At 50.1% G+C, this 140,774-nt stretch overlaps 5 protein-coding genes across 14 annotated transcripts in view; 3 read left to right on the top strand and 2 right to left on the bottom strand.

The window, feature by feature from the left end:
* The first annotated feature begins 46,861 nt into the window (after positions 1-46,861).
* CD5 (CD5 molecule) lies at positions 46,862-71,050 on the top strand. 7 transcript variants are annotated; one of them, XR_009545572.1, is made up of 13 exons: positions 46,862-46,960; positions 58,189-58,233; positions 58,324-58,374; positions 60,366-60,653; positions 61,074-61,136; positions 62,348-62,677; positions 64,295-64,588; positions 65,577-65,702; positions 66,519-66,572; positions 68,529-68,657; positions 69,004-69,095; positions 69,814-69,886; positions 70,157-71,050. XR_009545572.1 is itself a non-coding variant. In XM_060176280.1 (12 exons), the coding sequence occupies exons 1-11, from the start codon at positions 46,912-46,914 to the stop codon at positions 69,090-69,092; spliced, it is 1,518 nt and encodes a 505-aa protein (XP_060032263.1). In that variant the 5' UTR covers positions 46,862-46,911; the 3' UTR covers positions 69,093-69,095; positions 69,814-71,050. The 7 variants fall into 7 exon arrangements, 6 of the variants coding, with proteins under 6 accessions (XP_060032263.1, XP_060032265.1, XP_016042111.2 ...); XM_060176280.1 differs by having other exon boundaries at positions 69,814-71,050; XM_060176282.1 differs by having other exon boundaries at positions 69,884-71,050.
* A 1,637-nt stretch (positions 71,051-72,687) lies between these two features.
* VPS37C (VPS37C subunit of ESCRT-I) lies at positions 72,688-94,228 on the bottom strand. 4 transcript variants are annotated; one of them, XM_007519654.3, is made up of 5 exons: positions 94,149-94,228; positions 79,724-79,822; positions 75,898-76,069; positions 74,989-75,071; positions 72,688-74,735 (listed from the first exon to the last, which is right to left on the bottom strand). In XM_007519654.3, exons 2-5 carry the CDS (start codon positions 79,814-79,816, stop codon positions 74,085-74,087), a joined length of 999 nt encoding a protein of 332 aa, XP_007519716.1. In that variant the 5' UTR covers positions 79,817-79,822; positions 94,149-94,228; the 3' UTR covers positions 72,688-74,084. The 4 variants fall into 4 exon arrangements, with proteins under 4 accessions (XP_007519716.1, XP_016042136.1, XP_016042135.1 ...); XM_016186650.2 differs by lacking the exon at positions 94,149-94,228 and adding an exon at positions 93,912-94,142; XM_016186649.2 differs by lacking the exon at positions 94,149-94,228 and adding an exon at positions 81,385-81,673.
* Positions 91,358-109,454, top strand: LOC103110491 (pepsin F-like). The gene is given in 13 exon segments (XM_060175747.1): positions 91,358-91,396; positions 93,745-94,122; positions 94,300-94,357; positions 104,904-104,947; positions 106,123-106,263; positions 106,332-106,421; positions 107,373-107,572; positions 107,943-108,033; positions 108,035-108,069; positions 108,249-108,393; positions 108,483-108,581; positions 108,655-108,732; positions 109,299-109,454. Coding segments are annotated over 13 exon segments (1,554 nt in total).
* A 17,410-nt stretch (positions 109,455-126,864) lies between these two features.
* LOC103110340 (pepsin A-like) lies at positions 126,865-133,388 on the top strand. The gene is made up of 9 exons (XM_060176287.1): positions 126,865-126,920; positions 127,404-127,563; positions 128,002-128,119; positions 129,130-129,248; positions 129,855-130,054; positions 130,995-131,111; positions 131,416-131,560; positions 131,641-131,739; positions 133,176-133,388. Exons 1-9 carry the CDS (start codon positions 126,865-126,867, stop codon positions 133,323-133,325), a joined length of 1,164 nt encoding a protein of 387 aa, XP_060032270.1. The 3' UTR covers positions 133,326-133,388.
* A 4,722-nt stretch (positions 133,389-138,110) lies between these two features.
* LOC103110492 (pregnancy-associated glycoprotein-like) overlaps positions 138,111-140,774 on the bottom strand; it is a 4,625-nt gene continuing 1,961 nt past the window's right edge. The window contains exons 5-9 of the mRNA XM_060175748.1: positions 139,984-140,183; positions 139,497-139,613; positions 139,173-139,317; positions 138,985-139,083; positions 138,111-138,266 (exon numbers count right to left, since the gene is read on the bottom strand). Coding sequence (XP_060031731.1) covers positions 138,111-138,266; positions 138,985-139,083; positions 139,173-139,317; positions 139,497-139,613; positions 139,984-140,183 — 717 coding nt within the window. The remainder of the gene's footprint in view (positions 138,267-138,984; positions 139,084-139,172; positions 139,318-139,496; positions 139,614-139,983; positions 140,184-140,774) is intronic.

Here is a 140,774-nt window from a genome sequence, read left to right on the forward strand (position 1 = left end):
GAGAGGGAGAGAGGGAGAGGGAGAGAGTGAGGGGGGAGGGGGAGAGGGGGAGGGGGAGAGGGAGAGTGAGAGAGTGAGAGGGGGAGGGGAAGGGGAGGAGGAGAAGGGGAGGGGGAGGGGGAGAGGGAGAGGGAGAGAGGGAGGGGGAGAGGGAGAGGGGGAGAGGGAGAGGGAGAGGGGGAGGAGGAGAGGGAGAGGGAGAGGGAGAGGGAGAGGGAGAGGGAGAGGGAGAGGGAGAGGGAGAGGGAGAGGGAGAGGGAGAGGGAGAGGGAGAGGGAGAGGGAGAGGGAGAGGAGAGGGAGAGGGAGAGGGAGAGAGAGAAAGAGAAACAAGTCTTTGGGAGCAGCAGAGCTGTAATACAGGCAGCCACAGTGTTAACCCTGGCGGTTCAAAGAAAAGTTCCCATACACAATGGAATACCACTTAGCTGTTAGGAATGGTGAAGTCTCCTTCTTCACCTCATCTTGGATGGAGCTTGAAAGAATCATGTGAAGTGAGATTAGCCAGAAAGAGAAAGACGAATATGGGATGACCCCACTCATGGGCAGAACTTAAAAACAAGGACAGAAAGGGGATGAACTGGGTGTGGTGTATTGTGCCAAAGCAAAGGACTCTGGGGAAAGAGGGCAGGGGAGGAGATGGGAGGGCAGCTGGGGTCCTGGTGCATGACTGTGGAAAGAACCAAAGTTGGGGGTGAGCATATTCTGTAGACGCCTGTCACAGGGAGGTAAAGAGCGTACCCATGGACTGACTTGCTAACGCCCACGTCCAGCAGAGTAGCAAGTACACAAGCCAGACCTCCCACCTTCTGCACCCCATAAAGACCTTTGGTTCACACTCCCAGAGGGATAAATAACAGGGAATCTGGGGGAGTTGGGCAGTAGCGCAGCTGTTTAAATTCACGTGGCGCAAAGCTGCAAGGACCGGCATAAGGATCCTGGTTCGAGTCCTTGGCTCCCCACCTGCAGGGGAGTCACTTCACAAGCGGTGAAGCAGGTCTGCAGGTGTCTATCTTTCTCTCCCCCTCTCTATCTTCCCCTTCTCTCTCGATTTCTCTCTGTCCTATCCAACAATGACATTAATAACAACAGTAATAACTATAACAATAAAACAACAGGGCAACAAAAGGGAATAAATAAATATTAAAAAATTAAAAAAACATACCCATGTGTAAACATTAAGCCTCAGTAAAATGAAGTATAAAAAAAAAGTTCCTAAGTCTTAAGTGAATCCTGGGTAAGGGATCAAAAAACTGCTATCTCAAAAGATAGCCTTAAAAAATGTTAATCTTTCACGCCGTGATGCTCGAAGGAAGTTGTTACTGAGATATCCATACAGAAACAAGTCCCTTCTCCCAGGTACCATGTAATGGGGAGGGTGAGGCAGAACTTAAATTGTTTACTGTGCCTTCTTTGACTTCCAGACATTTTTTTTTTCTTTTTGCCTCCAGGGTTATCACTGGGGCTTGGTACATGCACCATGAATCCACTGCTTCTGGCCACCATATTTGTTCCTTTTGTTGTTGTTGTTGTTGTTGTTATTATTGTCTAAGCTTAGATTAGTACCTTCACCTCCCTCCACCTCTAATCTCTTACTCGGTGGCATGACACACTCAGGGTACCCACCTCACCCTACAGAGCAAGCTGTTCACTTGTTTTCTCTGCATCTTGCCTTCTGATCTCCCTGGCTGCTAAGATCAGAAGTGAGTTAAGGCATGAAAGGCGCTGAAAACAGTGCCTCCAAACTACGGACACCATGTACTAGCTGGGGACAACCAGTTACTGCCACCCCACAGGGCTCTCTGCAGGCATCCCCGGCTTGGTGTTTGGCACAGCTGAAGTCCTCAATTAATCCAGGCTCTAAGGATCTGTGGTTAGGACCACGACTTCCTTTTCAAAGCCTTCGACTGTCTGTTTTTCACAAAGGCACCACAGCGTGTATTCAGCTGAATTCTGTTTTCTTTGTAAAGCCGACCACATCAGTTTCATCATTGTGGGAAGAGGACCCTTTTCCTTTTAATTCTTTGTCTTCCATCAATCTTCCCTTCCTCCCTCCCTCCCTCCCTTCCTTCCTTCCTTCCTTCCTTCCTTCCTTCTCTTCTTTCTTTCTTTCCTTCTTTCTTTCTAACTTGGTAGTAAACCAAGGTTTTGTGATAGAAAGTCACTCTTTGAGTTTCAAGCTTTTATCTTTCTTTTTTCTTTTAATTTAATTTTGATTTTTTTTTTCTCCAAGGTTATCACTGGGGCTTGGTGCCAGCACTACGAATACACTGCTCCTGGCAGCCAGTTTGTTTTCCATGTCACTGGACAGGACAGAGAGAAATTGAGAGAGGATGTGGTCCGGGAAGGTGGCACAGTGGATAAAGCATCAGACTGTAAAGCATGAGGTCCTGAGTTCAATCCCCGGCAGCACATGTACCAGAGTGATGTCTGGTTCTTTCTCTCTCTCCTCCTATCTTTCTCATGAATAAATAAATAAACTCTTAAAGAATAGGTTATTTAAAAAAAAAGAAAGAAATTGACAGAAGAGGAACAGATAGAAAAAGGTAGACACCCGCAGAGCTGCTTCACTGCTTGTGAAGCAATCCCCTGCAAGTGGGGAGCAGGGGACTCAAACTTGGATCTCACACAAGTTCTTACGCTTAGTACTATGTGCACTTAATCGGGTGCACGACTGCCCAGCCCCTTTTTCTTGCTTTTCTTTTTTTTTTAATGAACTGACTGATTTTCCCCATTGGCTCCTCTGAGTTTCATTTATCTATTTTTAAAGCATTTATTAATCAATAAGAGAGACAGAGAGAGAGAGAGAGAGAGAAGAGAGGACCAGAGCATGGCTCTAGTGTATGTAAGGCCTGGGACTGAATTCAGTATCTCATTCTTGCAAGTAACCACTGCCTCACCTCCTGGGTCAAGTTCCTTTGAGTGTGAACATGACAAGAGTGAGTGCAACACAGTAGACAGAGCTCACCCCATCCTGTGCCCTCACCCCAACCATGCCTACAGGCTCTGAACCTGGCCTCTTCAGATTCATGTGACTTAGTTTCCCCAAGTGGCCTCAGTAGAGCCTGCCTCTTGTCACCTTGTCTCATATCCCAGGCTGCCCTAACACCTACCGACACATCCCCTTTCAATGATTTCTTAATCTGAATGGCTTTTCAGCCCTCCCCTTCGCCATTCCTTAGGGGACATACCAGTCAGGTGTCTTTCTATCTCTTTCACTCTCTATCTCCCCTTCCCCTCTCAATTTCTCTCTGTCCTATAAAATATAAGAAAAAGAAAATAATTTATGATAAAATAAAAGAGAATGAGAATGCAATAGTACACCTTGTAGTGGTGGGTGTGGAACTAGACCATGTAATCCTACAATCTTGGAACCCACTATAATCACACACCCCACACACACACAGAGAGCGAGAGAGAGAGAGAGAGAGAGAGAGAGAACACCTTGTAAGTTGGAGTCCCTAGATTCAATTCCCAACACTGCACATAAACCAAAAAGACAAAAACAAACAAAAAAACCACAAATAGGACACCAAAAATGGAGGCGTGGCACTCTGGGTTTTCAAACACATATACCAAAATAATAATAATAATAATAATAATAATAATAATAGATAAAATAAAATAACACGAGAAATGGAGTTACATCTCCCCCAATTCACACAGCACATACGATGAGATGAGACCAGGAAAGGCCATGACCAGGAAGGTTGTTCTGAGTAGGAGGCAATGAGGCCTCTACCATCTGCTTTTCTAGCTCTAAGCAGGGAAGAGAGATAGCTCACCTGGTAGAGTGCACACGTTACCACACCCAAGGACTCGAGTTCAAGCCCTTGACACCACTTGGGAGCAGCTGTGGGCAGGAAGGGGTGGAGGCTCATGAGAGGAGCAGCAGTGCAGTGGTGTCTTTCCTTCTCTCTCCCTCTTTCTGTCTCTCTCCTTCTGTCTTACACACTACATATTTAAAAAAAAAAAAAAGAACAGTGAAATTGCACGAGTACAAAAAAGCCCAGTAATAACGCTTATGACAATAAACAAATAAATAAGTCAATAAATAATGAAAGTAGGGTGTCCATTTTTCGGTATATCCGTACACTTTCCTTAAAGAGGCTGCCAGTCACAGGGTGTGACTTAGTGATGACAGGGAAGGCCTCCTCCTATCTGTCTCTCTCTCTCTATGTCTCTCTCTTTCTCTCTGTCTTTTTCATCTCCAGGGTTATCAAAGTCATGGCAGTTTGAATCCACTGCTCCTGGCAGAAATTTTTTCCATTGTATTTGATAGAACAGAAAGAAATTAAGAGATTATAGACTGATAGAGAGGGAGAGAAAGATAGACCTGCAGACTTGCTTTGCAGCTCGTGAAGCTTCCCTGCTGCAAGTGGGGAGGGGGGGCTCGAACCCAGATCCTCGAGAGGATCCTTGCGCTTTGTACTACTATGTGCGCTTAACCGGGTGCACCACCACCCATCTCCCAGGCCTCCCCTTTCCCGCTCTATTTCCTCCTTTCCCTATCACTTTCTATCACATCAATTTTTAAAAATGGTCACCAGGAGCAGTAGTGCAGGCATTGAGGCCCAAGCGATAACACTGATGGCAAAAAAAAAAAAAAAGATTTCCCGTAACAGCTAGAAATGAGACAAACGAGTAAGTCCATCATTGAACCCCACCTACAAACGAAACCACAATTCTAGCACATTCACCGGGGCCAGAGCTTCGTGATCTCTGATCCACCATTAGCAGTAATGGAGATGGGTTCTGTTCAGCCTGTCCTTGTAGTGGGGCTGTGGAAGGGGGCAGGGAAGAGAGCTGTCCTGAGGCTGACTCTCTCCCCAGCTCCGAGGTCAACTGTCTGGACACCACCAATAACAACCACAGTTAACCCACACTATCCCTTTCATGCCTTCCCTTCAGTCTCACGAGCACAAACGCATGATTAAAGATGAAGGTTCAGGGGGCCAGGTGATGTCTCGTGCTGTAGGATGTACACTGTCTTGCACAGTGTCCCAGGCAGGAGCCCCTCTCTTATCTAACATGTGTCTATACGGACTGGGCGGTGACACACCCGGATGTGTGCACACATCACAGTGCACAAAGACTGAGGTTCAAGCCCCCAGTCCCCACCTGCAGGGGGGAAGCTTCATGAGTGGTGACACAGGGCTGCTGGTGTCTCTCAATCTCTCTCCCTCTCTATATCCCCCTTCCTCTCAATTTCTGGCTCTCTCTATCTAATAAATAAATAAAAAGATAATAAAAAAATTTTTAAGGTTGGGAGTCGGGCGGTAGCACAGTGGGTTAAGTGCAGGTGGCTCAAAGCACAGGGACTGGTGTAAGAATCCTGGTTCGAGCCCCTAGCTCCCCACCTGCAGGGGAGTCGCTTCACAGGTGGTGAAGCAGGTCTACAGGTGTCTGTCTTTCTCTCCCCCTCTCTGTCTTCCCCTCCTCTCTCCATTTCTCTCTGTCCTAACAATAATGACATCAATAACAACAATAATAATTACAACAATAAAAAGAAAGGGCAACAAAAGTGAATGAATAAATAAATAAATAAAATATTAAAAAATTTTTTTTGAGGTTAAAAAAAGCCACTGAGAGAGGCAGATTTGTAGTACAGGCACCAAGTCCCAGAAATAACCCTGGTGGGAAAAAAAACTAAATAAAATTAAATAGAATATATATTAAATAGAATATACATATATTTAAGTAGTAGAATATTTATCTCCTGGGAGTGGTGGAATAATGCAAGCATTAAGCCTCAGCAATAACTTTAGTGACAAATAAAGACTTAAGGCACAGAGAGACAGAGCTGTACAGAAAGGGTCAGACCCCTGGCCCCCAGACTCCATGTTCTGTGCCCCCACTTACTCTCTCACACACACATGGCTCACAGGACATGAGCAGGTGGTGACAATGAATGGAACACCAACTCAGGGCTCATTTCCAGCTTACCCCACCTGCCTCCCACCAGAACTTCTGTCACAGACATTCAGGATCCCCCACCCCCATTGCAAAAAGTCCCAGGTTAGAACCACCTTCCTGGGTCATGGAAAATGAGAAAGTAGAAAAAACAAAACAAACAAACAAACTAACAACAACAACAAAAGCCACCACCATTCCCAGCCACACCGTTCCCACTGCAGAACTAGTCAGGCAGGGTGCTGACCTAGGCTGCTTGGTTCTCTCGTGATGAACAGCCTCCCCGAAACGTGCCCAAGTGGGCTGGGTGACATTCTCGGGGCTCAAAGCTTGTCATTGCATCTTGGTTGTGGCCACAAAGATTAGTCAGGATGCTGAGGTTCCGGATCGATACTATAATGATCCAGATACATAACATCACTGTACAGCCCGCCTGGCTGCCAGGAGTGAAGAAAACTCCCAGGTACTTTACCAGGGGGGGCTCAGTCACTTACTCCGACTGGTTCTCAGCCGGGTACAGTAAGAAACTGAAAGAAGCAGTCACCACCGAAATATCCTGATGATACCCAGTGACTCAAGCCCTCCCCGCCCCCCCACCAGGGGGCTTGGCCCCTTTCATTCACACCCATGTGAAACCAGGTGGGTCAGGGCCTGTCAATTTCACTTCCTGTTTCCTGCAGGCTTCAGGGAGCCAGGAGGAGGAAGGGAAAGGGAGGGAGGGAGGGATGTCTGGACCAGCCCACTCCTATTGGAACTCTAGCATATCCCTGGATCCCTGGCCTGGAGTGAAAGATGGAGAGGAAATGCTTCCAGTTTTTCACCATTGAGCATTTCCCCTCAGATCAGGTACTAGACAGGGCTGCCCACGATCACTATTACTATTCAACATAGTGTTGGACGTTCTTGCCATAACAATCAGGCAGGAGCAAGGAATTAAAGGGATACAGATTGGAAGAGAAGAAGTCAAACTCTCCCTATCTGCAGATGACATGATAGTATACATAGAAAAACCTAAGGAATATAGCAAGAAGCTTTGGAAATCATCAGGCAATACAATAAGGTATCAGGCTACAAAATTAACATTAAAAAATCAGTGGCATTCCTCTATGTGAACACTAAGTTAGAAATAGTTGACAGCTAGTGAAATTGAAACAGTTATCAAAAATCTCCCCAAAAATAAAAGTCCTGGGCCAGATGGTTTCACAAATGAATTCTACAAAACCTTCAAAGAAGAACTAGTAACTCTACTTTTAAAAGTCTTCCAGAAGATTGAAGACACTGGAATACGCCCTGCCAGCTTTCTTCCAGAAGACTGAAGACATTGGAATACTCCCTGCCAGCTTCTATGAAGCTAACATCACTCTGATACCAAAAGCAGACAGGGACACAACCAAAAAAGAAAACTACAGACCAATATCTCTGATGAACATAGATGCTAAAATACTGAACAAAATTCTAGCCAACCGGATACAGCAGTATATTAAAAAGATTGTTCATCATGACCAAGTGGGGTTTATCCCAGGCATGCAAGGTTGGTTTAATATACATAAATCAATCATTGTGATCCACTACATCAACAAAAGCAAGACCAAAACCACACGGTCATAACAATAGATGCAGAGAAAGCCTTTGACAAAATACAACATCCCTTTATGATCAAAACACTACAAAAACTGAGAATAGATGGAAAATTCCTGAAGATAGTGGAGTCTATGTATAGCAAACCTACAGCCAACATCATACTCAATGGTGAAAAACTGGAAGCATTGCCCCTCAGATCAGGTACTAGACAGGGCTGCCCTCTATCACCATTATTATTCAACATAGTGTTGGAAGTTCTTGCCATAGCAATCAGGCAGGAGCAAGGAATTCAAGGGATACAGATTGGAAGAGAAGAAGTCAAACTCTCCCTATTTGCAGATGACATGATAGTATACACAGAAAAACCTAAGGAATCCAGCAAGAAGCTTTTGGAAATCATCAGGCAATACAGTAAGGTGTCAGGCTATAAAATTAACATTGAAAAGTCAGTGGCATTCCTCTATGCAAACACTAAGCTAGAAGAAATTGAAATCCAGAAATCAATTCCTTTTACTATAGCAACAACAACAAAAAAAAATATCTAGGAGTAAACCTAACCAAAGAAGTGAAAGACTTGTATACTGAAAATTATGAGTCACTACTCAAGGAAATTGAAAAAGACACAAAGAAGTGGAAAGATATTCCATGTTCATGGGTTGGAAGAATTAACATCATCAAAATGAATATACTACCCAGAGTCATCTACAAATTTAATGATATCTCCATGAAGATCCCAAGCACATTTTTTAGGAGAATAGAACAAATGCTACAACTGTTTATCTGGAACCAGAAAAGACCTAGAATTGCCAAAACAATCTTGAGAAAAAAAAACAGAACCGGAGGCATCACACTCCCAGATCTCAAATTGTATTATAGGGCCATTGTCATCAAAACTGCTTGGTACTGGAACATGAACAGACACACTGACCAGTGGAATAGAATTGAGAGCACAGAAGTGAGCCCCCACACCTATGGACATCTAATCTTTGACAAAGGGGCTCAGACTATTAAATGGGGAAAGCAGAGTCTCTTCAACAAATGGTGTTGGAAACAATGGGTTGAAACATGCAGAAGAATGAAACTGAACTATTGTATTTCACCAAATACAAAAGTAAATTCCAAGTGTATCAAGGACTTGGATGTTAGACCACAAACTATCAGATACTTAGAAGAAAATATTGGCAGAACTCTTTGCCGCATAAATTTTAAAGACATCTTCAATGAAACAAATCCAATTACAAAGAAGACTAAGGCAAGTATAAACCTATGGGACTACATCAAATTAAAAAGTTTCTTCACAGCAAAAGAAACCACTACCCAAACCAAGATACCCCTCACAGAATGGAAGAAGATCTTTACATGCCATACATCAGACAAGAGTTTAATAACCAACATATATAAAGAGCTTGCCAAATTCAACAAGACAACAAATAACCCCATCCAAAAATGGGGGGAGGACATGGACAGAATATTCACCACAGAAGAGATCCAAAAGGCCTAGAAACACATGAAAAAATGCTCCAAGTCTCTGATTGTCAGAGAAATGCAAATAAAGACAACAGCGAGATACCACTTCACTCTTGTGAGAATGTCATACATCAGAAAAGGTAACAGCAGCCAATGCTGGAGAGGGTGTGGGGTCAAAGGAACCCTCCTGCACTGCTGGTGGGAATGTAAATTGGTCCAACCTCTGTGGAGAACAGTCTGGAGAACTCTCAGAAGGCTAGAAATTGGACCTACCCTATGATCCTGCAATTCCTCTCCTGGGGATCAATCCTAAGGAACCCAACACACTCATCCAAAATGATTTGTGTACACATATGTTCTTGGCAGCACAATTTGTAATAGCCAAAACCTGGAAGCAACCCAGGTGTTCAACAGCAGATGAGTGACTGAGCAAGTTGTGGTATATATACACAATAAAATACTACTCACCATTTTCAGCCGATCTTGGATGGACTATGAAAATTTCATGTTAAGTGAAATAAGTCAGAAACAGAAGGATGAATATGGTATAATCTCACTGTCAGGCAGAAGTTGAAAAACAAGATCAGAAGAGAAAACACAAGTAGAACCTGAACTGGAATTGGCATGTTGCACCAAAGTAAAAGACTCTGGGATTTTTTTTTGGGGGGGGGAGAATACAGGTTCAAAAAGGATGACAGAGGACCTAGTGGGGGTTATATTGTTATGTGGAAAACTGGGAAATGTTATGCATGTACAAACTATTGTATTTACTGTCAAATGTAAAACATTAATTCCCCAATAAATACATTTTTAAAAAAGAAAGAAATATGGAGAGGATTCAGAACTCCAGCCCACCCTGCATTCTAGATCTGTCTGTCCGTGCTGCATAGCCTGAGCTGGGTGTTGTCACGAGGAGCTACAGGTGGCCAAAAAAAAAAAGGACACAGTTCTTTCTCTTCATGGAATGCACTGCCCAAGGGGTGGGGTGCAAACTCAAGTATGAAAGGGGTGATCTGTGCTCAGGGGGCTTTAAGAAGGCTTCTCACAAGAGGAGGCAGATCAGAGTCGAAGACTGATGACAGACACCAAGCTGAACGTTCTCTGTCCCTTCACATCTGTGGGTTCAGTTACTCTCAGAGGCTAGAAGCCTCCCTGTTATTTTCACTTTATGGAGGGGAGATGTCCTTTGACTGTCCCCAAGGCACATAGCGGCTCTGAGCAAAACACAAGGACCGGCTGATCCTCTGAGGCTACAGTGGAATCAGGGCCTGGGAAATGGCACAAAATAAGGTGACATTGACGGAGAAGCTTTGGAGTCCACAACACAGGCCAAAGGCCACACCACGTGCCTAGTCCACAGACATGGAGCAGAGGGGCTGCTTTGTGAAAAGTAAATAAATGAGAGGGCTGGATGGTGGCAGACCTGCTAGAGTGCACATGTTATGCTGGGGCCCACGCGGGGTGACTCTCAGCAAGGAAGGTAAGCTACCAGTTCTCTCTCACTAGCTCGAGGGCTCAATGATATAGACAAGAGACACCAGGGAGAATTCGAACACTCTCGTTCATTGGAGAGTGGGCTTAGGTTTAAATAGAGATTCAGACAAAGAACATTTTTCAAATACGTCAGAAATTACAGGTTTCTTAAAGGTTAGCTTGCCCCTATGGTAGGGGGCTGGTATGACAAGAATTGATGTGATACATAAAGGTCAAGATAATTAGTCTCCTGATGCAGGCATTTAATTACCCAAAGGCATTTGAGAATAGGGGTTAAACCAGCAGGGTGGGATAGAGAGAAGATAAGCAAGGTTTGATGTAAATTAAGGACATCAAAGGACACTGTTAGGAGTGTGTGATAAGGTGTGTTCTCCTTTGTGATCAGAAGGTGAGGTGAACTTTGAGAAAATGAACCTTCAAGCAGGCAGCCACATTACCTGCCAGCAGGGATAAACTAAGTGCAAGAGGGTGTGGGCTTTCTATGGGCTTGAGAGGCTAACAAGGGAAAGCTGAGTCTGGAAGACTTCTTCCCTCTTGGCTCATCTCTATGACGAGAGAGCCTAACAAGAGGGGTGTCTTTCCAGACCTCCATCCAAGGATGGGAGAGCTCCCGTAAGCTCAACCAAGTTTTCACATAGTCCCACAATATTACAGTGCATGAGGACCCAGGTTCAAGCCCCCAACTCCCACTTACAGGGGGGAGGCTTCATAAGTGGTGAAACAATGTTGCAGGCCTCTCTTTCTCTCTCTAAGAAAAAGAAAAACAAAAAAGAAAGAAGCCACCAAAAGTGGTGGAATTGTACAGGCACTGAATCCCAGTGATAACCCTGGTGGTAAAATAAAATAAAAATAAGTAGCAGCCCAGGAGGACACAGCAGGAGAGCAGAAGGCTCACAAAGATGACGTCAGAGTTCAATCCCCAGCACTGCATGTACCAGAGTGATGCTCTGGTCCTCTCCGTCTCCGTCTCCGTCTCCGTCTCCGTCTCCGTCTCCGTCTCCCTCTCCCTCTCCCTCTCCCTCTCCCTCTCCCTCTCCCTCTCCCTCTCCCTCTCCCTCTCCCTCTCCCTCTCCCTCTCCTTTTCCTTCTCCCCCCTCTCTCATTAATACATACATCTTTCTTTCTTCCTTTTATTTTTATTTTTTAGACAGAGATAGAGAAAAATCAAGATGGGAGGGGGAGATAGAAAGGGGGAGGACAGACACTTGCTCCACCACTCATGAAGCTTCCCCCCTGTAATTGGGGAACTAGGTGTGGGGCTTGAACCTGGGCTCATATGCACTGTATGTAGCCTGTGTGTTCAACCAACTGAACCACCATCCAGCCCCTTAAGTATTTCTTATAATGAGGCTAATGATTTCTCTTAGAGAGAAGCTCATGTCAGTGAGCACATTTGTAAACTGTAAAGGGACAGACAGATGTCAGTGGCCGGTCACTGCTGTACTATTGTCACTTTCAGAGCTCGTTCATCTGCTTTGGAATCCAGGGCTGCCCCCATCCAGACAGCAGATCCAAGGGATAGGATCTCCATTCCTCCCTCGTCCTACAAACCCACCAGCTCTGACACTGTCCTGAGATGCCTGCCCAAGCAACAAACCCCACTCAGTGCTTCTCAGAAAGATGCTCCCACCTCTGCCTTTTAAGAAAGACCCCTAGGAGTGATTCCCTAAGGAATCACCTCAGCGTACAGGTGGCCCTGGAGGGTAGGTGGACTTTCTGATGAAACACTGGAGAATGAACCCAGGACCTTGAACTCGAGATGAAACTGAGTTGACCTTTCAGGTCTCCATTATTATTATTTAAAGAGAAGGTGAAAGAGAGAAAGGCATGGATGGAGAGAGAGAGAAAGAGAGAGAGACCACGATACTAACAGATTCCCCTCCCACACCCACATTGTACTGGGGCTTGAACCCAGGAACTTGGCTCTACCAGCTGAGCCATCTCCCAGCCCCTAAGCTTTCTTTCTCTTTCTTTCTTTCTTTCTTTCTTTCTTTCTTTCTTTCTTTCTTTCTTTCCTTCTTTCTTTCCTCCCTCCCTCCCTTCCTTCCTTCCTTCCTTCCTTCCTTCCTTTCTTTCTTTCTTTTTGCCCCTAGGGTTATCACTGGGACTCAGCCCCTGCACTACAAAGCCACTGTTCCTGGAGGCTATTTTTTTCCCTTTTGTTGCCCTTGTTGTTTATCAATGTTGTTATTATTATTATTGTTCTTGCTGTCATCATTGTTGGATAGGACAGAGAGAAATCGAAAGAGGAGGGGAAGACAGAGAGGGGGAGAGAAAGACAGACACCTGCAGACCTACTTCACTGTTTGTGAATCGACCCCTCTGCAGGTGGGGTACTGGGGGCTTGAACTGCGATCCTTATGCTGGTCCTTGTGCTTCATGCCATGTGCGCTTAACCCACTGTGCCACCACCCAGCCCCCCTCCCCTGATGGTATTTCAGAGTCCTTAGATTCTACCTAGTGGGCATCTAGAACAAGTGGAACCAAAGATTTGAGAAAATGCTATAACAACTCAGCTGACACAGGCCAGTTTTCCAAGTCTCCACACAGTTTGGCTCTATTTAAGCTACATGTTCACAGGCAGATATCAGTCCAGATGTTCCAGACCTGATAGGATAAAACATGGATCATGTAGGGAATGATCTGAGCTGCAATTGACTAGTGATGTCTGCAGGGGACACAGGGAGAGAGTAATAGGTACAGTGGCACACATGTTCAACATAAACAAAACAGCCAGCCTCGGCCAATCTGGATTCACCAGATGTGTAGACCTCGGGGGCCATCAAGGAATCCTCCCGGGCCCCACATGGGAGCAGGTTGATAGTATTCTGTCAGCTCCCTGTCACCTCATTTTTGATTGAAAAGTCCCCTGTCATCTCTCACATTTCCACTCAGGAAACCGCGGAACAGAAGAGACACTAAGATCCCACTTGCCTTGATGGATTCATTTCGAGACAACTTCACTCAAGAGCCAGCTCTCTTCTGATTTCATTTGTCACCATCAAAGATGGGGGCTGAGCAGAGGCAGGGGGCAAGGGCCATGGACCAGTAAATCACCCGTTTTTCTGCCCAGAGGAATACTCCTGGGGTAGCAGCTAGGTCCTCAGGGCCCAGCAGAGGAGAAACCTTCTGAAATGAGCCCCCCCCCCCCCAATCCCATCCCTTGCTGCAGCTGTGACAATAGCCCTTAGAGAACTGGAAGTGAGACAGAACCAGGCCACTTGGACTGCAAGGCCCAGAGAGAGTGGTGGTGCGGCCGAGGTCACATAGCAAGGCTCTTGCATCCGTTCTTACTTTGGCTCATCACCTAGGCACCGTGCAGGGCTTCCGGCTGTGTGGTCCAGGAATGTCCCCACCCCTTTCTCAGCCCTCACACCAGGGGCGACAGCAACTCCGGAACCAGGTTCTCACAGGCTGGTGAGCGGGGGCTGCTGAGGGACAGGGACTAAGGCTTTCATGAGCAACTACTTGGTCCTCGATGGGTCAGCCCAGTGAGACTGAGAGGCCATCCTCAAGGAGATCATCACGCTGTGTGGCTGGAACCCAGCCCTGGTTGGTGGCCACAGAGGGGAAGGACAGTTTCATGCATAGATGGGGCAGATTCTGTGTACACTCAGGCCAGACACAGGGCTGAAAAAGACTTGACACCCAGACCCTCAGGGGGCTTAGAGTCAAAGCAGTGACAGCAGAGAGTATTCGAGCACTGGGGTACAATGCAGCCACAAAAAAGCATAGGCTACTGAGCCAGGACCTAGCTCCTTGGTTAGGGCCCATGCTTTATCGTACACAAAGCCTTGGGTTCAAGCCCTGGCACCACAGGGGAGCATTACAACACCAGGGGGAAGTCTTACCTCCAGATGGTGGAGCAGTGCTATGGTCTCTGTCTCTCTCTCTCTCTCTCAGTATATAGACTTAAATGAAGTGGTTAAAAAACAACAGTGCGGTTAATAAGCGCATGTGGTGCAAAGCACAAGAACTGGCATAAGGATCCCGTTTCGAGCCCCCGGCTCCCCACCTGCAGGGGAGTCGCTTCATAGGCAGTGAAGCAGGTCTGCAGGTGTCTAGCTTTCTCTCCCCTTCTCTGTCTTCCCCTCCTCTCTCCATTTCTCTCTGTCCTATCCAACAATGATGACATCAATAATAACCACAAAAATAAAACAACAAGGACAACAAAAGGGAATAAATAAATAAATGTAAAAAATTTTTTTAAAAAGTGGAAAAAATCAGCTAGGGAGCTATGGAATAGCATATACATTAAGCCCAGGTCCCACAAAACACACACACACACACACACACACACACCACTGCTACCCTCAAACAGACTCATTTCACAGGCCTGATAATGAGTAAAAGAAACCAGTGAGAAACAGGTCTGAGTGTGGTCTGGGAGGTGGTACAGTAGCTAAAGCACTGGGCTCTCAAGCATGAGGTCCCAAGTTTAGTCCCAGGCAGTATATGTATCCGAGTGGTGCTCTGGCTCTCTTTCTCTTTCCTATTATCTCATGAATGAATAAGTAAATATTTTTTGTTTTGATAGGACAGAGAGAAATTGAGAGGGGAGGGGAACATAGGGGGAGAGAAAGCTAGACACCTGCAGACCTGCATCACTTGTGCAGGGGCTCGAATCAGAATCAGGATCCTCGCGCTGATCCTTGTGCTTTGCACTGTGTGCACTTAACCCAGTGCATTACTGCCTAGCCCTCCCTCCATAAAATATTTTTAAAGAGGGGGGAGAGAGAGAGAGATCCATTCATACGGAGCACCAGGAGAGAAGACACTAAGCAATAGTATTGGAGGTCAGAGCAGTGCTTACTGAGCTACCAGAGGGAGGTAAGGGATGGGAAGAGGCATCAGGAGCTGTCTGGTGGGACAGGACTATTTTAGATCTTGAGCTGGGTGTGTGTGTGTGTGTGTGTGTGTGTGTGTGTGTGTGTGTGTGTCTGTGTGTGTGTACACATACGCTCTAACCTTCACGATCAGGAGATGAAAAGGCCTGAAACTTAAGCACTGTTCCAATGCAGTGTGACTTCAACTTAAAAAAATAAAGAAAAGAAAAAGATAAAAAGGCACAGCCAACAACGGTTTTGCCCCCGCGTCTGAATCCTTCCTGTGACACGGGAGCGTGGAGACTCAGAAAAGTCTCTGCATCTGTGCTCCCTGTGGATCATGGGGACAGCGTGTCCGTGCAGCCTGGCCACTCAGTCTGGGGGTCGAGGTGGGGGACACACTGTGGCTGGGAGGGGCTGCTTTGCATTCTGAGCTTCCGGGGGAGTGGTGGGGTGGCTGAGCTGTGTGCATGCAGGTGGGCCATGTCTGCTGGGAACAGGGCCATGGCAGGTGGGGAGTCAGTGAAAGCAGTGGCTTCAGCCTAGGGTGTGGAGGCTCTGGGATGCAGTGACCTAGTTTTGCCAGGAGCCTGGGCTAGGGCAGATGGCTCAGTGAGAGGCAGAGGGAGCCCCAAATAGCAACTCATTTTTGTACCCCAGAACCCCACCGGTAAACAACAGATGACTAAAAACAGCAGTGGGGGATGGAGGGGGGCCTCTGGTCTAAGCAGAGAACTGGAGGTTAATTCTGCATTTTCTACACTGAAAAGAAGGACCTCCCAAACTTCACAGAGACTTTTTAACATATGACTGACTCCAGACTGAAGTCCAGTGCTTAAGCAAAAGGGAAGAGACTGTATTAGAAAGTGAAAAAAAAGAATGCTCAGGAGAGGGGACTAAGATTTTTGGTAACAAATCTAGACGCACTGTCCCATGGGGGGTGGTGGGGGACTGATTTGAGCATTGCTGTTGCTGTTGTTTTTTTTTATAAAGTTTTACTTTTTCTTTTTGTGTGTGTTATTGATTTTTAATTTTTTAATACATCTCTTTTCTACTTAAAAAAATTTTTTTAAATATTTATTTATTTCCATTTGTTGCCTTTTTTTTACTGTTGTAGTTATTATTGTTGTTATTGATGTCGTTGTTGGATAGGACAGAGAGAAATGGAGAGAGGAGGGGAAGACAGAGAGGGAGAGGGAAAGATAGACACCTGCAGACCTGCTTCACTGCTTGTGAAGCGATGCCCCTGCAGGTGGGGAACTGGGGACTCGAACTGGGATCCTTACTCCAGTCTTTGCGCTTTGTGCCACCTGTGCTTAACCCACTGCACTACTGCCCGACTCCTCTCTTTTCTATTTTTTATTTATTTATGAGAGGGATTGGAGGAGAGAGGAAGAACTAGACATCAGGCACATGTGCCTCCGGGTGCTGCTGGTGACTGAACCTGGGACCTCATGCTTAAGAGTCCAACGCTTTTTCCATTGTGCCATCTCCCAGACCACTGATTTTTAATTTTTTAAAAAAAAAATTTTTTTAATATTTATTTTATTTTATTTATTCCCTTTTGTTGCCCTTGCTGTTTTTTTTTTATTGTTGTAGTTATTATTGTTGTTGTCGTTGTTGGATAGGACAGAGAGAAATGGAGAGAGGAGGGGAAGACAGAGAGGAGGAGAGAAAGATAGACACACCTGCAGACCTGCTTCACCGCCTGTGAAGCAACTCCCCTGCAGGTGGGGAGCCGGGGCTCGAACCGGGATCTTTATGCCGGTCCTTGTGCTTTGCGCCACCTGCGCTTAACCCGCTGCGCTACAGCCCGACTCCCCTGATTTTTAATTTTTAAAAATGTATTATTTTTGGACTCCATTTCCAATCCAATCCCCAATCCTGCAGGTTCTGCCTCCACAGGCAGGTGGCCAGAATAAATGAATGAATCAGGACTGGCTCTTACCACAGGGGGAATAGCATTGAAGCTGACCAGAGGCGGGCTGGGGAGAGGCTGAAGGGATTGGGAGAAATTGGGGGCTCCCTTGGGCCTCAGAAGCCTCCAGGAAGGAAAGACTATGCCCCACCCCACAGCAGGCCTGGATCAAAACAAAGGAAACGACTCCTCTGGCCTTTTAAGTGGACAGGTGCCCTCCAAATCCCCAGCCCAGAGTTTTTTGTTGTTGTTGTTGTTGTTGTTGTTGTTTTTTGCAGGGCCATCACACACAGCGGTTCTATAAGGCATAACCACCAGGGCAGAGCTGGGTATGAGGGGACCATGGAAGCCAGCCCAGTGTCCAGAGGGGAATGGAATTTAAAAATCTCACTCCAGGGGGACCCAGACTCAGTAACTGTGGCCCATTTTGGGGGGCAGGACACCAACTAAGGATAGGCCTGGGGCTGAGGACATGCTGGTCAGTGAAGGTGTGGATGGATGGACGGACGGATGGATGGATGGATGGATGGATGGTGAGTGGGTATGTCGGTGGATGAATGATGGGTAGGTGGTTTGAGGGACGGATGGATGAGTGGAATGATGGCTAAATGGAGGGATGGATAATGGGTGAGTGGGTGGATGGATGGATGGATGGAGGGATGGATGGTGGCTAAAAGCAGAAAGCATTCTCACAGAAGCAGAGTCCACAAGGTTAAGTTGGTGGGATTCTTCAGCCCATTGTTCAGGGTCTGGTTGTCTTGGTTACTGTTAACTTTTCCTGCATAGCTGTGTCTGGGGAAAGTTTAGCCTCAGGATTTAAATGCTTTGTGACCTGTCAAGATAAGATACAACACTATGGGGCCAGTGTTGGTGGTGGGGGGTACCTTTCTCAAGGTCTCCTGTTATCTGTGGCTTCTCTCCTTCCTACAGTTTGGTTAATTAACTCTTTATTTGCCTTGACACTTTTTCCCACTTCAGTTTCATAGATTGTACCTTTAATCCCCAGCACCACATGCCAGAGATGAGTAGTGTTCTGGTTTCTCTCTCTCTCTCTCTCTCTCTTACAAGTAAGTAAATTCTAAATAAATAAATAAATAAGGCTTCTCTGGTCTTTTCCCAATACTGCCCCAGCTTCTGCCCACCATCCCTCCCCAACACACACCCTGACTGTGGTCACACTCAGGCTGCAGGACAGACACAGAGAGCTGGGGACCCTAGCTATAGTTATGACACTGACAAGCACAGAGAAGCCAGCTCTGGCTGCCAAGTCCTCAGCAGGGATGCGTGGAACCAGCTGCCTGTTTGGGTCCTTACTTCTTGCAGGCCCAGAAGGAAGACAGACAGGCTCAAGTCAGAACCCGCGATCAGAAGCCAGGGTCCCGGGTCCCAAGCGCAGAGCACACAGGGAGTATTCTAGATCAAGTCAGGGCTTCCCAAGAGGCCTGAATCAGCAGGATGTGGTATCAGCTTGCTCCATGTTGTGTGGGGGGAGGGGCACACCCCACATGCCACCTACCACCACTCATATCTCTGGACACTCCTTAGGCCCTTGAACCATCCAGCCTGGAATGGGGGTGCCCCCCAAGCCCCAAGACAAGCTGTGCACACAAAGCCCAGAGGCTATAGGGAAAGAGGATAAATATCAAGGCACCCAGAGAACCTTCTGGAGTTTTGGCTTCATTTCATTTGGGAAAGTCCCTTCCTCTCTCTTGGGCTCAATCTCCTGGTTTACCGGTAAAAGATCAGGTCCCTGAGGTTCCATGGTACCTTAAAACCTGTGGGTGTCCAAACTGGGACTTATTCTTACTGAGTCAGAGGAAAACAAGTAGGTATAGAAAACTCCCCCCAAAGGTGGGGCGTTGTCTAGGGATTTAGATATAGAAGCCACTGTGAATTTCACCAGAGTCAGACATTTTGCCACCTGCAAAACATCCTCAAAGATGTTGTGGGCTGACTGGCGACTCTTATACAATTCTCTCCATCCACCATGCTTTGGGTTTGATGCGCCTTTGCCTATGAATCTGGAACACATCATGTCTTATACTCGCCGAGCTTCTCTGAGAACAGAAAACTCGTGGAAGATGAGGATTTGATCCCTGCATCCTTGTGTCCTCACACCCAGAACTGTGCATTTGTTTTCATCAGAACCATGGCTGCTATTTCCAAGAAGAGAACCTGAAGGGCACATAGTGTCTGAGCGAATCTCTCTATGAACAGGAAAGCTGAGATGCAGAACATGCACTGGATGTAGCCAGATACCAGGGCCTGGATGGGATGCTCAGTGCTGTGATTTTGTTAATGCTGCTTCAGATCATTCCATATGCTCCTGGAAATTCAAATCTAATGAGATTTTGGTTTTTTTTTAGATTTGGGAGAGCTAACACATTTATTTAAAAACAAGCAAGAGGCACAAAGACATACTGGAGAATAAAGAAAAAAGTCCTTCTGCTAGAAATGGACCTACCCTATGATCCTGTAATTCCTTTCCTGGGGATAGATCCTAAGGAACCCAACACACTCATCCAAAAAGATCTGTGTACACAGATGTTCTTAGCAGCACAATTTGTAATAGCCAAAACCTGGAAGCAACCCAGGTGTCCAACAGCAGATGAGTGGCTGAGCAAGTTGTGGTGTATATACACAGTGGAATACTACTCAGCTATATAAAAAAAATGGTGACTTCACCGTTTTCAGCCGATCTTGGATGGACCATGAGAAATTCATGCTAAGTGAAATAAGTCAGAAACAGAAGGATGAATATGGGATGATCTCACTGTCAGGCAGAAGTTGAAAAACAAGATCAGAAGAGAAAATACAAGTAGAACCTGAACTGGAACTGGCATATTGGGGAGAGGGGTGGAGAATACAGGTCCAAGAAGGATGACAGAGGACCTAGTAGGGGTTGTATTGTTATATGAAAAACTGAGAAATGTTATGCATGTATAAACTATTGTATTTACTGTTGACTATAAAACATTAATTCCCCAATAAAGAAATAAAAAAAAAGACTCGGGGGGGTGGTGGTGGTGGAGAATACAGGTCCAAAAAGGATGACAGAGGACCTAGTGGGGGTCGTACTGTTATATGGAAAACTGGGAAATGTTGTGCATGTACAAACTATTGTATTTACTGTCGAATGCAAAACATTAATTCCCTAATAAAGAAATAAAAAAAATCCTTCTACATATCTAAACTATGGTTAAGTCTACAAAATGGCCACCAAGAGCAGTGGATTTGTAGTGCCAGCACCGAGACCCAGCAAGAAGCCCGGAGGCAAACAAAGAAACAGATGTACAGGAAGTAAAACTGGTGTGCCCTTTTAGGAATATCCTAATTAATGATAAAATAGAAAGAATCCAGGGGAAAAAAAACCCAGCATAGAATGAGATTTCATAAGAAAATTTGATAACATGATAAGGGAAGACAAGCTTTTAAAGAGTGATATTGAAGCTAGCACCCTCTTCTTCATGAAAAAAAAAGAAACTTTTAATTAGTCACACATAGTTATTTTCAATAAAACAAATTATATCTCCCACAATGTCCATATCAAAAAAAGCAGGTGGATTAAAGATGAATACATAATTAAATAAAACATAATACTTAAACAGGAGAAAGTTTTTATAACTTGAAGACAGAGTTGCCTCTATACATGATACAAAGCCCCAGAAGCCATGTAGAGAGAGAGAAAGATTAATGGTCACATAAAAATTTAAAACTTAATAACAGAGGACATTGGGCTCCTGGTGCATGATGGTAGAAAAGGACTCAGGTTGAGGGTACGTGTCCTTTGCAGACATCTATCATGGGGAGATGAGAAACTGTTCACAGGTGTTATTAACTGTATTGTAAGCCATTAACCCATCAGTAAAATGATTTAAAGAAAAGATAAGATGAAACTTAAGATACCATGAAAATAAACAACCCACAGAAAGGCGGATTGACACAAAATATTTACCACACTTGTAGACAATTGTCTACAACCTTCTAGACAATCCCAAGAAAAACAAAGAGTATGAATAGATAATTAACCAAGGACAAAATACAAATGTTCACAAAACATACAGAAAATGTTCAGCCTCCCTGGTCACTAAAGAAACCACCATCTTAAACACAGTGAGTTATTTCAAACCCACCACGTCAGTGAAAGTTTACACTGTCAGCAACAACCAGAACTGAGAAGCCAGGATGCTCTGACCTTGGCAGCCATCATGGCCACCGACTCAACTCTCTTAAAGGAGCCATTCCAGTGTTATCTTTCCAAACTGTAACTGCTTGTGAGCACAGAGTGACTCTGCACCTGGATTCCAGCCTCAAAGATACTAGTGAACACAGGAGCCTAACGGCATGTGCTCTCTTAACTGACAAGGGAGTGGACCAAACAAGGATAGAGAAAAGGATGAGCCTAATCAGAGTCTAATCATGTTTTTGAACAGTTGTGCCAATATTAAAGAGAATGGCATAAATAAACCAAATAACCTCACGTGAGGTCACTTACAAAGGATCGGAAAGTGAAATAAAAAAGGAAACAGTTCCGTAGTAGTAAGTCCAGTACCATCCCACTTTGTAAAATAAATCATTAAAGATTTAGAGCAAACAGTAACTCATGGTTACTTACACCTGAGGAACTACAGACTGAAGGGGTAATATTTTGCTAAAATAATAAATAAATAAATAAATAAATAAATAAATAAATATGTGGGGCTGAGCAATGACACACTTAGTTGAGTGCACACAATATAATGCACAGGGACTAAGGTTCAACTCCCCCTCCCCTCCTGCAGAGGGTGAAGCTTCACCAGCCCCTAAAACAGTGTTACAGTTCTCTCTCTCTCTCTCTCTCTCTCTCTATATATATATATATATATATATATATATATATCTTTCCCCTCTCTTTTTCTTGCTGTCATGCCAAGTAAATCAATAAAATCTTTATATTATAAAGTACGTTGGTTGCTGTGCTTTAAATGTCTCTCAATGACACATGTAATTTTTAGTAATATGTTAGTGTCTATTTATTTATTGGCTAGAGACAGAGAGAAAATGAAAGGGGAGAGGAATATCAAGAGGGAGAGACAGAGACACGCCTGCAGGCCTGCTTCACTACTCATGAAGCACCCCCCCTGCAGATAGGAAGCAGGGACTCACACTAGGATCCTTGTGCATTATAACATGTACACTCAACCACATGTGCCACGACTTGGCCCCTAATTTTTATTTATTTATTTTTTAATGAGAAGGATACAGAGAAAAAGAGATACAGAGATCACATAGTGTTTCTCCCAGATATATATATGAGAGAAAGACTGACCAGAGCACTGCTCATCTCTGGCTTGTGATGGTGCAGGGAATTAATTGAGCCAGGGACTACGGAGCCAGCATATCTAATTCTGCACATATATACCATGTGTGTGTGTGTGTGTGTGTGTGTGTGTGTGTGTAATTAGGAGAAAATAAAAACAGTATTCTAGTATATCCTCAAGGCCACATAAAGTCATTGTCATTTGCATCTTAGAGCTTCTGCCACTTGCCTGAGAGGCCTGCCTGCTCAGAGCTGGGAAGAAAACTCTAGAGCCAGCTTGGCTGAGCAGAAAGCCAGAGGACCCTTCCCCACCACAGCCCACCCTCCCCAGACCCAGGTTGAGGCGTGTGAACCGCTGTTTGGGCAGGTGGGGACCATGGCGGCCAGAGGTAGCAGAGGCTCACACAGTGTTTCTCCTAGGCCTGCATCTGCCACTTCTGATCCTTGATGTGCACTGCACTCTGGGGCCAACACACACACACACACACACACACGAAAGCAAAAACAAAAGCAAGTGCCAGCCACCTAGAGAAAATTACTATTTTGTGCATATCAAAACCACACTGAGATTCCACCTCACACCTATGAGAGTGAACTCCAGCAATAAGAGAAGATAAGTGTTGGGAAGGATGTGGAGAGAGAGAGAGAGAGAGAGAGAGGAGAGAAATACTACACTGCTGGTGGGAGTGAAAATTAGTTATGGGACATATACTCAGCAGAGTATTATGCAGCAGTACAAAAGATGATATTGTGTCCTTTGGGATACAGTGGATGGAGTTAGAGATTATACTCAGTGAGGCAAGTCAGGAGGTGAAAGACACCTATAGACTGGTTTCACTCATATGCAGAATGTTGGGAATTGACATTCTGGAATAGGAATGTAAAAAAAAAATAGCTAAGTGTCAACTTATATTCAACACTGTGAGAGAACTCTAGTGCTTCTCTATGGGGGTGGGGATGGGGACACAGACCTTTGGTGATGGGAGTGGTGAAGAAGGTGGGGCAGGACCATACAAAAGAGACAGAAAAAGAGAGAAATATCTTGGAAGATATCTTCCAATAGTTCAGTGCATTTTTAAATTTAAAAAACAGCTAGTCCTGGCATGTCTGCTTCTTTATCTTTCCTTAAAAATAAAGATTATCGAAGTTATTTCCTATGTCAATCAACTCATCACCAATGTTTAAAAAAAAAAAAAAAAAGGAAGACATAGCCGTGTGTTCAGCAGTGGCATTTATCTTATCTGCTATTTATCTCACCTTCCTACCCCCCCCACCCCTAAGCTAACCTAAGCTACAGGCACCAAAGGTCCCATCAGAGATAAAATGCACCAGGCACAGAGATGACTAAAATACACCATACCTCACACCACACAGCAGAAGTCATTCTGGGAGGATTAAAGGGCTAAAGAGAGAGAGAGAGAGCGGAAAAAAAAAAATCACAGAAGGAAAGAATAAAGCTGATGAGAGTATTTCACAAACCTCTGTGAGGGGGAAGACTTTCTAAGTCTAAAGCTATGGGAGAAACCACAAGAGAAAAGATCACGAGATTTGGCGACCTAGCATTCCGATACCCCGTCAACAATGTGAACAGAGAACTAAAGGCCAAATGCAACCTGGGGTGGGGAAGCCGCAGCAAATTTGACAAAAGTATTAGTCATATAAACAGTTCACACAAATCAACAATTAAAAATACAAATAGGGGGTCAGGCGGTAGCGCACTGGGTTAAGTGCTGGTAGCGCAAAGTGCAAGGAGGGGCGTAAGAATCGCGGTTCAAGCCCCGGCTCCTCGCCTGCAGGGGAGTCGCTTCACATGTGGTGAAATGGGTCTGCAGGTGTCTCTCTTTCTCTCCCCCTCTCTGTCTTCCCCTCCTCTCTCCATTTCTCTCTGTCTTATCCAACAACGAACAACATCAACAACAACAATAATAACAACAGCAAGGCTCCAACAATAAGGGCAACAAAAGGGGGAAAATGGCCTCCAGGAGCAGTGGGTTCATGGTGCAGGCACTGAGCACCAGCAATAACCCTGGAGGCAAATAAATAAATAAAAATAAAACAATCACTGAGGTTATAATACTCACCTCGGGGAAAGATTAGACCAGTGCTATGCTTCAGGGTAGCTGCTAAATTTAGATGTGGAATAAATGTAAAATAAATTTAAAAGTGGCTTCTTCAACAAGCCACATTTCAAGTGATCAGAAGCCACATTTGACTGATTGCAAATCTACTGAATGTTGAAGCTATAGAATATTTTATCTGGGGCTGAGTGGTGGTGTACCAGGTTAAATGGACATAGCATGAAGCGCAAGGACCGGCAAAAAGATCCCAGTTCAAGCCCCAGGCTCCCCACCTGCAGGAGGGTGGCTTCAAAAGTGTGAAGCAGGTCTGCAGAGGTGCCTGTCTTTCTCTCCCCCTTCTCTGTCTTCCCCTCCTCTCTCAATTTCTCTCTGTCCTATCCAATAAAATGGAAAAAATGGCTATCAGGAGCAGTGGATTCATAGTGCATGCACTGAGCCCCAGAGATAACCCTACTGGGAGAAAAAAAAAAAAAGAAGAAGAATATTTTTATCACTGCTAAAAGAAAAAAAAATCTCACTGGAAAATGTCGTCATTCCCCCCCCCCCCCACAAAAGAGTGACTACCACACACATTAGAAATTCAGCTTCCTCAGGAGTCAACAGGATGCAAATTAAGCCAAGGGAACATTCTCTCCTCACCTAATTAGGAGCAAAGTAGATGACGCAAACGGAAAAGTAAAGACTTGGATTAATGAAGAGCTATTTAAAATTCTCAGCCTGGTAATTCAGTTGCTGAGAATGTAGCCTAAAGTTACACTCAGGAATACAGAAAGTCATCTGTATACAGAAAGTTGTGAGTTTCTGTATAAAGTCAGAAAAAAAACCTGGCCTGGCTGTCTCTCAGGAGTGGCTATGGTCACTAAAAACTCCTTCCTCAATGGATAGATTGGTAAACCATCAACAAATTTTTGTTTAACTTTCTGGGAGTTGGGAGATAACTCACCTGGCAGATCACTCACTTTTCCAGGGATGAGGACCCAGGTTTGAGCCCCACCTCCACCCCCACCAACCACCACATGGGAACACCATACACAGGGGAAGCTTCAGAAACAGTGGCGCAGCGCTGTGGTGTCTCTCCTCTGCCTCTGCCTCTCACCCCCTCTTGGTCTCTTATCCTCTATTAAAAAGAAAGAAAGAAAACAAAGGCAAAAGGTCCACGAGGAGTAGTGGAATTACACAGGTGCAAAGCCCCAGTGAAAAACCCTGGACCCTGGCTGGAGTCGATAGCACAATGGCTCTGCAAAGAGACTGTCATGTCTGAGACTCCAAAGTCCCAGGTTCAATCTCCAGCACCACCACAAGTCAGAGCTGAGCAGTGCTCTGGAAAGAAAAACAACAAAAAACAAAAAACCCCAAAAACTGGCACCAAAAGGAAGAGAGATTTTTCAAGAGGATCTAATGACTTGGGAAATGGCTATAAAATTCATATTTTTGCCAGGAACCATTTCTCTGCTTGATAGATGATAAGCTTTGAAACAATGGAAGCCCTCAAGACAAGTTTAATTCTCCCCCCCTGGGCAGGCCATTTCCCCTCAGGTAGACCATTTATCAGAAATAGTGACACAACACATAGTTGTGGTAGCAAACATGATTTCATCCATTGTATGTTGCAAGGAACATTCCCCTTTGAAGATTGCTCCCCCTCCTCCTCCTCCAGCACTTCCACCCCCTTCCCCAAAGCCTTATAATGCCTGTGTACACAATAAAATTTTGCAGCTTGATCAGAAACCTGTCTTGCTGTCGTTCTTTCGTGTCTCATGTCCCTGTCATTCCAGGTCTTTTAGGTTCCTAGCCCCTGTTCACCGCCCTGCTGGCCGGGGCATATTTTAATAATTGAAAACTAGACAGTGAGTATAGCATTAATTATGAAAATATGAGAACTCTACAAAAATCAATCAAATGACAGAAATAAACAGCCTGAGATAACAGGGAGGAAGAGGTTTGTTTTTGTTTTTCATTTGCTTGTATATCAGAGCACAGCTCAGCTCTGGCTTGCCCTGATGCTAGGGATTAACATGGCAGCGTTGGTGCCTCAGGCATGGAATTTATATATATATATAACCACAATGCTATCTCCCCAGACACTATTATGAGATAACGGGATTCTGAATGTTCTTTAAGCTGATCAGTAGTTTCTGAATTGCTAACTGTCATTGCTAATGACAGTTCGCTGCTTCTTTGTAGAAACCAAGGAGCTTTGAGAGATTCAGAGGAGGGGGCAGCAGGGAGCTCGCCAGGAAGGGGTCTGCTTTGCCCTGTGTGTCACCCAGGCCTAAGCCTGGTACCCTCTACAAGATTGGAGGGAGCTTCAGTGCTGTGGCATCTTCCTTTCTCCCTTTGCCTCTCTCTGGCTCTCTTTCTGTCTGAAAAAGTGAAGCCCCGGCGAGGGAAAAAAAAGAGAAATAAATAAGGGTGCTGGGTGGCAGCACATCCAGTGGAGCACATACATTATCATGAGTAAGAGCCCATGTTCGAGCTTCTGGTCCCCATCTGCATGGAGGATGCTCCATGGACGGTGAAGCAGGTCTGCAGGTACCTACCTATCTTTCTCTCTCCCTCTGCCTCGCCCCCTCCCCTCTCAATTTCTCTCTGTACTATCCAATAAAATAGAATGGGGTGGGGGGAAAGGGAAGGGAAGAAAAGGGAAGGAAAGGAAGAAAAAGAAAGCAAAAGAAATACATTTTAAAATTCAAAGGAGAGCTTGGAGCTAGAGCCAGGACCTAGGGGTATAAGATGAGCCTTAAAATTCTCTCTGGTTGTGGGGTCATAGCCTCACAGAATGGAAGAAGATCTTTACATGCCATACATCAGACAAGAGTTTAATAACCAACATATATAAAGAGCTTGCCAAACTCAACAACAAGACAACAAATAACCCCATCCAAAAATGGGGGAAGGAAATGGACAGAATATTCACCACAGAAGAGATCCAAAAGGCTGAGAAACACATGAAAAAATGCTCCAAGTCTCTTATTGTCAGAGAAATGCAAATCAAGACAACAATGAGATACCACTTCACTCCTGTGAGAATGTCATACATCAGAAAAGGTAACAGCAGCAAATGCTGGAGAGGGTGTGGGGTCAAAGGAACCCTCCTGCACTGCTGGCGGGAATGTAAATTGGTCCAACCTCTGTGGAGAACAGTCTGGAGAACTCTCAGAAGGCTAGAAATGGACCTACCCTATGACCCTGCAATTCCTCTCCTGGGGATATATCCTATGGAACCCAACACATCCATCCAAAAAGATCTATGTACACATATGTTCTTAGAAGCACAATTTGTAATAGTCAAAACCTGGAAGCAACCTAGGTGTCCAACAGCAGATGAGTGGCTGAGCAAGTTGTGGTATATATGTACAATGGAATACTACTCAGCTATTAAAAACGGTGACTTCACCATTTTCAGCTGATCTTGGATGCAGCTTGAATCATGTTAAGTGAAAGAAGTCAGAAACAGAAGGATGAATATGGGATGATCTCACTGTCAGGCAGAAGTTGAAAAAACAAGATCAGAAGAGAAAACACAAGTAGAACCTGAACTGGAATTGCCGCATTGCACCAAAGTAAAAGACTTTGGGGTGGGTGGGTGGGGTGGGGGAGAGTACAGGTCCAAAAAGGATGACAGAGGACCTAGTGGGGGTTATATTGTTATGTTGGAAAACTGGGAAATGTTATGCATGTACAAACTATTGTATTTACTGTTGAATGTAAAACATTAATTCCCCAGTAAAGAAATTAAAAGAAAAGAAAAGAAAAAATTCTCCTCTCTGATGTGGGCAAGGCCATCTGGGGATTCTCAAGGTCAAGGTCGTGAAAGAAATGATGGGGGCAGAACCTGCACTATCAGTACACAGCAGGCAGACCACTGCTTGTATTGCTGAGGGGCGGCAAGACACATATTTGTACAGCAGGCCAGACCTGAGCCCTGTGTGCAAAATGCTCTAAATGGGAGGACATTGCTTTAAACTAACATAAGGACCGGAGGGGCCATCCCAACGCTCAAGGTAGATGTCCAGGGCAGGGGAACTCGGAGTCTCCATTCTTGGCTTAAAGAAACAAGAACCTATCTGTGTTCCCCTATTTGGGAAATTGCAAACTTTGCAATAATAGGCAGGAGTTAAAGGTTAGAGAACAGGACTCGAGTGAGTGAGGTTTGATCCCTGGTACCAGATAGGCCTGAGCAGTGGAGCACCTCTCTCTGTCTCTCTCTCTCTCTGTCTCTCTCTCACTTTTTTTTTAATTACCACAATGGTTATCACTGGGATTCGGTTCCTGCATGACAAATCTATAGCTCCTGGTGGCCATTTTTTGCTTCCCCCCCCCCTTTTTTTATATTTGATAAAGCAGAGAGAAATTGAAAGGGGATGGTGAGATAGAGAGGAACATAGAGAGACACCTGCAAATCTTTTTCTTCTTTTAAATTTCTTTTATTATTTATTTTCCCTTTTGTTGCCCTTATTTTTTATTGTTGTTGTAGTTATTATTATTGTTGTTATCGATGTCATGGTTTTTGGATAGGACAGAGAGAAATGAAGAGAGGAGAAGGCAGGGGGTGGTGGGGAGAGATACCTGCAGATTTGCTTCACCGCCTATGAAGCTACTCCCCTGCAAGTGGGGCGCTAGGGCTGGAACTGGGATCCTTAGGCCCGTCCTTGTGCTTGGCACCACGTGCGCTTAACCCACTGTGCTACCGCCCCCCCCCCAAATCTTTTTCATCACTTGTGAACTTTCTCTCTTGCAGGTGGGGACTAGGAGCTTGAACATGTATGTGTGTGTCTCTCTCTCAGTCCAGGAATAAATCACTTCAAATATACAAATAAATAAAAGCACTTTAAAAAAAAACCAAAGGGCAACAACTGAAAAAAAAAAAGTTTAGTTGTGCTAAACAGGACAGCTGAAAACCTAGACAGTAAGTCAAACAGAAGTGAGACTTGTGTGGTAGACTTTGTGGGGGGGGGTAGGCAGGGGGTGCCTCAGTGGTGGTATTTTGAGGGTAATTTAAATTATTTCTCCAGCATTTTATGTGCCTTATAATATTTATAGAACAGGTGGTAGATGAGTACTATTTTTTTCCAGTCTGAAATAAAGGTCGGTAGCAAGTGACATGAATCCATTGTTACTGAAGTACTGAGTATTTTCACTGCCCTAAAAAATTTTCAGTACTCCCTGACTTATGTTTGATTTCATCTTTCTTCTATTCTTATTAGTGATTTAATTTTTTATTATATTTATTTATTTATTGGCTAGAGACAGCCAGATATTGAGAGGAAGAGGGGCGATAGAAAGGGAGAGAGACAGAGAGACACCTCAAACCTGCTACACCACTCGAAAAGCTTTCCCCCTGCAGGTAGGGACTGGGGGCTCGAACCCAGGTCCTTGTGCACTGTAATATGTGTGGTCAGCCAGGTGCACCACCACCCGGCCCCTTTAGAGATTTAATCGTGGCTTCTAAGATAATAAGACTACAGGGCTCCAATCCCACGCCACATACCCCTATGGTGTCCCCACAGTAACATAATCACATAGTCACACTTGAGCCACCACTGGGAAAGGAACATACAGGGATGGGCCAAACACATGGCCATACTTCCCTTTTTTAATATATATATATATATATATATATATATATATATATATATATATATATATAATCTTTTATTTATTGGATAGAAACAGAAATCGAGAGGGAAGGGGATAATAGAGAGGGAGAAAAACAGAGAGACACCTGCAGCCCTACTTCACCACTCACAAAGCTTTCCCACTGTAGGTGGGGACCAGGGGCTCGAACCCAGATCCTTGTGCATTATAACTTGTGCGCTGAACCAGGTGCGCCACCAGTCACCCACCCTCCTTTTTTTAAATGATATAAGGAAATAACTCCAATACCATGTTATTTCCAATGAAAGGTACACAAGCAGACATACCAGGGTCAGCAGCTTTTAAAAATGCAGTAAACTGGGGGTCAGGCGGTAGCACAGCGCGCTAAGTGCACATGGCACAAAGCACAAGGACCAGCTTAAGGATCCCGGTTTGAGCCCCTGGCTCCCCACCTGCAGGGGAGTTGCTTCACAGGCTGTGAAGCAGGTCTGCAGGTGTCTATCTTTCTCTCCCCCTCTCTGTTTCCCCTCCTCTCTCCATTTCTCTCTGTCCTATCCAACAACGAATGACATCAACAATAACAATAAAAACCACAACAAGGCTACAACAGTAAGGGCAACAAAAGGGGGAAAAATAGCTTCCAGGAGCAGTGGATTCATGGTGCAGGCACTGAGCCCCAGCAATAACCCTGGAGGCAAAAAAAAAAAAAGCAGTAAACTATAGGAAGATATCTTCCAAGATAGTGATATTCTCCGTGTGGCTGGTGTTTTGCTTTTGTTTTCTGCTTTCCTTCTCTCTCTCTCTCTCTCTCTCTCTGTGTGTGTGTGTGTGTGTGTGTGTGTGTGTGTGTGTGTTGGCCCCAGAGTGCAGTGCACATCAAGGATCAGAAATGGCAGACGCAGGCCTGGGAGAAACACTGTGAGCCTCTGCTGACTCTGGCCGCCATGGTCCCCACCTGCCCAAACAGCGGTTCACACGGCCTCAACCTGGGCCTGGGGAGGGTGGGCTGTGGTGGGGAAGGGTCCTCTGGCTTTCTGCTCAGCCAAGCTGGCTCTAGAGTTTTCTTCCCAACTCTGAGCAGGCAGGCCTCTCAGGCAAGTGGCAGAAGCTCTAAGACGCAAATGACAATGACTTTATGTGGCCTTGAGGATATGCTGGAATACTGTTTTTATTTTCTCCTAATTACACACACACACACACACACACACACACACACACACACACACACACACACACACACACACACATGGTATATATGTGCAGAATTAGATATGCTGGCTCCGTAGTCCCAGGCTCAATTAATTCCCTGCACCATCACAAGCCAGAGATGAGCAGTGCTCTGATCTTTCTCTCTTTCCATATGTATGTGTATCTTTCTTTCATTATCTCTCTCATTAAAATAAAAATAAATAAAATACATATTTTAAATACCATGTGTTACATATCACCTTGCATAAGGACCAGGGTTTGAGTCCCTGCTTCCCACCTGACACTTCGCGATGAGTCTACAGGTGTCTTTCTCTCCCCTTCTCTACTTCTCCATCTCCTTCAATTTCTCTCTGTTCTGTCAAATAAAATTTTTTAAAAAAAGAAGAAAATGCCCACTGGGAGTGTTGGATTCACAGTAAGGGCACCAAGCCCCAATGATAACCCTGGTGGAAAAAAAGAAACAACTACTTATGTTATTGAGAGACATTCCAATTACAGTAACATACTTTAAATTTTTATTTTATTTTTAAAAATTAATTATTATTTTTATTATTTTTACTTATTTATTGAATAGACAGACAGAAATCAAGAGGGAAGGGGGGATAGAGAGGAAGAGAGATAGAGAGACACCTGCAGGAAAGGGGGGATAAAGAGGAAGAGAGATAGAGAGACACCTGCAGCCCTGCTTCACTACTCGTGAAGCTTTCCCCCTGCAGTTGGGGACTGGGGACTCAAACCTGGATCCTTGCGCATTGTAACATGTGCGCTCAACCAGGTGCGCCACCACCCGACCCCTAGTAACATACTTTTTATATATAAATATTTATTTATTTATTTAACAGGACAGTGAACCAGCAAGAAACTACTCTTCTGCCACTCACACGCCGCAACCTGCACAAGAAGCTTTGAGAAAGAGGGGGAGCTAAGAGGGGATTTGGAGTCATGAGGCATGCCTGGGCCCAGGGTACCCCTCACCCGACTAGGGACGGCTCCCAGAAGAAGCTGCCACTGCGCTGGAGGCCCAACAGCTCTGGAGCCCGACTGCCCATCCTGGCTAGTGCCACTCTGGCAGAACTTCAAGGTTAAACCCACATACCCATCATGGCAGAATGGGTAAATAAATGGAGTAGCCATGTAGGGGTGGAATACTATACAGCTATGACAAAGAACAAACTCCTGCCAATCAGGAGGACACAGATGACTGTCCTGGACACAGAATTGGGTCAGAAGCAAAGAAACACTGATGCCAATGAACCACTGAGATAAAAGTTCCAGGACAGGGGCTGGGCAGCGGCATTTCTGGCGGAGCACATATGGCATCATGTACAAGTCCCCACCTGCAGGGAGGAAGCTTCATGAGCGGGGGAAGCAGGGCTGCAGATATCTTTCTTTCTCCCTCTATCTCCTTCCTCCCCTCAATTTCTTTCTGTTCTATCAAAATCAACAAACAAAAAATTCAAGGACAGAGTAAGGCCATGGGTGGGGACAGACGTCGGGATAGGTGAGGAAGACCCTGGAGAGAGAGGGTGGGGCCAAAGGAAGCCCAGGAGGGGGCATCAGCTTTCGCTCAGTTTAGAAGCCACTGTAACTATTCTTGTCAGAGAGGCACCTTCCTGTGTGAACCCCAGAGTCAAACAGAATCTTTAAAACTCCCTCCGCTGGGGCCTAGCGCCAGCTCACAAGCAGGCTGAGCCTCCACTGTCCTCACTCCATTTTCTAAACACAGCCTCCCCAAATCCTAGACAGACCAGCTCTCAGCTGAGCCCCAAAGCCTCTTCCCCCAAATTTCCTCACAACTGGGAGTCAGTGGGGGAACTGGAGCTGCAAAATATAGCTTTCTGTTCCAGAACCTTTGAGTGTCCCTCAGACTGGAAGACCCCACCCCCAGAGGTGGCAGTTGTGCCCACACCAGCTTGACCTCATCATGGCAAGGGGACCCCTTCTGTCCTTGGCCCGCAGCCCCCAACCCTGACACAGTCCCCAGTACCAACCTGCAGCACCCTCCCCCCACCTTCAAGAATCCTGAACTGAGCAGTGGAGCCCTCAAGAGAACTCCATACCCTAAACACCCCATTTTGGCTGTCGAGGAGGGGGTTCAGTGGGTAGAGCACACGTCTTGGCAAAGTCCCGGGTTCAATCTTTAGTTCCACATTTGATAAAGTGACGCTCTGCTTCTCCCCTCACTGGTGAATGAATAAATGAATCTCTGAAATAAAACTCAGTATCCTGTTCCCTCCACAAATCCTCTTGCCAGGGCCTGACCACACTGCACCTCTGACCACCTGGAAAAACCCTCAGCAGGGCCTGAAGAGAAATAAGCTGACAGCTTCTAGAATGTTTCACCATTAGTTATTCCACCCAGGCCTTTTCCCAAGATGGGGAGTCAGAAGGGAGCTTAGAGGAGACAAGAGGTCAGAAAAGGGTGGGCAGGTCATACCTGACTGCAGAGTGGGAACCCAGGAGGGCTGCCTGGGGGAGAAAGCCTTGGACCAGAGCTGGGCTGAGGGTGAGAGTGGGGCTGCTCCGGCTTCCTTCTGCCCCCCAACACAGCTTCCCACGCCCCACCCCAACCTCACCCTTGGGTGCATTGCCCAACATCATGGGCTTCCTCCCCATCTGATGGTGAAGGACCTGTGCCAGCCCAGTGCAAATATCAGATCAGCCCCAAGATTGTTCCTCCCCCCACCACACACACACAGCCTTAGCCCCTGCCCTGCCCCCCAAATGCCCAGGGCTGGGGTGGGGTTTACATGACGGGGGGAGGGGTGTACATTTCTCCTTCCAGAACTGAGGAAGCAGCCTGGATAGCTAGCCACAGACCAGGTGCTGGCTCATCTGCTCTGATACTCAGATGTTCATCTGGAATATTGGGGCCCACCTGCCCCTCCCTCCTCAGCAGGATGGGGGTGCGGTGTGCCAGACCCCATTCTCAGAGGTCTGCCTCATTCCACCTGCAGAATGTCCAAGGAGAGGGGAGCTATTGTGACTCCCAGCAGGAGATAAATGGCCAAGCAGCTTTCCAGTTCATAGATGAAGACCTATGGGGGCCGGCAGTAGCTCACCAGGTTAAGTGCTCATAGTAGAAGCTCAAGGACCAGTGTAAGCATCCCAGTTTGAGTCCCTGCTTCTCCACCTGCAGAGGGGTCACTTTACAAGTAGTGAAGCATGTCTGCAGATGTCTATCTTTCTCTCCCCTTCTTTGTCTTCCCCTCCTCTCTCGATTTCTCTCTTTCTCTCTGTCCTATCCAAAAACAACAACAGCAGCAATAGCAACAGCAACAATAATGGAAATAAAGTGGAAAAAATAGCCGCCAGGAGTAGTGGATTCATAGTTCAGGCACTGAGCTCCAGTGATAACCCTAGAGGCAAAAAACAAACAACAACAAAAAAACCAACCCTCTGTCCTACACCAGTGAGACTGTTCGAGAACTGGCCTGTCCAGGGGCTGTATGTGACCCTCATCCCTCAGTCTCCTGGGCTGTGCCCTCTGTCTTACAGGGAGACTGCCCCTTCTCCTGCTGGTCTATGCAAACCCTTAACATCACAGCCCCTGAGTCACTATATCCCAGGATCCAAGACCACTGTGGTGGGGAGTTGGGGGGGGGAACAAGGTCAGTGTGGTGGGAAGTGAGGCTCCTGGCTTGGGGTCCCTGCTTTTCCTCAACCAGCCAAGTAGTTCTGGACTGGTGACTTGGCTTCTCTGAAAACTGAGGCAAATGTTCTGGGCACTGCTCCCCCTGGAAACAGCTATGGTTGTTTCTGAAATGGGTGGTCACAGGGCTGTCCCTTGAGCAAGGGGAGGGAAACCCTACACCCCAAACTTCCAAGATGAAATGACCAGAAGCTCAAAGGAAGTCAACCTCCCTCTCTCCTAAAACCCAGGGAGTAGTTTGGGGACTCATCCCCAGCAGGACAAGGGGTGGGGGTCAGGGGATAGCGCAGAGGGATAGAGACAGCCTTTCAGGCTCAGGCCCTGGGTTTGATCCCCAGCACCACAAAGGAGCAACAAAAACAAGAAGTAGAGCTTCATGGGTGGGGAACAGGGTTTTGTGCTTTCATTTTCCCTTTCTCTCTTATCTATTTTGTTGGTATTGTCTTTTTATTTATTTATCGGATAGAGACAGCCGGAAACTGAGAGGGAAGGGGGTGATAGAGAGGGAGAGAGACAGAGAGACGCCTGCAACACTGCTTCACCATTCACAAAGCTTTCCCCTTGCAGGCAGGGACTGGGGGCTCAAACCCAGGTCCTTGTGCACTGTAATATATGCTCTTAACCAAGTGAGTCACGACCCAGCCTCCCTCTCCCTCTCCCTCTCCCTCTCCCTCTCCCTCTCCCTCTCCCTCTCCCTCTCCCTCTCCTTCTCCCTCTCCCTCTCCCTCAGTTAAATAAAAAATGGACAGGGAAGCTGGTCAGTGGCACACACAATACCACGCACATGGACTGGGATTCAAGTCCCCAGTCCCTACTTGCAGGAGAGAAAGCTTTACAAGTGGCGAGGCAGAGCTGCAGATGTCTCCCTTTCTCTCTCCCTCTCCCTCCCCCTCTCTTCATCCCCTTCCCCTATTTCTCTCTGTCTCTATCAAAAAGACAAAGAAGGGGGGGGGGGAGTCAGCCTCTCAGAGCTGTAAATAAATAACACGTACAGTCCTGGGAAGAGAGTGGAGTCTGGTTGCCTTAAAACAGACTGGGAGACATAAAAACCAGGGATACTGACTGGTACAAGTCAGTTTGTCTAGGCTCTTAGCGTTGACCAGAGGAAAGGTTCCTTTCTCCCACCACTACCAAGAGCTATGCACCAATTTATTTGATCATGAAACATTTCAGTGAAGCCTTTTTAATATCTTGAGGGAATTTAGTTTGAGGCTGGGTTAACCAGAGAAAACAGTTATCTAAAATCATTAGATAAACTTTATTTGAAACATTAAAAAAAAACAAACTAAAGAACATTTCAGAGACTGGATTTCTAGATGTACTGGGGGATAATTTGAAGAAATAAATGGAAAGTCAGTGCTTTCTGGTGACAGATTATCAGCGAGATACTTGTGGGGTTTCATGCTTGTAAATGTGAAATGTTAAGAAAATTATCAAATTTAGGGTCAGCTCAAAATTTACCCTCACACCTGACTGAAATGACAGATATTTTACTGGTTTCTTCCTTCTCCAAATAACAGGAACTAGGGAGTCGGGCTGTAGCGCAGTGGGTTAAGCGCATGTGGCACAAAGCACAAGGACCGGCATAAGGATCCCGGTTCAAGCCCCGGCTCCCCACCTGCAGGGGAGTCGCTTCACAGGCGGTGAAGCAGGTCTGCAGGTGTCTATCTTTCTCTCCTCCTCTCTGTCTTCCCCTCCTCTCTCCATTTCTCTCTGTCCTATCCAACAACGACAACAACAATAATAACTACAACAATAAAACAACAAGGGCAACAAAGGGAATAAATAAAATAAAATACTAAAAAAAAAAATTAAAAATAAATAAATAACAGGAACTGATTAGAATCATACAAAAAAAAAAGTCAATCACCTTTAAAAAAAATGGCCCACAGGAGTAGTGGAATCATTGTGCAGGCACTAACCAAACCCCAGCTATAACCCTGGTGACAATTAAAAAAATAATCACTACACCAGCATTGGGTCTGAGAGTGACTCAGCAATTGAGCACAGATGTGAGATCCTGAGGTCGAGTTCCAGCACTGCATCAAGGAGTTACTTTCATTAACTCGGTTTTCGGCAGAAAGCAGGTGAAGTCCCCAGCCTCTGGGGTCTCTACAGCCTGCCAAGCACCATGCTGCTGAGAGGAGTTACGAGCAGCCAAAGACATCCGGCAGGAGAGCAGAGCTCTTTCCGGGTTCCTATTCTTTTTGGCTCTGTCTTGTTGAGGTCACTGCCCTGAACCTTGGTTTTCTCTGTGACAGCCTGAGGAACACACACACACACACACACGCACACGCACACGCACACGCACACGCACATGCACACAGTATAAGGCTCTCGGAAGGGTGCTTCCACCCTGCAGTCTGAAACCACCACAGAAGCATCAAGATTGTCCAAACCGCTTACCGCCCAGGCCACCACCTCAAGGCCACTCGGTGACTTGGAAAGCACCCACCTCCATAACTATGGGTTTGCGTGTTGCACACCCCTGCTCAGCCTCTGGCCCAGTGAGAGAAAGGCCTGTTTGCTCAATGATGAGCAGGTATCTGGGTGGCGGCAGAGCCTCAGGGTTAAACCCACACGGCCACCACGGTGAATGGGTAAAAATAAATGGAGAGGCCATCCCATGGAATACTACAGAATTGTGATAAAGAACAAGCTTCACGGAGGGTAGATAGCATAATGGTTATGCAAAGAGTCTCTCGTGCCTGAGATTCCAAAGTCCCAGGTTCAATCCCCTGCACCACCATAAGCCAGAGCTGAGCAGTGCTCTGGTTGAAAAAATAAAAATAAAAATAAAAGAACAAGCTTCTGCTAGCCACAAGGACATGGATAAACCTCTTGGGCATAGAGCTGAGTCGACAAATGCCAGAGGCAAAGAAGTATCCAAGACACCACGCTATGGAGATAAAGTTCAGGGATGGGCAAAACCTGACAGAAGTCAGGATAGTGGGGGGGGGGGAGCAGAGAAATCCAAGCAGGACGAGGGTCTCTGGGGGCTGCTCAGCTTCTGTTCTTGATCCGAGGGCTGGCTGCATCATCAGGGTGCTCAGTTTCAAAGCCACAGTCACAAAGATGCAACTTGTGTGAACCTCAGATTCAAATAGAGCATTTAAAAATCCTGCCCCGGGGTTCCAGAGTCAGCCTGCACACCAGGTGACTGTATTCAGCTTCCACTCTCCTCTGCAAAATGGGACAATGGCAGCATGGCCGTCGGCTCTGAAGTTCACTGTCCTAATACTGCCCTTGCTCCAGTGCCAAGTGTCAGTGGTTGTCCTTTCAATCAACTCGCTTCAGCAAGCTCGTCTGATAACGAGACTTCTGCCTCACACACACAGAGCCAGGACTTTGGAGGCCTGACCGTGTTCTAGTAAATTAAGGTAAGTCAAAACAAACACATAAGTATTAGGATAAAGAGGCCAGCTTGCGGAGACAATGAAAATTACCCTCCTCAATTGATTCTTCGGCACTGGGCCAGTTCTTAGGACCACCACCACCACCACCACCACCATCATCATCACCATGTCACCATCATCTTCATCATCAGTGACTCTGCCCTCATCACTGCCGACATGGCCACCACTGTCATCTTCATTAAGTGTCAATGTTCTTGTCATCTTCAGAGGCACCATCACCATCATCATTCTTGGCATCATCATAGTTATCATTCTTGGCTTCATTACCCTGGATCTTCACCACATCACCATCACCACCAACATCATCACCATTATCATCATTACCATCTCCACCTCCACCACCATCGCTGTCACCATCTCCACCTCCATCACCATCACCATTATCATCAAGACCTCCACCTCCATCATGATTACCATCACCACTACCATCACTATCACCGTCAACTGCACACACAGAACAAATAAGAACTTGCTTCCAGAACATTCTATAGGGTCAAGCCAACATGGCTTTTATATCTCAGTAGAGAACTTGGGACCCATCCTGAAGACTGGGGGCCACTAGGGAGGGTACGCGCCCAGGTGGCAGCTCCATATGCATAAGGGCCCCCTCCAGCCTGCGCCAGAATCAGAATCAGTTTCTCTCTGTGCCTTGTGGGCCTGTCTTTACCCACCCCTGCCCCAGGCTAAGGCTGACAGAAGCCCAGCCCCTCAGCATCTCCCCTGCAGCTATCAGACCTCCAATTTCCTCCCCTCTAAAGCTAGACAGACCCTCTCCTAGAGCACCAGACACTCAGAAGTCATCATCAGAGAGCCGTCAAAAGTGTGCCTTCCTATGATCTCAGTCCCAACCCACCCCCTGTGTGTCTGGGTCTCTTCCTCAGTGACAGTCAGGGGATAAAGGGAGGAACACAGAAAGCGACACAGTGTGCTCAGTCGGGTGTACCTCTTGAAGTGAATTCAGCCGTTCTTTCTCACATACTCAGAACCACACTACAGTGGAGGTCACTACTGTTTTTTTTTTTTTATTTTAAAAAGGGATTTAGCACTTAAGCAGCCATACACATCGGTTCAAATCTACTTAAAATAAATAAAGGTGGGAGTTGGGCGGTAGTGCAGCGGGTTAAGTGCACATGGACAGAAGCACAAGGACCCGCAGAAATATCCTGGTTCAAGCCCTGAGCTCCCCACCTGCAGGGAAGTCGCTTCTCAGGCAACGAAGCAGGTCTGCAGGTGTCTATTTTTCTCTCCCCCTCTCTGTCTTCCCCTCCTCTCTCCATTTCTCTCTGTCCTATCTAACAATGATGACATCAATAACAACAATAATAATAACTACAACAATAAAACAACAAGGGAAACAAAAGGGAAAATAAATAAATAAAATACTAAAAGATTTTAAGTAAATAAAGGTACAGAAAAAGATGCTTGCACAAAAATATCTATCAGAGGCATTTTTAAAAAAATAAAAGGAGGGTCCAGGCGGTGGCACACCTGGTTAAGCACACACATTACAGTGTGTAAGGACCCAGGTTCAAGCCCCTGGTCCCCACCTGCAGGGGAAAAGCTTCACAAGTGGTGAAGCAGGGCTGCAAGTGTTTCTCTATCTCTCTCACTTTCTATCTCCCCTTCCCCTCTCTATTTCTCTACGTCTCTAATAATAAAATAAAATTTAAAAAAAAATTTTTTTTAAAATAAAAGGAGTAAATACAAGTGTCTAATGATAAGAGACCAGTTAAGCAAACCCAAGAACTCTTAAGTATTAAGTATTAAAGAACCATTTTTAGAAGTGTGTCTCATAAGCCTTTTGTGAAAAATATTCAAGATATCAAGATATCAGAAGAGAAAAACAGGCTACAAAGATATGGGTATATATGTATGGGAATCTGTAGATGTGTATGGACATGTTTTTAATAAATTATATAGAGAGACACATCTTTTACTTATATGAATGTTACAAGGAAAAGCAGGAAAAAAAATGAAGTAAAGCACAATTGTTGTTGTTGTTTTGCCTCCAGGGTTATTGTTGGGGCTTGGTGCTGGGACTATGAATCTGCTGCTCCTGGTGGCCATTTTTTCCATTTTATTAGATAGGCTAGAGAGACACTGAGAGGGGAAGGGGAGATAAGGAGAGAGAAGGGTCAGGCAGTGGCACACCTTGTTAAACTCACACATTCCAGTGTTCAAGGACCTGGGTTCAAAGCCTCTGGTCCCCAGCTGCAGGGGGAAAACTTCACGAGTGGTGAAGTGGGGCTGAAGGTGTCTCCCTGTCTTTTCCCCTCTATCTCCCACTCCTCTCTTAATTTCTCTCTGCAATTTCTCTACCCAATAATAAATAGGTAAATCATTAAAAAAAAAGAAAGAAAGAAAAGAAAGGGAGGGAGACAGAGAGATACCTACAGACTTGCTTCACAGCTTGTGAAGTGCCCTCCCTGCAGGTAAGGAGCAGAGCTAGAATAAAGCTCAGTTATTGTCATTATGAATAGAACAGACTGGAAGCACACATTCTGATATGCTAACAGTGGTCATATTGGAAGGAAGGTTGAAAGGGTTTTACTTTTTTCTTTATATTCTCTTGTAACCTGCTGGTTTTTCTCAATAAGCATGTATTATTATATTTTCTTTAAGGAAAAGATTATAAAGTGTCATATAAATTCTACAAATAAAGGCATGGACATCTTTTCTTCAGAGACTTTCAACAGACTCTGTGTTACTTTTTGTTTAATTTGGTGGTATGTTTTCCATTTACAAAGATAATTTGGGGGGAGTTGGGCAGTGGAGCAACGGGTTAAGCACACATGGCACAAAGCACAAGGACCGGCGTTAAGGATCCCAGTTTGAGCCCCCGGCTCCCCACCTGCAGAGGAGTCGCTTCACAGGCGGTGAAGCAGGTCTGCAGGTGTCTATTTTTCTCTCCCCCTCTCTGTCTTTCCCTCCTCTCTCCATTTCTCTCTGTCCTAGCCACCAACAATGACATCAATAACCACAATAATGTTAAACAACAAGGGCAACAAAAGGGAAAACAAACAAACAAATAAATAAATATTTTTTAAAATAATAATTTTTGTTCAGTTTCATAAGCATTTTGATTAACCAAAAAAGATTATTGTGTTTTTATTATAAATTTCAGTTAATCTTTCTTTAATTGATTGATCTGTTTTTTAAAAAATATTTATTTTATTTATTTTCCCTTTTGTTGCCCTTGTTTTGTTGTTGTAGTTATTATTATTGTTGTCATTGTTGGATAGGACAGAGAGAAATGGACAGAGGAGGGAAAGACAGAGAGGGGGAGGGAAAGATAGACACCTGCAGACCTGCTTCACCGCCTGTGAAGCGACTCCCCTGCAGATGGGGAGGTGGGGCTCGAACCGGGATCCTTAGGCCGGTCCTTGTGCTTTGCGCCATGTGCGCTTAACTTGCTGCGCTACCACCTGACTCCCCTGATCTATTTTTTAAAGATTTATTTATTTACTTATTTTTCCACCAGGGTTATCGCTAGGGCTTGATGTCTACATGACCCCACTGCTCTTGGCAACCCCCCTCATCTCTCTCTCTCTCTCTTTTCCCTCATTGCTTTTCCTTTCTTTTTCTGAGAAAGACAGAGACAGATAGAAAGACGGAGAGAGACACCTGCAGCCCTGCTTCACCATTCATGGAGCTTAGCCCCTGCACGTGGGGACTAAGTGTTTGAACCCAGGTCTTTGTGCATGATACTATGTATGCTCTCACAAAGGCACTACTGCTTAGCTCCCGATACATTTTTTTTTTCAGAGAGAGAGAGAGAAAGAGATACCAGAGCACCACTCAGCTCCAACATAATGAGGTACTGGGGAATCAAATCTTATGTGTGCTCTGTTCATCTGACAGAAGGAACCAGAGGCTCCAAAGCTTCAGGCAAAAAGCATTGGCCTGGAAATACCCAGCAGTTCCCTCCAGGGCAGCAAAGCACCATCAGAGACAGGGGTAGGGGAGGGGGTGGTGGCAGGTTGATCCAAGAACAACTCCAGCACTTCTGGAGTCCTGGAGATCCAGCCCATTGACCACCACTTGCTGTGCACCTCAGAGAGTTCACCTAACCTCTCTGATCTCACGTATGTCTCCATGGACATGGCTAACACTCACGTATGTCAAAATGGACTTGGCTAACACTCATCCTACTCTTATCTGTCAGGTGGCCTTATTTTATCTCAAAGAGAACCTATGCCCCATGTTGGCACAGGCCACACTTAACTCAGACAGCAACAGAGCGGGCTGAGTGGGTGGCATATCCGGTTATGTGCACAAGGACCCATGCAAGGATCTGGGTCTGAGCCCCTGGCTCCCCATCTGCAGGAGGGGACACTTCACAAGCAGTGAAGCAGGTGTCTGTCTTTCTCCTTCCCTCTGTGTCTCTCTCTCCTCTCTGAATTTCTCTGTCCTATCCAATAAAATGGAAGAAAACAAATGGCCACTGGGAGCAGTTGATTTGTAGTGTAGACATGGAGTCCCAGTGATAACCCTGGAGGGGAGGAAGGGAGGGAGGGAGGGGGAGAGAGAGAGAGAGAAACAGAAGCCACAAGTGCTAGGTCTTTGGGACATATGATTTGTACCCACAGTAGATAATGTTTTTAGAACCCTGGGGCGGCTTGCTGCAGGTCCATGGGGATGCAGTTGCCTAGGGCAGCTCAGCTCCTTCAAGGGCATCTGAACAGCCCTCGCTCTCTAGGGGGCGCTGGAGAGCCATGCCAATGGAACCTTCCAGAAGCCCCGCCATGCTAGTTTCCTAGCCCTGTCTGGTGATGAAGGTGACAGCTTTTGAAGAAAGGGGGGATGACGTGACCATCATCAACCACCTAATCAGGGGGGAAAGTCGGCTGCTGGATCCCCCCCAAGTCTTTGACCCCTCCCCCCCGGAAATGGTCATCATAACACAGCAGCAGTGACAGTTCCTGGAGCCCTTGCTCAGAGGCAAGCCACTCTCTGGAGATTCTGCTTCACCTTTGGACAGTCACATGTGACAGGGGTGTGTGTGAGTGACTCGCTCACAGTTTCATGGGGAGGCTGAGGGGCTGGACTGTCAAGGAGCAGAAGCTGGACTTCTCGGAGAGGCTGGTAAAATGGGGGGAGGGTGGCATGATGCCCTGATTTGTCTCGGCAGGCTCTGAGGGGTGGCCTCACTCCCCACCTGGAATCGGAGGACAGTATTCAGATTCAGCCACCATTCAGGACCCCTGTCCCTGTCCCCTCCAGTCCTCTACCACCCTCTAATGCAAAAATAACCCAGAACTTGCCCACAGGTACACACACACCTCTACCTCCACCTCCAGCTTCATTCCTAGACTGACAGAGTGGCCGGGACTGTCTGAGCCCATTTCACAGATAAACCAGCTGAGGCCTTGAGTGGCCACAGGACAGTCAGGGGTGGGAGGTGGGCTACAGGGACACCTTGCACACAGGTACCTGTCCTGCCCGGCCCAGTGTCCCTACGCCACACCCGCTGCCCTCAGCTGTCCATCAGAAGCAGGGTGCCAGGACTCTGCCCAGTCCTCTCCCCAAGGATCTGGGTAGACAGAAACAAAGCTGACGAAGGGGTGCGCTTCCAGAGATTAGGAGGCTGGAAGGGGGGCGCTGCAGTCAAAGTGAGTGCTCCTCCCCTTCTCCAGCCTGCCAAGCACAGCTTTTGAAGGCATTCAATCATTCAGTCACTCACTCAGTCATGCAGCAAACACCTCCTGGCTGGGCTCTCTCCAGTCTCAGAGCAGAGGCAGCTCCCGTGGTTTTGGGGGGGTTCAACACCCCAAATGTATTCATTCGTCAAACACTGAGGTCCTACTATGCTCTGGGACTGCCCTCCCTCGGTCCCTCCCTCCCAGCTCAGCGCTTCCTCTCCCCCACACCCCAAGGCATTCCAGGGCATATCTGGGGGCACTGGGGAACCCCAAGCCCAGAGGCCACACTGGACAGACTAACAGACTCGCGCACCCCTATTACCTGGCATGGGGCAGCGCCAGCGGCACCTCTGTGGCGGAGGGAGGCTGAGGACGGACTGAGGCCGCCAGGGCCTGGGGGCTGCACACCCCACTGCACCCCACCCTCTTAGGCCTCAAGGCCAGGCGGGCGGCATGGAAAACCCTACCCGGCTGAGCTGACTTCCTCTTGTGTCATGGAAAGTTTGGTGCTAGGGACAGGAAACCCCCCCACAAACACACACACAACCCAGGGGTCTGGGGTCTGAGAACCTGGAGGAAGAGGAACCCCCCTGGGTGGGGGACAGGGAGGAGGAGACTGGGGACCCTGGAAATGAGCCTACTGGGCAGTGGCTTCAGAAGCTTGGGGATCCCTTACACTGGAGTGCAGGCAGGGACCTAGCTCCACCCACCCCCAGCAGCTGTCAATCTTTAAAAAAAAAGAAGGAAGAATGAGGGGGGGGAGAGAAACAATAGCCTTGCCTATGATAAAGATTCAAGATCAAGTGAAAGCCACTGAGCTTTTGTTTGTCGGCTTTTGTGGGCACAGACCCGACTTCCTCAAGTCAAGTGCCTGACTTGCTAAGACTGTTTCTTTAGCTGCCAAGTGGGAGCTCCACCCACTACACACACACACTCTCTTCCTAAATGGGTGGCATTAATGGGGAGACCCCTAATGCACCCAGCTAGTGTGACCTGTGACAGCCTTCTAAGTGCCCAGAAAAACACTGGGGGGAGGAGGGCTTGGCCTGTGAATGGGATGGGGACCTGGGGACCTTCCTTCATCTTTGAGCCTCTAGAACTTAGAATGGAACAAAGATTGGATGATGGATAAATGGATGGATGGAAACCTGTGTTTTCCAAGAGTCACTGGCAGGAAAGGTGGAACTGAAGGCAGGGGGCTGGCTGGGAAAGGCTGGCAGTGGCCACCAAACAGCCATCTGGACAGTGTCTCCTCTGGAGAGGCAGGTGTGGCCCCTGAGCCTGGCTATTTGGGGGATCTCTTTCCTGGGTTCCAGGTCTTTATATTTCCTCCAGTGAGTAAGTTCCGGCCATGGTGTCAACAGACTGGGGCTTATGACGTGCTGGGGGCTGTGTGGTGTCTGGCTGCTGCCGAGACCCTTCACTGTCCCGGGAGGACCTGGACCTGGGGATGGGGGCGAGGGGCAGAGGCAACTGGAGGCCTGGCTGGTTGGGATCCCACACTTGACACCTGGAGACCAGCTTCTCTCCAACCTGAAGGGCATGGGACCCAGACACTGAGCAGCTCAGCACCCTGACTCTGGTCCTCCACCCACGAGGAAACAGGGTCACAGGAGATGCAGGAGGGACAGAGCCCTGACTCCAGCCCCAGAGCTGGGACTCCACTGTCACAGCCTGGCCTATGACTCTCCCAGTGGCCCTGACCCTCCTCATCCGCCAGGGGCTGGCCCTGACACACATGTGGACAGAGAGATCACACACAGACATAGATGTTACACATGTGAACATGGATGCTACACATCGACATATATATTACACCTGTGGACACAGAGCTCACATACACGGACACAGAGTTTACATATGTGGATACACTGCATGGATGGATACAGAGTTTACATACATGGACACAGAAACCACACATGTGGACAGAGATTGCACATGTAGGCACAGAGGTCGCAGACATGGATGTGAAGGCCACATCTATAGACATGGACATAACACATACAGACACAGAGATCACATGTGCGGGAAAAAGATCACACAGAAAGGTCGGGGGGGGTCTCACACATGGACACAGGCAGCACACACGTCCCCACAGAAGGTCGCTGCGGGTCGGGTCCATGGATAAAGTTCACATGCCCGTGAACGTGAAGGCCACGAGCAGGAACACTAAGATCACGCAGCAACACAGAGACAGAGCTGGCGGCCACATTGCTCACACACAGAGACTATGCTGTGGGCATAAGATCACCCTCAAGGCAAAGAATCTCACACATGCAGACATGGGGCTTACACGTCCAGACGCCACAGCAGAGACTCAGAGATCTCACCCACCAATGCTTAATCACATCTCTGCACACGCACACGCACACACACACAATGCTGAAGAAAGCCTAGCATCATGGGGGAGCATGAGGTGCTCTCTGCCAAACTCCCTGCTGTGGGGCTTCACCTCAGGTTCCCCCCTGCCACCCTGGAAAGTGGGGTGACGGCTTCTCTGGCTTCTCATCGCACCAGACCAGCTTCTCTCAGGGCTCCCCTCCCATGGCTCGTCCAAACCTGGCATGGTGGGCAGCTCAGGCAGGAAGCGGGCAGAGAGAGGCCAGGCAGGCCCATAATCTGAACTGGGACAGGTGGCTTCACTGGGAGGAAGTTGACAGTTCAACTTCAAACAGGGAGACGCAAGGCCTGCCTGCTCCAGTCCCAGCCCTGCCCACGCCTGCCAGCCCCGCCCCACCCCCTTCCCCGAGGGAGGAAGGCACAGGCCAGACTCCCTCTCCCCAGGGTGCCGTGTGAAGAGGTTAAGGCCTGAGGTGGCCATGGCCATGGGGTCTCCGATGACTGCCTTGTGTCTACTGGGGTTGCTGGGTGAGTTTTCCTGCTGGGGAGTCTGCAGGGGTGGGGTACCAGGCCTTAGGGGGCCAGATCTTCCCTTGGATCCACTCTGGGGCCTGAGGCCAGCTCTCTGGGGAGCATCAGAGGCTTGGGAGTCCCCATCCCTGTGCCGGACTGGACTCTGGTTCTCTCTTATAGTATTGGGGGGTGGGTCTTCCTGATCCTTTGGGGTGGGCTCCATTCTCAAAACAGACTCAGCTAGAAATCAAGGCCTATGGACCCTCTGTGTCATGCCTCTCACCTCCAGACCTCCAGACCCAGCCTCTACTTGATGCCCCCCACCCCCCCTGGGAAGCTCTCTTCTCCAGGCACGGCTGAGCTGACATCACAGACAAATGTCACCCTTGCTTTGGTCCTTCCAGCAGGGGTCTGCCTGCACTCCTGGCCTGGAGGAGGGGTTCTAGAACTTTCAGAAAGGCCCTAGGCTCTGGAGGAGTGGGCCAGGGCCATGGTAGAGAGGGTGAATCCGAGGCCTCCTGTCTGGTGGGGAGGAGGTGGAGGAAGCTAGGGTCCTTGGTCCCCGAGGTCTTTGGAGCCCCCTCCCCAGATTAGGATCAGGATCCTGCTGTTGGGGTGTCACAAGCACAAGCCCATGTAGGGGACTTACATGGTTGGGTGGGAACCCCTGTGTGCTGGTGGGTGGCGTGCACTGGGCCTGAGTCCTGGGTCCTGGGTCCCGGGCCTGCATGTGTGTTTGGAGAGCAGGCCTCCATCACCCCATTTGCAAAAGAGGGGTGGCTCTGAGTCTTCTGGGGGCTTGGAAGAGCTGCTGTGTGACAGGAGTGCCAGCTCCAGGTAGGGAAGGTGAGGAGGGCAGGGGGGGAGGACTCTGCGTCCTCCCAGTATGCAGGGAAGGGGTTCAGGGGACCTGCCGATCTAGTCAGGGTGCCTCAGGCTTCCCTGGGAGCCTGGTGTGTAGGGGAGAGCATGCGTGTGAGTGTGTGCAAAGGAGTTGGCGGGTGTGAGTCTGCGTGTGTGTGTGTGTTTGTGGTTGTATGTGAACTGTGCAAATTTGTGTGTTTCTATGAACAGAACATGGCTTCCAGGTTTCCTGGTGCACATGTGTGTGTATGTGAGAGAGACATAATGGTGTGTATGTACGTGCACATGACTGAGCTCACAAAAACACCTCTGTTCCCAGGTCAGAGGCCTAAAGACACTTACCTCCCCCAGCCTCTCCCAGGACCCCATAAGGGAGGGGCTGCTATTGACCTTCTTAATTCTTCACCACTTAATCCTGTGACCTCTGACCCCATAGGAGTGGAGGCTGGTCAAAGTTCCAGCTGGGTGTAGGGGTGATCTGTGAGTCTCCCACTCAAATCCCACAGTAGGGTGACCAGGTATAGTCTTGAGTTGGGGGGGGGAAGAGCCTTCTCCCCAGTGTGGGAAATTTCTGGAACCCCAGGCACACTTGGCTTCTGGAAAAAGAGAGAGAGAGAGGAGAGCTGGAGATTCTCAAACACTGCCACTGCTTGCTGGGCCCCAGCCTACAAAATAACTTCGATATCATTTCTTCCTTAAGTTTCCCTGCATTGAATGAGGTAGGAGACCCTCTGTTCCCTATTTCACAGCTGGGAAAACTGCGGCCAGAGCTCAGCACTTGCCCTCCATACACACACCCTCGGGGAGGCCCCTCCGAGCCCATGAACTACATACAGTACAGGCTCCCAGAGTCACCCACAAGCAGGAAAATGGCCACAGGCCACAACCATCCAAGCAATAGACAGCCAGGCAGGGCTAGGGTGCAGGGAATGGTCCTTCAGGGTCCACACAACAGAGCTTTGGGACCCTGTGTCCTCAGCAGTTTGAATTCCCACCTGCCATTTGCCAGCCGCTGTCCTTGAACCTTTGGAAGGAGTTTCTGTTTCCTCATCTACAAAATGGACGCAGTGGCTGCAGCTGCCTCTCAGGGGTGTCTACAATCAGATGGAGCACTGCACAGAGAGTCTTGGGAATGGCGGGATGCCTGCGGCCAAGGGCTCACATGCGAGCAATAATTGTCGTTGATGACTATCATTGATTAGAATCGGTTAGTCTCTGAGTCAGCCAGTAATGGGGTGAGGCAAAACCAGTGGGGAGGGATGGGGAGTCTGCCACACAACGGCTTAACCACCTCTCCTTCTCTAACTCAGTTCTCTGGCACTGGCTGTTCATCCATCCATCCATCCATTCATTCATCTACAATTCTTTTTTTTTTTTTTTAACCAATGGCTCAGCTGTTTTATGGTGGTGTTGGGGATTGAACCTGAGACGTTGGAGCCTCAGGCAGGAAAACCGTTTGTATAACCATCATGCCATTTCACCCCGGCCCTACAAATTTCTCATGAGTGCCTGCTACGTGTCCAGTTCAGGGCAAATCCCTGGGTACAAGGCAGAGATAGGTCACCTGTCCCCACATGGGAGTGGTGAAAGGGGCCAAGTGTGTCAGCCAAGATTCCTAGGGTGGCACCCAGCTAACTGGCCTCAGTTCCCCCATCTGTAATAAGGGGAAGGCCGGTTCTAGGGCTCTACTGTGGTAGCTGCTAAGGGAGAGATAGGGACACTTTCTCCTGTCAAGGCCCATGGGACATTATACCATTCTCTTGGGAAGTACGGAATGATCCAGTCAAAAATTACAACTTAGGAGGGCTGGGTGGTGGCACACCCAGTTGAGCACACATGTTACTGTTTGCAAGGACCCGAGTTCAAGCACCAAGGAGACTCTTCATGAGCCATGAAGCAGGGCTGCAGGTGTCTCTCTGTCTCTCTCCCTCTCTATCTCCCTATCCCCTTTCGATTTCTCTGTCTTATCAAATAAAATAGAAAGGAAAAAAAGAGAAACAATAGCTGCTGGGAGCAATGGATTTGTCGTGCAGGCACTGAGCTCCAGCAATAACCCTGGTGGCAATAAGTACATAAATAAATAAAAAATTTTAGTCACGGAGACAGCATAATAATTATGCTAAAGACTTTCAAGCCCGAGGTTTTGAAATCCCAGGTTCAAACCCCAGCACCAGCATAAGCCAGAGCTAAGCAGTGTTCTGGTAAAAAAAAATTTTTTTAAATCAAATTAGAATTTAATGTTGTTATGTATGAAAAAGAGCTCCTAGATGTGTGAATTTTTTAAAAATTTCTTCATATTTATTTATTTATTTTCCCTTTTGTTGCCCTTGTTGTGGTTTTTTTATTGTTGTAGTTATTATTGTTGTTACTGATGTCGTCGTTGTTAGATAGGACAGAGAGAAATGGAGAGAGGAGGGGAAGACAGAGAAGGGGAGAGAAAGATAAGACACCTGCAGACTTGCTTCACCACCTGTGAAGCGACTCCCTGCAGGTGGGGAGCCAGGGGCTCGAACCAGGATCTTTAGGCTGATCCTTGCACTTTGAGCCACGTGTGCTTAACCCACTGCGGTACCGTCCGACTCCCTGTTTGTTTTATTTTTAAGATTTATTTTACTTGTTTCACCTGAGCTAGTTTCAAATGAGAGAAGCCAGAGCACAGCTGCACCACGGGGGATCGAACCAGGAGCCTCAGGCATGCAAGTCCTGTGTTCTACCCACTGAGCCACCTCCCCAGCTTGGAGACAGGGTTTCTGCTCAGAATCTGCCATTATCAAGCTGGGTGACCTGGAGAAGCTCACTCACCCTCTCTGAACCTCCACTTTCTGATCTGACAATGGGAGGCCAGCGGAGTGTCTTCCCCAAAGGGCCACAGTTGGGGAGAATGGGTCCCAGGTTGAAAGAGAGTTTGGGGATACGTGAAAGGGCTTGTCCCTCTGACAGTGAGGACACAAACACAGCATGGAATTTGTGCAAATCCAGTCAGCCCAGCCAACCCAAGGGAAGAGAGCTGGGAGAGAGCCGAGGCAGCCACCGGTTAAGTCTCTTGCCTGCATGGGTTCTGGGTGATTGAGATTAGTGACCCAAGCACCCCCTTTCCTGGCTCCATCCTCCAAGCCACTGAGCCCAGAGATGCAGCGCTTGTTCAGCTGTGAACTAGCTCCTAGAGAACCCCCACACACACACACACACACTCACCTCTTCACCAGGGAAAGCAGATGATTGCTTACTGGGAAAGCAGATGATTGCTTTGCTCACCTTCTATGTGACAGGGTAGGATGGAAGCCTTTATATTGAAGAGGGTTCTCTGACCTTCAGTTTCTTATCATGAGTAAAGGAGAAGCCAGTATGCTCCCCACCAAAAATAAATAAATAAATTGAAGAAAAAAGACAGGCAGATAGGTTGTGTTTGTTGTAATGTCAGAAGTGCCATTCTGGAGAAGGTTCTGATTCTTTAAAGGCATCATTGTTGATGAGAGAGTGTATTTGACATCCAAGTGACAATCGATCAGTCTCTTGGTTGCCTTAGCAGTGAAGCAGAGTGGAGAAAAAACAATAGTGTCCCACATGGGTTGGTGGCCCCTGTTTGTTTATCATCACTGTTCTGTCAGCAGCAGCACCCCAGTGGCCTGAGTCCTGGGTGTCACCAGTCCCTCGGAATGTCACAACCTGGACACCAGGAGGGCTGTAATGGCAGAGGCTCGAGGGGCCAGGCAGAGAAGAGGAGTGAATCCAGGGCTACCAGTCTGAGTTAAAGTCTGGCTGTGATGACTACCACAATGTGGGGCCGATAAATCAAGTCCATAAACGTTCGCTTGCAGTTCTAACCCCCCCCCCCATATTTGTACATTTTGATCAAGTACACTCGGTGCCAATTCTGACCTGAATCAATAAGAGGTTATTTGCAGGGGGCTAGGCAATAGTGTGCTCAGTAGAATCCACAGGTACCATACAAGATTCAAGCCCCCAGTCCTCACCTGTAGGGGAGAAACTTCATGAACAGTGGAGCAGTGCTGCAGGTGTCTCTCCTTCGGTATCTCTCTCTCTCTCTCTCTCTAGATTACCCTCTATCAAAATATTTAAACTGGCCACCAAGGACTGGTGGATAAGCACCAAGCCCCAATGAAAACGCTGGTGTAGAAAAGAGAAAGAGAAAGAGAAAGAAAGCGAGAGAAAGCGAGAGAGAGAGAGAGAGAGAGAGAGAGAGAAAGGAAAGAGGCTGTTGGGGGTGGAGGGGAAGGAGTAAGGGGTTCACCAGTAGAGTACACACATTATTACCATGCTCAGGGACCCAGGTTTGAATCACCAAGCCACTGAGCAGTGCTGCAGTGTCTCTCTCTCCCTCTCCCTCTCCCTCTCTTTCTCTGTCCCTATCTCTCATCCTCTAGCCAACATCCAGGTTGCACAAGGAGGAGGAGAAATACGGGAATTCATCTGCTCTCGCGGGATTTCAGCAGGGGTAAAATGGCTCCCTCCCAGCAAACCCGGGAGAGTGAGTTCCTTGAACTCTCTTCTCTCTGGCTTTTTCAGGCTGACTTTTGCCTGAGCTGATTCGTCTGAGCTCTAAATTGCAGGGCTTTGGAGGAGAGCCTGGCCCTGAAAAAAGAAAAAAAAAAAAAAAGGGGGGGGGACTTTAGGGGAGCTGCCATTCCAAGCAGGCAGCTCGGACGCGGTTGTGATGGCGGCCGGGGAAACGGAGTCCGGCATCTCTGCCTGCTGTCCCTCGGGTCCGCACTGCTGCAGCAGCCGGCCTGGGGCCCAGGGCTGTGTGCAGGGATGAGTAAGCGGCGGCTCTGGAGGCGGCTATGAGAGCCCTAAATACACACAGGCTGCAAGACTCAGGCGGAGGAAGAGGCTGGTCTGGGCTGAGGAAACAGCTAAAAGAAAGAAAAGACTTGATGGACAGACAGAAAGACCAAGCCTCAGAGTCAGGCAGGCAGGCAGGCAGCTCGCTGGCCACCCCCTGACCGTCCAGTCACCCCCTGAGAAGCTTCAGAGACTAAAGATGAGAGCTCATAGAAACGTGAGCCAAGAGGAAGGGGAAGGCGTCTGGAATCTCTAACTTCCTGGTTTAACACACAAGACTGAGCTCAGAGAGGCCGCGTGGCTGTCCAGGCTCACACAGCAAGTTCACATCTTGCCCTCTTGCGCGTTTCATTAACCACGTTCATGTCTTTGCAACAGGTTTGCAGGCCAGGTCGACGCAGGTGCAGTCTTCTCTGTGAGGAGGAGGTGGGCAGCTGGGCCCAGTGGGCAGAAGCACAGACTCTGTGCCAGCTGTGAGCAGCTGCTCAGACAGCTTATTTAGACTCTCTCATTCTCCTCTGTAAAATGGGCTGGGTGGGGGGTGGGGGTAGAGAGCATAATGGTTATGCAAAGAGATTCTCATGCCTGAGGCTCCAAGGTCTCAGGCTCAATCCCCTGCACCAGAGCTGATCAGCACTCTGGTAAAATTATATATGTATATGTATATGTATATGTATATGTATATGTGTATATATATATATATATATATGATAAAAAATAAAATGGGCAAAACAGTAGCTCCAACCCATAGAGTTGCAGTGAGGTTTGGGAGCAATAATATGTTTTTATTTTATTTTACTTTATTTGGCTAAGGCTCAGAATCCACCACTCCCAGCGGCTTTTTCTTTATATTTTATTTGAAAGGAGATAGGGAAATTGAAAGAGGAAGGGAGGAACAGAGAAAGAGAAACAAAGACAGACTGGGTGATGATGCTTCTGGTTGATTACACACATTATACACTGTGCAAGGACCCAGGTTCAAACCCCAAGTCCCTCCTGCAGGGAGAGAGGCTTCACTGGCAGTGAAGCAGTGCTGCAGGTGTCTCTCTTTTTCTTTCTCTGTCTCCCCTTCCCTTCTCAATTTTTCTCTGTCCTATCAAATAAATTAACTAATTAAAAATTTTTTAAAAGTTAAGACACCCGCAGACCTCCTCCCCTCACGAAGCTTCCCCGTGCAGGTGGAGAGCATAAGCTTGAACCTGGGTCCCTGCACAAGGTAATGTGTGCACTCCACTGGGTGTGCCACCACCAGGCTTCCTTGGAGGCGTAAATACATACAAATGCCTGGGAATGAGAGTGGTGATGGCGATCATGGTAGAAATGGTGGTGATGGTGGTGACTATGGAGGTGACAGTCATCACGGTGATGATGATGGTGGAGGTGATGGTGATAGCTGTTAGAAATATGAGACAAGTAGAGTCAGGTGTACAGACGAAGGAGTTTTAATATAGTAGCTGTGGGAAAGTAAGAGTCCCTGCCAGGGGAGCCTAAGAAGCCCTGGCAGGGGGGAGCTTAGGAGCCTGCCTTGGGACAGATTGGTGGTGCATTATATAGTGTCTTGACTCAGGGCTATTTTCAGTGGGGTGGGAAGGCCTGGTGGTCTTAGATTGATTGATGTATTCAAAAATATTTCTGGTTGCTCTCCGATGCGTTCCATGAAGGCCAGAACAAGCCACATTTATCCTGTGTAGGTGAGGGGGCTGCTTGTTCCCAGCACAGCACCCTGCAGTCTGTTTCAGCGAGATAAGTTCTCTCCGTGAGAGTAGAGGGGGTCAGGCCTCAGCATATTCCTTTCTATAGCAGTGGTGATGGTTGTGATGGTGGCTGAATACAAGACATTAGTAATGGGGAGTCAGAGAAAAGTGGGGTGTATGGGATGATGTGGGGTGTGGTGATGATGATGGCGGTGGTATTACTGATGATGGTGGTATTAATGCCAACGATGGGACCAGGAAATTCACCTTCGCTGAGGACAGACAGACCCCAGAGGGAGGCGAGGCCCCGGAATGCACAAGTGCTTTTTCTCAACAGAGCGGTTTCTTTTGCAGAACACCCCCCACCCACTCATCCACCCCCGGCTCTCCACCTTGCTCAGTCTTTCTAGAGGGTACGCTTGGAGCAGGGCCCATGCTGTCCCATGTGCCATCTGTAGGGATGCCCTGTCCTTGTCACCAGGAGCTGCTGGGTCTGACTTTGCCAAAGCTTCAAGGTCTCAACACGTTGGAGACACCAGTGGGTGGCAGAGAGCAAGAGCAGGGGGTCTGAAAGGAGTCAGGCTTTGTGGGCATGTCCCACCATCTCTGCTCACTCTGTGGGGATATGAGAAAGAGCTGCACTGGAGCCAACAGGCGATGCCCCTTGTAATGGGTGAGGCCCTAGGTTTGAGCCTGACACCAAACAGGAGTATCACAGAACCAAAGGAAGTTCCACAGTGGTGGAGTGGCACTCTGGTGTCTCTATCTCTCCATTCATCCCTCTAGTTCTATATCTGAAATTAAAAGAATAAGATAATTGACTGGGCAGTGATGGATTCATGTGTGTGCAAGGATTCAAAGTGACATACACACTGTGAAGTCATGAAGTCTGTGTCCTGGCCTCCCCACCACCACACACATGCACAGAAGTTCAGCAGCCCAGCCCTGCCCACACCCCAGCAACCAGCACTGAGATCTGAACATGGCTTGCAGAGAGAGGGACTAAGTCCCAGATATACAGTATTTCATTTCATCCTCACACAGTCCTCTAGAGCTGTCCTCGGTTGTCCCCATGCTACACAGAGGCTTGGTCTCGTGCCCCAGGGCCCACAGGCAGGAAGTGGCACAGCGAGCACTCAGACCCAGAAGAAAGATACCAGCTCTGGAAAAACTGTCCTGTGTCGTAAGCCCCAAAGGGTGGGTCTTTGTGTCTCCTCTCCCCTGTGAGTGCCTCAGCCCTCGTGGCTCAGCCAAAGTGGTTCTAAAGGCAAGCAGCCACAGTCAGGATGGGAAGCTGGAGTGACAGAGAGAGAGAGAAGTGAGAGGTGAGGGCAGGGCAAAGGACCCTTCTCACCTCCTCTCTCCATATTGGCTGGGCATCTCCATTATACCCCTACCCTATTACAAGACCACCTTTGAAAAGAGGCCTCTAAAAATTTTACTTAATTGGATAGAGACAGAGAATTGAAAGGGGAGGGGAAGATAGTGAGGGAGAGAGAGAGAGAGATACCTGCAGCCCTGCTTCACCACTTGTGAAGCTTTCCCCCTGCATGGGGGGACCAGGGGCTTGAATCTGGGTCCTTGTGCACTGTAATGTCTGCGTTTAACCAGGTGTAGCACCACCTGCCACCCCCCCTTTTTTTTAATAATTGAGAGGTTTTATTTTTTAGAGCAGTTTTAGGTTTGCAGAGATCACACAGAAAGTAGAAGGTTCCCATACACCCCACTTTTCCCTGACTCCCCATTACTAATGTCTTGTATTCATGCAGTGTACTTTTTACAATCTATGAATCAACATAAACAGATGATTATTAACTGAAGCCTATGGTTAATCTTTGTTTTGTATATTTCTATATATTTTATATATTCACCATTACAGTATAGTACAGGATAGTGTCACTTAAAAAATACATAGTTCACCTATTCATACTTAAAAATTTTATTAGTGATTTAATATTGATTTACAAAATTATGAGGTAACAGGTATAATTCCATACCATTCCCACCACCAGAGTTCTGTGTCCCCATTCCTTCCACTGGAAACTGCAGTGGTTCTCCCAAGGTCACAGATGTGGGTTGACTATTATTTCTATAACTATCTGTCTATATTTATATCTATTTGCCCATTTTTTTCTTATAGTCTTGCCTTCTCTGTTGTATGCTTTACATTGAGTTGTTCTAGCTCTCCCCCTGCCAAGAAAATTGGTTCAGTCCTGCTAGTTTCGCGGGCCCGCTTATCCCCGCCCCAAGGAACCCCGAGAGAGTTCCAGAGTTCCAGAGTTCCAGAGTTCGAGAGTTCTTGGCGCCGCCGCGGGGGGCAAGAGGCAACAGAGTTCTGTTTGGTGATTAGTTTGGGTTAGTTTATGAATCGTTGTTCCTGAATAAAGAAATACAGCTTCCCTGCCCAGGCGTGTGTCCTCGGGTCTCTGTTACCCGCCCGTGAAGCTAGTCCGGCCTGCTGGAGCCTCCGAATTTTAACAACACTTCTCTTCCTTTCTAAGTCACATCTATACCTATTACATACTTCTAAGTGTCCTTCCTTTTTTCCTCTTCTTTCTCTGGGTCCTGATGAAATTGAAGTTCTGAGCCCTCTGATTGTCTTACCCTAACACTTCTCCCCCTCTGGGAGTATGGAACAGAATTTTTTATGGGGTGCAGAAGGTGTAAGTTAAAGAGGCCTTTCTTTTTGTTGCCTTATTGTTGTAATTATTATTGTTGTTCTTACAGATGTCCTTGTTGTTGGATAGGACAGAGAGAAATGGAGAGAGGAGGGGAAGACAGAGAGGGGGAGAGAAAGACACTTGCAGACCTGCTTCACCACCTGTGAAGTGACTCCCCTGCAGGTGGGGAGCCGGGGCCTCAAACCGGGATCCTTATGCCGGTCCTTGCGCTTTGCGCCATGTGCACTTAACCTGCAGCGCTACCAAAGAGGCCTTTTTAACGCCCAGTAATATTATATCAAAAGTAGCTTCAGCTTAAGTAAGTAGAGCCGCTCTCTGGAGCAGCCCCCAGTTCCCTATGAGAAGCAGGCCCAGAGTAAGGCAGGGGGCAGTCACAGTGGGAGGGGAACGCAGGCCACACAGGGCTGTCACCCACTCCTCACCAGGATCTGTCTGTGTCCCATCCATGGATGGGCTGAGTCCCAGCTCCCTCTCCCCTCTCAGCAGTCTTTTTTTTTTTCCCTCTAGAGAAAGGCTAAGAGACAGAGAATGCTAAAGAGGGGAGGGTGAAAGAGACAAAGACAGGGAGACACAACAGTACACCTCCACCATTTGTGTAGTTTTCACTACACTACTCCCCCCACACACACACACACACACACTCCAGCCCCTACCTTGCTAAAGCTGCCTTGTGCGGATCTGGGGCTCAAACATGAGTCTGTGTGTGTGGAAATGGGTGCTCTCTACCAGGTGATCCACCTGCTGGTGTCACATTTCTTTCATTCGTTCTCTTTCCTTCATTCTCCCTTTCCCTCTTTCTTTGTTCCTTTTATTATTATTATTTATTTATTTCAAAAGACTGACTGCATTACCGCAAAGAGACAATCTGAGGAGATGGCTGGGGACAGCAGCAGAACCTCTGCCCGCAGGTGGGGTTCACACGGGTCTGTGTGTGCCCTCACATCCGCAGAACTGCTCACCCGCCAGTTTCACTGCGTGTTCTTTTAGAAAGTCAAGTCTCCCTTAAAGAAAAACAACTGACAGGTGCAGCCCATTCACTGCCTTATTGACCGTCACCCCCTCACCCCCCCCCCCGTGAAAATCCTTCACCCCTATTGTGGGGGAGGGGGCAGAAAAAGAAAAGGCCAGTGATGAGGGGTACTGGGGAGAAGAGGCAGGAGGGAGGACTCACTTCCTGACCACCACCCCCCACTCCCTGCAGCCACTTCCTGCCTGGGAGAGAAGGACTGGAGAGGAGAATGCCCAGGTGAGGAGGAGCCCTGTAGGGATCTAGGGGGTAGTGGGGAACAGGAAAGGGGATTCTGACTGTCCTGCTGACCTTCCTGTCTCCTTACAGACATTACCCCTTACAGGGAAAAGGTGGGAGTGAAAAGGTGGGAGGACCCAGGTAAGGAGGTGCTATGGCAAGGGTGGGGGTGGGGTGGAAATTAGACTGTGATTCTATCAAGCTGTAGGGGCGTCTGCCAGTGCAGAGCCCTTCCCCATTAGGGAAAGAGAGAGGCATGCTGGGAGTGTGGATCAACCTGTCAACGCCCTTGTTCAGCGGGGAAGCAATTATAGAAGCCAGACCTTCCAACTTCTGCATCCCACAATGACCCTGGGTCCATGCTCCCAGAGGGTTAAAGAATAGGAAAGCTATCGGGGGAGGGGAGGGGATACAGAGCTCTGGTGGTGGGAATTGTGTGAAGCTGTACCCCTCTTATCCTATGTTTTTGTCAGTGTTTCCTTTTTAAATAAATAAAAAATTAAAATAAAAAATAAAAAAATTTTTAAGCTGCTACCTGGACCAGGGAGACAGCACAGCAATAGTGCACAGGACTGGTGTGTGAGAGGTCCCAGGTTCAATTCCCAACACCAGCTGAGCTAAGCTGTGCTCTAGGAAAAAGTATAAGAAGTTGAGGGCTAGACATGCTCAGCGGGGAAGCAATTACAGAAGCCAGACCTTCTACCTTCTGCAACCCTCAATGACCCTGGGTCCATGCTCCCAGAGGGATAGAGAATGGGAAAGCTACTGGGGAGGGGGTGGGATATGGAGATTGGGCGGTGGGAATTGTGTGGAGTTGTACCCCTCCTACCCTATGGTTTTGTTAATTAATCCTTTCTTAAATAAAAAAAATTTAAAAAAAAAGAAGTTGAGGGCTAGGCAGTAAGTAGCATAGCAGGTTAAGAGCACATAGCACGAAGTGCAAGGAACAGCGTAAAGATCCTGGTTCGAGTCCCTGGCTTCTCACCTGCAGGAGGGTCACTTCACAAGTGGTGAATCAGGTCTGCAGGTGTCTATCTTTCTCTCCCCCTCTGTGTCTTCCCCTCCTCTCTCAACAACAAGGGCAATAAAAATGGGAAAAAAATGGCCTCCAGGAGCTGTGGCTTCATAGTGCAGGCACCGAGCCCCAGCCATAACTCTGGAGGCAAAAGAGAAAAAAAAAAAGTATAAAAAGCTACTAGTTTAAAAATAATAATAATAAAGTGAGGGCCGGGTGGTGGCGCACCTGGTTGAGCACACATTTAACAATGCACAAGTACCCAGGTTCAAGTCCCCGGTCCCCACCTACAGGGAGGGAAGCTACACAAGTGGTGAAGTAGTAGAGAGAGTTGCAGGTCTCACTCTCTCTCTCTCCTCTATTTCTACCTCTATCCTCTCAATTCTGGCTGTCTCTATCCAATAAATACATAAAGACTAAAAAACTAAAAAAAAAAAAAAAAAAGGAGAGGATGAATGAAAGAGAAAGGAAGGAAAAAGAAGTATATAGAGAGCAGGGAGATAGGATCATCATTATGCAAAGAGATTCTCATGTCTGAGGCTGCAAAGTCCCAGGTCCAATGTCCCACCCCACCATTATCCAGAACTGAGCTGTGCTCTGATAAAATAATAATAATAATAATAATAATGAAATAAATAAATAAATGTATATGTCCAAGTTCCTTGGCCAAGTCCCCTTAAAGTACATGCAAATTGAGCTTCACTGTAATTGATTTCTGAAGTCAGGGGAAGGGGAAAATAAATCACTCAGGCTCCACCCAGGCTCTCTGTGTTCTGATATGTTTGCATCTTTGAAAACCAAATGGCAGTTTCCAAGGATGGGGGGACCTGGCTTCACAGTGTGTGTGTGAGGACCCCTTGCCCAGTACTCCAGCTGCCTCTGGGCTCTGAGGTCTCGAGTCCCAGGGTTCTACACCAACTGGGTCTCTGGAAAGTTCTTGTAGCTAAACTTCAAGGAACAAGACAGGCAGCCCGTGGGCTGGGGAGAGCTACAGGGAACTGCTGGGGGGATGGGGTTCCAGGTGGTGAGGGGGCCATGAGGAGGGCCCTTCTTGCTGGACTCCCCCACACACACACACATACAAACACGTACTTCCCACACCTCTCTCACCCCCTAGACGTCCCCGTGAAGCTGAATGGCTTCGACTCGAAGTGCCAGGGCTGGGTGGAAGTGTGCTGGAAGAAAGGTTGGTACCCAGTGTCATGGAGGAGCTGGACACAGAAGATGGACATCTCTCAGGCCTCCAAGCTCTGCCAGAAACTGCACTGTGGGAATGCCCTGACCTTTTTTGATGGCATGCCTGAATCCCCAAAACACATCACCTGTCAAGGAGCAGTGGGGTCCTTCTCCAACTGCAGCCTCAACATGGTACACAAGAGGGACTCTCTGGGCGTGGTCTGCATCGGTGAGTAGCAAGATGGCCCTTTGGGGTCTCCTGGCCTGGGACGGCCATCTGGAGCTAGGGATCGGCCCAAGCAGGCAGGTGAAGAGAACTCCCCTAAAAAATACAGTGGAGCAGAGGTGAAAGGCTGAGGGGGGCTGATCCCTGCCTGGGAGAATAGGAAAAGTCATAGACTGGCTCATTCTCCTCTGCTAGCCTCAGTTTCCCAGACTGTGAAATGGGCAGGGGCTGACCACACACAGGGGCTTAGAGACAGCGGGTGGATCGGGCTTCATGGGGTGATGACACCCACAGCTGTGGGTTCCAGATCTTCCTCAGCACTGCTGGCTGCCACCCCCAGCTCTCCCTGCAGTTCCCCCACCCATGCCCTGTCCCTGCCTCCCAGGGCTTCCTGGCTCTTCCTTCACCTGAGTCTCATTCCAGAACCGAAGAAGACAACCCCTGCACCCACAGTCCCGCCACCCACGCCAACTCCGGAGCCCACAGGTGAGCACATGAGGAAGGAGTCAAGGGTGGACACTCACAGACTGGGGCCTGCTGCGGCAGCTCCACAGGTCAAAAGGGGGGAAACTGGAGGGGGCTAAAGGCAGCTGGGTGGTGTGGCCTGCTGACACGCATCTTGGGGAGATGTGAGGCTGTTCCCTTGTGACAACAGCAGTCTTACAAATCAATATTACTTCAAAAAAGTGGCCTAAAGGTGGGTGGTGTTGGTGTTGGGAGGTGGTGCACCTGGTTAAGTGCACACAGGACCCAGGTTCAAGCGCCCCCCCCCCCCCGCTCCCCACCTGCAGCAGGGAAGCTTCACGAGTCGTGAAGCAGGTCTACAGGTGTTTCTCTTCCACTGTCCCTCTTGATCTCCCCAAACCCTCTCAATTTCTCTCTGTCCTAGCAAATAAAATAGAAGAAGGGAAGGAAGGGAGAGAGAGAGAGGGAGGAAGGAAGGAAGGAAGGAAGAAAAGAGAAAGGAAGGAAGGAAGGAAGAGAGAAAGAAAGAAAGAAAGAAAGAAAGAAAGAAAGAAAGAAAGAAAGAAAGAATGAGAGAAAGAAAGAAAGGAGGAAATGCCTGCCAGGATGGATTCATAGTTCAAGCACTGAGCCCCAGCAATAACCCTGGTACAAAACAAACAGAAGAACAGATGCCTTGGACACATCTACACCTGCTCTTCCTGCTGACCTGCAATGGAACTGGCATTTTGCTTTTACCCCGAAACCTGACATCCCACCCTGGGGCGGCTCAGAATTTATTGACTTATGTATTTGTTTAGTTATGTATTTATTCCCTCCAGGGCTATCACTGGGGCTTGGTACCACCTCTACACATCCACCACTCCTGGTGGACAATTTTTTTTTCGTTTAATTTGACAGGAAAGAGAGATATTGAGAGGGGAGGGGAGAAAGAGAGAGGGAGAAAGAAATAGAGACACCTTTAAACATGCTTCACTGCTCATGAAGCGTTCCTCCCACAGGTGGGGAGGGAGCTGGGATTCAAACCCGGGTCCTCGCACATGGAGATATGTGTGCTTAACCAGGTGTTGGAGATATGTGTGCTTAACCACCTGACGCCCATGTCCAGGGCATTTGGGACTCACCACAACCACCCAGGGAAGTCAGCTGGGTGATCATCTGTCTGTGGGTGGCAGGCACAGCACCTTCAGTGCTCCGACCAGTCCACCTAATTCTCCTCGAATCCCCACCAGATCCTCCCAGGATGCAGCTGCTGCCCGGGTCCTGGGGTCTGCAGTGCGCGGGCTGGGTGGCCTCCTACCATGGCAGCCTGGGTGGCACCATCAGCTCCAAGAACCAGGACAGGGCCCATGGGCTGCTGAATTTCATCTGTGACACACTTCAGTGTGGCTCCTTCCTGCGGTTCCTGGACACCGAGGCCACTGAGACCCCCAGCTCAATGGAGAATCCAGTCCTCCCCATTCGGTGGAAGATCGAGAACTCGAGCGTCAGCATCCTGGAGCAGCCTTTACAGGAGGCCCAGCTCAGGGATTACAGCCCAGCTCTCGCCATCGTCTGTTCTGGTGAGTGAGGCCTGTTACAGGCTGTGCCCGGATGGTCAGGGCTGGGCACTGTGGAGAGCGAGAGCGGAGTAGAGAACGGAGCCTCTAAGACAGAGGGTGGTTTCTCCAGAGTTCACAGGCAGCGCCCTGCTAACTACTTCTGGTCTGGCATCAGAATTTCTGTTCAAATAAACTTGAAGGAATCATGTTAAGTGAGATAAGCTAAAGAAGAGGATGAGTACTGGGTGACAAAGGGAGAACACAAAGTGAAACTGGATGTGGTGTATTGCACCAAAGCAGAGCACTCTGGGAAAGGAGGGAAAGCAAGGGATGCAGGGCACTGTGGTCCTGGTACATGATGGGTGGGAAAGGACCTAAGTTTAGTGCGAAAGTGTTTTGCAAATGCCTGTCACAAGGGGACAAGAAGTTACAGCCGTGTTTCAACAACTATACTGTAAACCTACCCCTAGAAAAGTGATTACAAAAATCCCCAAACCAAAAACACTTTTTACTAAATTAAGAAAAAGTGTAATCACCATGGAAAATTTTTTCACTGCAAAAAAAAAAAGTAACGTAAACTAGCTATTACTCTCTACTATTTTTCAGAAGAATATATGGAACAATATATAGTAAAATAAGAAAGTTGACAATAGGCTACAATAAGAAAGAAAGAAAGAGGATGGCCATGGGCTGGAGGGGCTACCCCTCCAGGAATAGCACTCAGCTGCCCCACGGCCCCTTGGGCTGGGAGAGCAAAGGCGAGAAATTCCTCAGCTGGGCACCATAGCTGTGCCCGAGCCTGAGCAGCACAGAGCCTGGAGGGGTGGGCAGCACAGGAAGGGAGACCCCATATCCAGAGAAAGGAGGGAGCCCTGGGGAAAGGAGGGAGGACCTGGAGGTGCAGGGGATGCAGAGAGACTAGAATAGACGCACACACCCCTCTCCCTGCAGTGCCACCCCAACACAGCTCCAGACAGACTGACTGGTGGTGCTGGAGTGGTTGAGGGCAGGAAGCTGATGAGACACGGCCCCACCCCCTCCCCCCAAACCTGCATCTTGAGGAAAGGGAACCTCATCTGTGAGATGCTCCTTTGAGAATAAGCCTTGGAGGGAGGTGCATGTTACAATGCACAAGGACCTGGGTTCAAGCCCCCGGACCCCACTGCAGTGGGGAAAGCTTCACAAATGATGAAGCAGGTCTGCAATTTGTCTCTCGTTCTCTCCCTATCTCCCCCCTACCCTTTCAATTGCTAGTTGTCTCTATCTGATAAATAAATATAACAAACAATTTTTAATAAATAAAGATGAGCAGCCCTGGAGATGGTACAGTGGCTAGAAAGCTGGACTTGCCAGCGATTGTCCTCAAGTCCCCAGTGTCGGGTGAGCTAGAGGATGCCCTGATCCACTCTCGATCTCCCCTCCGTCTCATAAATAAAAAGCAAATCTGAAAAAAGAAAAAGCTTTGCTAGGGGGTTTGATAAGGCAGCTGACCAAAGCTGCTAAGACTGCAAAGGACTGTAACCCAAGGACACGCGGGACCCCAGCTCCAGCCCCCCCAAATCCAAAAAAAAAAAGACGGAGTCCACCTGCTGGGGAGCCCTGCCCTCACCCCTCACCCCTCCCTCCCTCCCTCTCCAGGTTTCCAGCCCAAGGTGCAGAGCCGCCTGGCAGGGGGCAGCGGCCTGTGTGCAGGCGCGGTGGAGGTGCGGCAGCGCGGGCGCTGGGCGGCGCTGTGCGAGACCTCGAAGGCGCGGGACACGGTGCTGGCGGAGGAGGTGTGTCGCCAGCAGCAGTGCGGTCCCCTCCTCTCACACCGCCTGCTGGACGCCGGCGATGCGGCCGGCCCCGGCTTCTCCTGCACCGAGAGGAACCTGTCCCTCTGCCACCACCTGCAGGACAAGAAGAGCAAGTGCAAGCGGGTGTTTGTCACCTGTGAGTGTGCGCAGCCCGCGGCTCTGGGTGCTGCCTGGAGGTCCCGCCTCGGGGTGCCAGGCATTCCAGCCTTTCAGGAGAATAGACCCAGGAGCTGGGCTGAAAGAGGGTATGGGGTGGCGGGGAGGGGGCAGGCGGTGAGAGTGCGGGAACAGCCAGCAGCCAGTGGGATCACGGGTAGGTGGCTAAGGAGTGACGAGGGCAGGTCCCCACCTGCAGGGGGAAAGCTTCACGAGTGATGAAGCAGGGCTGCAGGTGTCTCTCTGTCTCTCTCCCTCTATCACCCCCTCTCCTCTCAAGTTCTCTGTCTCTATCAAATAAATAAATAAATAAATTTTAAAGAGAGACATGGATGGATGGGTGGGTGGGTGGAAAGTAAGATGGATGGATGGTTGGTAAGATGGATAAGTGGGTGGATGAATGTGGATGGATGGATGGGTAGGTGATGGATGGGTGGAGGATTGTAAGATGGATGGATGGTAAGACTGATGAATGATGGGTGGATGGATGGATGGATGGTAAAACGGATGAAGGGTAGTTGGATGGATAGGTGGGTGGATGGATGATAAGACTGATGGATGATGGATGGAAGGATGGATGAATGGATGGGTGGATGAATGGATGGAGTGAGGGAGGATGGATGAATGGATGGATCGCTGGATGGATGAATGGTAAGTTGGATGGAGGGGTAGATGCTGGCATATGCCCAAGGTGCTATGTAGTGACAAGGTGGTCACTTCCAAGTAACTGGCAAATGGTAGAAACCTGACTGGTGAGTGGGCAGGTGGTGGCTGGAGGGTCAGCTGTTGAGAAGTGGATGGGACAGAATCCTAGAACTGGATGGAGAGGCAGCCAGGCAGGTGGCTGCCTTCTGCAGTCCCTGTGGTTGACAGGGGAGCCCACCAGCCAGTGGTGAGCTCTGGGGAGGGGGCACAGTTTGGACACCCCAGCCCAGGACTCACCTGATCTGTCTGCCCCTCCTCCCCAGGCCAGGATCCGAACCCCGAGGGCCTAGGCGCCGGCACGGTGATGAGCATCATCCTGGCCCTGGTGCTGCTGGTCCTGCTGCTGGTCCTCTGTGGGCCCCCCGCCTACAAGAAGCTGGTGAAAAAATGTAGGTGCAGGTGCCCCACCACCTCCACCCCTTCCCTTCCTTCACGCCAGGCTGCAGGCTGAGCTCAGGCAAGGCAGAGAGAGAGAAGGAGAGGGAGAGGGAGAGGGAGAGGGAGAGGGAGAGGGAGAGGGAGAGGGAGAGGGAGAGGGAGAGGGAGAGGGCTGCAACACTGATTCACCACTCGTGAAGCTTTCCCCCTGGCTGGGAGTTGGGGGCTTGAATCAGGGTCCTTGTGCATTGCAACATGTGCGCTCAACCAGGTGCGCCACCACCTGGCCGCTGGCCTGGCTCTTGTTCTGTACTTCTGGGGGGCTGTGGGGAAGCACTGCAGCACCACCCCAGCCTCTCTTGGCGCTGGCCAAGAGCTCCCAGGCGGTGCTTGGGATCAAACCCGGGGCCTCCCGCGTGGTAACTCGTGGGCTAAAACTACTGAAACTTCTGCTGGCCCCCAACCACCTCCTTTGTAACCCCAGAGTAGGGGACTCTGAAGCGTTGCCCTCCAACCCTGTGGGGAGACCCCAAGGACACCTGGCACCTTCCCCCATCTTCATGCTGGTTCATTTTTCCTAAGCATGTGTTTGCTTTGATTGGTTAATTGCTTGACTGATTAACAATAGAGAATCCCTCCACAAGGTCACAGGCCTGTCCCCAACCCCCACCGCCAGCAAGTCAGAAGGCTGAACACCCTTCCCCTCAGAAGACTCCACAGCAGCCCTTTCACCAGCCCCTGAACTCCAATCCCACCCTACCCCCATCCATACACCCTTCTTGGTCGTCCTTGCCTAACGTCCTCCCGTCACCTCCTCCCCAACTCAGACCGCCAGAAGAAGCAGCGGCAGTGGATCGGCCCCACCGAAATGAGCCAGAACAGTAAGTGTCCCCAAGGTGGGGCGTGGCCAGGAGGGCTCAGGGAGGTGGGGCGGGGCCAGGAGGGCTCAGGGAGGTGGGGCGGGGCCAGGAGGGCTCAGGGAGGTGGGGCGGGGCCAGGAGGGCTCAGGGAGGCGGGGCGTGGCCAGGAGGGCTCAGGGAGGCGGGGCGGGGCCAGGAGGGCTCAGGGAGGTGGGGCGGGGCCAGGAGGGCTCAGGGAGGCGGGGCGTGGCCAGGAGGGCTCAGGGAGGTGGGGCGTGGCCAGGAGGGCTCAGGGAGGTGGGGCGGGGCCAGGAGGGCTCAGAAAGTTGGGGCGGGGCCAGGAGGGCTCAGGGAGGTGGGGCGGGGCCAGGAGGGCTCAGGGAGGCGGGGCGTGGCCAGGAGGGCTCAGGGAGGTGGGGCGGGGCCAGGAGGGCTCAGGGAGGTGGGGCGGGGCCAGGAGGGCTCAGGGAGGTGGGGCGGGGCCAGGAGGGCTCAGAAAGTTGGGGCGGGGCCAGGAGGGCTCAGGGAGGTGGGGCAGGGCCAGGAGGGCTCAGGGAGGTGGGGCGGGGCCAGGAGGGCTCAGGGAGGTGGGGCGGGGCCAGGAGGGCTCAGGGAGGCGGGGCGTGGCCAGGAGGGCTCAGGGAGGTGGGGCGGGGCCAGGAGGGCTCAGGGAGGTGGGGCGGGGCCAGGAGGGCTCAGGGAGGTGGGGCGGGGCCAGGAGGGCTCAGAAAGTTGGGGCGGGGCCAGGAGGGCTCAGGGAGGTGGGGCAGGGCCAGGAGGGCTCAGGGAGGTGGGGCGGGGCCAGGAGGGCTCAGGGAGGCGGGGTGGGGCCAGGAGGGCTCAGAAAGATGGGGCGGGGCTAGGAGGGCTCAGAAAGATGGGGCGGGGCCAGGAGGGCTCAAGGAGGTGGGCCGGGCATCCACTGCCTTTGTCCACGTTGTGCGAGGTGGGACTGTGGCCAGCAGGGGGCGCGCACACAGAGGAGCCTGGGAATGAGTCATGAGACACCCGCTTTTCCATTGGGATGACTTGACTGTTCTAAGATCTGTGGACTTGTTTTCTCCAGAAGGGGGGAGCAGTGTTTTGTCCACGCACAGAGCCGGGGATCAAACCTGGGGCCTCGGGTTTGCAAAACACATGGAACCACCATCTGACTCACTTCTAGCCACCCTAGAGGATGGGACAACAGCCACCCCCCAACTCCTGCCTGCCCTTCCACTGTCTCCCCCACTTTATAAGGCTAGGGTTAACTCCTAGGAAGTTCTATATGGTGGGACCTGGTGTTGGTGGATGTGGTTGAGTGCACATGTTACAGTGTGCAAGGACCCACCTGCAGGGGGAAAGCTTTTCTAGTGCTGAAGCAGTGTTGCAGGAGTCTCTGTCTCTCTTCTATCACCTCAATCCCTCTTGATTTCTGGCTGTCTCTATTCAATAAATAAATTAAGGTAATAAGAAAAAAATTTAAAGTTCTATATAGTGATGTCTCTTTATTCCTCTTCCTACAAGGGGGGGGAAGCTTCACAAGCAGTGAAGCTGGTCTGCGGGTGTCTTTCTCTCCCTCTCCCTCTCTATCTCCCCTCCCCTCTCAATTTCTCTCTGTCCTATCTAATACAAAATATTTTTAAATTCTTAATCTTTTTTTACTGGATAGATAGTCAAAAATCAAGCAGGAAAGGGGTGATAGAGATGGAGACAGATACCTGCAAAACTGCTTCACCACTCTCACAGCTTTCCCCCTGCAGGTGGGAACTGGGGCTCAAACCTGGGTCCTTGTGCACTGTAATATGTGCATTCAACCAGGTGCACCACTGCTGTAGGAGGACCCTGCCCAAGAGAGAAGGGAAAGAGGGGCACATGGCAGAAGTTGGGTGTCCTGGCCTTCACCCCAGTTCCACTGTGGTGAGAGAAAATGAGAGTCTTGGATCCCCGCTGGGGGTCGGGGGCAGCTGGTCTGAGGGCCCCCTCTGCACCCCACAGTGTCCTTCCATCGTAACCACACGGCCACCACCACCGTGCGCATCCAGGCAGAGAACCCCCCAGCTGTGCACACTGTCGAGAATGAATACAGCCAGCCCCCCAGGAACTCCCAGGCCTCGGCCTACCCAGGTGGGCACAGTGGGGACTCTCGGGTGCACCAGCATGGGGGCTGATGGGACATGGCCCGGAGGAGGGCAGAGCTGACAGCAGCTGGAAATCCCAGGAGTGCAGCCCGCCCACCAAGGCCCAGACAGGCTGCTGGTGCTGTTAGCAATGTCTGCGTAGTCCTCGAAGTCTTTGAGTGGCTGGTTTGATCCCAGCAGAGGCAGGCCTGGAGCCAGCAGTGCCTGGAGTCTCCAATAGGATGTCCTCAGTGAGGGGGAATCTTTGCAGTGGGCAGGATAGCCCTGCTTCCCAACCCCGATACCCAGCCCTCCACTGCCAACAACCTCCTGCCCCTCTCCCCCTTCTGCAGCTCTGGAAGGCACCCTGCACAGGGTCTCCACACAGCCTGACAACTCCTCCGACAGTGACTATGACCTGCACATCACTCAGAGGCTGTGACTGGTGAGCACCCCCTTCCGGGGACCCCTGCATGGGCGTGGGGACACACACCCCTGGCTGCCACCCCTGCCCCTCCGTGATGATGGGGACTCAGGGATAGGGAAGAAGCAGATGTAGGGCTGAGGAGACAGTGTAGTGGATCTGCAAAGAGACACTCATGTCTGAGGCTCTGAGGTCCCAAGTTCAATCCCCAGCACCACCACCAACCAGAGCTGAGCAGGGCTCTGGGAAATAAATAAATAAATAAATAAAGGGCCAGGTTGAGTGCCCTGTTAACTGTGCACAAGGACCCAGGTTCAAGTCCTCATTCCCCACCTGCTTTCCTCCCCACACAGGGGAGAAGCTTCACAAGCAATAAAGCAGTGCTGCAGGTGTCTCTCTTTCTCCCTCTCCCCCACTTCCCTCTCAATTTCTGTCTCTATCCAAAACTAAAAAAAAAAGAAGAAGAAGAAGAAGCAGATATAGGTGACCAGAGCCTATTTGGGTGTGGGGTCAGAGCAGAGGGGGTCCCCACAGCTCCATCTTGGGGAAGATCCCATAAGGAGCCCTCCCCCAACCATGAGAGCCTGAGGGACACTGGCTCTACTGGGGAGTAGAGCTGCCAGCAGGCAGAGAAGCCTCTAACACACAGAAGCCACTGCTATCTCTGGGGGACAAAGGGGCTTAGGGCCTGACACCCCATCTTCTGGAGTGTAAGACTGCCCCTGCCTGCACCCCACAGAGCCAAGAGCTCAGGCCTATCTGTGGTTCTGCACATGGAAGGAAGTTATGTTCCCCCACCTCTGTCCCAGCAGGTCAGTGATGGTGCCACCTCTCAGATGTGCCCCCCTGCCCGCAGGTCACTTGCCACCTCCCCAGGAGCCCGGCCCAGGCGAAGAGCCCCTCCCCCAGCCCAGCCAACCAGCCCCTCCAAGGGTGGACATCACTCAGGGCCCTGTGGGTGGAAATCAGTGTCCATGTGGCCTGGGCTGTCCTGAAACTCTGTCCCCAGTAATGGGGTGCCTAGGGGTGCCGTGTCTGCTACACATTCTTTGTAAATAATGCTTTTTTGTACTTCCCTGAAGATGCGAGTGGCCAGTCTGCTTGATCTGGGTTTGCCCCTGGGGGTCCCTTTGGGGCTGCACCTGAGAAGGGGCCCTTCTGGAGGAAGCTGGCAGCCTGGTCGGTGGTCTGAACCCTTCGTGGGAAGAAGGGTGAGCTGAGTCACAGTGGGTACTGGCGTGAGGGGTGACTGCCTGGCCCAGAGTCACTTCCCCACCAGCACACCCCAGGCTCCCCATACAGCCCCCCAAGCCTCTGGGCCCCTCCCTAATGGACAGTAGGGACCAGAGAGCAGGAGCCCAGCTGTCACCCACAGAATACAGGGCTCATCATGCTGAGTCTGTGTGTACAATTGCAGGAAGGGCAAAGGCAATGGGGTTCCTGGAACCCTGAACCTTCTAAATCCCCCCTCTTCTCCACCAGGTGGGCACTGCACCACCTGACCCCAAGTTGGGGTCCCCTGTGAGCCAGAAGGGGAAAGGCCTCCTCAAGAATTGGGGGGCCTCACCGGGGCCATCAGAGGCGCCTGAGAAGCTGCAGGGGGCCTGGGGATACACTATCTGGGTCAGGGTACCCTGGGAGCAGCAGGGGGCAAAGACACAAGCCACAGAAGGTTCTGGAAGAGTCACAGGATAACATGGGAGAGGAGTGCCCGCAAGATCATGGCAATTGGAGGTGCCCACATGCCAAAAGTCTGGTCATCATGCTGCCTCCTGACCCCCCAAGACCCTCCAGGAAGCCTCACCCCACCCCCCAGCCACCAGCTCAGGACTCTTTGTCAGCAACCCTACTTGGTGGGGGATGATGCCTCAAAAAGCCAAGGAGAGGCAGCTGTTGGGAGGACAGAGGATGGGGAGCACCAAATGCCCCCTCCCAACGCCTTTTTAGATAAACTCTTTTTTTTTCCTGTGTGTACATTAATGACTCCACTACTGAGATTTTTTTTCATCATTTCAGAGATGTGGAGACAGAGGGGGGAGATGGCAGGGGGGAGAGACACCATCAAAGCACCACTCCACCCTCCATGGAGTTCCCTCAGGCACTACAGTGTGCCCACATGGCACACTACAGTGTGCTCTGACCTGGGGCTCTGCGTATGGAAAGGCGCTCATTCTCCTGGGGGAGCTATCTCCTGGCCCCGAGAGTGCTCTCTCCTCTAGTCTGGTCCCCACACACCATATCCCACACCATGGCTTCAGAGCCGCCGCAGTGGCCTGTTTAAAAGGGAGACTCCCTTCTGAGAAAGAGCTGCACTGTCCCAAGTCTCTTTGGGGACCTGTCCTTGGAGAGGCGACAGATGCTGAGGGCTTCCTGAACATTCTCTGTGTCTCAGCAGCCCACTTGCCCAGCACTCCCTAGACCTTCCAGGGGTGTCTGCCAGGTTCAGCCTTGGCCAGCCAGACACAGCACACCACCAGGGGTGGGCTGTGGCACCCCCATCCCAGGGCTCATATGGGTGTCTTCCTGGCGTGATCCTGGCCTCCTTGGGGTCTTCAGGCTAAGCTTCAGCCAGAGCAGAGCAGGAGGCCCATGTGTGTGCAACCCCTGAACCCCTAAATCCTGCTACCCAGGGGCCGGTGAGACAGAATAGTGGTGATGAGAGAAGGCTCTGAAGTGCCTGAGGCTCTGAAGTACCAGGGTCAATCCCCAACACCACCAGAAGCCAGAGCTAAGCAGTGCTCTGGTAAAAGCTTTTTTAATTAAACTGGGAAAAAAAATCATGGGGCCAGGTGGTGGTGCACCTGGTTGAGCGCCATGTATTACAATGGGCAAGGAACCAGGTTCGAGCCCCCGGTCCCCACCTGCAGGGGGAAAGCTTCATGAGTGATGAAGCAGGGCTGCAGGTGTCTTGCTTTCTCCCCCTATCACCCCCTTCCCTCTTAATTTAGGGCTATCTCTACCCAATAAATAAAAAGTATATATATAAAAAAAATTTAATTAAAAAAAATGTTACCCAGCTGAGCCTCCAGAAGGCACTGGCCTCTAGCACATTCTCGTGAAGTCAGGGAAACTAAGGGCCCACAATGAAAGCCCACTTAAGACCACTGAGCCCTGCACAGGGCTGGCTTTGAAGCCCAGGATCTGCCCCCCAGGACCTGGGGCTGAGTGGAGGCCTGGCCGCCCAAGGGGAGCTGGGGCAGAGTCCGATGCTCCTCTCCCCAGTTTAGAAACCAGCTGTCGTTCCGCATCTGCCAAGCAGGGGACGGAAACGAGTCTCTGCTCCCATTAAACTGAGCTTTACGCACCCCTAGTGGGGCCCAGTGACACTGCACAGCCTGTGCTCCGGGGACTAAATGGCTGAGAGAGCAGCAAGGCTTGCAGGGCTCAGGTCCCTTGCATGCTGGGGAGACACTGCTTCTCTCAGTGAGTTTTAAAGGAGGAAAAACCCAATGAGCAGGACCTGGAGGGGCTGCTGTCCGAGGCAGCCTAGAATGACGTGCAGACAAGCAGGTCCTGTGCAGTGAACCAAGGGTCCTTTAGCACAGCAGGGCCCCCAAGGCCTTGTGGGGGGAAGCCAGATCCTGTCCCTTGAGCCCAGAACACACACACCAGGAAGTCTTCAACGTTTATTATGGCAACTAACTCCACACACGCACAGCACTCAGACGCCCCCGAATGGGACTCACAACCAGCAGCTTGTGACGTCTCCATACACGACTGGGGGGAGGGGGGCGAGGGGGGCAGGGGTGCAGGCTGAGGGGCAGGCAGCACCAGGAGCTCCAGGCCCTCACTGCCCCGCCCCTGCTCCCACTGAGGCTGAGGACCCAGGTGGTGGACGTTTCAAGGCACAGACGACTTCCCACCCAGTGAAAGCCACGAGTGAATGTGATCACTGCACCCCTTTGGTCTAGTGTCGTCACTTCCGGGGGTGGAGGAAGCCCCGATCGTCCTGTATATTCATAAGACGTGGGCTCCTGCCTGGTAATGGTGTTCCGAAAAGCACCATTTGGGAAGTCAGCATCAGGCCACCTGCTGATGTCCCCAGCAGGAGGGATGTGGGGGCGGGGAAGGGTGTCACGGGGGGGGGGGGGGGGGGGGTGGCTACTGCAAGGGAGATTCAAGGCACTAGAGGGGTGGACGGATGTGCTGTATCTCCAAACCATCCCGCCGGAAGCAGGAGCCGAAGAGGAGAGAGAGTATGGGGAGGCAGCCTGGCCCTCTATCAGAGGAGCCCAGATTCCACTTCACTCTCTGGCCAGTGGGCCCCAGGGGACCCCCGATTCTCTGGACAGCGCCAGCCAGTCCTGGGGTCCCCCTCGTGGCCCCACCATCATGCTGTTCGTCAGCCCATCCCCCTGGGGGTCCGTTTTGCTGATATTTGTCAGAGTTCAGTTATGGCTTTGTGGGCTTCCAGTCACAGGGGGTGGGAGTCAGAATGCAGGCTCTGAGCAAGTGAGGCCCAGGTTCGAGCCCTCTACTCATCCATAAAGGCTATCACAGGGTGGGATTCCTAAGTCTCTTCTCTCCTGAGCCAGCCTAGCCACGTGTGTGGGGCCGGCCATCCTGAGTGACCACGGGGATGTGGCGGCTGTGGCTCCCAGTGTAGACACCATGTCAGGCCACCTCTGGGGAGGTGTGGGCCAGATGCCAAGCCATCTGTCATCAAGAGGCCTTTGCGTCTAGGTCCGTGTCCAGGAGCACAGACGCAGCAGGCTCCCCACACATGCATGTAAACATGCCCACACACATGCACAGGTGTGCACCCTGAGGAAGCCTGGAGCCCAGGCTGCCTCCCACCAACGGAATTCAAGCCCACCGCCAGGAGGAGGCGCTCCCTTCCACCCTGGGGAGGGCAGAGAGTTCCATGACACAGTCTTCCTGGGGCCTCTGTGTTCCAAGTCCACAGGGAGCACCACCTCTGCCCATCGCCACCCCCCACCCCCAGGAGCCTCAATCTCAGGACAGGGCTGGTGGCACAGGGGAGAGGGGTACCAAGGGCCAGGGTGGCAGCTAGTACCCAGGCCAGGCAGGGCCCTGAGGAGGGGGGAAGCCATAGGGAGGGGCGGGGCCCAGGGGGTAGGGCGGCCGAGGGGGGCCTGTGGGCTGGAGCTGGCCAGGGAAGCCGGGGAGCTGGGGCTGCGTGGGGTAGGGAGGCCTCCCTCCGGGCGAGGGGTAGGATGCCTGCTGAGGATAGCCAGGAGTGCTTGGCCGGCCCCCCACCACAGGGTACCCTGGAGACCAGGAGTAGCTGGGGCCGACCCTGGGCCCCGGCTGGGCTGAGGGGTGACGGGGGAAGGCCGGAGGTGGGGTGGCCGCAGGGAAGGGCACCTGTGGGAGTGAGCCGTGGGCTGTGGGCCCCACAGGCATGGAGGGGGACGGGCTGTAGGGGAGTGGGTAGGGGAGTGCTGCGGAGGGCAGGGGTGGTGGGGGCTGCTCCACGGGTAGGGGGGGAGTGTGCTGGGGGGATGGGCATGGTGGGGGTGGCGGGCGGGGAGGAGGCCCGCCCGCTGGTGGCTCTGGGTTTGCCCTGGGTCTCCTCAGCACTTCCTGGAGCTTCTCCACACGGACCCGACGCAGGTGGGACAGCATCCGCATGGAGGAGAAGGCCTCCAGAAATGTCTCCAGGGGCACCTCACCCTCCAAGAACTTCTCCGCCATGGCCTGGAAGACAAGAGGTCTGCTGGCAACTCCCCGACCCCTGTCACCCAGGAGACCCCTCTTTTTTATTCTAGCCCCAGCAGGGAGCCTTCTCCCGCACCTACTTCTCACCCCGACACTGTACAGGTGCTGACTGCTTGCTTCTCTCTCCCTCCCAGAAATGTCACCCCCATGGATGGGGGGCTGTTGGGATCCCCGTGGCCCCCACCCCACAGGTGTAGGGTCCACAGGAAAGGGCTGTCAGTGGCCGGCACACCTCAGACTCTTCTTCGATCTTCATGCCTTCAATCTGCAGCAGGTCTAACAAGGTCGCGGGCTGCAGTGCCGAGGAAAACTTCTCTGCAGGGAGAAAGCAGAGAGACTGTCTCTGGATCTGGGACAGCGGGCTCCGGGGGTGTCTGTGCTGGGGGAGGGCAACGTGGCAGGGGGACTCAGGACACCCCTCAGCCCCCATCCTGTTCTGCCACCAGAGTGTCAGCCCTTCACAGGAGACAGAAGGCTACAGAGATAGGGAACACCTCCGACGGCCATTTTTATTTTTCTATCTTACTGGCTAGGATAGAGAGAAACTGAGTAGGGAGGGGAGATAGAGAGGGCCGGAGAAAGAAGAGAATAGAGAGAAACTGAGTAGGGAGGGGGAGATAGAGAGGGCCGGAGAAAGAAGAGACACCTGCAGTCCTGCAGGTGGGGAGTGGGGCTCAACCCCGGGTCACTGCGCATGGCAGCGTGTGTGCTCAACCTATGGCCTCAGGAGCCCTTTTTAAAAATGTTTATTTTATTTATTTATTCCCTTTTGTTGTTTTATTATTGTAGTTATTGTTGTCGTTGTTGGATAGGACAGAGAGAAATGGAGAGAGGACGGGAAGACAGAGAGGGGAAAGATAGACTCGCGTGTGAAGTGAGACCCCTGCAGGTGGGGAGCCAGAGGCTCAAACCGGGATCCTTACTCGGGTCCTTGCACCACCTGCACTTAATCCGCTGCGCTACCTAGGAGCCATTTTTCTAACTGTGACCTGGTCAAGTTCCAGCCTAGTGGCTCCCCCAGAAGGCCAAGTTGGGACAGGAGAGAGAATCGGTCCCCATGTGCATCCCAGCAGCTCTCCCTACACCATCCTGGATGGGGACCCTGCGTGTACAGAGGAGTCCCCACCTCCCTGGGCCCTACCCAGCTTGGCCTTCTGCTCCTGGCACCGCTGCACCAGCCTGCGCAGCTCCTGGTACTTGTCAGAGAGGTTGGAACGGCTGATCTCCAGGGGCTCCTGGAACTCAAGGTTCTGCTCGGCCAGGCTCCGGTTGGTGGCCAGCGCCATCTCCCGTTCCAGCTGCAGGTCCTGAACCTGAATAAGCGGGAGAGACGCTGGTCGTCTGAACCACTCGGCTGGTGGCAGGCGGGACCAGGTTCTCAGTGAGAGGGGAGCCCCTCAGTTAGCATCAGACACAAAGGCCTGGGTCAGTCCTGAGCAATGCCTCCAGCCCAGGCACCTCCCCTAAGGGCCCACCCAGCCCCTCATCGGGGTGCTGGGTCAACCCAGGACACAACACTAAGGGATGACATGTCACCTGGGGTAACAATGAGGAGCAGGGACATTCCAGGAACTGTGGAGTCCTGGCTATATACGCTTATACAAGAAAGTATCCAAGAAAGAAGCTTCCAGAAGGAAAGGCACTGAAATTCCCAACACTTATCCTTGGGTTCAGACACCTTCTCTGAGGTGAACTGGGGTGACCTGATGGGCCTCAGACACTCAAAAAAATAAAAGTTATGCAGAGGAGTGAGAAAGGCCAGGATCTGCTCAGGGGAGAGCGGCAACTGAGGCCAGCAGGGCGGCCCCACCCACATGGGAGAACTGTGGCAACCTGAGGCCCTAATACTGACCTTTGAGTCTGCACGTGCCTCCCTGAAAAGATTCCCCCAGCTGAACAGCGCTTTTCCTGTCAGCAAGTCCTCTGTCTCCTCCAGCTGGTAGGGTGGCAGTGTGGTCCAACCACCTCTGAGGAAGCGGGGACCGCACCCTAAAGACCAGGAGGCGCCGGAGGATTCAGCACCCCGGGGGTGCAGTGACACCAGCTTCAACGTGGTACCAGGCAGCCTGTCCACTGTGGGGAGCTCGCTGCACTGCATGTCTCTCTCCTCAGAGATGGGAGCCTGCTGTCTGTGCCCCAGACTGGACAGCACAGCTTACTCCACTGACAGGCCTGCTGGGGTCCAGGGAGTGTGGGGCCTGTCCAGATCTACAGCCTAGATCTGCCCAGCCTACAGTGTAATGGAAGCTGCCCCATGGTGGATCTCTCCTTGGAGCTTCCTGGCAAGCCCATGGGCTAGGGTCCTGCACATTGACAAGTTTCAATCTTGTGTTTCGTTTTGTTTTCACTGGAGCACTGCTCAGCTCTGGCTTATAGTAGTGATGGGGACCGAACCTGTGATTTTGGAACCTCAGGTACCTTTTGTCTTTTTGGAACCTTTTGTCTCTTTTACATAAGTATTATGCTATCCACCCCCACCCCCACCACAGGCTTGTTTTTATGAGCTATGAAAACTTACATGACTGGCCTACCCTATCAGGAAAAGAGATAGGCTGGGGAGTATGGATCGAGCAGCCAAAGTCCATGTCCAGCAGAGGATGCACTTACAGAAGCCAGAACTCCTTCCTTCTGCACCTCCAAAGAGAATTCTGGCCCATACATCCAGAAGGGGAAGTGCTAGGGTAAGATGACCAGAGGACTCTGAAACCCAATTCCACTGGGACCCAGGACTTTGGTCACATGAAACCTTTGTTTTTGCTGAGAGAGAAGAGATTCTGGAAAACACCTAAGGATGTCAGGTGTGGTTTCTCTTATCTGAGAGGGAAAAGGAAAAAGGAAGGACACTATGGGATGATTTCACTCATAAGTGGAATATAGAGAAATGAAACACATCAACTTGAAATATACAATTTTGTACACACACACACACACCAACCCGTAATTATAATCTTGGGAGAACTATGACGGTTACTATGGGGGGCACAGAATTTTGATGGTAGGAGTGGTGTGCGATTATACCTCTATTATTTTACTATCTTTTTTTTAAAAAGTATTATTTATTTATTATTATCTTTATTTATTGAACAGAGACAGCCAGAAATCAAGAGGGAGGGGGTGAGAGAGTGGGAGAGAGACAGAGAGACACCTGCAGCCCGGCTTCACCACTCGTAAAGCTTTCCCCCTGCAGGTGGGGAGTGGGGGCTCAAACTCCGGTCCTTACGCATTGTAATACCTGCGCTCAACCAGGTGTGCCACCACCCGGGCCCGTATTTTACAATCTTCTAAATCATTATTAAGTCACTAATACAATTTTTTTTAATTAAAAAGTCTTCCATGGCTGATAGCAGCCAATCACACTACATCGCTGTTGCCCTCAGCCTTGTCTGCCCCTCTCCCCACAGCCTTCCCCAGTCTTTCTCCATTAGGGGTTCACAGTGGAACCCCCACACCAGCCATCTATGAGATGAGGATGGTTCCAGCACCTTCTTCTGCATCCACATTCTCCCCCATGGACAGAAAGCCCCTGCTCTCTGCTCTCCTCACATCCCAGCTCTCCTCACACACCAGGGCAGCTCCATCTTGTTTACAGCCTGTGAGGGAATAGAATAACACCCAGTCGGAGGGGCCTTGGAGTCTGCTTAGCTGGTCCCAGCTGACTTTCTCCAGATCTTTGAGGGAATTCCCCCTCCAAAATTTCCAATCATTAGCCCCGGCTGCACGCCAGACATTCAAATTGCATTTTGCCCAAGGGGCTGTGTCTGCTCACACACTAGTTGCTTGTCTCGGATTCTATCGGCCTTTCCAGCTTGGAGTTAACCAGCTGTGACCATGTCAGGGAATCTCTTCTACTGAATCCCCTGCACCTGGGCGCAGGCCTCGGAATTCTCCCAACACTGTGATTCCAGAGACACTGGTGCTCCATCAGAAAAGAGGGTGGAGGCGTGGAGAGCTGAGCCAAACAGGTCGTGTGAGTGAGGCCTGGAGCGGAACCCAGACAAGGCCAGCTCAGGGTGACAAGACAGGTCACGCTGAGTCCCCACGCCTCTCCTCAGCCCCGTGGCCTGTCCTCTCCAGCCTGGCAGAGGCTGCCCACTTGGGAAGAGGGGTGGCAGGGAGGGGGGCAGCAAGGGCATAAGCAAAGTCCACATCCGCCTCCCCAGGAGAAGCAGAAGTGCTCTGGGAGGCGGAAGCAGAAGCAGGAGGACGTGGTTCCCTTTCTCTGGTCGCACCATGAAGTCACAGAAGTGGCTGCCACACCTGGTCACCACAGAAAATGAAAATGGATGCTGGGGGCTGATGGAGGGAGCTGCTGATGTGTGTCTGTGACTCTCCCTGACATTAAAGGCCTCAAGCAGTGGCTTCCAGAGGGATGGACAGGACAAGGCCACTCCAGGAGTGACTGTAGGGCCGCCCAGCTCTACGGCCACCTCCTGTCACTAGCTGACCCCAGTGAGAAATCACAGGGTCAAAGAGACAGTCGGGGAGGCCAGGGAAAGGCTTTGGACAGTGGAGCGCTCCGAAAAGACAAGAGGGTGTTTCCATCCCCGGGAGTAAGGTGGAGAGGAGCCCCGAGGGGTCACAGTGGTTACAGAGCATCAAACCGGAAGTGGAGCCCAGCCAGAAGGCCTCCCCCTGGGGACAGGCCAGCAAGGCTCTGGGAGGAGGCAGCTAGCAAACAGAACCCCTACTCTGAGAAGCTGCCTTGGACCCAGAATGGAGTGACAGTGCAGGGGCTGCTGGGATGTGTGGGGACCGTGGACTCCCTGACACAGTGCCCAAAAGGTCCTGGAGGACAAGAATGCTGGCCGGAGACCTCAGGGCTGCTCTGGCAGGGTTGAAGCCAGGGGGGAGCCCACAGAAAAGTGAGGTGAACTTTACCCAGTCTCCCCACCAGCCAGTGTCTTTCAGAAGGGTCTCAGTCCCCTCCGCTGGCCTTTCTGAGGGGCCCTGGGACAGGCTTGCTCTACCTCAGGGGACTCCTGGGCCATTCGGTCAATGGTGTCCGGGTTATTCTGCATCTCCTCCAGCTCCGCCAGCGTCTTGTCCTTTAGGGTCTCCATCTTTCCCTGTTAACACAGAGCAATGCTGCCATCAGGAGGGGCAGCCTGGGACCCCCAGCCCACACACATTACCCACCAAAGACAAACTGGAGCTTTCCCACGACGCTGCCACTCCCCGGGTCCCACCTGTGAGCATGTTCGGTTGTGCTGCTCTGACTATGAACAGCACCCAGAGGCCAGAGGCCCAGCCACAGTGTTTCAGGGTGCCTGCAGGTGACATTCCCCAGGAGCAGAGGGGAAAGAGCCAGGCAGCTGGGAAGGAAGGACATCTGGCCCCAGTGTTGACCAGCTCTCTCTATGCCAGAAACACACCAGCCCTCACAGCACACGCCAGGCTCAGGGGACCTCACTGTCATGGGCCCAACCAGCTCCAAATGCCTCAATACTGGCCATCACAGAACCTTAAGTTTTCTTCCAGTGTTCTCTGCCATGACAGACCTCCCCATGTACCACAGACAGACTGTCACATGCATGTCATCTTTTGAAGCAGAACAGGAAAAAAAAAAAAGTCACTAAAATTTCCCCCTAGGGAATCCAGAGGAAGAGATATTGAGCGACCCAGAATGTCAGGACACAGGACCTAGTCCTCACCCAGTCACTCTGCCTCAAGGGACATCGAGTGTCTGCTGACTAAAGGGTCACAGCCAGGCCCCCGGAGGGAGCTCAGGGCTGAGAAGAGGAAGCACAAACGCACTGCCCTCTGTACTCGCTGCCTGTTTGCTGGTGGGATCCTGTGTCTGTCTGGATTTTGCTTTTTCTAGATGTGCGTTTTATAGCCTTGGCGTCATTTTTTCTCAAGACACACTGTTCTGTTTCTGAAAGGTTCCAGCACTCCACAAGTCTGGAGGATCCCCATACCCACAGAAGCACATAAACAGGGAGCCAGCAGCCCCAGGCAGTCGAGGAAGAACTCTGGAATCAAGGGCTAGCGTTGCTGGAAGGGTCCTCCTGTGGGTCTCAGTTCCCTCATCTGTAAAAGGAGAGGAGTGGGGTCTCCTGGAGCCATCACAGAGGTGACATTTGCCAGCAAAGTCCACAAGGAGCTTGCATCATACCCAAAGGCATTCTGGTTCAGACACAAGGTGCAAGGTCACCTGACTGACAAAGAACCATCAAGCCAGGCCTCCTCCATTATCTGCTGTCTGCCCTTGGGCTAGAAGGCCTGAGATGCCAGGTTTGGGTGTGGACCTCAGGGGACAAGCTTGCAGAAAATGTAGGTATGCCAAGTCCCTGTCTTCCAAGGAGGGAGAGCAGGGCAGGGCCCGAGAGCTGGGATGTCTGTTTCCATGAGGAGGCCCAGCTGTGACTGGAGTCTGACTGAGAAGGATCATGGCTAGTGGTGTGGCTGTGTGGGCCACCAGGTGACAGAGCGACTGTGCATGTGCCACCTCTCCTGAGCACTCACAGGTACTGTGACACAGTACCCCTATGGAGGGAGGGGTGACCACATCCACTCCAAGGGGGAGACGACACCAGTGCCATGTCCCTAGGCTGCTGTCCCCTGGCCAGAAGCCCTGAGGAGGAAGAGGAGAGCAGCCCTTCTTCCCAGCTGGGTGTCGCCCACACACCTGAGCCTCCCGGGCCAGGCTGAGGCCTGTGTCCCTCGGCCACGTCCTGCAGGTCTCCAGGGAGGCCTGCGCTCCAGACCTGCTGAGTCTTCATTTCCACCACCAATTCAGAGAGGGTGGCAGCTTGTCACCCGAGACCAGCATTCCCTGCTAGCAGGTTCCAGGTCAAGGGTCAGAGGGGTGATAGCCACTGCACAGGAAGCCTCTGGCCACACCACACGCTGGGGGGATGGTGAGGGGCTACTCCGAGCAGAACCAAGGGAGCGGGTTCCGGGTCTGGCCCCAGGGTCTGTGTAATCAGAGGAAGGCCCATGTTTACACCTCTCGGCCTCTGCCCACCCCCCACCCCCCCCCAGGATAGGATGCAGCAGAGAAAAGGCGGGGAGCCTGGGGCAGGAACAAGGCTGAGTGGCAGAGGACAGGCCTTTTTTGTTCCATCCCCAAGGATGCAAAACATACCAGACAAAACAAGCTGGGCACGACAAATGAGAGTGCTGCTCTGGCCACTCTCTGTCCCAATTAAAAAATCATCAGGGAGGCTTGGATGGTGATTCACTCGATAGAGAACACGCTTTGCCATGTGTGAGGACCCAGGTTCAAGCCCCCGGGGCACCACAAGGGGTCACCTCTATGGGAGAAGCTTCACAAGGAGCGGAGCAGTGCATGGTCTGTCTATCTGTCTGTCTGTCTGTCTCTCTCTCTCCCATTGCTTCTCTGTCACACTCTTATAAAAAAAAAAAAAAAAAAAGAACGGAAGGAAGGAAGGAAGGAAAGAAGGGAGGGAGGGAGACTCTGTCAGGATAGACGAATTGTGCAAGCAATAATCCTGATGGCAAAAATAAGAATGGAGGTTGGTCACCAGAGGACCCCAAATTTCACCTGCTCTATTCTTACCTTTGGGTTCCTGATTATTAAAGTTTGTCCTGCTTTATATCTTACCGCCATTCAGCCACCAAGTTGTTGAGACTACTAGGATTCCATTCTGACTTCCCTGGACAGACTACCTCACCAATGTGTCCAGGAATCGCACCTCCCCAGAGCCCTGCCCCACTGGGGAAAGACAGAAACAGGCTGGGAATATGGATCAACCTGCCAACATCCATGTCCAGCAGAGAAGCAGTTACAGAAGCCAGACTTCCCACCTTCTGCACCCCGTAAGAATTTTGGTCCATATTCCCAGAGGGATAAAGACTAGGGAAGCTTCCAGTGGAGTGGATGGGACACGGAACTCTGGTGGTGGGAATTGTGTGGAATTGTACCCCTGTTACCTTATCTTATAATCTTGTTAATCATTATTAAATCACTAATAAAAAAATAAAAAGAAAGGGAGTTGGAGGGAAGGAATGGAGGGAGGGAGGGAGGGAGGACAGACACAAAGTCTGGAAATATGCCGTGTTTGTGCTTTGGCTCCATGGCTCTTTGCTCTTTAATAGACCGTGTGTTCTGGGGCTGTCCCCTAGCCTGTTTTCCTGCCTCCAGCCTGCAGCTCTTCGGGGGAGGCAGTACAGAGCCTGGGGTTCTCATGAGGTCCCCACAACCACCCTTAGCAGCCTGCGGACTCCAAGCTATGGGGCAGGCCTGTCCCACCCCGTGTCATGAACACCCGCCCAGGCCCGAGAGCCATTCCCAATCCTTGTGGGCCGGGTTTAGTTTTCTTTCTCCAGCACGAGTCCAGCCATGCCCCCCAACGACTGGGCTGTTCACTCTCCTGACGTCCCACGGGTGGGGGCTGGGAGGGGAGACAAAGCAGAGGGGCCGAGTCAGTGCCCCGGGGTTCAAGCCCTGGCACCACAGGTGTCTCCCCCTCTCTCTGTGGGTGCGTATCTCTTGTGTCTATCAAATGAAAGAGTGTCGGTGGGTGGGGTGGGTAGGAGCACACTGGGTTAAGCGCACATAGCGCAAAGAGCAGTGACCCACGCAAAGACCCCAGTTAGAGCTCCTGGCTCCCCACCTGCAGTGGGGATCACTTCACAAGAGGGGAAGCAGGTCTGCAGGTGTCTATCTTTCTCTCCCCCTCTGGGTCTTCCCCTCCTCTCTCAATTTCTCTCTGTCCTATCCAAAAACAGCAGCAACAACAACAACAATCATAACAGTAACAACAAAATGGAAAAAAAATGGCCTCCAGGAGCAGTGGGTTCATAGTGCAGGCACCGAGCCCCAGCGATAACCCTGGAGACAAAAAGCGTCCTGGAAGAGTGACACTGCTTGTGTACAAGGCCCTGCCTGGCTCTGCAAAGTGAATTAACTAACCGATTAATTAGTTTAAACCAGGGCCATGGAGAGCACCAGACTTGCATGTCTGAGGCCCCTGAGAATCCAGGTTTAATTCCCCGCAAAATATAAGCCAGAGCTGAGCAGGGCTCTGGTCTTTCTCTCACTCATGAAAATAAATAAAACTCTAAAAAATTAAAAGAGAGACAAATCAAATCATCAGGCCCTTACCCGTTGGTTTCCTTACACTGAACTTCCTTGCAGTCTGAAAAGCTACCAGATGAGGCCTAGGCGGATTTTGTTTGTTTGTGTGTTTGTTTTATCTTTATTTATTAGATACAGACAGCCAGAAACTGAGAGGAAGGAGGAGATAGAGAAGAGAGACAGAGAGACACCTGCAGCCCTGCTTCACCACTTGTGAAGCTTTCCCCCAGCAGTTCGGAACCAGGGGCTTGATCCTGGGTTTTTGCACACTGTAGCATGTGCACTCAAGCAGATGCACCACCACCTGGCCCCAGGAAGGAGTTTCTGTTTTCAGTCTTCCTGAGTTTTTTGGGGGGGCTGGCCTTCACCCATGATAAACGGGTAAAACAACACAAAGAGCAGGGAGCGAGCCCACAGCCCCTCCAGTCAAATCCCGGCTCCAGCTGTGGAGGATTAATCTTAATTAACAATTTCAAAGAAAAAAAAGGGGTCCTGAAGGTGGCGCAGTGGATAAAGCATTAGACTCTCAAGCATGAGGTCCTGAGTTCAATCCCTGGCAACACATGTACCGGAGTGATGTCTGGCACGTGTCTCTCTCCCTCTCTCACTCTCTCCCCCATCTTCTTTGTGAATAAATAACCGAAATCTTTAAAAAGAAAACAAAGCAGGCACTCTGGCACGACACCTGAAGACCGGCCACACTCCCCCTGGCACCTTGTTTTATACCATCATCATCTCGTTTCCACGACCCTCTACATTTGCCCATCTATCCCATTTTCTTTCTAAAAAAATATTTATTTATTTATTCCCTTTTTGTCGCCCTTGTTTTATTGTTGTAGTTACTATTGTTGTTATTGATGTCACTGTTATTGGACAGGACAGAGAGAAATGGAGAGAGGAGGGGAAGACAGAGAGGGGGAGAGAAAGATAGACACCTGCAGACCTGCTTCACTGCTTGTGAAGCAACTCCCCTGCAGGTGGGGAACAGGGGGTTCAAGCCGGGATCCTTATGCTGGTCCTTGCACTTTGCGCCATGTGCGCTTAAACCACTACCACCCGACTCCCCCATCTGTCCTATTTTCCTGTTCTCTTTCCACAGTGTATGTCTTTCATTCTCAAATTCTGCTGTCACCACGTCTGTCAACCAAGCAGAACACCAAGGACAAATGATCTGATCTCCAAGAAGTGGGACACCGCCCTGTCAGGAGACAGACAAGTTGCAAAATAAGTCAGAAGCCAACAGACATGAAAAATGTCACTGTGCCCAGCCACAAGATTTCCCATCTAACGTCAGAGTTTTTCTCTGCTTTCTTTGCAGTGAGCTGTTCTCGCCACCATCCGTCTTTGGTCAAAGTGTCTGCAGCTGGCTCTGGCCTGCTACTCTCTTGTTGGTGAATACTCTCATAAAGATCCCCTTTGCTTCCTTTTTTTAAAAAAAATATTATCTGTATATATTGGATAGAGACAGCCAGAAATAAAGAGGGTGGGGAGAGATGGAGGGAGAAAGACAGAGAGACACCTGCAGTCCTGCTTCACCACTCGCAAAGCCTTGCCCCTGCAGGTGGGGACCGGGGACTCGAACCAGGGTCCTTATGCATAGCAACATGTGCGCTCAACCAGGTACACCACCACCCGGCCCCCTTTGCTTCCTTTTGTATTTTGCCTGCTGGGACTAAAGCACCGCAGGCCAGCAAAATAGCTCACTGGGATGTTTTGCCCTGTGCATGAACCAGGTTCGAGTGCGGCCCTCAACCCGCTGGAGGAAGCTTTGGTCCTGTGTTCTCTTTTATCCTCTCTCTACCTCATGGCCTATCTGACTCTATCTAATTAATTACTTGATTCAGATTTTAAAAGGCAATGGGCAGTGTAGGGTGAGGGTATTTCATCCCTCATCACATGGTATGTACATCACCTTCTACCAATTCTCACGTTTACAGACTGGGAATGCCGCTTCCCAGGCCTGAGGGCTGTCCTCCTCTGGTTACAGTGTTTTAAGAGCCACTGTCTTACTTTTACAAACTCCCCAAACCTCTCTCCTCTGCCTCAGGGCTTTACTCTAAGGAGAATCCTCTCTTCCCTAAACCTCACTATCATACCTGATAATCCTGGTCCGGGCAGCAACCCACATCATTCCATTCATCTGGTGGAGGTCTCTGGCGGTTGCCTGCTTATCTAGTTCTTGTCCCAGGGAGCTGTAAAGGTGGTTGCCCCTGCCCTAAGGGGAACTCTCACCCCCAAGCAGATTACTTTTTTTTAACACCCTAAAATCAGCAATCTGACCCCACCCCACCCCTTATTTCCCACCCACCCCTCCAGGGTGGTAACCACTCCTGTGGTCTCTCTCCACAATTTTTTTTTTTTACTTTTTCTTTTTCTTTCTTTTTTTTTTTTTTATTATCTTTATTTTACTTATTAGATAGAGACAGCCAGAAATTGAGAGGGAAGGGGGTGATAGAGAGGGAGAGAGATACAGAGACACCTGCAACACTGCTTCACCACTCGTGAAACTTCTCCCCTGCAGGTGGGGGCCGGTGGCTTGAACCCGGGTCCTTGCGCCCTATAGCATGTGCGTTCAACCAGGTGCGCCACCACCCGGCCCCTCTTCACAATTTTTAAAGGAGAATATTTGTTGGCAGCTGGGCAGTGATGCACCCAGTTGAGCACACACGTTACCGTGCACAAGGACGCAGGTTCAAGCCCCCAATCCCCACCTGCAGGGAGGAAGCTTCATGAGTAGTTAAGCAGTACTGCAAGTGTCTCTTTTTCTCCATCTATCTTCCCCCTCCCTTCTCAATTCCTCTCTGCTTATGCCCTGAAATATAAATAAATAAAGTCTGGCGCAAGAAAGAACATTCTAGCAAGGAAACAGATGGAGTGAAGATGGGGCCGGAGCCACCCAGGGCAGGGGTCCACCCAGGCTCCACCACCCCCACCCCCTTCCTCTCCAAAATGATGGCCAGCACCGCCAGCATACAGACCAGGTTCTGGGTGACCCCACCCCCCAATGCTGTGGCTCTTTGGGTCCACACTCCAGCCCGAGCAGCTACTGGGACAGGGTCTCACAGGAGGAAACTTGAACCTGGGCGCATACCCTTCATCACAGCAGTGCTTCCAGGTCAAGCCCAGGAAACAGAGCCACAGAGTTAATTAGTGGCCGCTCTTAATGACGTCTGCACCAGGTCGCTCAAGGAGAGGCCTGTGTATGAGCAGAGTCCAGCCCAGGGCTGTCCTCTGTCCCCAGCTCCCAGGACCCCAGTGAGCCCCAAGGGCATGGGGCCTCTTCACCCCGCTGTGAGCCTGCAGGGGGAGCCCAAAGCAGGCAGCCAGGGGAGGCTTCATAGCTCCTGCCTCCACTGCTCCCTAGGAAATGGGACAGGCAGGCCCAGGCCTCAATCTCTTGTTCAAGCTCCCACACTCTGTCCATCCCTCCCCTCTTGCACCCGAGCACGTCTCACATGGCCCCCACCCCCCACCCCCAACCTCAGATGGCTCCAGAGATGGACAGCACCAGTCAACGGAGAGACATGACCGGCTGGAGGGGTGTGGCCGGGATCCATAGCAATCAGCTCCGATCAGTACTGCTGTCTGGGGACAGGCCACTTCCTGAGTAGCCGGCTCCTACTACTTCTCCCAGGCAGCACCCCCACCCCAGCCACTTAGGGGAGCCCCTCCTGCCTGGCCCCTGGGAGAGCAGCTCCCTAAGCTTCCTGCTGTGCTGCATTTTGTAATCTGCACCTGGGGAGCTGAGCCAGCAGGCCTAACAAGCCTAAAGAAGGAGGGAGATTAAGGTCAAAGCCCAGACACACTCAGTTCAAACCACCAGGGCTCTCTGTGGGGTTGCTCCAGACTTGGGGGAGAGAGGGGGAGTCTATTCAGAGTCCAGGATGATAAATCTCTATGTTCTCAGCAATGTGTGTGTGTGTGTGGGGGGGGGGTCATCATGGGGTGGGGTCCCAGGCTCACATCTGACCCCGTCACTTGTCTGATCCTACTATCTTCTGGATCCAGCAGAGGCTGGCAAGTGTGAGAGAATAGCCACAAGGGAGAGAGGGAGGGAAGTAATGTGGTCCGGGAGGTGGTGCACTGGAGAAAGCATTAGACTCTCAAGCATGAGGTCCTGAGTTCAATCCTCACCAGCACGGGTACCTAGTGATGTCTGGTTCTTTCTCTCTCTCCTCCTATCTTTCTCATAAATAAATAAATAAAATCTTGGGGCCAGGTGATAGCACAGCAGGTTAAGCGCACGTGGCACAAAGCACAAGGACTGGCGAAAGGATCCCAGTTTGAGCCCCCGGCTCCCCACCTGCAGGGGAGTCCCTTCACAGGCGGTGAAGCAGGTCTGCAGGTGTCTATCTTTCTCTCCCCCTCTCTGTCTTCCCCTCCTCTCTCCATTTCTCTCTGTCCTATCCAGCAATAACAGCAGTGGCAAAAATAGCAACAACAAGGGCAACAAAATGGAAAAAATGGCCTCCAAGATTCCTAGTGCAGGCACCAAGCCCCAGTGACAACCCTGGAGGCAAAAAAAAAAAAAAAAGAGGAGGAGGAGAACAAGGAGGAGCAGGAAAGATGGAAGGAAGGAAAAAGGAGAAAGAAAGGGAGGGAGAGAAAGGAAGAAAGGAAGGGAGAGGGTTCAGCCAGTGGCACACCGGGTTAAGTGCACACACTACAAGTGCTCAAGGACCCAAGATCAAGCCCCTGGTCCCCACCTGCCAGGGGGGTGGGGGGGGAGAGAGTTTCACAAATGGTGAAGCAAGTCTGCAGGTGTCTCTCTCTCTCTCTCTCTCTCTCCCTCTCTATCCCCCCTTCCCTCTCAATTTCCATGAAATAAAAAGAAAATAAATTTATAATTAGGAAGGAAGGAGACCAGAGCTTCCTCAGCCCATCAGAGCTCTTGACCCTCTATAGCTCCCCAGTGCCCTGGCCTTCAGTGTCCTGGGCTCCTTGGCTTGGCACGTGAGGCCCTGTGTTATCTGACCCCAAACCTACCTTCCCAGGTCCTTCTCTGCCCACTACCCACCCTCGGGCTGCTTCTCCACCCCGACCCCACCATTCTTTCTCTTCTGCTTGCAAGTTCCAGCATGAACAGACTTGAGTCACTTGATAAGTGGCCCCCCCAGTACAGTCAAAAGACCCCCCTCTGAGTAGTCAGAGCCCCCCCCCCCCATACAGTCAGGGCCCTGCCCACAAGGTGCTCCCAGCCCAGCAGCTCTGCCCAGAACATTCTTCCCCACACCTTTCCCAGCCTGCGAATGGCTGCCCAGCGTTGGCATGCCATCTCCCCTGGGAAGCAACCCCTGCTTCTCCCCGAGACTTCCTGCCGCCCTCCCACGTGTCCCATGAGCTCCCCAAAGCATGGCCATGGAGGAAGCCAGCTGTTTCCCCAGCAGGAATGGGGTGCCCCCAAGGGCCCAGGCCACAACTTCTGCTGTCTGCAGACCACACTAGCTGACCATTCTGAAGTGTCTGGGTGTGCGGGCATAAGGATAGTCTACGCTGTACCATCATGGGCACCGTCTACCTCAAGAACCCTCATTTCACCCCACACCAAGCTGGTCCCAGTGGGACACTGGATCTCCTCTCCCCCAGCCTCTGGCAACCAGAGTTTGCTCCGTCTCTGAGCTCAGCTACTTACTACTCGAGACACCTTCTCTTAAGAGGAACCGGGCCATGAGCGACCTACTGTGAAGAGCTTGTTTCACTTAGCCAGTCTTCTTTTTATTTGAAGGGGGGATGTTTATTTTACTTTATTTATTTACTGGATAGAGGCAGAGAGATATCAAGGAAGGAGGGGGAGATAGAGAAAGGGAGACACGTGCAGATCAGCTTTTCTGCTTGAGAAGCTTTCCCCCTGCAGGTGGGGAGCGGAGGGGGCGGGGGCTGGAACCCTGATCTTTGCACATTATAACATGTGTGCTCAACCAGGTGTACCACTGGATGCTCCCACCCTAACTTCCTTATACTTCATTCATGTTGTAGCATGTGTCAAAAATTCCTTTTTTTCTTTTCCTTTGTTTTTACCAGACCACTGCTCAGCTCTGGTTTATGGTGGTGTGGAGGATTGAACCTGGGACCTTAGAGCCTCAGGCATGAGAATCTGTTGGCATAACCATTATACTATCTCCCCCACCCATCCCTTTATTTTCTTCTTTTTTTTTTGTACTAGGGATTGAACTCACAGCCTCATACATGCAAAGCCTGTGCTCTACCACTGAGCTCCCTCCCCAGACACATCGCCCTCCTTTGGGGAGCCGACCAGCACCCTATCTGTATGTGATACGCCGCACTCTGTCCGCCTGCTCGTCTGTCAGCGGGCACACGTGGTGCTTCCACCTTTTGGCCACTGAACGACGCTGCTTGGCTGCTTTGGGCGTTGGTGTGCAGAGAGTGAGCCGGGGTTCTGTCTGCACGTCTTTACGGGCTGGCTCGGGCAACAATTTTATGTTTAAACTTATTCTGTTTATAAATCGTTTGTTATTATTTATTATCGGAGAGAGAAGGAGGTAGAAAGGAAAAGAGTCCTGCTTCACCACTCAGGAAGCTTCCCCTGCATGTGGGGGTAAGGGGCTTGAACCTGAGTCCTTGCACACTGTATGTGTGCCCTTAACCAGGTGCGCCACTGCCTGGCCCCTAAACTTACTTTTGAGGACTCGCCACACTATTTTCCGCAGCGGCGGCTCACCCACAGTCCTACCAGTCATTAAGGAGTTACCACAGCCTTGCCAACACTCCCAGATCTTTTAATAACAGCCACTGAAATTAGTGGGCGTGAATGGCATTTTCTTTCTTTCTCTTTTTTTAGCAGAGCTCTGGTTTCTGGTGGTGCTGGGGATCAAACCTGGGGCCTCCACACCTCAAACATGATTTGCAATGGGAGTAAGAAGTCTCAGTGCCCCTCTTTCAATCACTAGTAGAACATGCAGTGTACAGGCATGCAGTTCAGAAAGACCTGAGGGGCACTACCATCCAAGGGGGCTGAATGGACCTGTATAGAACCCCAACACAGCAGAAAAGGTGTTCTCCTTGGGAACTCACAGGCCCCTTCCAAGGAAGGCCATTCCTGGGTTATCAAAGAAGTTTCTGTCAACTCGCGTGATTCAAATCCTGCCAAGTGTATCCATTGTGTATGGAAGAACTCCACGAGAAATCAATGTTTACTGGACAGAAGGTAGTAAGGCGACACTTGGATGCTGCCTATTACCCCACAGAGGAGGGAGCAGGAGACTAAGCAGAGGGGCTAAAAGTCCTTCCATGTCTTCCATGCTGCCCATGCCTGGCTTGAGTTCAAGGTGGAGTCTCACCTCTTCTGCCTCTCCTCTGGCCCTTCCCAAGCCCCGGGGGCCCTGCAAGCCAGTTCAATCAGACCAACCTGTTTGTAGTTGGCTAAGTCTTGCACATAAACCAGAGAAGACAAACAAAGGGGAGAGAAATGTAGTGGGAGATTCACCTGCCTGAGATCTCAGAGACTGTTGCCATTGCAAAGATTTCTCACTCTTGGGCCAACAGAAGAGAACCTTCTGAAAACTCCAGACCTGCGCAGAAATGACAAGAATTTCCAGAGATGCCACTGGATGGGAAGAAGGAGGCCTTTGGTGACCTGGTTAGGTCAGTCTGGAAATCCCCTGTACTGCAGGCCAGCAGCGTCCAGAGATGTCCGACAGGCATGGGGGCAGGGCAGCAGAGTTTACAGTAGTTAGCACCAAAGAAAACAAGAAGCCTTGGAAATACTCTCACTTTCAAGTCCAGCAGATGGAGAGACTCCTTGGGTGGTGCCTTGCAAAATGAAATCGCCCAGTGTACTTGCTAAAAATACAGACTCCTGGGTGCCCCCTCTGCTCTAAGCAAGAACCCCAAGAGGTGGGGCTTGATATTTCTAACAAGCATCACAGATGATTCTTCAGGTCCAGCCAGTGTGCTGGCTTCAAAATAAGACTGACTGGGGAGAAAAAAAAAATGCCGACTTGATTACTTCATGCCTGTATGATCCGTTATCAAATCATCTAGCATCTCCATGACTCCCTCACCTAACCTGTAAATTGGGATCATCACCTACCCAGAACTCAGGGCACTCACAATGCTCAGGATAGTGCCAACACCACATGGTGTTGAAGCAGGAAATCAGAGAGGCTGCTACAAAGAAAAAGGAAAAAAAAAAACTTCCACGGGGCCGGGTGGTAGCACAGAGGGCTAAGTGCACATGGCATGAAACACAAGGATAGGCACAAGGATCCTGGTTGGAGTCCCCTGGTCCCCACCTGCAGGGGCATCATTTCACAAGAGGTGAAGCAGGTCTGCAGGTGTCTATCTTTCTCTCACCCTCTCTGTCTTCCCCTCTTCTCTCAATTTCTCTCTGTCCTATCCAACAACAACAACAAGGGCAACAAAAATGGGGAAAATGGCCAACAGGAGCAGTGGATTCATAGTGGTACCAAGTCCTAGTGGTAACCCTGGAGGCAAAAAACAAAAACAAACAAACAAAAAAGCCTTCCAGATGAAAACTACAATAAAAATTTTCTACCCCATGGTATTTCCAAAGGCATTCAACCAGATGGCAAGATACTCTAGGAAAAGAGCTTTGCTAGGCACTGTACTCACCGAGAACAAAGCTCTCACTTCTGCACCCCTTATGTCGGCCTGTTCCCCAGTCTTCCCATCCATAACTACAGAATTCTTTCCTGTCCACAGCCCCCTGTCACCACCACCCCCAGCTCCAGACACAGAACACAGAGCTGAAGGTGGCATCCTGGTATCCCAGAGGAGATGAGACTCCTTGGATAGAAGCTAGGAGCCAACACAGAGGATGGGAAAGACCTGAATCCCCAAGAGGTGACTGGACTATAACTCAAGCAGAGGAAAGCTGGAGAAAAAAAAAAAAAAGTCTCCAGAACTAGAGTGGGATGTTGCTGAGGAGGGAAGGACTGTGTGAACTCAGACACTGTGAAGCTGAGTTCGCTCAGCAGGGCTCATCGGCTGAAAATCTGACAGGAGCGTCAGCTGCCTCTCTGCCCAGTTCCCCAGGTGGGAATATACGTGCCCACACCTAGTTTCAGCTATGAGAGTGAATCTTTACTGCATGTCTGTATGTACGTACACATACATGTATACAGTGGCTGGGGTGATGATTCAATTGGTAGAGCACTGGACTCACGACTGAGGCTGCCTGTTCAAGTCCCTTCTCTGCAAGTACCAGAGTGGTGTTCTGGCTTCTCCCTCCCCTCTGTCTCATGTGTAACTCTCTCTCTTCTTCTTCTTCTAGCGTTTGCCCTTCTTCCATAGCCAGTCAACAGGTCAGGTTGAAAGCTGTCAGGAGCTGCTTGTTGCTGGCTTTGAAAGTGAGTGGGATCCATGTGGATTCAGTCGGCTAGGAAGGATCGTCAGTTTCCCCAATGTAATAAATGATACACACACACATATCTACACATATGTATGTGTATTTTTGCAGACGGCATGACATGCAAAGTGGCTGGAGCACTGGACTTGCAAGCATGATATCCTGAGTCTGACCCCAACATCGCATGTACCAGTGTGATACTGATTTTCTCCCTCTCTCTCGTGTTACTAAGTAATTATTTTCAATTAAAACATATTAATTATAGATTAATTAATGAGATAGCATAGTGGTTATGCAAAAAGACTTTAATGCTCTAGGCTCCAAAGTCACCTGTTCAATCCCAAGCACCCCACAAACCAGAGCTGAGCAGTGCTCATTTACTGGCATATTTGCATACAAACATTTGCATATATACAACCTCTCTCATGCACTGCCCTCTGCACACAGGAGCCAGGTAGACAGGCGTGTAGGAGACAGACACCAGTCCTTGGGGGCTGGTTGGTCAGTGAGGCTGCACAGAATAAAGATCAGAGCAGGGCTGAGAAGGCCCCTCCTCCAATGCCCCACGGAGAAGAGTCCTCCGAACGCCCCGGGGCCCCACTCGCCTGCTCTCACAGCCCAAGAGAGGAGAGCGAGGGGTGGGGCGGAGGATCCAGGCCGCGCCCGCCCGAGGGGCAGGGGCGTCTCTCCGCGGGAGTCACGCGACCCCCGTGCCCAATCGCCAGCCTCTGCCAGCCCCCAGCCCCCAACAGCCGGCCCCCGCCCCTCCCCAGGCCCCGCTCACCTGCCGGGGCCGCAGCCGCAGCAGCCGCGGCGGGGTAAGCACGACCAGCGCCGCACTTCCGGGTCCCGCGAGGCCCGCCCCCAGCTACCGGAAGTGCCCCCTCCGACGTCCGGGCGCTGGGCCACGGTCGCCCAGCTACCGCAACGGGCGCCGCGCGGAGCTCCGCGTCACTGCCACGCCGTTCCCCCGCCAGCCCAACACACACATTCCCGCGCGGCGGTCGCCGAGGACGCTTACCGGGCTCCCCCCACGAGGCCTACCCCCAGTCTAGCGAGAGGCGGATGGTTCGCCCCGCCCCTGGAAATGGCGCCGCCCAGAAGGCGGAGACCCGCGCGCCCCGCACTAGTGCGCCTGCGCAGACCCGGATTTGCGGGCTTTCGCCTTGTAGGTTGCTGGGGACCCAAAACGGATGCGCAAAAGGGAGAACTGGACCCCAGCACCTAACAGTTCGCCCAGGATGCCCTGCCTAAGCTCAGAATGAGGAGTCCCCACGCCAGCCAGAGAGAAATCAACAGGGGAAAAAGGAAATACAGACAGCTGCAGCACTGCTTCACTGCCTGCATGTTTCTCCCTGCAGGTGGCGACTGGAGGCTTGAACCCGGATCATTGAGCGCTGTAACATGCGCTCAACCGGGTGCGCCACTGTCTGCTCCCACAGAGGAACTCTTTTTAAGTAGTTTCTCCACAAGTAGCCCATTGCCCAAGACAACAGATGACACTCTTCGGCAGGAGGAGGGGTTGTTGCATTGTAAATTGCGAACAGCCACCAACATGCTCACTTGCCCAAGATCATGAATCCGTAGGACAGTGAATCGGCGTCCTGATGCCAGGTCGTTCTGGCAATTTACCCCCAGCACCGTCTGTTGCTGTATCCCTCTCAGTAGCACTAACCATTGTAACTTAGTGAAACTGGAGGTTACTTAGACCCGAGAAACTGTGTCGCCGAAATGTCAAAACCGTGTTAGATGTTGAATTAAGATCATTGGCATTAGTGGCAGACACCTGCTGTAAATAAGGTCCTGTCACTACAGAGTCCAAGTGGCCATGATAACATCAGGAACAGCAGTACTCAAGCCTTCTTCTGAATGGAATAAATTTATTATTATTTTTTAAAACAAGTAACTCAGGGTTTGTTTGTTTGTTTGCACTAGAGTTATTAATTCACTGCAGAAAGGGAAATCTGCTTTATGGCATCCAACAGCCCAAGGAGGCGACCCTAAAGAAAATCGCAGAGCCTGGGAAAGAACTCAGGATCTGGGTGTCAGGGCAGCAGGACCTGTGCTCTAGCTGTTCTTGCTACCTTGTGTTACCGCCTTGTCCTTTCAGAGGAGTCATTTCTATGTCAAAGCCTTCCCTTCTTGGGCAGAACTGACTTTCTCACAGCCTCATAGCAAACGGCCAGGTGCTCACCCTTCTGCAACTAGAGCTCCTGCTACAGAGTGCAAAGCGGCTCCCTGAGGAGGGCAACCTCAGCTACTGACCTTCAGAGACAGTGACCCCTCAGAGGGACTGTATGACTGATGGACATACATCCCCTTTACACATAGTCAGACTGGCTCCCATGAACAGCAGCTGCTGGAGAGCTGGGTAGAAAGGGCAGATGGCGTGAACTCTTTGCCTTACATAAATCCTTCTGTGCTCCATAGCTATTGATAAATATATATTAAGTAGACGTTTAATTTTACTGTTATTGGACAGAGACAGACAGAAATCAAGAGGGAAAGTGGAGATAGGGAGAGATAAAGACAAACACATACAGACTGCTTTATCACTCCTGAACTCTCACCCCTTCAGGTAAGGATTGGGGGCTTGAACCCAGGTCCTTGCACATAGTGACAAGTGTGCTCAACTGGGTGCACTACCTTCTGGTCCTGTACTCTACAGCGTTAATCCTGTGCCTATACTGCATTGAAGATCAAAAGATCAGAAAAGACTGCTAGCAGATCAACTTGATTTTTAGATTCAATCAACCTTTCACTCGTGGGCAATGTGTTAGAAGGTGGGATGTGAATATGATGGCTTAAGTTAGAGTCATCATCTTGAACCATGAGGCATCCAGAGGCTTGGAGGCCATAGGTGGTGACACAATAAATTAGGAGCCTGAGATCTGCTGAACTTTGACAGGACAGGGCAGTAAACCACTTTGGATAAACCACTGTTGTTTGAGGGTTTTTTTTCTGCCACTCATGCCCTTCTGAAAAGCCTCTTTTGTACCCCAAAACTGGTCTAATGCTCCTTTATATGTCTCTTGACATATAAATACCCATGGCTTTTTCTTTCCTTTCTTACTGTTCACTATACTTTATACAGCTGACATATACAGTCATAGATTTATTGGGTAGAGACAGAGAGAAGTTGAGAGGGTAAGGGAGATGGATAAACACCTACAGCCCTGCTTCACCACTCATGAAGCTTTCCCCCTGCAAGGGGTAACAGGGGCTTGAATCCCATTATAATATGCCCTATCAACCAGGTGTACCACCAGCCAGCCCTGGGTGACAGTTTTAACCGCCCAGGGTACTGAGTTCCACAGCTTTTTCTGGGATGGCTTCTAGACTAACAGCTTTGTCCATCTGCAGAGACACATCATAAAAGCACATGACTAGGTTTGATCACGTGAAAGTCCAGATGTCCCAGCCACAATTTATCTCAGGGACATGTCCTCGGGCAGCTCTGGGAGCACGATGGCAAGAGAGGCACACATTCCTGTGGGGAGAGAAGTGAGGATGGATTGTACCCCCCACGACCCCAGGCTAAGTCCAGCCTAGGAGTGAATTGCTAGGTAGGTCTTATCAATGGACTTCCCAGACAGCATAGCCTAGAGGGGAGTGAGTGTCTGGAGCCTGCCTGTGACACTGAGGTCAAACCCCATTCTGACACTGGCAGTGGCCTATACGACCACTGATGACCCATTTGCGACGTGCTGGTCCCTCCAAATGATGGAGCTCTGAGCACTACCTGAACTTTGTCTCCCTCACCCGCTAGGGTCCCTTCTGCAGACAGCTCAATGCACGTTCTTCTTTTATTGTTTAGATTTCTTCGTGTGCTTTTATGGGAAGAGAGAGACCAAAGCACTGCTCTGCTCTGGCATGTGGCCGTGCTGGGGTTCAAACCTAGTACCTCAGGATTGCAAGCACTCTGCTTGTTGAACCCTCTTCCTGGCACTCAAATATCTAATGCTTCAAGTGGTCACTGGGAGGATGAAAGTTCTCCAGTAGATGAGGGTCCCTTCTTTGGCCTCCCATTCCACACCCCCACTCACCTACCTAGCACTATCATCCTCCAGCCCCAGAGCCCAGCACCAACCAGCAAAAGAGGGACCAAGAGCATAGAACTGGGGCCGGGTGGTAGCACAGTGGGTTGGGTGAACATGGTGCAAATTCAAGGATTGGCATAAAGATCCCGATTCAAACGCCTGGCTCTCCACCTGGTGGGGGGGGTTGCTTCATAAGCACTGAAGCAGGTCTGCAGGTGTCTGTCTTTCTTTCCCCCCTTCTTTCTGCCCTCTCTTGACTTCTCTCTGTCCTATCCAACAACAATGACAACAATAACAACAACAATGATAAACAAGGGCAACAAAAGGGAAAAAAAAAAATAGCCTCCAGAAGCAGTGGATTCATGGATCAGGCACCGGGTCCCAGTGATAACCATAGAGGCAAAAAAAAAAAAAAAGCATTGAATTTGCAGACAGGTTTGAACTCAACTATAATCATGGCTCTATCCTTACAGCCTCACCATATTTTGAGGTGGTGGTTTAACTCCTCAGAGCCTCAGTTTCCTCATTTGTATTTGGGGGACACTCTTAGCCTCATAGGAACCCACCACACCCCCTACCCTTCCCCTGGGAGAGTGCATCAGAAATGAATCCAGGGCCTAAGTGACTCCTTAAATATGGAGTCCAGTGCGTTGTGGCTGTGGATGCCTCAAAGAAAAGTTGACATAAAGAGCTCATCCAACTCAGCAGCAAGAGAACAAATGACCCCATCCAAAAATGGGGAGGCGATATGATCAGAATATTCACCACAGAAGGGGTCCAAAAAGCCAAAAAACATGAAAAAATGCTCCAAGTCATTGATTGTCAGAGAAATGCAAATAAAGACAACAATGACATACCACTTCACTCCTGTGAGAATGTCATACATCAGAAAAGATAGCAGCAACAAGTGCTGGAGAAGTTGTGAGGGAAAAAGGACCTTCTTGCACTGCTGGTGGGAATGTAAATTGGTCCAACCGCTGTGGAGAGCAGTCTGGAGAACTTCCAGAAGGCTAGAAGTGGACCTACCCTATGACCCTGAATTCCTCTCCTGGAGAATTATCCTAAGGAAACAAACACACCTATCCAAAAAGATTTGTGTATACCTATGTTCATAGCAGCACAATTTATAATAGCCAAACCTGGAAGTATCCGAGGTGTCCAACAACAGATGAGTGGTTGAGAAAGTTGTGGTCTATATACACAATGGAATACTACTCAGCTATTAAAATGGTGATTTCAGTTTCTTCACCCCATCTTGGATGAAACTTGAAGGAATCATGCTAAGTGAGATAAGTCAGAAGGAGAAGAATGAATATGGGATGGTCTCACAGACAGAAATTGAAAAATACTAGTCTGTCTTTCCTGGGCAGATGGTCTCACCAATGTGTCCTGGAACCTCACCTCCCCAGAGCCCTACCCACTAGGGAAAGACAAAAACAGACTGGGGGTATGGATAGACCTGCCAATGCCCATGTTCAGCAGAGAAGCAATTACAGAAGCCAGACCTCCAGCCTTCTGCACCCCTTAGAGATCTTTGGTTCATACACCCAGAGGGATAAAGAATAGGGAACCTCTCAGTGGAGGGAATGGAATATGGCACGTTGGTAGTAGGAACTGTATGAATTGTACCCCTATATTTTTAATTTTTTTTTTTACCAGAGCACTGCTCAGTTCTGGCTTATGGTGGTGCAGGGGATTGAACCTGGGACTTGAGTGTGCCTCAGGCACAAGGGTCTGTTTGCATAACCATTGTGCTATCTACCCCTGCCCTAATTGTACCCCTCTTATCCCAAAATCTTGTTGATCATTATTAAATCACCAATGATAAAAAAAAAGTTGAAAAAAAAAAACACAAAGCAAAAAGCAAAACTTGGACTGGATTTGGTGCATTGCTCCAAAGTAAAGGACTCTAAAGTGAACCATGTTCAGCTCCTGGAACATGATGGCAGAGGACCTAGAGGGGGTTGAATTGTTATTTGGAAGACTGAGAAATGTTACACACATACAAACCACTGTATTTTGGGCCTGGCAGTGGCACACCTGGTTAAGCAAACACGTGACAGTGTGCAAGGTTACAGGTTCAAACCCCTGGTTCCCACCTACACGGGAAAAACTTTGCGAGTGGTAAAGCAGGGCTGCAGGTGTCTCTGTCTCTCTCCCTCACTATTTCCTCCTCCTCTCTCAATTTCTCTCTGTCCCTGCCCAATAAATAAATAAAAATATAAAAAATAACTAAAGAAAACTACTGTATTATATTGTTGATTGTAAACCATTAATCCCCCCAATTACAAAAACAAGAAAAAAAAAGTGGGCAATAAAAGACATTAGCTGAATGTGACAAAGGAGCCAGATGTGCAGACAGCTGGGAGAAGAACAGTCTGTGGAGTCAGCGGTAGAGTACAGGACTTGCAGGCAGGAGGCGCTGGGTTCGATTCCAAGCACTGCATATGCCAGAGAAGTCCTCTGATCTCTCTCTCTCTCTCCCTCTCATGAAATAAGAAGTAATATTTTAATGTTTTATTTATTATTTATTGGATAGAGCCAGAGAGAAATTGAGAGGGGAAAAGGGCGATAGAGATGAAGTGGTACCTGCCTCACTGCTCGTGCAGGTGGGGGCCGGGAGCTTGAACCCAGGACCTTGTGCACTGTAACATGTGCACTCAACAGAGTGTGCCACCTTCCAGCCCCAGAAGTAATAGTTCTTAAGCTAGAAGGGAGGAGCCAGGAAGCAGCTTCCCTGGTAGGACTGACAGGAACCCCCAGCCCACAGGGGAGCACCGTGCACTGGAGAAGCTTCCTTAGTGGTAAAGCAGAGCTACAGTGTCTCCCTCTCCTCTCCCTCTATCTATAGAACGGAGGGTGGGGATAAAGAGGCTACCCAGGCTGGTGGAGTCACATAGGCGTGAAGTCCAAGCAAAGCCCCCCAAAATGAAGGAAGGAAGGGAGGGAGGGAGGAAAGGGAAAGAAAAGAAATAAAAAGGTGTGGTCTGGGAGGTAAGGCAGTGACATAGCTTTGGATTCTCAATCATGAGGTCCTGAGTTCCATCCCTGGCAGCACATGTGCCAGAATGATGTCTGGTTCTTTCTCTCTCCTCCTGTCTTTCTCATAAATAAATAATAATAAAATCTTTTTTAAAAAAGAAAGAGAAAGGAAGAAAGAAAGAAAGAAAAGGAGGGAGGAAGGAAGTAGAGAGGAGAAGGGAAAAAAGTGAAAAAGGAGGGAGGGGTGTCCTGCTGTAGTGCAGTGGGTGAAGCACACATGGTGCAAAACCCCAGGACCAGAGTAAGGATCCTGGTTCAAGCCCCCAACTACCCACTTGCAGGGTGGTTGCTTCACAAGAAGTGAAGCAGGTCTGCAAGTGTCTGTCTTTCTCTCCCCATTTCTGTCTTCCCCTCTTTCTCCATTTGTCTCTGTGCTAACTGACAACAACATCAATAACAACAACAATAATAACCACAACAATGATAAAAACAACAAGGGTAACAAAAAAGGAAAAGAAAAGGGAGGAAAGGAAGAATGAAGGGAAGGAAGGGAAGGAAGGAAAGAAAAGAGAAGAGAAGAAACGTGGGAAGAAGCAGAGGAGAGGAAAGGGAAAGAAAGGGAGAAAAGAGGAAGGGAAGTGAAAGGAACGGAAGGGGAGAAAGGGTGGAAGGAAGGAAGGAAGGAAGAAGGCAGAGAGAGAGGGAGGGAGCGAGGAAGGAGAGCATTCCGGACCAGAGGCACAGCAATTGCAAAGACCCGAGGCTGTCAAGCTCAAGGAATGACAACGTTTTCACTTGTAGTCTCCCTTCCACAGGGTCACAGCACTGTCCCCAGGGGACACCAGGCGCCATCTCACCTCACACCTCCTCACTCACTTCACTTGTGAGCTGCCAGCAAGGAGCCCACTCCCCAGAATTCAGCAGCCTCTGGGGGTTGCTGGAAACCTGAGGCAGAAGAACCAGGGATCCTGCACAACACTGCGCTGGGGTCAGGGTGTGTGTTAGCCAGAGCCCTGAGACCCAGAGGATGTTCCTGAACCGCTGGGGAGACTCTGGTTCCTCTGTCCCTTCTCAAAGGTACTCCTGGGCCAAAGCATCAGCATCTGCCCTTGAGGTCTAGCGACTAGAACTCAGTTCACAGTGTGAGGGCACCCAGCCAACACTCAGCCTTTCCCTGGGGGGCCGCCTAGGGCTCCCTTTGTCTCCATGCAGAGGGCAGAGCAAGATCCTCTCTGGGGTGAGTGGTTTCATTCCCTACCAGGGACTTCAGAGCACCAGGACCTTTCTTGAGCATCAAAGAGACAGCAATGGGCAGGGGAGAAAGCATATGCAAAAAAGATTCCTGCTTACAGCCATGGTCCCAGGTTCAATCCCCAGCACCGCCATAAGCCAGAGCTGAGTAGTGCTCTGATATCATTCTCTCTCTCTCTCTCTCCCCCATTCTGTGTTTCTCTTTCATTAAGTAAATAAATAAAATATTTTTTAAAAATAGAAAAGAAAAAAAGGATGGAAGGAAGGAATGAAAGAAAGAAAGAAAGACTGGATGGCGGCACACCTGGTCGAGCACAAATGTTACAATGCACAAGGACCTGGGTTCAAGCCCCCAGTCCCCATCTGCAGGGGCCAGTTTGGCAGGTAGTGAACCAGCGCTACAGGTGTCTCTCTGTCTGTCTGTCCCTCTCTAAAATTCCAGTGAAGGGGATGGAACCAGAACTCAGGTGATGGGAACTGTGTGGAATTGTACCCCTATTATCTTACAACTTTGTAAATCAGTATTAACTCACTAATAAAAGAAAATGAAGAACAGCTTGCCTTCATCAACAAGGTGCAGTGCCTGGAACCAGACTTCAGAAAAACAAGAGGGGCCATGTCCCTTTCTGTCGGGACACAAAACTGGTGAATCGCACAGTGCATCTCACTGTGTCTGCCTGACACTTTTGACAGATGGACACGTGGACTTTCACAGGTCTGATTCTTTTCCAGAAACTTGATCTGATGCTCAAACATCCCCCCTTTGGGTCAGCAGGAGCCTCTTCATAATGAATCCCTGGAACTTGACAGGACCCCAGGGGGCTCTGAAGGGTCCCCATTTCCTGGTCCTCCCAGATGTCCCCAGTTTGTCTTGTGCATTTCTAAGCCCAACCCAGGGGGCACCCAGATGTCAAGACTCCCTGGAGCCACACGTGAGACATGCTATGGAGAGATAAGCCTCTTCTGAGAGGGCAAACCACTGTTACCCAGGTGTTTATTGACAGGATGAGGAAACAGCATGATGGTTATCCAAATGGCTTTCCTGCCTGTGGCGCCAGAGTCCCAGGTTCAGTGCTCAGCACCACCGTAATCCAGAGCTGAGCAGTAACAATAATAGTAAAAGAAAACCATCAAGTTGTTTTACTTTTACCAGAGCACTGCTCAACTCTGGCTTGTGGTGGTGAGAGAGATTGGATTGAATTTAGGGCCTTGGAGCCTTAGGCAGGAGAGTCTCACTGCATAACCACTGTGCTATTTTCCCCACCTGTCGAGTTATTTATTGCCGATAGGCCAATAGCAGTGGCCAAAGCTAGGGGGTCCAGATATTCTTTTTTTTTTCTTTTAAGAAAGGATTTTTTTTTTATTTAAGAAAGGATTAATTAAAAAAACCATAGGGTAGGAGAGGTACAACTCCACACAATCCCCACCACTCAATCTCCATATCCCACCCCCTCCCCTGATAGCTTTCCCACTCTCTGTCCCTCTGGAAGCATGGACCCAGGGTCATTGTGGATTGTAGAAGGTGGAAGGTCTGGCTTCTGTAATTGCTTCCCCGCTGAACATAGGCGTTGACTGGTCGGTCCATACTCCCAGTCTGCCTCTCTCTTTCCCTAGTAGGGTGAGTCTCTGGTGAAGCAGAGCTCCAGGACACATTGGTGGGGTCTTCAGTCCAGGGAAGTCTGGCCGGCATCCTGATGACATCTGGAACCTGGTGACTGAAAAGAGAGTTAACATACAAAGCCAAACAAATTGTTGAGCAATCATGGACCCAAAACTTGGAATAGTGGAGAGGAAGTGTTAGGGGGATATTCACTGCATACTCTAGTGTACTTCTGCTTTCAGGTATATATTTTGCAGTAGTTTATGGATACGTGTGAACATATGCTGTCTCTCACAGAACCTGGTCTATATCTAGGTTTTGGGACTTTGTTAGAAAGTGAACCACCTGGGATGGAATTAGAGAATACTATGAAAGGAAAGGTCTCACCCGAGTAATGAAGCTGAAGGGTTGTCATTCCACATGTGAAGTCTCTGGACACAGTTTGAAGTGAAGCATGTTGAGGTGGCAATCACTGTGTTGATTAGGTTGTGATCGGCAGATGCAATATTATTTGATATGGATTGGGAGAAGCATATGGGAAAGTGGGCCCTATCCAATGGTTCCAGGACTGGGGGAAGTAGAGGCTCTATAGTGGAGATGTGAGGTTCCTGCTGTCTTAGGTTTCAAAAAGACAATTGATAGTTAATGTTATCATCACATTAATTGGTAATTGGGTTAACTTTGGAAAGTCCTTTTGTTAGGGTTTGCTGTACAGTACCCAGTATCTTGTATATAGCTGTGCTATTGGTTGCTTCTGATCTACTTGGTCTAGGCTTCTCAGAGAGTCTGCAGATATTCTTAGAAAACAATAGAGAGAACTGATAGAAACTTATTCTTCCAGTTCAAGTTAGAAGAACACACAGACTCGCATTCCCTTTTTGGGCCTGTAATTCATGCAGAGAATACTTTTATCTTTTATCATTGCCTTATGGCAGTGTCACAATTACCTGTTTAACTTATAAATCAGATGTTTTCTACTTTATGTCAGGTATGCTTCTATACCTGCTTCCTTTTCTTTTTAATTTACTTATTGGACAGAGAGAAATTGAGAGGTGAGAAGGAGATAGAGAGGGAGAGACAGAGAGACACCTGTAGCCCTGCTTCACAACTCATGACGCTTTCCCCCTGTAGGTGGGGAACAGGGGTATGGACCCAGGTCCTTTCGCACTGTAATGTGTGCGCTTAACCAGGTGTGTGCCACCACTTACCCCCACTCCCCCTGCTTCATTTTCTTATTAAGGTTTATTCTAAATATTTTATTTATTACTTACTAGATAGAGACACAGAGAAAATGAGAGGGAGATGGAAACGGAGAGAGAGAGAGAGAGAGAGACCTGCAGCATTGCTTTACCACCTGTGAAACTTCCCCCCTGCAAGTGGGAGACTGAGTGGCTTGAACCCTGGTGGCCCCTATAGCTGCTTCTAACAACCTAAGAGCATCTACTTACGTGTTAGCGCTACCAGGTACAACCATCTCAAAGTGCAGTGGTTCCCGCAATCTTCTTCTCCTAGCATTTGCCCTTCTTCCGTAGCCAGTTAAATGGCTTTGAAAGTGACTGGGATCCATGTGGATTCAGTTGGCTAGGAAGGATCGTCAGTTTCCCCAATGAATGGGGACTCACGGGATGCACCACGAGAAGGTCGATCCAATGAACCCCAATAAGATTATTTAGCTTCCTTGGGGGAGGCAGTCTGGTGGGGCAGCTGAGGTGTGGCACACAGCACCTGACCTCTGTCTGTCTGTCTGTCTGTCTTTCTTTTGTCCTCTGTCCACATGCTGTGCCCAGAATCCCTCTGAGGAGGGTCCATGCGAGAGAATCCCCTGTTGAGAGACCTTCAGAGAGAGTTCATGAAGGAGAACCCCCCGGCAGAAGCAAAAAGAATTTTCTACAGCAGTGAGGAGAACAAGGCGCCAAGCTCTCCTTTCCCCTGAGGAACCACATGGATGTAAGTGTGGGAACTGGGATGGGTGCGGGGAGGATCTCTGCATCGCCCCCCTGTGGTTCTTACCAGGAACAGCTGGTCCAACACAACAAAGGGGCCTGTGAAATAGCTCACTTAGTGGGCTCCTTTGCCAAGTGATTGACCCAGGTTCGAGCCCAGCCACCATCACATTGAAGAACGCTTTGGTGCTGGCTTGATAACAATGATCTTGTTACACATAAGAAAGATGCTTTGAGAGGCCAAGTGGTGGCACACCTGGTTCAGCACACACTACAGTGTATGGTCCTGGATTCAAACCCAGGGTCAACACCTGCAGGGGGAAAGATTCAAGGGTGGTGAAGCAGGGCTGCAGGTGTCTCTCTGTGTTGATCCCTCTCTACCTCTCTGTCCTTTCTCAATTTCTCTGTCTCTATCATATACATAAAAAATTTAAAAATAATAAAAGTGATTTGAATTTAAAAAATATAAACATTAAATGTTAAAAAGAAAAAAAGACAGGAAGGAAGGAAGGAAGAAAGGAAAAAAGAAAGAAAGAAAGAAAGAAAGAAAGAAAGAAAGAAAAGAAAGACTAGCTTTGAGTCCACCAAAGAACAAGTAGGTGTAAAAGACAAAGGCCAAATCCTTGGTGTTAACATGGCGGTCTTTGAGTCTAGAGGAAGTGGCAAGTGCTAGGAGGGCTGCCTGGAGGAAGCAGATCTTCAGCTGGGCCTTGAAGAGTATGGGAAGAGTTTAGAGAACAGCAGGAGGGTGGGGTGGGTGTGGTGGTGGCTGGATTATTATTTTTTTTAATTATTTATTTTATTTATTCCCTTTTGTTGCCCTTGTTGTTTTCTTGTTGTAGTTATTGTTGTTGTTATTGATGCCAACCTTCTTGGATAGGGCAGAGAGAAATGGAGAGAGGAGGGGAAGACAGAGAGGGGCAGAGAAAGACAGACACCTGCAGACCTGCTTCACGGCCTGTGAAGCGACTCCCCTGCAGGTGGTGAGCCGGGGGCTGGAACCCGGATCCTTAAGCCGGTCCTTCGCTTTGCGCCACCTGCACTTAACCCGACTCTCAGTGGCTGGCTCATTAAAGGAAGGCCTTGGCCTGCACCCAGGGCAGTGAGGTGGGGCAGAGGAACTGGGGGTGCAGAGGCCTGCTCTGACAGCCCCTCTCCCTGCACTGCGCCTCCCTGCAGATGATCTATGTCGGCACCATCGGCATAGGCACGCCCCCTCAGAACTTCTCGGTGGCCTTTGACACAGGCTCCACAGACCTCTGGGTGCCCTCCATCTACTGCCCGAGCCCTGCCTGCGGTGAGTGCGCCCCCTGGCGGCGTGTCCCCTCCAGCCCTACAGAGAAGGCCGGCACTCACACCCCCTCTTCCCTCCCACCCTGTCTCTGCAGTCAACCATCGATCCCAGACTCTCCTCCAGCTTCCGGAACTCCAGCCGCCCCATGAACGTGGTTTATGGCTCGGGCAGGATGTCTGGCATCGTGGGCTGGTACCTACCAGCAGCGAGAGGGATCTGGGCACAGGGAGGGGGGAAGCTCAGCCTCATAGCAGCTGAACACCTGTCTCCCCACGTGGATGGGTCTCTGGGGAGACAGTGTCCCTGCTGGCACTCCAATCCCAGAATGACAGACAGGTGGTGATGAGGGGGCCCTTGGGGCGTGGGTGTGGCGCACATAGGCTGCAGTTCCCCTCCCCCTGGCAGGTTCACAGGCTGAGTTTGCTGCAAGCAGAGCAAGACAAACCACTTTTTGATTTTCCAGATGTGCCAGGCACTTCAATCACACCTTCACAAAATAAGATTTATTTTTGAGGGAAGGAACATTGCATTGCTTGTCCATGTGCTGCTGGGGATGAAACCCAGGGCCTCGGGCAGTGCAGAAGCTCACTCACCCACTGAGAGCCACCCCTCAGCCTCTTTAATCTCTCTCTCTCTGCACTAGGGTTATATCCTGGTAGCCATTTCCTCCCCTCCTTTCTTTTATTCAATAGAATAAAGAAATTGAGAGAAGGGGAGGTCGAGAGGGAGAGAGAAAGAGAGACACCTGTAGCTCTGCTTCACTGCCTGCAAAGCAAAAACCCCCCTCACCCCTGTAGGTGTGGACTGGGGGCTTGAACCCAGGTCTTTGTGCATGGTGACTGTTCAGTCTATGGTCTGACCATACTGAAGACAAAGGCTCTCCTGCTCTACTCATTTGGTCCTGTAGGTGGAGCCCTCTGGCCTCCTCTGAGTTTCGGTCCCTCACTGAACATGGGAGAAGGTTCACATGAGATGTGTGAGCAGGTGTTGGGATGGAGGTACAGGGCTGAATTCCCATCAGTGCTCAGCCAAGGCACAACCAGGGCATAGCCAGGCTCTGCCTCTTGCCTCTGCCACTTCCAGCCCCACTCTCTCCGCAAACCCTTAAGTGGGGGCCCCACCCCTTTCTCCACAGATCTGGAATCTCATTGCCGTGAGCCAGGGATTTGGTCTGAGCATGGTGGAGCCAGGGTATGAATTTGTCCTTACATCCTTTGATGGCATCCTGGGCCTGCCATACCCTGGCCTTGGCACCAAAGGGATCACTCCCTTCTTTGACACCTTGTGGGAGCAAAACCTCATCTCAGAAAATGTCTTTGCCTTCTATCTGAGCAGGTGAGTCTGGGCTGCTCTCTGAGAGGCTGCATAGGCTCCCTGATCCAGAAGTTTCCTGAAACCCACTCCATCCAGAGCTCAGTCAACTATGATGGTAGGGAGAAAGATCGGGCCCACCACTTACTTGTTGCAAATGAAACTTTATTGAAACATTGCCATGTGCAGTTATATGCATCTGACTCAGTCGTGGGCAGGTCCCCCAGGCCTCCCTTCATTTGTGCCTCAGTTCCCTCCCCCTTAACTCTGAAAAGTGGAAATAACCTGAGGGTGTGAGGAGTAGTCCTCTGGGCTGGGAGTGCTCCTGAGCTTGATACAAGTCCACACATACACTTTGCCCCTCACTCTGTGCCCCCTTTCTCCCCACGCCCAGAGAAATGAAGGAGGGCAGCACTGTGATGCTCGGCGGGGTGGACCACTCCTACTACACCGGGGAACTGCACTGGATCCCCGTGACCAGAACTGACCAGGCGCCAGTTCTGGCAGATCACTGTGGACAGGTGAGTCCCCATGCGTGTCACCCTGTGTGTCTACACACCCCAGCACTGACCAGCATCCTGATCTGAGCGAGTTGCATCAGGATACAAGGAAGGGAGGGGTGTGGCCTGGAGAAGGGGGTTCAGGTCAGGGAGGGGCTTCAGGAGTCTGCCTCACCCAGGCTTCCCTCCATCCCCGGCAGCATCTCCATGAACGGAAAGGTAGTGGCCTATCACGGTGGCTGCCAGGCCATACTGGACACCGGCATGTCCCTGCTGTTGGGCCCACAGAGAGACATCCGGAACATCCACAGCATCCTCCAGGCCCAGCAGACCTTCGCCCACAGGGTGAGGGTCACCCTGTGGGGAGGGGTGAGGGGGTGCCACACCCATAAGGACACCCTCTAACTCTGTCCTTTCGTCTTTGTCTGTGGCAGGTCACCATCCCCTGTGACAACAAGAACACTATGCCCGACCTGGTCTTCACCATCAACCGTGTCAACTACTCAGTGTCGGCCAGCGCCTACCTGCGTCAGGTGCGGGAGCTCCAGGGACCCTGACAGCGGTTGGGTGGAGGGCGCCCCTGGTGGTGTGATCGTGCTATTGCAGGACACAAACTACTACTACTACTACTACTATTCTATAGCCATCCCTGAAATAGAAGTGGGCCGGGCAGACGGCATGAGGGTCATGCCAAAAGATTCTTATGCCTGAGTCTCAGAGGTCGTAGGTTCAATCCCCTGCACACCATGAGCCAGAGCTGACTAATGCTGGGGTGTGGGGGAAGGAAGGGTGACAGGGTAGGTGGCAGGCCTGCCATGATTATTCACATCCCACCTCTAAAGCATCCTGGTTGGAACAAACCATCACCTCACCCTAGGCGGTGTCTTCTTTTGCTATACCCCAGTTTCCCCTCTGGGAATGGGGGTGCTGGACCTGAGCCTGTGAGTGGTTTTAGTGGGAGACAGAGTGAGACAGTTTCCAGGTCCCCAGTCTGCAGAACACAGCAGGAGGCTGGATGGGTGGTGGCCAGTATGCCCAGGTCCCTTGTAGATGATGCCACCAGGAAGCTGTGCCAAGGGGGGAGTGCAGTGTGAGAGGACTGCAGACTCCGGGAGACCACCCCATGGAAACACAAGGCTGGGGGCAGGGAGCAGCCTGGTATGGAAGAGGCTGCCCAGGAGGTGGGGGGGTGGCCCCAGGTGCAGGAGGGTTTGAGGTGGCCTGAGCTGACCCAGGTGTGTCTCTTGCAGGGCAACAGATGGAACTCCTGCATCAGCAACCTTGACTGGATGGAGCTGGCCTGGTACCAAAAGGAGCCCTGGACCCGGGGAGATGTCTTCCTGCGCCTCTACTTCTCTGTCTTTGACCGGGGGAACAACAGAGTCGGCCTGGCAACGGCAGTCTAAACGCACCAGGCCCCTCATCTCGGACATATACACACATCAGGGACATTTCTGGCCCCTGCCAGGGGCCCTGCCTCTGACTCTGGTCAATGCTGCAGGAGGCCCCACGAGCAATGCGAGACTGATTCCTCCACGTGATTCCTGTGTGGTCGCCGAACTTTAGGACTCAGAGCACAAGGACGGGCTGGCAGCTGGACGAGCCTCACAGGGGAGTCACCTGCTACGAGGAGTCAGCAGCAACACCAGCCAGTCCTCCAAATTTTGATTTCAGGATCTTAGACCCAAGATGCCGTCAGTGATGGCGGTGCTGTGCATGCTGGGCCCTTGGCTCAGCAGTTGATTCTCAGGCTAAGTGCTGCTATTTAAAGTAAACAGATTCATCATGAAACACGCTGTTTGCTTCTCTCTCTCTCTCTCTCTCTTTTTTTTCCTCTTCCTCCAGGGTTATTGCTGGGACTCAGTGCCTGCACTATGAACCCACTGCTCCTGAAGGCTGTTTCTTGCATTTTGTTGCCCCTGTTATTTGTTGTTATTGTTGTTGTTATTGCTGTCATTGTTTTTGGATAGGACAGAGAGAAATGGAGAGAGGAGGGGAAGACAAAGAGAGGGAGAGAAAGATAGACATCTGCAGACCCGCTTCACCACTTGGGAAGCGACTCCCCTGCTTGCAGCAAAATGAGCCTGTGAACATGCCAGAGGGAGGGGGACTGCAGCCTATGTGTGCCCCACCCACACCCCAAGGGCCCCCTCATCATCACCTGTCTGTCATTCTGGGGTTGGAGTGCCAGCAGGGACACTGTCTCCCCAGAGACCCATCCACGTGGGGGGACAGGTGTTCAGCTGCTATGAGGCTTTGGGGGGCCCCTGAGCTTCCCCCCTCCCTGTGCCCAGACCCCCTCTTGCTGCTGGTACCTGCACATTGTCATAGCCCACGATGCCAGACATCCTGCCCGTACCATAAACCTCGTTCATGGGGCGGCTGGAGTTCAGGAAGTTGGAGGAGAGTCTGGGATCGATGGTTGACTGCAGAGACAGGGTGGGAGGGAAGAGGGGGTGTGAGTGCCAGCCTTCTTGGTTGGCCAGGAGGGGACTCACCGCCAGGGGGCGCACTCACCGCAGGCAGGGCTCGGGCAGTAGATGGAGGGCACCCAGAGGTCTGTGGAGCCTGTGTCAAAGGCCACCGAGAAGTTCTGAGGGGGCGTGCCTATGCCAATGGTGCCGATGTAGACCATCTGCGGGTGGTGCCGTGCAGGGAGAGGGGCTGTCAGAGCAGGCCCCTGCACCCCCAGTACCTCTGCCCCACCTCGCTGCCCTGGGTGCTGGCCAAGGCCTTCCTTTAATGAGCCAGCCACCACCACACCCATCCCACCCTCCTGCTGCTCTCTAAACTCTTCCCATACTCTTCAAGGCCCAGCTGAAGAGCTGCTTCCTCCAGGCAGCCCTCCTAGCTCTTGCCACTTCCTCTAGACTCAAAGACCGGTATGTTAACACCAAGGACTTGGCCTTTGTCTTTGACACCTACTTGTTCTTTGGTGGACTCAAAGCTAGTCTTTCTTTTCCTTCTTTCTTTCTTTCTTTCTTTCTTTCTTTCTTTCTTTCTTTCTAACATTTAACATTTTACATTTTTTAAATTCAAGTCACTTTTATTATTTTTATTTTTTTTATTTATTTGATAGAGACAGAGAAATTAAGAAAGGACGGGGAAGTAGAGAGGGAACAACACAGAGAGACACCTGCAGTCCTGCTTCACCACCCTTGAATCTTTCCCCCTGCAGGTGGTGACCGGGGGTTTGAATCCAGGACCATACACTGTAGTGTGTGTGCTGAACCAGGTGTGCCACCGCTTGGCCTCTCAAAGCATCTTTCTTATGTGTAACAAGATCACTGTTATCAAGCCAGCACCAAAGCGTTCTTCAGTGTGATGGTGGCTGGGCTCGAACCTGGGTCAATCACTTGGCAAAGGAGCCCACTAAGTGAGCTATTTCACAGGCCCCTTTGTTGAGCTGGACCTGCTGTTCCAGGTCAGAACCTCAGGGGGGTGATGCAGAGATCCTCCCCGCACCCATCCCGTTTCCCACACTTACATCCATGCTGTTCCTCAGGGGAAAGGAAAGCTTGGCACATTGTTCTCATCACTGCTGTAGAAAATTCTTTTTGCTTCTGCCGGGGGGTTCTCCTTCATGAACTCTCTCTGAAGGTCTCTCAACAAGGGATTCTCTCGCATGAACCTGAGATTCTTTAAATTCCAGTCACATTTACTATTTTTAAATTTTTTATTTATTTAATAGAGACAGATAAATTGGGAAAGGAGGGGGCGGTAGAAAGAAGCCAGACAGAGAGACACCTGCAGCACTGCTTCACCACCCTTGAATCTTTCCCCCTGCAGGTGGTGACCTGGGGTTTGAATCCAGGACCATACACACTGTAGTGTGTGTGCTGAACCAGGTGTGTCACCGCTTGGCCTCTAACAGCATCTTTCTTATGTGTAACAAGATCACTGTTATCAATCACAGGTGGTGCAAACCACAAGGACCAGCATAAGGTTCCAGCCCCTGACTCCCCACCTGCAGGGGAGTCACTTCACAAGTGGTGAAGCAGGTCTGCAGGTGTCTATCTTTCTCTCCCCCTCTCTGTCTTCCCCTTCTCTCTCCATTTCTCTCTGTCCTATTCAACAATGACGACATCAATAATAACTACCACAACAATAATAGCCACAACAATAAAACAACAAGGGGAACATAAGGAAATAAATAAATATTTTTTAAAAAAGAAAAGATAGTAGCAACAAATGCTGGAGAAGTTGCGGGGACAAAGAAAGACTCCTGCATTGCTGGTGGGAATGGAAATTGGTCCAACCTCTGTGGAAAGCAGTCTGAAGAACCATCCCAAGGCTAGAAGTGAACTTTCCCTATGACCCTGCAATTCCTCTCCTGGGGATATCTCCTAAGGAACCAAAGACACCCATCCAAAAATAGCTGTGTATACCTATGTTCATAGCAGCAAAATTTGTAATAGCCCAAACCTGGGAGTAACCCAGGTGTCCAACAACAGATGAGTGCCTGAGTAAGTTGTGGTCTATATGCAGAATGGAATACTATTCAGCTATTAAAGGTGGTGATTTTACCATTTTCAGCCCATCTTGGATGGAGCTTGAAGAAATCATGTTAAATGAAGTCAGAAACAGAAGGATGAATATGGGATGACCTCACTTACAGGCAGAAGTTGAAAAACAAGATCAGAGGAGAAAATACAAAGCAGAACTTGGACTGGAGTTGGTGTATTGCACCAAAGTAAAAGACTCTGGGGTGGGTGGGTGGGTGGGAGGAAGCTCACGTCCTGGATCAGGATGGCAGAGGACCTAATGGGGGTGTGTTGTTACGTGGAAAACTAGGAAATGTTATGCATGGACAAACTATTGTATTTGCTGTTGACTGTAAAACATTAGCTCCCCAATAAAGAAATAAAAAGAAAAAAAGAAAGAAAGCTAGTGGGAGTCGGGCAATAGCTCAGCAGGTTAAGTGCAGGTGGCGCAAACCACAATGATCGGCATAAGGATCCTGCTTTGAGCCCCCGGCTCCCCACCTGCAGGGGAGTCGCTTCACAAGCTGTGAAGCAGATCTGCAGGTGTCTATCTTTCTCTCTCCCTCTCTATCTTCCCCTCCTTTCTCCATTTCTCTCTGTCCAATCTATCCAACAATGATGACGACATCAATAACAACCATAACTACAACAATTAAACAACAAGGGCAACAAAAGAGAATGAATAAATAATAAATATTTTTAAAAATTTTTTAAAAGAAGGAATCCTAGTTCACTTGCATAGTGCGTTGCTTTACCGTGCATGTAATCCAGGTCTGAGCCCGGCCTGCAGCACACTGAAAGCAGCTCTGATGTGTAGTCCCTCTCACTCTCTCTTTCTGCCTGTCTCTAAAAAACAAACAAGCAAAAGTAAACTGTGAAGTACACTAGAAACTAACGCAATTGCTTACTTCTATTATATATATATGTCTGTGTCCTAAATAACTTAAGAAAAAACAAAACTAAAACACCACACCTCTCTCAAAATTGAGAACCAGCTAAAGTAAATGAGCCTAATTCGACCAGCCTAGAGAGCTCACAGAGCAAAAACTTAGTTCAAGTAACTTCAAAATGCACAATTTTGGCTTTACGTTATGTGTGATAGCCTCTTGTTGGGGGTGGGTTTGATAACATTTTTTTTAACTTTTCCTCCCCTGTTGTTGGTTGCTTTATTTTTACCAGAACACTGCTCAGCTCAGATTGATGGTGGTGCTGGGGATTGAACCTCAGAGCTCAGAACCTCAGGCTTAATGGTCACTTATGTAACCATTAGGCTATCTCCCCAGCCGCCCCCTTTTTTTAATCTGGAATTAGCGCTGAGTTAGCACTGAGTCATAGTATGTCAGGTGCATACAGTTGAAGAGCATTGTGGGTTGACATGCTTTCTAAAGCCCAACAAACACCATATTGATACAGGCAAGCAAAACACATCCACAGTGCCCCTCCCAAACACAACAAACTGCCTTCCCCAAGGAAGCTAAATAATCTTATTGCAGGAACCACTGCACTTTGAGATGGTTGTACCTGGTAGCGTTAACACGTAAGTAGATGCTCTTAGGTTGTTAAAAGCAGCTATAGGAGCCAGTAGTGGTGCTTTGGGTAAAAGGCACGTTACAATGTGCAGAGACCAGGGTTCAAGCCCCTCAGTCTCCCACTTGCAGGGGGAAGCTTCATGAGTGGTAATGCAATACTGCAGTTCTCTCTCTCTATCTGTCTGTCTCTCTCTCTCCCTTTCCATCTCCCTCCCTCCCATTTTCGTTGTGTCTTTATCTAGTAAATACTAAATAAAATATTTAGAAAAAAACTTTAATAAGAAAATGAAGCGGGGGGAGTGGGGGTAAGTGGTGGCACACACCTGGTTAAGCACACACATTACAGTGCAAAAGGACCTGGGTTCACATCCCTGGTCCCAACCTACAGGGGGAAAGCTTCATGAGTGGTGAAGCAGGGCTGCAGGTGTCTCTCTGTCTCTCCCTTTCTATTTCCTTCTCACCTCTTAGTTTCTCTCTGTCCAACAAGTAAATTTAAAAAAAAAAGGAAGCAGGTATAGAAGCATACCTGACATAAAGTAAAACATCTGATTTATAAGTTAAACAGGTAACTGTGACATTGCCATAAGGCAATTATAAAAGATAAAAGTATTCTCTGCATGAATTACAGACCCAAAAAGGGAATGTGAGACTATGTGTTCTTTTTTTTAAAAGTTTATACTTATTTATTTATTAATCTATTTCCTTTTGTTGCCCTTTTTGTGAGACCGTGTGTTCTTATAGCTCGAACTGGAAGAATAAGTTTCTGTCAGTTCTCTCTACTGTTGTCTAAGAATAACTGGACTCGCTAGTTTTGGCTACTGCTATTGGCCTATCAGCAATAAATTACTCAACAGGTGGGGAAAATAGCACAGTGGTTATGCAATGAGACTCTCCTGCCTAAGGCTCCAAGGCCCTAAATTCAATCCAATCTCTCTCACTGCGACAAGCCAGAGTTGAGCAGTGCTCTGGTAAAAATAACACAACTTGATGGTTTTCTTTTACTATTATTGTTACTGCTCAGCTCTGGATTATGGTGGTGCTGAGCACTGAACCTGGGACTCTGGCGCCACAGGCAGGAAAGCCATTTGGATAACCATCATGCTGTTTCCTCATCCTGTCAATAAACACCTGGATAACAGTGGTTTGCCCTCTCAGAAGAGGCTTATCTCTCCATAGCATTTCTCACGTGTGGCTCCAGGGATCTTGACATCTGGGTGCCCCCTGGGTTGGGCTTAGAAATGCACAAGACAAACTTGGGGCATCTGGGAGGACCAGGAAATGGGGACCCTTCAGAGCCCCCTGGGGTCCTGTCAAGTTCCAGGGATTCATTATAAAGAGGCTCCTGCTGACCCAAAGGGGGGATGTTTGAGCATCAGATCAAGTTTCTGGAAAAGAATCAAACCTGTGAAAGTCCATGTGTCCATCTGTCAAAAGTGTCAGGCAGACACAGTTTGATGCACTGTGCGATTCACCAGTTCTCTTTCCTCGACAGAAAGGGACATGACCCCTCTTGTTTTTCTGAAGTCTAGTTCCAGGAACTGCACCTTGTTGATGAAGGCAAGCTGTTCTTTATTTTCTTTTATTAGTGAGTTAATACTGATTTACAAAGTTGTAAGATAATAGGGGTACAATTCCACACAGTTCCCATCACCTGAGTTCTGGTTCCCATCCCCTTCACTGGAAACTGCATGGTCACCAACTGTATGGACTGATTCTATAACTATCAATATCTATGTGTATATATATATATATATATATTCTCTATTTTGTTCCCAATGGTCCTTCCTTCACCCCCTTTCTCACTTATCCCTGCACCTATTACTACTTCTGAGTGTCTTTCCTTTTTTCCTCTTCTTTCCCAGATAAGCAAAACTGTGCCTGGCTTCCTCTGGTGTGTTCCAGATTCACTTCCCTTTCATTGATGGTATGAAAACAAGATTCCTGTGGTCTGGGAGGTGGAGCGGTAAAGCTTTGCAAAGACTCTCAAGCATGAGTTTGATCCCAGGCAGCACATGTGCCAGAGTAGTATCTGGTTCTTTCTCTCTCCTCCTATCTTTCTCATAAGTAAATAAAATCTTTAAAAAAAACAAGTTTCCTGGTGACCCAATACTTTGGGTCTTGCTAGAATGGTGGTACAGAGCCCTGTGGTTTACTCCCCCTATCATTTAGCCCTCTGGGAGTATGGACCACAACTATTTATGGCGTACAGGTGATGTGAGTTCTGGCCTCTGTAATTGCTTCTCCACTAAATGTGGGCATTGGCAGGTCGATCCACAACCCCAGCCTGGACCTCTATGGAAAACTGTTCTTTTTTTTTTTTCAATTTTTTTAAAGTTGTTTAATCTAGAGGAAGGTGGAGATAGAGAGGGGGAGAGACAGAGAGACACCTGCAGCTCTGCTTCACGGCTTGCACAGTTTTCCCTGTGCAGGTGGGGACAGGGGGCTTGAACCCAGGTCTTGTGCACTGTAACACGTGCGCTCAACCAGGTGTGCCACCACCTGGTCCCGAAAACTGTTTCTTTACAGAAAAAAGCTCAACAATTTGATTCAGAAGACTGAATAGAAGGAGGAAAGTTACTGCTTTGACACTCCTTAAAAACATAATAAAATAAATAAAACGAGGAATCTTAGCAAAGACCATTAGTTGAGGTTTATCTATTTTAATTATTTTTATTTACCCGTTGGATAGAGACAGCCAGAAATCGAGAGGGAAGGGGATAACAGAGAGAGGGAGAGACAGAGAGACCCCTGCAGACTTCTTTCACCACTTGCAAAGCTTCCCTCTGCAGGTGGGGACCAGGGGCTCAAACCCAGGTCCTTGTGCACTGTGGCATATGCACCCAACTAGATGCACCACCACTCCAGCCCCCATTATCTGAGGATTAGAACCAAGGGGACAGTGTGTTGCTTTGTGAGCATTCCGATGGCTCCCAAATGACCTGGTCTTGTGGCTTGTCACACAGAGGGTTCCTCTGAGAATAGGAAGGCAATCACTCACTGAGGAAGAGACATGGCTGGGAGAGCAGTGAGGTTAGTACACCCACAGCCGTCTCCCCAGCCAGAGAAGGAGAGGGACTGTGTGTTTCAAACTTTTTTTCTTCTTTTTTTGCCTCCAACCTACTGTGAAGTGACTTCCTTGCAGGTGGAGAGCCGGGGGCTCGAACCGGGAACCTTATGCCGTTCCTTGCACTTCGCTCCACCTGCGCTTAACCCATTGTGCTACCGCCTGACTCCCCTTTCTTTTAATTTTTATTTATAAAATGGAAATATTGACAAGGCCATAGGATAAGAGGGGTACAATTGCCACAATCCCCACCACCCAACTCCCTATCCAATCCCCTTCCCTGATAGCTTTCCTATTCTTTATCCCTTTGGGAATATGGACCCAGTCTCATTATGATTTGCAGAAGGTGGAAGGTCTGGCTTCTGTAATTGCTTCTCCACTGAACCTGGGCATTGGCAGGTCGATCCATACTCCCAGCTGTTGTTAAAATTTTCGGAAGGCTCTGGCCGGCCGGGCTGGCTTCACGGGCGGGTAACAGAGACGCGGAGACAATGGCTGGGCAGGGAAGCTGTATTTCTTTATTCAGGAACAACGATTCATAAACTAAGACAAACTAATCACCAAACAGAACTCTGCTGTCTCTTTGTGGCGGCGCAAGCACTCTCTCTCTTACTCTGGAACCCTGAAACTCTCGAACTCAGGAACTCTGAAACTCTCGAACTCCGGAACTCAGGAACTCTGTCTAACTCAGGAACTCAGGAACTCTGGCTAACTCTGGCACTCTCGAACTCAGGAACCCTCTCCCGGGGTTCCTTTGGGGCGGGGCCAAGCGGGCCGCGAAATTAGCAGGCCTGATCCAATTCTCTTGGCGGGGGGAGGGCTAGAACAAACCAATGTAAAGCATACGACAATTCCCCCTTTTCTTTTTAACTAAATGACTATAGTATCAAGGGTGTGGGGTGAACAGAAACATATATAACAAAAACCAGCATGTTGCCAAGGGAAGGCCTGAGGGGGCCATATCTGCCTCTGGGGGGCTACTTGCCTCGACGGGCATTTGCATGGGGGCGGGGAACGGCCTAGGGTCCCAAAGGCAGCTGGCTGCAACTTACTTACTATGAAACAAAACTTGTTATTAGCATATCTACTGCACAATCCAACGTTTCTAATAGAGAAGGAATTTGAGACTTTTACATATCAACAACGTCTTTTAACCTTTTGTTACACGCATTCAAGATGGAGACACACCCTAGGTGTGGGCCGGAGAGGAAACCTCAGGCATGAGAATAATTAGCATGGCCACTGTGCGATCTACCAAAGGAATTATTTTATTTTATTATTTACTTGTTTATTGTTATTATTATTATTATTATTTTGCTACCAGGGTTATCACTACGGGTCAATGCCAACACTACGTAGCCACCCCTGGCAGCATTTTTCTTTTTTTTTTCTTTCTATTTTACTTGATAAGATGGAGAGAAATTGAGAGATGAGGGAGAGAGAGAGAGGGAGAGAGAAAGACAGATTTATTTCACCTCTAATGAAACATCTCCCTTCCAGGTGGAGAGTAAGAGCTCTAACCCAGGTCCTAGCTCATGGTAACATGCTCCACAGAAGGAATTCTTTTATAATCAAAAAGGCAGTCACACCTCGGAGTAGGAAGACACAACGTTATACAATACAGCTGGGAACAGCAGGAGAGAGTGAGCATCTCTCCACCCAAGTGAGCTAAAGGCTCATCCACCTAGGAGTTCACATGTGTGAACTTGACGTACACATTATGGGACAACCGCCAACAAACTACAGAAGAGAGACCCAAGAAACTACAGAAGAGGGAGCCAGGCAGTGGTACAGTGGGTTAAGTGCACACGGTGGAAAGCGCACAGACTGGCATAAGGATCTGGGTTCGATACCCTAGCTCCCCACCTGCAGGAGAGTCGCTTCACAGGTGATGAAGCAGTTCTGCAGGAGTCTGTCTTTCTCTCCTCCCCATTTAAAAAAATATTTTACTTATTTATTCACTTTTGTTGCCCTTGCTGTTTTGTTGTTGTCATTGTTGTTGGATAAGAGAGAGAGAAATGGAGAGAGGAGGGGAAAACAGAGAGGGGAGAGAAAGATAGACACCTGCAGACCTGCTTCACCGCCTGTGAAGCGACTCCCCTGCAGGTGGGGAGCTGGGCGTTCAATCCTTAAGCCGGTCCTTGCGCTTTGTGCCACTTGCGCTTAACCCGCTGTGTTACAGCCCGACTCCCTCTCTCCCCTCTCTGTCTTCCCCTCCTCTCTCCATTTCTCTCTGTCCTATCCAACAACAACAACAATGATGATACACAAGGGCAACAAAAGAGGGGAAATGAATAAATAAAGTTTATTTAAAAGGAAAAGAAACTACAGAAGGAACTCAAACATAACACAGAAGGATGCTGGTGAAGTTCAGGAGAAGACAACAAGAAAAACGAAAGAACAAGGACAAAATAAGCAAACAACTTAAACATAATAATATGGCAAGAACAACCCCTTTCATAAAGGACTTCCATGTGAAGGTTCTGCTTTCACCTGTTACACAGGCACAGAGTGCCGGAATGGCTCAGTACATAAGGCCCACTCACCCTGCTGCCCACAGGAACATAGCTTAGCTTCCAAGACAAATATGGACTCAGAGTGAAAGGCTGGAAAGGAATCCTACAAACAAGGGATATCTTGAAAATGGCAGGTGCGGCTAAAGTTCTATCAGATGGCAGAGATAAGCCAAGGGACGTAAACACAAGAAGAGATAAGGATGGATGTTACATAAGGATTAAGGGCTTAGTACAATGAGAAGCTATTACATTGTTTATACATTCCCAAGCAGTGAGGGATGTAACATCCACCAAACAACAATTAATAGAATGAAAGAGCAATATCTACAGCAGTATAGTAATTGTGGAGGTTACAGCCCCCCAACCACAGCTATGGGCAAATCAACTAATAAAATAAATAAGGAAATTAACAGCCATAAATGGTGAAATACAACAAACAGTCTGGTTAGACTTCTAAAGTACCTTCCATGGCAAAACAGATGGACTTTTTTTTAATATGGTTGGTGATTTTTTTTTTTAAATCAGTGATTTCATAATGATCCCACAAGGATGTGGGATAAGAGCAGTAAAATTCCATACAATTCCCACCATCTGAATTCCATATACCCTCCCTTGTACTGGTGTGGTCCCTAGTCTTTATCCCTCTGGGAGTATGGACCAAAGATTTTTATGGGGAGCAGAAGGTGGGAGGTCCGGTTTCTGTCATTGTTTCTCTGCTGGACATGGGTGTTGGCAGGTCGATCCATACCCCCAGCCTGTTTCTATCTTTCCCTAGTGGGCTCTGGGGAGGTGGAGTTCCAAGACACCTTGGTGAGGCTGTCTGCCCAGGGAAGTTAGACTGATACAATGGTAGCATATGCAACTTGGATTTTTTTTAAAGGGCACACAGAACTTTTTGAGGATAGATTTTATGCTAGGGTGAAAGTGTCAATAACCTTCTGCAGATAAAATCATACCAAGTATTTGTTTAATCGTGGTACTATAAAATTAGACATTAACAACAAATGGAAAACTGGGGAAACTTCATATTGTTGGGGACTAAACAATGAGCTTCTCAGGCAACCACTGAGGAAACTAATGAGGAAATTAAAACAGACACTGAAAAAGTGAAATACAACCAGGACTTCTTCAGAAACTCACTATGGCACAGCCACCAAGTTACAGATGCTCCTATGATGCCATCCTGACTTCGCTGGGAGGTGACTTCACCAGTGTGTTCCAGAACCTCACCTCCCCAGAGCCCTACCCCACTAGGGAAAGACAGAAACTGGTGGGGGTATGGATCCACTTGCCAGTGTCCATGTCCAGCAGAGAAGCAAGTACAGAAGCCAGAATTCCCACCTTCTAGACCACAAAGAGTATTTCGGTTTTTTTTTTTATCTATTATTTATTTGTTGGATAGAGACAGTCAGAAATTGAGAGGGAAGGGGGTGATAGAGAGGGAAAGAGACAGAGAGATACCTGCAGACCTGCTTCACCACTTGTGAAGCTTCCCCCTGCAGATGGGGACCGGGGGCTCGAACCTGGGTCCTTGTGCACTGTAACATGTGCGCTCAACCATGTGAGCCACCACCTGGCCCCAACCCCAAAGAGTATTTTGGTCCATATACCCAGAGGGGGAGAAATGTTAGAAGAAGATGACCAGAGGGCTCTGGAACCCAATACCACCAGGATCCTGAGAGAAACCAGTAGATCTGGGGGGGGTGGATTGATAACAATACAGAGGGGGGTTCTCTGTACTGTTAGAGGACTGTGTCCCTGGGTGACCCCTTGAGTGACAGCTCCTTGGGAACCTTCTGTTCCAGGCTACCAGACCAGCAGATGACACCTACACTATACTTGGGCCTCATGCCACCATTCCACATGTTCAGAACACTCAAGACACCTGTGCCATGGCAGCAGTGCCAGCAGGAGCCATGAGGTTCCTGGTGTCCCTAAGCCTGGTGCCAGGCAGGCTAATGGCAAAGCAAACGCTGTTGTCTAATCTCTCTGCACAGCCCGGTCTGGCACCAGGAGGTTGTGTGGCTTCCCGCTGGCAGCCTCAGATGGGCTTGAGTGCGGAGCAAAGCAGTCAGGGAGCATGATTCCTGATGGGGGTGGAGGTCCCCTTCACTGTGAGGGGCTGGGAGTGGATTCCTGGTGCCCCAGTGTGAAGGCTGCACACCTGAGTGTCCACTATTCACGGTTTCCACAGACCTGGTGGGTGGGGGTGACTTCCGAGCCTGGCCCTGAGCAGTGTCCCCAAACCAGAACCTCTGTTCTTCTTCTAGCGTTTGCCCTTCTTCCGTAGCCAGTCAACAGCGTCAGGTTGAGCCTGATGTAAAGTTTCGAGACCTCCTTTGAATCTGGAGAGGTGGCAGTCCTTGACTATGTGGGTCATATTCTGTCTGTAGCCACAGGGGCAGTTCGGGTCGTCTCTGGCTCCCCAGCGATGGAACATAGCGGCGCACCGGCCATGGCCTGTTCGATAGCGATTGAGGAGGGCCCAATCATAACGTGCTAGGTCAAAGCCGGGTTGACACTTGCAGGGGTCTGTGATGAGGTGTTTGTTCTTTACCTCAGCTGACTGCCAACTCTGTTTCCAAGAGACTGGACCAGAGAAGTTCAGTGTAGGCGTTAGGGGACCAGATTGGGTGACGAGACGTCAAGCGTTGGACAGGGTGGGCGAAGATATCCACGTATATTGGCAGGTCCGGTCGAGCGTAGACGTGGGAAATGAACTTAGATGATGCCGCATCCCGACGAATATCTGGCGGGGCAATGTTGCCTAGAACTGGCAGCCATGGAACTGGGGTGGAACGGATGGTTCCAGAAATTATCCTCATGGAGGAATATAATTTGGAATCGACCGAGTGGACATGGGGGCTACGGAACCATACTGGGGCACAGTATTCTGCAGTGGAATAGCATAATGCCAGAGATGATGATCGTAGTGTGGAAGCGCTCGCGCCCCATGAGGAGCTGGCCAGTCTTGCAATGATGTTATTCCTCGCGCCCACCTTTGCTGCAGTTTTTATGAGATGTTCGTGAAATGACAGAGTGCGATTGAGAGTAACGCCAAGATAGACTGGCTGGGCTTCATGCCGGATTCTCGTATCGCCAAGCTGCACATCTGTGAACAGATGCTACTCCTGTCAGGTCATCTCTGAGCACTTAATGCTCTGAGTATGACAGAGGGAGAAGTGTGGTTTCTTTCTTTCTTAATTTCTCCCTTCCTTCCTTCTTTCCTTCCTTCCCTCCCTCCTTCCTTCCTTTCTTCCTTCCTTCCTTCCTTCCCATCTATCTTTCTCTCTTTCTTAAAGATTTAGTCAGTTTGGGAGTTGGGCAGTAGCATAGCGGGTTAAGTACAAATGGCACAAAGACTGGAGGAAGGATCTCGGTTCAAGCCCCCAGCTCCCCACCTGCAGGGGAGTTGCTTCACAGATGGTGAAGCAGGTCTGCAGGTGTCTATCTTTCTCCCCTCCCCCGTCTTCCCCTCCTCTCTCCATTTCTTTCTGTCCTAACCAACCACAATGGCATCAATAACAACAATAATCATAACCACAACGATAAATCAACAAAGGGAAAAAATTAGCCTCTAAGAGCAGTAGATTTGTGGTGCAGGCACCGAGCCCCAGAAATAACCCAGGAGGCCAAAAAAAAAATTAGTCAATTCAATGAGAGTTAGAGAGAATGATACAGAGAAATAGATAGAGATATATAGATAGATACCATAGATTGTAGTATGCTTTGCATTGGTTTGTTCTAGCCCTCCCCCGCCAAGAAAATTGGATCAGTCCAGTTAGTTTCGCGGCCCGCTTGGCCCTGCCCCTAGGAACCCCGCCAGAGTTCCAGAGTTCCAGAGTTGGAGAGTTACAGAGTAAGAGAGAGTGCCTGTGCCACCGGAAAGAGGCAGCAGAGTTCTGTTTGGTGATTAGTTTGGTTTAGTTTATGAATCGTTGTTCCTGAATAAAGAAATACAGCTTCCCTGCCCAGCCGTATGTCTCTGGTCGTCTCTGTTACCCACCCGAGAAGCTAACCCAGCAATAGCCTTCCGAAATTTTAACAACAAATGGTGCCCACGTGGACCTGACCTGCGCATCTCTCAGATAAGTAAAGACAATTTGGCTACCTATGCACTATGGCCTTCTCTTCTGCTTGTGAAGAGATCTCCAAAGGCGTCTGCTCTTTCTTCACGAGACTGTTTTGCTGTTTCTGGAACATTTATCTCTGGACTACTCTGTGGTTTCCACTCACTCAGGCGAACTCAGAACAGCGAGCGGGAATAGCCAGTGGGCAGGTGAGGCGCGGAGCTGCTGTTTCCACCTGGTTAAACAGCCAGCCAGCCGGCTGCGCCCAGACAACCCCACGCACCACGCCCGCAGCCCCGCAGCCCCGCAGCCTGCAGGAGGCTGATGCCACCACGCAGGAGCCCGATGCCACCACGCTGCAGCCCGACGCCAACACGCAGGAGCCCGATGCCACCACACAGGAGCCCAATGCCACCACGCAGGAGCCCGATGCCACCACGCTGGAGTCTGACGCCACCATGCAGGAGCCTGATGCCAGCACGCAGGAGCCCGATGCCAGCATGCAGGAGCCCGATGCCAACACGCAGGAGCCCGATGCCACCATGCAGGAGCCCGATGCCACCATGCAGGAGCCCAATGCCAGCACGCAGGCCAGCCCACAGGAGCCAGCTCTCCACCGCGTGGCGCAGGGCACTGGATGTGTGATCCCTCCACGCTGCTCGGCCACTGCGAGCAGGGCAGCAGACATGGCAGGGCCATGGTGCAGGGCCACGGCGGCCTATCATGGCTGCCACCCCTGGGCACCTAGGCCCACGCCTTCTACAAGTCTGGCCCGCCCGCCCTCTTGCTATGGATTCTGGGATGATCCCAGACCTCCCAGACCCCCGGGCTCCCTGCCGAAACTGGGCACACGAGATCTCCAGCTGCCGGTCCGGTCTGAAGGCAGACAAGCTGGAGTACGCAGAGATTCGTGCAGAGATCGCAACCTGCAATTCCTAGAAGTGAAGCTGCCCAAGAGACCACCACTGGACAACGCACCCCCCCCAACAACTAAGACAGTACAGATTTAAATTTGTGTTTAAAATGACATGTCTTCGTAACAAAGGTTTCTCTCTTTGTGTATTAATGACCATGTTTATGTGTATGTTTAAAGTTTGGTAAACAGTAACTTTAAGGCTAAAATCTTACTAGTCAAAGTTAAATGAAAAAGGTTTTCAACGTAATTCTCATAAAGATAAAATTAACTTACATTTAAAGTCTGAGGTAAAAATTAGTTAACAATCAATATATTTTAACTAAGTTGGTCTAAACAAAAGGTTAAATAGACTTGTTGATATGTAAAACTCTCGATTACCTTCTCTATTAGAAATGGTAGATCGCACAATGGCTATGCTAATTATTCTCATGCCTGAGGTTTCCTTTCCTGTGCACAACTCCATCTTGAATGGGTGTAACAAAAGGTTAAAAGACGTTGTTGATATGTAAAAGTCTCAAATTCCTTCTCTATTAGAAATATGCTAATAACAAGTTTTGTTTCATAGTAAGTAAATTGCAGCCAGCTGCCTTTATGACTCTAGGCCGTTCCCCGCCCCCATGTAAATGCCCGTCGAGGCAAGTACGCCCCCCAGAGGCAAGAAAGTACGCCCCCCAGAGGCAAGAAATGTTTTTTTTAAGCTGAAAAAGTTTTGCCCACAGAGGCAAAAATGGCCCCCTCAGGCCTTCCCTTGGCAGCACACTGGTTCTTGTTACTTGCTTACGTTTCTCCATGTTTGTGCCAGTTTCTTTTTTTAAAAATGCCTGTACGATATAGGTTTCTGTTCACCCCACACCCTTGATACTGTAGTCATTTAGTTAAAAAGAAAAGGGGGAATTGTTGTATGCTTTACATTGGGTTGTTCTAGTTCTCCCCGCCAAGAGAATTGGATCAGTCCAGTTAGTTTCGCGGGCCCGCTTGGCCCCACCCCAAGGAACCCCGCCAGAGTTCCAGAGTTTGGGAATTCGAGAGTTGCAGAGTGAGAGAGTGCTTGCGCTGCCACAAAGAGACAGCAGAGTTCTGTTTGGTGATTAGTTTGTCTTAGTTTATAAATTGTTGTTCCTGAATAAAGAAATACAGCTTCCCTGTCCAGCCGTACGTCTCTGGTCATCTCTGTTACCCGCCAGTGAAGCTAGCCCAGCCAGCTGGAGCCTCCGAATTTTAACAACAATAGATGGATATAGATAGATAGATAGATAGATAGATAGATAGATAGATAGATACCAAAGCATTGCTCAGCTCTGTTTATGGTAGTCGTGGGAAATGAACCTGGAACCTAGGAGCCTCAGCCATGAAAGTCTTTTGCAGAACCATTATACTGCTTTCCAGTCCAAGAAGTAGGATTTGCAAGTCACGTGCTGAGGGGGTAGACAACGTAGTGGTTCTGTAAAAACTTCCTATGGCTGAGGCTCCAAGGTCCCAGATTCAATCTTTAGAATTAGCAGAAGCCAGAGCTGAGTAGTGCTCGGGTCTCTCTCTCCACATCTTTCTCTAGGTATCACTTACTCTCTAAAATATAAGAATATAGTATGTGTTTAAAAAATAGGCCAAGTCTCTCCAGGCATTAAGTTCATGTGTGGCTGTAGAAATCCAAGTCTTGTAACGACAGGTTTATAGTTGAACAAGGCCTGAGGGGCAGTCAGACACCCAGGACCTCCACATTGGGACATTTCTGGGGGACACTCATCTCCAACCATTTCTGGGGGACAGCAAAGACCCAGCAAAAGGCCAATGGCTGTGTTGGAGGGGAGCCCCGTAATCCCCGAGCAGTCTGGCCCCAGAGAAATTGGGGCACATTAGCCGACTGTGACGACTATTCTGTGTGGAGCGCTCTTCAGCCAACCTGGTCCAGACGCTCAAACTGGGGGAGGGTGGGGGTGTCACATTGGCTTTCTCAATGCTGAGACTCATGTCCCCAAGCTCCTGGCTCTCTGTGGGGCCTGCCCCCAGTCCTGGGAGGTGGGGACAATGGAAAACACCTCAGCTGGAAGCTGCCAGCACTGGTCCAGAGGGGTGGGGACAAGCTTATCAGGAGCCTGTGTGGTTGGGGCTGGGGGCACTGGGGCTGCCAGGTCCAGGCCAGCAGGCTGCATATAAGGAGCCTCCCTGTTGCTGTGCTCACCTGCCCATCTGCCCTGCTGCCCAGCTGCCTGCTCTGCACACGGGGACCAGGAGGAACCATGAAGTGGCTGCTGCTGCTCATCTTGGTGGCCCTCTCTGAGTGCCTCATCTACAAGTGAGTCTGGGCACAGGGGAGCCAGCTCCAAGGGACCACTCTGCCCTGGGCTGGACTCTCTGCCTGCAAGCTCTGCTTCCCTTGGGCAGCCCCCACACTGCTCCCTGCTGGCCCCTCTGCTCCTTCCTGCCCTCTCCCTTCTGCCTTGTGGGGACTAGCTTGTAGGCAGCCTGGGGTGCTCCCAAGGTGGGGCCCCGGGTCCAACCCTGGACACTGCTTCTCCCCTGTGCCTGTGCCTGTGCCTGTGCTGTGCCTGTGCCTGTGCCTGTGCCTGTGCCTGTGCCTGTGCCTGTGCCTGTGCCTGTGCCTGTGCCTGTGCCTGTGCTGTGCTGTGCTGTGCTGTGCCTGTGCCTGCCCAGCCCGGGAGCTGCTCCCTGCTGCCTGCCCTGCCTCCCCACACCAGCTCCCTCTGCTCCCAGGGACAGAGCCCTGGGAGCACCATTCTCCCTGAGTCCTCCTGCTCCTCCTCACCCCTGTCCTCAGGGTCCCCCTGGTAAGGAAGAAGTCCCTGAGGCAGAACCTGAAGGAGCATGGCCTGCTGGAGGACTTCCTGAAGACACACAGACTGAACCCGGCCTGCAAGTACTTCTCCGAACTGGCAGACAGCACACTGGCCACCCAGCCACTAGTCAACTACATGGATGTGAGTGGGGGCTGTGGGGACAGTGGGTGCCTCCAGGTGGTGACACTGGGGACTCATCCAGAGCTCAGAAGCCAGCATGTCAGGAATACTCAAGGGCAGAAGTAGCCATGCATCCATTCCCTGCTCCTATATCCAGAGCAGCTGGGCCCCGGCCAGGCCCCTGCTGGGTCTGGGGACTTGATTCTGAAGCAACAGGCAGTGCCTATTCTCTGAGCTCACACCTATAGCAGAGAGACTCTCAGGTTCTCAGCCTCCTGAGAACAGAAGGAACAGCACAGGCACCCCTGAGAGGTCACTCAGCAACCAGGGGGAGAGGCAGGTGGGAGGTGCAGGACCGGCAGGGCTGGACTGCAGGCAGGAGCACACAGCCCCTGCTGGGGAGCCCAGGAGGAAAGACCCCTGAGCCCCACGTCCCCCTTGCTCCCCATCTCCCCACAGCTGGAGTACTTTGGCACCATCGGCATCGGGACCCCTGCTCAGGAGTTCACTGTCATCTTTGACACCGGCTCCTCCAACTTGTGGGTGCCCTCTGTCTACTGCTCCAGCCCTGCCTGCTGTGAGTGCCACCTGGCGTCCCCACATACCTGAGCCAAGCCTTGGACACTCAGTGGGGACATAGGCTTATGGCTAGCCCTTGGGTTCCCTGGAGATGGTGCTGTGGCGCTGTGGTGGGAAAGGCCCTCTTCAGAAAGCAAAGCAGGGTAGGGGGCAGGGAGCAGCCTGAGGACAATCTTAGGGGCCCCAGTACAGCAGCCTGAGCTGAGAGAGGACCCTGAGCTGGTGAGGGCTGAGTGACCAGCAGGCCTCAGCAGACCCTGGTTTCCTGAGGAGAGAGGGCTTGTCTGGTAAGCCGGGACAGCACCTCCAGATCCTTCCTCTTCCAACTCTTATTTTGCCTCCAGGATTATTGCTGGGGCTCCGTGCCTGCACCATGAATCCACTGCTCCTGGAGCCATTTTTTTCCCTTTAGTTATCCTGGTTGTTTTTTATCATTGTGGTTATTATTATCGTTGCTATTGATGTCATTGTTGTTAGATAGGACAGAGAGAAATAGAGAGAGGAGGGGAAGACAGAGAGGGGGAGAGAAAGATAGGCACCTGCAGACCTGCTTCACTGCCTGTGAAGTGACTCCCCTGCAGGTGGGGAGCTGCGGGCTCGAACTGGGATCCTTATGCTGGTCCTTGTGCTTTGCGCCACATGTGCTTAACCTGCAACGATACCACCTGATACTCCCCTGTTCCAGCTTTTAACCCAACACACTTCAGAGCAGGTGGACAGAATGCCCCTTTGGAAGCAGCAGTCACATGTCAAACAGAAGCTGAGACTCTGTAGCTGGGACATGAGCTCCCAGTGGTGTTAGTGATGACAGGGTGATGTGATGACAGCTGAGGAGGGTCTGTGTCCACGTTTCAGGTGATCCAAGAGTTGGGGTGAAAGTCGGGGAGCCTGGAATCCAAGTCCAGGGAGCCTCCATATTCTAATTAGTGCCAGCCCCCCACCCCAGGAGCCTCCCCAGCCCATGAGCCAGCTTCTCTGGGGCTGACGTGTCCCTCCTTGTCCCCACAGCCAACCACCACCGCTTCAACCCCCAGCAGTCCTCCACCTTCCAGGCCACCAGCCAGGAGCTGTCTGTCGCCTATGGCACCGGGAGCATGACCGGCATCCTGGGCTATGACACCGTGCAGGTGTGACTCCCCCTACCCCACCCGGGGGCCCTGCTGTGACCTCTGCATCCAGGAAATGGCTCCTTCAAGCACATGGGGCTCAGGGAAACTCTGCAACTTCGGGGGAGGGGTAGAGGAGGAAAAATGGCAGATTCATCCTGGGAGGCCCTAAAAGGGGCAATAGTGGGTCATGGGGAAGCTGGGGTGCCTGGAGCTTCAGCCACTTCAGCCCCTCATGTTGGGGGCCAGGTAGGGGTGAAGGGAGAGGGCAGAGAGGCTGCCTCTTCCTTTAGACCCCCCTCTACCTGTACGCTGAGTAGCAAAAGCCTCCATGTCCCCCATGCCACCCCACCCAGAAGGTGGAAGATCACAGGCAGAGTCCCGGGGCGTCTTCACACCCTCATCCAAACCCAAACACAGTGACCTGCTCTGAGACAGGTGTCCCAGCCTGTCTCCCCCTGGATGCTGCAGAGAAATGAAAACCCTCCAGGTCCCAGCTGCAGGCTCCCCCAGCCCCATACAGCCTGAGCCACAAAGTCAAGTCCCCCATGAGCTGGGAGGGGGAACAGACTCTAGGTGAGGGACCCTCAGGGGTGAGCCAGGACTGATGGGGCTGCTGGTGCCCAGGTGGCCGGCATCGCTGACACCAACCAGATCTTCGGGCTGAGCGAGACAGAGCCCGGCTCCTTCCTCTACTACGCCCCCTTCGACGGCATCCTGGGCCTGGCCTACCCCAACATCGCCGCTTCTGGGGCCACCCCTGTCTTTGACAACATGTGGAACCAGGGCCTGGTGTCTCAGGACCTGTTCTCCGTCTACCTGAGCGGGTGAGCCTGGCATCATGCAAACACATCAGGGCAGGTGGGGTGAGAGGTCCTGGCAGGCAGGTGGGGCGTGGAGGGTCAAGGTTGAGATGTGGAGAGGGGTCGGTCTCTGGGGGAAATGGTGCCAGATTCAGCTCTGGGGTCCAGGTTGGCTAAAGAGCCCTCAACAGAGAATGCTGTCACAGCAGGCTAAGGTGCCTGGAATTTCTGGGGGCCAGAGTGCTGCGGTTCTCCCAGGGCTGCTCTGCTTACTGCCCAGGGCTCTTGATAGGGCTTCACTGTCGATTCATGGCAGGGAGGTTGGAAATGAGTGTCCCCCAGAAATGTCCTGATGTGGGGGTGCTGGCTGTGTAACGGCCCCTCTGGCCTCTTTGATCTGTAGATCTGATGCTACAAGACTCAGATTTCTGTGGTCACACATGTGCTTAATACCTAGAGACACATGGCTTTTATTTATTTAAATATATTTCATTTATTTTTTTAAAAATTTAATATTTATTTATTTTCCCTTTTGTTGTCCTTGTTTTTTATTGTTGTTGGAGTTACTGTTGTTGTTATTGATGTTGTAGTGGTTAGATAGAGAGAAATGGAGAGAGGAGGGGAAGACAGAGAGGGGGAGAAAAAGATAGACACCTGCAGACCTGTGCTTCACTACCTGTGAAATGACTGCCTCACAGGTGGGGAACCAGGGGCTCGAACCCAGATCCTTATGCGGGTACTTGCGCTTCTCGCCATGTGTCCTTAACCCGCTGCGCTACCACCTGACTTCCTATTTGTTTATTTTAAAGAGTGAGAGATACAGAAAGAAAGATGTAAGACAGAAAGAGGGGAGCACTGCTCAAATCAGGCATATGGTGGTGCTGAGACTGAGTCTGAGACCTCTGAACCTCAGGCATATGTTGCGATGAATGAATGACTGAGTGTCCTGTCTCCCTCCCTCCAGCAATGACCAGAGTGGCAGCGTGGTGATGTTTGGAGGCATCGACTCCTCCTACTTCACCGGGAGCCTGAACTGGGTGCCCGTCACTGCCCAGGGCTACTGGCAGATCACCGTGGACAGGTGAGGGGGCAGCTGCAGGCAGGAGCCACCACCCCCCATTTCTCCAGACTCGCAGCCCCTGGGAGCTGCCCAGACTCTGCTGGGCTGGCCATCACAGGGGACATTCCTGGGGGACCAGGTGGGCACCAGCCAAGCCCAGGAGACACTATAAAAAGGAGGGAATGATGGGGCCCCCAGACACTCTACCAATTAGCGGGATGCAGTTCCTCTGGCCACTGTCCTTCTTGCCCCTGGCTAATGTTCCTGGCCCTCTGGGGACAGATCCCTGGTCCCCAGAGCCTGACTGTACCTCCCCCGCCCCCAGCATCACCATGAATGGGCAGCCCATTGCCTGCAGCAGTGGCTGCCAGGCCATCGTGGACACTGGCACCTCCCTGCTGTCCGGCCCCACCAACGCCATCGCCAACATCCAGAGTGCCATTGGAGCCAGCCAGGACACCTACGGCCAGGTCAGCAGGCACAGAGCACCCCGAGGGGGTGGGCACGGGAGTACCCCACCCGGGCTGAGTCCTGCGCCCACTCCCTGCAGATGGTGGTGAGCTGCTCGGCCCTCAGCAGCCTGCCTGACATCGTCTTCACCATCAATGGCATCCAGTACCCTCTGCCCCCCAGCGCCTACATCCTGCAGGTGAGGGGGCCACTGTCCTGGGCAGCGGGAGCCTCCCCCCTCCCATGAGGAGCAGCTCTCTCTGCACAGCCCCTTGACAGAGAGCTGTGAAAATCAGTGTGGGAATGGAGGCTAGTCCCATGGTGGATGTGAGGTGGGGGTGCTTGGCTTGAGGAGAACTCCCGCTGGGTGTGAGAGGTCAGGTCTGCCTCTTGTCCTGAGTCTGATAATCAGCCACTCCCAACATCTCTAAGCCTCAGTCCCCCTTTCTGAAATCTGGAGCCTGTGTTTCTCCAGCCAGAGCTGGTCAGTGTCAGCTGAGATCAGCACTTCAGCTCTGAAAGGCAGGAGGGGAGACAGCACAGGATTCTGGAAAGACTCCTGCCTGAGGCTCTGATGTCCCAGGTTCAATCCCAGCATCCTAGCCAGAGCTGAACTGTGCTCTGGGCTCTCTCTTTCTCTTGTAAAAATAAAATAAACATTTGATAAGGGCCAAGTAGTGGTTCACCCATAGAACACACTCATCTCTATATGCCCAGGTTCAAGCCCCCAGTCCCCACCTGCAAGGGGGAAGCTTCCTGAGTGTGAAGCAGTAGTGCAGGTCTCTCTGTCTCTCTCCCTGTCCTTCTCCTTAGAAAATAAAAAAGAACTGAAAAGAAGAGAAATAGGAATCAGGACCCTTAGTACCTAGAGTCACATGGCCTCTATTTACTTAGACATATTTCATTTGTTTCTTTCTTTATTTTTAAAAAGAAAATCAAGTCTTTCTTAAGATTTTATTTATTTATGAGAAAGGTAGGAGGAGAGAGAAAGAACCAGACGTCACTCTGGCACATGTGCTGCTGGGGATCAAACTCAGGACCTTATGCTTGAGAGTCCAAAGGTTTATCACTGTGCCACCTCCTGGACCACTTTATTTGTTTATTTTAAAGAGTGAGAGATACAGAAAGATGCAGGAAAGAAAGAGCACTGCTCAGCTCTGCTTTATGGTAGTGTTGGGGTTTGGGACATCATCGGGGCTACCGACTTGCCAGTCCCTGTTCAGGCGCCGTTTGCCCGGCTGGCTTCATGGGCAGTAGAGAGACGACCAGCGGCTCATGGCTGAGTGGTACACAGTTCAGTATTTATTCATGTGGAACGCAGTGCAATCTAAGCTATCTCTAATCACAGTCCTGTCCTTATATATCCTGAGTTGGAACTGTCAGGTCTGAAGAGGATGAATGTAGGATAGGGGGTGGGGAGAAGGAAAAAGCCTGCAAACAAGTGAGGATGAAACCAATCCCCTGGAGGCAGGGCGGTGCTTAGCTAACAGGGCGGTGCTTAGCTGAGGCTTACAGACAGAGGCTTTAAGCAGGGGGGAACTGGCTTACTGCCCAACACAGACTAAGCCAAGTACCACCTGCTGAATCCATGTCCCAGTCCCCTATCAACCCCTACTGCCCCGTTTCTGCTCCTAGACTCAGCAGGGCTGCTCCAGCGGCTTCCAGGGCATGAACCTGCCCACCCAGTCTGGGGAGCTCTGGATCCTGGGTGACGTCTTCATCCGCCAGTACTTTGCTGTCTTCGACAGGGCCAACAACCAGGTGGGCCTGGCCCCTGTGGCCTAAGCCCCCACCTGCCACCTTGCCCATGCCCTCCCAGCTTGCCTGGGTCCCCCTCTGTCACCGTGACTCTCCTGCCCCTGGGTGGGGTGGTGGAGCCCCCAGCCTGTCAGCCCAGTGATGGAATAAACACAGTGTCTGTGGAAGAAGCCTGGCATCTGAGTGTTTTCTCTCTGTGGCCATTTCTCCCTCATTGCCTGGGGTTGATCTGGGTGTGTGTATTTCAAAGACAGCCTTGACCAGCAGCACCTTAGTTTTTGTCCTGCTGATTGGTGCCTTGAGGGTCCTCTTGTAGTTCGCTTTTGCATTTCTGCATAAATAATAGCTTTGAACTATGATCTGTTATTTCTTAGAAGGGGACTGCTGAAGTTTTTCCTCCTTAAAAAATAATTGGGGCTTAGGGGGGTCATGCAGTAGCTCAGCAGGGTAAGCACACACATGGCAAAAGCGCAAGGTCTGGCATAAGGATCCCAGTTCTAATCCCGGCCCCCCACCTGCAGGGGCGTCGCTTCACAGGCAGTGAAGCAGGTCTGCAGGTGTCTATCTTTCTCTCCACCTCTCTGTCTTCCCCTCCTCTCTCTGTTTCTCTCTGTCCTAACAACGACAACGTCATCATCAACAACAATAATAGCTACAACCACAATAAAACAACAAGGGCTACAAAAGGGGAAAAATTTAAAAAATAAATAACTAGGGTTGTGGTCTCAGAGGTGGTGCAGTGGATAAAGCATTGGATTCTCAAGCATAAAGTCCTGAGTTCAGTCACCGGCATCACGTGTTCCACAGTGATGTTTGGTTCTTTCCTCCTGTCTTTCTCATGAATAAATAAATAAATAAATTCTTTTTAAAAAAGTAACTAGGATGCCTGGCCATGGTGCACTAGGTTAAATTTACATAGTATGAAGCGCCAGCATCCAGGTTTGAGCCCTGGCTCCCCACCAGTGGGATGGGAGGGAGCGAGGAAGGGGGATGCTTCACAAGTGGCATCGGTCACCCTCCCTCTCTCCCTGCCCCTCCTTTCTTAATTTTCTCTGACCCATCCAATAAAATGGAGAAAAAATGGCCACCAGAAACAATGGATTCTCTGAGCCTGAGCCCCGGCCCCAGTGATATACCTGAAGGCAAAGCAAAACAAGCAAAGAAAACAAGAGCCCTAGAGGAACAACACAAACAAAGGTCTGAGTACTGAATAAGTGCATTGGCTACTGGTGGGGAGATGGCATAACGGTTATGCAAAAAGACTCTCCAGCCAAAGGTTCCAAAGTTCCCAGTTCAATCCCCACGGCCACCAGGGCCAGAGCTGAGCAGTGCTCTGATACAGCAATAACCACAGCACTCATAACAGTAATAATGGCAGGCTGTCTTTTATTGAAGTTTGCCAGAGTTTACATTAATAATTACATTTGGGGGAGTCGGGCGGTAGCATACGTGGTGCAAAGTGCAGGGTCCAGCATGAGGATCCTGGTTCGAGCCCCTGGCTTCCCACATGCAAGGGAGTCAATTCACAGGAGGTGAGGCAGGTCTGCAGGTGTCTATCTTTCTCTCCCCCTCTGTCTTCCCTCCTCTCTCCATTTCACTTGTATTATCCAAATACAAAAACATCAATAACTACAACAATAAAACAACAACGGCAACTAAAGGGAATAAATAAATAAATAAATATTTAAAAATATTTTTAAAATAATTACATTTGGTAGGAGCTAAATACTTTTGTTGTTGCTGTTTTCCTGATATGTGTGTGTGTGTGTGTGTGTGTGTGTGTGTGTGTGTGTGTGTGTGTGTAGTGAGAATCTGACTTTCAGAAAAGATACATTCATTGATGAGAAGAGACCAGAGCCTCATTCTGGCCTAAGCAGGGCTGGGGGTCAAGCTCAGGGCCTCAGGCATGCAAATCTGGTGCCCTACCCACCGCCCAACCTCTCAGGATGGACAAAATATGTTGCACTAGACCCTTCAGATCCCAAGGAGTCCTCCAGCTCTAGGAGAAGGACACCTTCCAGCCCTGGAGGAGAGATTCCTCTGGGAATCCACTGTGTGGAACCTCCTGAAACTGGGGGTCTTTAGCCTGCTCCTTCTGCTGAAGCCCCCTCCTTGAAAGCTCTATAGGCTTACAGCTAGTAAACACGGGCTCAGTGGGGTTCCATGGTTTGCCTTATGTTTACAGCCCCAGGGAGAGGGGACACTGGACCCCAAGCTTGTGGATAGTGAGAATGCGGGGGTGGGGTGGCAAAGTGGGGGGGAACCAGTGGTTCCTGGGAGAAGAAATGCTTCTCTTAGCGTCCCTAGGAAGGGGAGGCATGCCTGGAGCCCCACGCTGTCCTCCCGTCACCAGGCTGCCCTCCCCCACACCCCAGACCTGGGGTTGGGTGACGGGCTGGAACAGAGTGACTTGTTAACCAAACTGAATGCAAGCTTGACTGTGTGTAGGTGACAGCTGCGTCTGAAAAAATGCTGTGACTTGGGACATTGTGACCCAAAACTCACAGCAAAGGGCCAGAAAAATTATTGATGAAATGTGGCCCAAACTCTCATCGATCACCTTAGCAACACAAAGACATTTGCTATATAAAAAGAGCTCCAAGCAGAACACACAGTGTAGTGTGGTAATACCCACTCTGACCACTAGGTGTCAGCCACCCATCAAAATTGCTGTTTCTGCAAGGAACCACTTCCTCCAGGCTCTCTCCCTGCTGGGAGCCTTTTTATACTCAGTAAGGCTTGGCTTCCCCTGCCTGAAAAGCCATCACTGAAAAGACTAAGCAGAGCAGCAGAGGTAGAGGGGGGCGGGAGGGGGAGAAGAAGAGGCTGACAAGGATGAAGAGGAGGAGAAGAAGGAGGAGGAAGAGTTGCCCAGAGTGCTGCCTCTTGTGGCTCTCTCTACTTGGGCTGCAGACTTCCTGTAGATTAAGCAGTTTAACCCTCACTAGAGTCTTAGGGGCAGGGCCTATTCTTCCCTGCTGTTTGCTCAGCAACACATATTTTACACCCTTCTAATTCAGTTGTGTTGTTTTGGACACACTCAGGACCTCGAGCTTGCCCAACATAACTGAGTAGCCTCCCCTGATGCAATTTCATTTATTTAAAGGGAGAGAGAGACTGAGACTATAACTCCAACACTTTCTCCAGTACAATGGGAGCCAGGCCCAAACCTGGGTTTCACGTGTGACAAAACAGCACATGTCCCAGTGAGTTATTTTGCCAGCTCTTCTGACCCAACTTATTTATTTATTTAACTTGCCTTACTATTATTATTATTTTATAACTTTTATGTATTTATTTATTTTCCCTTGTGTTGCCCTTGTTGATTCTTATTGTTGTTGTAGTTGCTTTCGTTGGATAGGACAGAGAGAAATGGAGAGAGGAGGGGAGACAGAGGGGGAGAGAAAGATAGACACCTGCAGACCTGCTTCACCGCTTGTGAAATGACTCCCCTGCAGGTGGGAAGAAAGGGGCTCAAACCAGGATCCTTAGCGCCGGTTTATTATTATTTTAAAAACCACAGAACACTGCTCAATACTCATAAAGTGGGGACTAAACCTAGGAATCAGAGCCTCAGGCATGGAAGTTGTTTGCATTGGTGATACATTGTCGCCCCAAACCTACACAATTTTTATGATGTCTGTATGAACCTATATATAGATACATAGGTATATTCACTCCTCACAATACAGATGTTTGAGGAGAGAGGGATAAAGGAGGTGCAGAGGGCGAGACAAGAGAGACAGCAGTGCTCCACTTTCCATGATGTTCTCCTGGAGTCCCAGTTGGTGCCGATGGAACCCAGGGCCACACATGTGAGAAAGGCACAATCTCTACCCACTAAGCCACCTGGCATCAAACCCTCACCCCATTTCAGCCTTTCCCACCTCACAGCTTCTAACATGTCAGGCGTAGAAGCCAGAGGGTCTTCCTGGGCTCACCTTGTCATCCTGATTCCCTTCTTGAACCTTTACTACACCCCCTTGCACCCCACCCCTGTCCATGTGAGCAGCCACCAGGTCTCACTCCCACCCCCAGCCCTGTCCACCCTCCCAACTAGCAGTGACCATTGGAAAGAAGTAGGGGCCGGTGGTAACACAGTGGGTTAAGCACACATGGCACAAAGTGCAAGGACTGGCGTGAGGATCTGGGTTCGAGCCCCTAGCTCCCCACCTGCAGGGGTGTCTCTTCCCAAGTGGTGAAGCAGGTCTGCAGGTGTCTATCTTTCTCTCCCTCTCTCTGTCTTCCCCTCATCTCTCCATTTCTCTCTGTTCTGTGCAAAAACAATGACAGCAATAACAACAACAATCACAGGGGCAACAAATGGAAGAAACAGCCGTCAGGAGCAGTGGGTTCATAGTGCAGGCACTGAGTCCCAGCGATAACCCTGGAGGGAGAGGGGGAAAAAAAAGAGAAGCAAACAGCATGTTTCATGATGAAATCTATTTACTTTTAATAGCAGCACTTAGCCTGAGAATCAACTGCTGAGCCCAGGGCTAGGCGTGCACAGCACCACCATCACTGACGGCATCTTGGGTCTGAGATCCTGAAATCAAGATTTGAAGGACTCGCTGGTGTTGCTGCTGACTCGTCATAGCAGGTGACTCCCCTGTGAGGCTCGTCCAGCTGCCAGCCTGTCCTTGTGCTCTGAGTCCTGGAGTTCGGCGACCGCACAGGAATCACGTGGAGGAATCAGTCTCGCATTGCTCGTGGGGCCTCCCGCAGCATTGACTAGAGTCAGGCAGGGCTCCTGGCAGGGGCCAGAAATGTCCCTGATGTGTGTATGTGTCCACGATGAGGGGCCTGCTGCGTTTAGACTGCCGTTGCCAGGCCGACTCTGTTGTTCCCCCGGTCAAAGACAGAGAAGTAGAGGCGCAGGAAGACATCTCCCAGGGTCCAGGGCTCGTTTTGGTACCAGCCCTGCCCCATCCAGTCAAGGTTGCTGAAGTAGGAGTTCCATCTGTTGCCCTGCAAGAGACACACCTGGGTCAGCTCAGGCCACCTCAAACCCTCCTGCACCTGGGGTAACCCCCCCACCTCCTGGGGAGCCTCTTCCACACCAGGCTGCTCCCTGCCCCCAGCCTTGTGTTTCCATGGGGTGGTCTCCCGGAGTCTGCAGTCCTCTCACACTGCACTCCCCCCATTGGCACAGCTTTCTGGGGGCATCATCTACAAGGGACCTGGGCATACTGGCCACCACCCATCCAGCCTCCTGCTGTGTTCTGCAGACTGGGGACCTGGAAACTGTCTCACTCTGTCTCCCACCAAAACCTCTCACAGGCTCAGGGCCAGCACCCCCATTCCCAGAGGGGAAACTGGGGTGCAGCAAAAGAAGACACCGCCTAGGGTGAGGTGATGGTTTGTTCCAACCAGGACGCTTTAGAGGTGGGATGTGAATAATCATGGCAGGCCTGCCACCTACCCTGTCACCCTTCCTTCCCCCACACCCCAGCATTAGTCAGCTCTGGCTCATGGTGTGCAGGGGATTGACCCTACGACCTCTGAGCCTCAGGCATGAGAATCTTTTGGCATGACCCTCATGCCGTCTGCCCGGCCCACTTCTATTTCAGGGATGGCTATAGAATAGTAGTAGTAGTAGTAGTAGTTTGTGTCCTGCAATAGCACGATCTCACCACCAGGGGCGCCCTCCACCCAACCGCTGTCAGGGTCCCTGGAGCCCCCGCACCTGACGCAGGTAGGCGCTGGCCGGCACTGAGTAGTTGACACGGTTGATGGTGAAGACCAGGTCGGGCATAGTGTTCTTGTTGTCACAGGGGATGGTGACCTGCCACAGACAAAGACCAAAGGACAGAGTTAGGGGGTGTCCTTGTGGGTGTGGCACCCCCTCACCCCTCCCCACAGGGTGACCCTCACCCTGTGGGCGAAGGTCTGCTGGGCCTGGAGGATGCTGTGGATGTTCCGGATGTCTCTCTGTGGGCCAATCAGCAGGGATGTGCCGGTGTCCAGCATGGCCTGGCAGCCACCGTGACAGGCCACTACCTTCCCGTTCATGGAGATGCTGCCGGGGATGGAGGGAAGCCTGGGTGAGGCAGACTCCTGGGGCCCCTCCCTGACCTGAACCCCCTTCTCCAGGCCACCCCTCTCCCTTCCTTGTATCCTGATGCAACTCGCTCAGATCAGGATGCTGGTCAGTGCTGGGGTGTGTAGACACCCAGGGTGACACGCATGGGGACTCACCTGTCCATGGAGATCTGCCAGAACTGGCGCCTGGTCACGGGGATCCAGTGCAGTTCCCCGGTGTAGTAGGAGTGGTCCACCCCGCCGAGCATCACAGTGCTGCCCTCCTTCATTCCTCTGGGCGTGGGGAGATAGGGGGCACAGAGTGAGGGCAAAGTGTGTGTGTGGACTTGTACCAAGCTCCGGAGCACACCCAGCCCTGAGGACTACTCCTCACACCCTCAGGTTATTTCCACATTCAGATTGAAGGGGGAGGGAAACTGAGGCACAAGATGAAGGGAGGCCTGGGGGACCTGCCCAGGAATGAGTCAGATTCATATAACTGCACATGGCAATGTTTCAATAAAGTTTCATTTGCAGCAAGCAAGTAGTGGGCCCGATCTTTCTCCCTACCATCATAATTGAATGAGCTCTGGATGGAGTTGGTTTCAGGAAACTTCTGGATCAGAGAGCCTATGCAGCCTCTCAGAGAGCAGCCCAGACTCACCTGCTCAGATAGAAGGCAAAGACATTTTCTGAGATGAGGTCTTGCTCCCACAAGGTGTCAAAGAAGGGAGTCGTCCCTTCGGTGGCAAGGCTAGGGTATGCCAGGCCCAGGATGCCATCGTAGGATGCAAAGTCAAAGTGTGATCTGGGCTCCAGCGTGCTCAGACCAAATCCCTGGCTCACGGCAATGAGATTCCCCATCTGTGGAAAAAGGGGTGGGGCCCCCACTTAAGGGTTTGGGGAGAGAGTGGGGCTGGAAGTGTCAGAGGCAAGAGGCAGAGCCTGGCTATGCCCTGGTTGTGCCTTGGCTGAGCACTGATGGGAATTCAGCCCTGTACCTCCATCCAACATCTGCTCACACATCTCATGTGACCCTTCTCCCATGTTCTGTGAGGGACCGAAACTCAGAGGAGGCCAGAGGGCTCCACCTACAGGACCAAATGAGTAGAGCAGGAGAGCCTTTGTCTTCAGTATGGTCAGACCATAGACTGAACAGTCACCATGCACAAAGACCAGGGTTCAAGCCCCCAGTCCCCACCTGCAGGGATGAGGGGGGTGATGCTTCACAGGCAGTGAAGCAGAGCTACAGGTGTCTCTCTTTCTCTCCCTCTCCACCTCCCCTTCTCCTCTCAATTTCTTTACTCTATTGAATTAAAGAAAGGAGGGGAGGAAATGACTACCAGGATATAACGCTAGTTGCAAAGAGAGAGAGATTAAAAGGCTGAGGGTGGCTCTCAGTGGGTGAGTGAGCATCTGCACTGCCCGAGGCCCTGGGTTTCATCCCCAGCAGCA

The sequence above is a fragment of the Erinaceus europaeus genome, chromosome 17 (assembly GCF_950295315.1).
Source record: "Erinaceus europaeus chromosome 17, mEriEur2.1, whole genome shotgun sequence".
Lineage (NCBI taxonomy): Eukaryota > Metazoa > Chordata > Mammalia > Eulipotyphla > Erinaceidae > Erinaceus > Erinaceus europaeus.

Bases quoted from the DNA above. Each gene is read 5' to 3' on its own strand.
- CD5 (XM_060176280.1), top strand. From the start codon at position 46,912: ATGGCCATGGGGTCTCCGATGACTGCCTTGTGTCTACTGGGGTTGCTG. The intron at 64,589-65,576 runs GTGAGTGTGCGC...CCTCCTCCCCAG, and splicing joins CAAGCGGGTGTTTGTCACCT to GCCAGGATCCGAACCCCGAG. The intron at 68,658-69,003 runs GTGGGCACAGTG...CCCCTTCTGCAG, and splicing joins CCAGGCCTCGGCCTACCCAG to CTCTGGAAGGCACCCTGCAC.
- LOC103110340 (XM_060176287.1), top strand. From the start codon at position 126,865: ATGAAGTGGCTGCTGCTGCTCATCTTGGTGGCCCTCTCTGAGTGCCTC. The intron at 127,564-128,001 runs GTGAGTGGGGGC...ATCTCCCCACAG, and splicing joins CACTAGTCAACTACATGGAT to CTGGAGTACTTTGGCACCAT. The intron at 128,120-129,129 runs GTGAGTGCCACC...TTGTCCCCACAG, and splicing joins CTGCTCCAGCCCTGCCTGCT to CCAACCACCACCGCTTCAAC.
- VPS37C (XM_007519654.3), bottom strand. From the start codon at position 79,816: ATGGAGACCCTAAAGGACAAGACGCTGGCGGAGCTGGAGGAGATGCAG. The intron at 75,072-75,897 runs GTAGGGCCCAGG...TTCTCCCTGCAG, and splicing joins GGAGCAGAAGGCCAAGCTGG to AGAAGTTTTCCTCGGCACTG. The intron at 74,736-74,988 runs GTGTGCCGGCCA...CTTGTCTTCCAG, and splicing joins AGATCGAAGAAGAGTCTGAG to GCCATGGCGGAGAAGTTCTT.